The sequence below is a fragment of the Pieris brassicae genome, chromosome Z (genome assembly GCF_905147105.1).
Source record: "Pieris brassicae chromosome Z, ilPieBrab1.1, whole genome shotgun sequence".
Lineage (NCBI taxonomy): Eukaryota > Metazoa > Arthropoda > Insecta > Lepidoptera > Pieridae > Pieris > Pieris brassicae.
In genome coordinates, this window is record NC_059680.1 from 9,838,244 (window position 1) to 9,982,422 (window position 144,179).

General features: G+C 34.3%; 3 protein-coding genes across 8 annotated transcripts; 1 reads left to right on the forward strand and 2 right to left on the reverse strand.

Moving 5' to 3' along the window:
- Positions 1 to 13,404: 13,404 nt before the first annotated feature.
- Positions 13,405 to 33,050, reverse strand: LOC123718703 (DENN domain-containing protein 1A-like). 4 transcript variants are annotated; one of them, XM_045675430.1, is made up of 15 exons: positions 32,756 to 33,050; positions 31,981 to 32,127; positions 31,751 to 31,888; positions 30,245 to 30,428; positions 29,636 to 29,893; positions 28,671 to 28,772; positions 28,386 to 28,498; positions 23,893 to 23,998; positions 21,484 to 21,672; positions 21,356 to 21,388; positions 18,588 to 18,694; positions 17,831 to 18,017; positions 16,556 to 16,897; positions 14,883 to 14,969; positions 14,630 to 14,713 (listed from the first exon to the last, which is right to left on the reverse strand). In XM_045675430.1, the coding sequence occupies exons 1-14, from the start codon at positions 32,770 to 32,772 to the stop codon at positions 14,916 to 14,918; spliced, it is 1,977 nt and encodes a 658-aa protein (XP_045531386.1). In that variant the 5' UTR covers positions 32,773 to 33,050; the 3' UTR covers positions 14,630 to 14,713; positions 14,883 to 14,915. The 4 variants fall into 4 exon arrangements, with proteins under 4 accessions (XP_045531384.1, XP_045531385.1, XP_045531387.1 ...); XM_045675428.1 differs by lacking the exon at positions 14,883 to 14,969 and having other exon boundaries at positions 13,405 to 14,713; XM_045675429.1 differs by lacking the exons at positions 14,883 to 14,969; positions 21,356 to 21,388 and having other exon boundaries at positions 13,405 to 14,713.
- Positions 33,051 to 34,302: 1,252 nt separating this feature from the next.
- Positions 34,303 to 93,177, forward strand: LOC123718406. Of its 3 annotated transcripts, XM_045674838.1 has the most exons (23): positions 34,303 to 34,441; positions 34,628 to 34,727; positions 35,127 to 35,265; positions 36,100 to 36,319; positions 36,555 to 36,729; positions 36,907 to 37,115; positions 38,374 to 38,587; positions 40,017 to 40,114; positions 41,008 to 41,164; positions 41,863 to 42,047; positions 42,858 to 43,113; positions 43,194 to 43,405; positions 43,751 to 43,934; positions 54,170 to 54,339; positions 66,890 to 66,998; positions 77,693 to 77,801; positions 78,215 to 78,528; positions 78,726 to 78,936; positions 82,878 to 82,998; positions 87,477 to 87,546; positions 88,702 to 88,806; positions 89,337 to 89,453; positions 90,318 to 93,177. In XM_045674838.1, the coding sequence occupies exons 2-23, from the start codon at positions 34,655 to 34,657 to the stop codon at positions 90,359 to 90,361; spliced, it is 3,492 nt and encodes a 1,163-aa protein (XP_045530794.1). In that variant the 5' UTR covers positions 34,303 to 34,441; positions 34,628 to 34,654; the 3' UTR covers positions 90,362 to 93,177. The 3 variants fall into 3 exon arrangements, with proteins under 3 accessions (XP_045530794.1, XP_045530796.1, XP_045530795.1); XM_045674839.1 differs by lacking the exons at positions 34,303 to 34,441; positions 35,127 to 35,265; XM_045674840.1 differs by lacking the exons at positions 82,878 to 82,998; positions 87,477 to 87,546; positions 88,702 to 88,806; positions 89,337 to 89,453; positions 90,318 to 93,177 and having other exon boundaries at positions 78,715 to 78,797.
- Positions 93,178 to 108,275: 15,098 nt separating this feature from the next.
- LOC123718666 (cyclic nucleotide-gated cation channel subunit A-like) lies at positions 108,276 to 121,483 on the reverse strand. The gene is made up of 8 exons (XM_045675361.1): positions 121,323 to 121,483; positions 114,711 to 114,947; positions 111,815 to 111,974; positions 110,403 to 110,548; positions 110,096 to 110,218; positions 109,099 to 110,004; positions 108,719 to 108,900; positions 108,276 to 108,538 (listed from the first exon to the last, which is right to left on the reverse strand). Exons 1-8 carry the CDS (start codon positions 121,371 to 121,373, stop codon positions 108,289 to 108,291), a joined length of 2,055 nt encoding a protein of 684 aa, XP_045531317.1. The 5' UTR covers positions 121,374 to 121,483; the 3' UTR covers positions 108,276 to 108,288.
- Between the last annotated feature and the right edge of the window lie 22,696 nt (positions 121,484 to 144,179).

Sequence of the window (144,179 nt, forward strand, 5' to 3'; positions counted from 1 at the left end):
TATATACGTAGCTCATTCAGGGGCGACTGATCCTGCTCCTCTTCTCTCAGTTGTATAAGATATTTCTTGTTGAATATTAATTGATTAGTGATTCTGTCACATGGCGCAGCTATAAGAGGTTGGTACTCTATTGCCCTGTTGAGAATCACTGTGTGTGAGCTGTAGTGGTTTTTTCCCCATAGGTCCAATACCATAAGCCTGATGGCCGCTAGTGCTGCCTCCTGCTGTATGTGTAGGTCCAGAGGTAAGATTTGCAGGGCTATCTCCATTGCTGCGGTCGGAGTTGTTCTCATACAACCGCTAGCAGCGGACAAGGCAAGCCTTTGGAAGCGTCCCAGTTTCGTGATCGCCGTTTGAAGTTCAGATCTTGGCCACCAAACCAGGGCTCCATAGGTCAGCATTGGCCTGATTATGGCAGTGTTATTTTAGGCGATAAGCCCCATTTCACGCCTAGCATCTTTTTGCATTGATAGAAGGCGATCGTTGCTTTGCTCAGTTTGTGTTCTAGGTGTTTGTTCCAGAGCAGTTTACTGTCCAGAATCACACCCAAGTACTTTATTTCATTTTTGAGTTTGAGTTGTGTGTTGAAGAGTTTTGGAATCCTGTGTGATCCCAGAACCCTCCGGTTTGTAAAGAGTATTAACTCTGTTTTTGATGGGTTGACAGATAGCTCGTGCTTGTTGCACCATCTCTCAATTACTCGCATAGGGTACTTTCAAAGCTCCCCGATATCAAGATAGCTATGTTGTCCGCATAACCCACTGTGTAGAGGTTGCCAGCGTTGAGTTCTGTGATGAGCTCGTTAACTACGAGGTTCCACAGTAGCGGCGATAGGACACTACCTTGTGGACAGCCTCTGCTGACAATGCCCCGTGTTGTGGAATTAACAGTGAACTGTATAGCTCGTTGTTTTAGCATGTTGTTTATCCACCCTATCAGGGTTGATGATACTCCACATGTAACGAGTGCTCTGGTTATGCTCGTGAAGTTTGTTTTGTCAAAAGCGCCTTCGATGTCAATAAATGCACCAAGGGTTGACTGTTTTAACTTCAGGGAGTCGCCAATGCGAGACACAAAGTTGTGGAGTGATGAATCTGTTGATTTGGGTGCAGGAATTTGGAACCTGGCTACGTATTTCCAGATCTCCAAGCCTCTCCATTGTTTTTAACAGGAAAGATGTGAGGCTTATGGGTCTGAAGGATTTCGCCTGGGTATAGTCCTCTCTGCCTGGTTTTGGGATGAATATTATTTTCACTTCCCTCCATTTCAAAGGTATGTAGCGGTGGGCTATACATGCTCGGAAGATTGAGACAAGATAGTCCACCAAAAGGTTTCCACTCCATCTTAGTAGGCCTGGGAAGATGCCATCCAGGCCAGCCGCTTTGAATGGTAGGAAGGAGTTGATTGCCCATGTTAATTTTTCATTTGTGATTATTTTGTGAGCTACATTCCAGTCTGAGTCGGTGGTGGCTCTTTCTGAGTAGGGTTGCCATGCCTGGTCGTTGGCAATTATGCAGCCTGGAAAGTGTGTTTCCATCAGTAGTTCACATGTTTCTGCATCGGTTTTTGTAAATGATTTATCAGGTTTTTTAAGACAACCGATTGAGTGATAAGGCTCACTAGAGAGGTATGATTTCACTCTGGTTGCCTGGTTGTTGCTTTCAATGCGGTGCAGAAGTGTCTCCAGCCCTCTTGCTTCCTAGAACGTAAAAGTTTTTTGAATCGTCTTCTCGCGATTGTGTACTTGTCCCAGTCGGCAGGTAAACGGGTATTTCCTGCTCTATTGAACAGCTTCCTGACCTTCTTTCGGTGTCTCTCCAGTTCGGGGCACCACCAGTTATGTCTACTCCCCCACCTAGGCATGGTAAGGGGACACGACCGTTCAAAGCTGGTCAGGAGTTATTAACGTTAGGTTATTTACATGTTTGTCTATGTCTTGTACATCAATGGTGGTTGGTATTGTTAGTTTGCTTACCTCTGAGCCGATTATACTGTAAAATTTTACTGAATCAGTTCTCCGAGGTATGCGTCGTGGTTGTGGTTTAGGTAGCTCCCCTTTGATTGCAAAGCGGATCCACCTGTGATCTGAGCATGATAGCTCTCTGGAGACATGCCAGTCCTGTATGTGATCTGACAGACCAGAGGTCACCATTGTTAGATCGATTATGGTTTGCGAGCGTGCGTTGATAAAGGTTAGTTCAGAGCCGCTGTTTGCTAAGATAAGATTATTGCTAAGAATGAAGTTAAGCATATTCTCACCTCGAGCGTTGGTATTTGCATTACCCCATAGCGTGTGGTGCGCGTTGGAGTCTGCTGCGATTATAAGCTCCAGTTTCTCCCTCTCACAGTAGTCAGCCAGAAGGCCGAGTTCTGGAGTGGGCACGTCCTCGTCACACGGTAAGTAGGCGGACGCCAGGGCGATGTCTGGATGTGCGTCCCTAGGTAACCTAATGGTTGTAAGGTCCCTTGAACACAGTTCGTTAATTAGGTATGCTGGTACATGTTTAGGTATGATAATGCAGGTTCTTGGGTTACTTACGGAGGTATCCAGCAAAAGTTTACCACCGGTGTTACCCAGGCCGCATATCTTGCCATTCCTGATCCACGGCTCCTGGATCGCGGCAATGGTCTTCGGGTTGGTCTCCAGCAGTCTGCGTAGTGAAGCCGACGGTCTGGATAAGGTCAGTCCGGTTAGGGGGAGGAGCGCAAACAGCTGTCGCTGAATTCACTCCCCCCTGTCTCCTGAAAGAACTCGTCATCCGAGGTTAGTTGCACCGGTGAGGGTGGTTGTTGAACTGTCTCCATGGGGACGTTTGCCTCGGCGACCGCGGCTACCTCCGTCGTTGACGAGGGTTCATCCTTTTCCAGAATTCGGATATAGATGTTCCCCATCAGATAGTAGATGCGGCGTTCGTGTGCTTTGATCTTTGAGATCTTATACTCCGGAACACGAAGGAACAGAGATACGCCTGTCGGGTCCTGTGTTCTACGTTCGTGAGTCAGGGTCCAAGATCTGATGTTTAGGTGGCGGTTTTGCCTGGTGATCAATTTCCGTAAAGTTTCCGTGCTACCAGTGAACTCTGGAACATGCAGTAAGCACGGCACCTTCTTCGGAATGTCTGACTGAGCCCGACCCACCAGTTTGGTGTCCGGTATCGGATTGTTGATGACATCGCATGCTCCGGTAAGCCACCCCAGTGTGTAGGTATCCTCGCACCAAGTTTTTGAGGACACCATCTGAGAAGTGGGCTCTACCCCGGAATCTGATGTCGTTGGGTTCAGTTGCTAGGGTAGCTTCAAGATCCGCCATGAGCTCATCTTGGATTTTACCCTCGATTTGTAGGCGGATGTTATCTGCCTGTTCTTGTGTCATGTCTATAAAGGGCTCAGTCATCACGGCAACACAAAGCTCGTTGGCTTTATAGGATGCTGCCGCTTCCGCGTAACTGGCCGAGGTCCCTGACTCCAGCTGGAGTTTGTTGGGTTTAACCCTTTTACTCTCCCCAGTCGGTGTCACGGTTTCCTCCGGCCGATCGCGTTTCTGGCCCTTTGTTTGTTGTTTGGTTGATTTTGGGTTTTTGGTTTGCTAACCCCCTCTAGGTTCCTTACCGCACTTAGAGCCAATAGGCTAGAGCGCGGCAGAGGACCTAGTCGGCTTCGGTGCCCTTTTCCCGCCTCCTGCAGTTGTGGTGACCGCGGGGGCAGTTCCAGGATTCTCAGGTAGCCTCTGAGAGCCGGTAATCAGCTGTTGCTGTTCCGTCGCTCTTTTGGCCTTCCTGAGCCGTCGCCTTTTTGAGGAGCTTAGGACCATTCTGGGAGTCGATTCCTGAATCGCTGATTTCAGGGCCGACATGTCCATGGTCGAGGTTTGTGCACTGGACGTGCTCACCGTCGCAGCCTCGGTCTTCCGCATCGATCTTGCTTCGGATGCCCCCCTATGGACGCAGACATTGCTGTATCATCCTTCGGAGTTGCTATCTTCTGCTCGACCGACGCAGTCAGCCTGGCCGCAACAGTGGACGCATCCTTGTGCGGTGGTGTATGAGATACCAATGGAGTGGGCACGGTTAAGGGTGCATCTCGGTTTGGCGCTTCCTCAGTCGCTACCCTCTCCTTTGGTGCCTCGGACGCTGCCCTATTGGGTGCATCCGTTTGCGAGATAGGGGCATCAGAGTATCGTGTCACTGGTGACTTGCACCTCGACACGTCCTACGACGCAACCCTGTTTATGTTAGTTTTAGGCGCATCCGTGGATGCAGCCTTTTGTTGGTTTGTGTGTTTTGCCTCTTTATCCATGAGGTGGTATAAAATAGATTCACCGTCGGATCTCTTTACCCGCCACGGAGCCCTCAAGTCGGGGACGTCCCTTGCTCAGCAAGCGACGTCAGAGCTACTCCTTCGGTATAGAGCCAGCGTAGAGGGGCAGGCGCGTCCGCACGCCGCAAGAGAGTACGGAGCTGTTCGCATCCCGAGACGATGACGCAAACTCACCCCGAGTCCCGTGCCACGCCGACGCCCCCCCCCCCCACACCCCGACTCTCGCTTGGTAGCCCTCTTACGGGATACCACAGCCGGTTGACCGTGGTCAGCTAATCCACGGCCTCCCGTGTGAGGGGAAATCCAGACCAAAGAGGTGTGTTGTGTGCAGCGCACAACTGTACCGGCGCACTACTCCACTCAACCTCCAGGACTCCTTCATCCCCCCGTACGGGTCCCCGCGCACAGCACAAACACGCGGGAGGTCATTTACTGTCCTTTTATTTTGGATGATGACATGAGCTCTACATCCCTGCAAAAGTTCGCTTGGTGGTTTTAGTTACGTCTAATACATAGGGTATTAGATTAAATCAGGGTTGGCAACCTCGGGAAGGTTAGTCCACCAAACTTGCCTTGGGGATCACAGCGACCTGCGCTACCCCCAAGACCACGCCTCCCTACCCATCAGAAGGATGTGGTAGGGTGGGTTTGCACCTATGCTACCATGCTAATGCAAGCATGTCGTGCTGGGAACCGTAGAAGCATAGATCCAAACCTAACCCCTTGCAATAATATATTAAGAAATAATAAATATACTAAAAAGTAAATATTGTATATCGATGGTAATTGTTCGCCTAAATTTTTTTTCCTCTGACTGAGAGATACTTAATGATAAGTTGTGCCACTGTCTTATGATGAATATCAAACACTTAATACTTAAATAAATTAAGCCAATATTGTTAATATTATATAGTTTGTAAACATAATATTAAATAATCGTTTGTATTATACAAAAGTCGATCAAAATTCAATACATACCTGAAGCTGATATTTCTGAAAGTTGCTTCTGTTGTAATGGTTGCCGTAACCACACCCTTTTTGGGAACTGGACTCCACGCTTTGTAAACCCATTCCAGCAAGAGCTAAGTTCGATGGCCGTTATTTGAGAGATGTTCAAATGTATGTAAAAGGAAACTCTTTGTTTGAAGTTGGATGTCAACTGGCTTAACTTGTTTAAAATATGAGCTTATAACTTATATAAAATTAGGGGTGGCGTTGCGGGGTAGCCACGCAAAAACTAACTTGGCTTATCTAAGGGTTCACAAATCTAAGTGACACACAAATGTATTCTACCTTTTTAGACATTATCAGCAACGAGAATGTTGTATAACAATTTAGGAGTGTGGGTAACACTAAAGGGCTCATTTTGGCTTCAAGTTAACTGTTAACATTTTGCTTACGCTTCTAATTACTTACTAAAATAATAATGTAACTTAACTAACGTTAGTATATTCTCATGGCTTACGACAGAAGTAAAACAGTTGATTCTTGAATCATCAGGCCTCAGATATAAGTTAATTATACCAAATGGAGTTGGTAGAAAAACCCTTCGAACGTCCAAGTTGGGAATGCCATTTTTTTAAATTCTATTTAGTGCACACTCATATTCTAGTTATAGAATGAGATTTTATTGTTTGTTAAAATGGAAATAAATTAATATTAAAATTATCATACCGTTTAATTGTACGTTTTGCCTCGTTTACTGTTATTCATCCAATATAACGCAACCATAAATAATATGTTTTTCTATTGAATATTTTTAATGACGGCGCGTGAAAGTTTTAATTTGCATCCTATTCACTACACATCAAAGCGGTGGACCAACATGAATGAACTAAATTATTATTCTTCTTCGTGCTTCCAATGTATAATTAAGTTAGTATGATATGACTGCTTAATTTCTGTTCGTTTGCTAGGTTTCTCAACAACAACAAAAAATGTGTGCGTGTACTACACACGTAAGAAGTGAAACTTCTTTATGACCTTATTATTCGAAAAATGATCTAATATATGCAACTTTACAAAAATTGGGTAAACAAACAGCTTGGGTTAACAAAAGGCTTTTATTATCATAGACATGAATAAAAATAATACAATTATTCAATTTTACCTTATTACTACTAAGATTATAACATAATTTCATTAATTGTAATATAATTATTACTATCCAATGATAGTCAGTAGATTATCATAGCTTCGAATCCACCGGGGCAGGGACAACAAAAAGATGGCGCGTAACCGAAAAATGTGTCTGTAATTTTTTTTCCAACGCCGATACAGAATTTTTACTTCAAAAAAAGCCAATTGGGACATGTGTGGAAAGTTTTGTATATAATCAGTGAGGCGTGAGGTAGACACGTTTTTCTATTAGACTTATAAATACGGCATTAGGACTATCATAACTGCGGGATCGATTCCAGCTCTCTTATTCTGTAAAATTCAAATGGCGTTGTTCTTTCAATATCCTTAGCGTTAGTGTGGATAACTTCAAATTATGTAGTATGGACTTTATATCGAAATAGAGTAACCGTTGGAAGTTACGTCTCCATCTATATTAGGGTTAAACTTGAACCAATAAGAATGTTCGATTTAAGATTAAATATTGAATAATTTCTCATTACAATGCTTGCAATTACGCGTTGATTTAAACCTTCTACAGCCTAATAACTCAACGTTATCGTAGTTATATTTCAAGAACAATAACGTTCTTATAACTATTAAACAAAGCGTTGTTTGTCAAATATAACTGTTTGGTAAGGCTTCGATAAGGCTAACTGCCCTAAACTTCCCACTCATTCCCTTGTAATTCGTCTAACAACATGGTGTACCGTCGACTGATAAGCCTCGGAGTTCTCTTATGTATTGCGAGTGTTGTAAGTACAAGATACATTACTTCATATTAAATCTGAATTATAGAATGATGGTTGAGACCATTATTAAATGTAGGCTTGTTTCTTCCACTTCGAAATACGTGGTATATATATACCACGTACCCATACCATATCTAATACTTATATATATATTAGAGTAGTAAGTAAGTATTAAGTATTAGAGAAATTTTAATAGATTAGTGGAACTGCCACTCCTATCCGCGTATCAGCCTTAAATGAAAATTCATTGTGATATCGTTATTATTAAATATAATTCAGTCTAATTAACCACTTTCAACTAATGTACTTATTCATTTCTCGCTTCCTCTAAAATTAATTGTCGTGGTGAATCTACCCTATAGTTTTGAGATAATCTCACGACCTTGAAACTTTTATCCTTCACTTAGGGCTCCGACTGTTACCTTAGGTCTCTTGGGGCAGACATTCCAGACTTATTTATACATTCACTATTTATGTGTTAGGGTAAGTCTGCATGGCTTAGGGATGCGTAGGGTTGTTAGGTTCTTGCATCTCACTCTCTCATTTAGTTATCTAATGCAGCTTGCTCATACATACATTACATATACTATACAGATACTCTTGACATTCAATACATATAGGCAAATTTAAACACATAGTTCACAGTCCACTGGCTGTTCAGTACACTTACGTGTTTTTGTAAAATATTTACGCTCTGCTGAAAAGGAAGAAGTACTTTTATTAGAGATAAAACTACAATACTATGAATTAGAGGGTATCTTCTTCTATTATGTTAAACATTTTCAAGGCAAAGGTAATTAAGAATGCTATTACATTTGGAACACTCTACTTACTTTAAATAATTAGACCGATTGTGTTCGATTGAATTAACTGAAGTTATTCATTCCAATTTTTTTTTAAATCTATTACCAAAATTGTATTGGAGGTTAAGCATATACTTGCCTTTAAGCGAAGGGTTGAAAGCATCTTTGCATGTTCAAAGAATCTTTGGTTCACAATAAATTACGTATATTGAAATGAATTATATAATCACGCAGCATATTGTGCTTTGCAAGAGCAGTGTTGGCCTAGTGGCTTCAGCGTGCGACGCTCATCCCTGATGTTCGATCCCCGGCTGTGCACCAATGGATTTTCTTTCTGTGCGCATTTAACATTAGGTCGAACGGTGAAGGAAAACATTGTAACGAAACCGATTTGCCTAAGACCCAAAAAGTCGACGGCGTGCGTCAGGCACAGAAGGCTGATAACCTACTTGCCAGTTCGATTTAAAAAAAATGATCATGAAACAGATACAGAAATCTGAGGCCCAGACCTGAAAAGGTTGTAGCGCCATTGATTTATTTATTGTGCTTTGCGATATGCTTCATGTGGTTGGCGCATAGTTTAAAATATGTATCCAACGATGGCGCTTTATGCATGAGGGTAAAATTATAAGCGCTGATTCACCTGCTACAAGTAATAAGTACGAGATAATTTTAACTACTTTAATTAAGTTGAGGCAACTACCACAATTCTCTGTAATGTCTGCGCCAACTGTTAATCTTCCCATTAAGTTTCGCGGATCAAGACAGTTTTCTGACGAAACGACTCGCTTTATGAACATCTTAACAGCTTTATTTTGTGACGAATGTAGGTTAGTCACAATATTGACAACCCAATTTTTCTGTTCTAATTATAACTGTTTTGTAACATTTTAGGCTCAGTAGGACATGTTCAGGTGTGTTAACATAAATATTAAGAGACGGTTATTCTTGTAAAATAATAACACAAATAACTACCCTGAAAATATAATATAACATTACGAATATGCTTCATGAATAAGCATACAATGCCTTGGAATGCAGCAAAGTTAACAGTTATTACTCAAGTGCTCATACAAAGTCCGATAGTATTCACAAGGAATTCTACCACAGAGCAACAAGCATCAGGAAGCGCAATCTGAACTTCAATATTTTGCTCTGCACTTTTATCTCGACGACCAATTAATCGATCATTGGCAATTAAAGTCGCATTTCCGAATGCTTCCGATAGACATCAATTTCTATAAAAGTGAATAGCATAACTCGATTCGCCGGATTTTGTAGGAAAGTTTAAACAGCCAGATTTATTGTTTGGCTTGCATCGCGACAACCAATTTGTCCTTAGCATCGTTTTATATAATATTTGTTAATGTAATTAAAGTTTTAAATAAGGAAAAACGTTGGATTTATTATCTGAATCGAAAAGGGTTTAACGATTAAAATGACCTTCTGGGGTATAATTATACGCTACAAATCTTTGGGTCTAAGGCATCACCGTTTTCTCACGATATGCTCACACATTTCACGATGTGTGCACAGCTCGAATCTACGACCTCAGGGATGAAAGTCACACGTTGAAAACTCTAGGCCAACATTGCTAATTTCATTTATATATTTCATAGCATAATATAAATTCAAACTATAAAATTGCATCGAGACTTCTAGGTTATATTATATAGTTTGAAATCACGCACATTAAGACACCACAAAATTACACCTATACATTCCTTTTTAAATTAGCATTTAATTATTTTTACAGATTTCCAAAATAGTTCTGCCACATAAGCTACGGTATTTAGAGAACATGTTAAACGCGGAAGTAATTGCTAAAGCCGCAAAGATACGTCAGAGGATGGAAGCTAATCCGAACATACCAGACAGTGACAAAAGTTGGCCGATGTTACTTGCAAAATATCAGGAAGACGAGAAGAGAAACGCCCCCGTGTACTCTTACAACAGTCTGTATGGACGAAGAATGCCGAACTATTAGATTTTAAAAAGTAGCTATTACAACTTAAACTTAGTTATTAAAAATACCAACAAATTTCGCTTGTTTTGAGTTACTCTTGTGAAGTTTTGTCTGTCTGTGTTTCAGTCCGTCAGACACAGAATTCTCGTCCTACTCTTCTATAAAAAATAAAAATATCCAAAGGAACGGGCCAATCTGCGACCTAGACCTATAGGGAGCAGGTTTAACGACATTGGTTTATTACTATTCCTGGGATTGATTTCTCGGAAAGAAAACACATTTTAGATTATAAAGAGAGGGTTGATCAATTAAAAATTTTGCATCCTCTCCTCCGAAACAAGCAAAAACTAGTACTCATATTATGAACAAACTTTATTGCTGACAAAACATGATAATAATCTCGTTTAAAATTACCGTAACATCCTTGTGTATTATCTTTTCATTAAGGAGTAAGCCTTCTGAGCCTGGTCCAACGTTTATAAATATAGATTATTACTTATAATAACACAAATCTTAAAATGTTTAGATTTAGTTCGAAAAGTTTGATATAATGTTACAGCATGAAAGTTTGCATTGCCGAATCAGAATATATTGTTCATCGTAATATTCATTTATAGTTACAATTAGATCGGTTTATTATTTTAAACGTGTTCAATTTATTTTTTATCTTAGGATTACTTTATATCGAGAAAAGACTCTCAGTAAAGAGATTAAGTGAATCATAATATGATATTGATTTTTGTTATATTCTTACAATAATGGATTATCCACCCTAAGTAGATTTATGAATAATATTATTTAATGAAAGAGCCTCAGAAAAAACCTAGGTCATCACAATTGAATAAATATATGGGCAGTATAATGTTTCAAGTGCACTAGCTTTAGAATTAGTTAATTTTTTCATTTTAATTTTCTAGTAGAGAAAGGTCTGTGAAGAGTCTCTCTGACCTTAAGTCAAGAATAAATCCAATGTATATTCAAAACATCTCCGACTTTTCGAAAACAGCACATTGTCATCAAGCACTCTTTAATTACTGAAAGGATTTAAAGTCGAAATCGCTGATCGCTTGTTTGATATAACTACGCTTTAACTTGGGAGACCAGTGTAATTATACATTGATGTAGAGCTATTACTGACAAAACCATCCTATTCGAGCAATTGCTCGTTGAATTTCAGTGAGACCGTTTAAAGGATTTCAATAGTGATTTTGCGATTTAAATTAAACTCATATCGGCTTATGACTGACTCTTATCCCTGAGGTCGTAGGTTCGATTACCAGCTGTGCACCAATTGATTTTCTTTCTATGTGCGCATTTAACATTATCTTCGAGCTAATTTAGCACATTAGCGGTGAAGAAAAACATCGTGAGGAAACCGGCTTCGACCCAAAAAGTCGACGGCGTGCGTCAGACACAGAAGGCTTATCTAGGTGATATCTTGCCTATTCGATTAACAAATAATCAATAACAGATACAGAAATCTGAGGCCCAGACCGAAAAAAAATTTGTAGCGCCATTGACTTATTTTTTCATATCGGCTTATAAACCTGTGGAACGGTGAATTTGATAGACCAGTAAAACATTTTAAGTTACGGCTTAGGGGGATTAAATAGTGACCTTGGCCTCAAATTCTATATCTTTTTTCTACATTGGATAATACTGACGACGTTTTGGATCTTAAATATTCTGGTTTGTTCGCGTTGTTTCCCTGGACGGTAGGAGTAAGTATTTTTCGCAACCAGTATATGACCACAGTCCTAATAACCACCTAACTACGTAACATCGCTCGATAGCGGAACTCATGTAAGCAAGATAAGATTTTTCATGTTTGCGTTTTAGTTGCGGAATCAAACTAATAATAAAACTTTATGATAAATATTTTAGTTCCCTGTGCATCAGATTTTACAAAAAAGTTCAAGGCTAAGTTAATACTACTAAAATGTGTTCAATTTTTCATGTATTTTTAATTATTATGAAAATATTCAGTCAATAAAATAACCAAATCAAGTCAGTTTCTTCGGTGTCAATTTAATTTTTTCGTTAACTAGGCCACGGTTACCTCTTAAAATAATTCAATGCATAATTTCACCGTCAACCGTAATTTATTCCTCTTAAGCCTTTTGAAATTATTCTTATTCATAAACTAAATTAGTTTATTAATCTTTGATATTAATTTATTTTCCCGACGGAGAAACATTCAACGGCTATAATAGGCGAGTAAAGTACGATTTAAAAGAAGTAATACAAAGTATTTAGGAAATACAAGTCGTAATTCTTTTTAGGAATATTCCATACGACTTTTCAATAGATTCCCGAGAGAAATAGAAGCCTTTCAATACATTTAAATCATATGCAATATCTGCTTACAAAGGCTAAATTGTGATATAATGTCCCTGTCACTAACATTGTACTTTAACAATAGTAGTGTTTGTAAATGAGTTGCATCCATACCCTATTTACACAATGTATTAAGTAATCAAGATGGATAAAAATGTGGTGAAAATCTGTTGAACTGTATCTCAAATGTTATTCTCAGACCAAGGCGCAAACATGGGTGTGCCTGTAAACTTAAAGTTAACATATGACGCAGATTAACAGGCAAGTACTTCAGTGGAGTTGTACGTAAATTTTGAAATTTTACCTGTATATGAGTCATCGTTAGTCTAGCACCACCTGGTTATTCGACCACGAAATGTGAACACATTTCGCGGTATTTTTGACTAAGACTCTTCAAGAAACAGCGCATCACTCTAGAAACTACTTCCAGACAGGCGGAATCAATCACACGCAAGGTAAGATTTCGCAGTAGCAAACATGGAGACGTTATGATAGTGTCATCATGTTAAGCTTTCTCAGATAGTTCTTCAATTCACTTCAAAAAAAGTAAGACATGGTGTTTCTTTGATGTTAAAACTATCGATTCCATGGTAGATCTTATTGTTGATTATAAAAACGATCAATAAAATAGACGTAGTGAGGCAAACACTATCTTTTCCATATATAGGATTATAGAAAGTATTTTCGGGTATGATTCAGATACGAGACTTAGGGCTAAGGAACTCCCATATATGTAGTATGTATATATGTATGTAGATATACTGTTACGAAGACGTGTTGAATGAAATGATTCTCGATTTTATTACAACTCAAAGGGGTTTTTAGCATGCTGAAATGTCATTTATTATGTTTTTTTAAGCGGCTGTATCAAATATTAGAAATTCCAAAATGTCACATAGTTACCTTCCTTGTCAGGGAGCTGACCTTAGGAATTTTCAGAGCAAGGCTAGTAAGACTATATAAGAAAATACAATACAGCAGTAACCAGTTTACACATACTCATGAATTAAAAACATTTATTGGAGGTAATAGTATTTTAATTGTTTATTTTTTACTTCATTTATACATGTTATAAATAAAAATTATATAACTCAATTACATTGGTCTATATTCGATAAAACGTAATTATTGTACTTTTATTTTACAACGTTTATTTTATAAATTAGACATTTCACACAGATGCAAATGATATATTAACATTTTCAAATAAATCTAACAATCAAACAATAAATAAATTATATTTCATAAACAATAATAAAATTAAAAAAAACAGTAAGCTAGATGACGCACGGACGGTGAGTAAAATTTTGTCTAAATTCATTCTAAAATATAACAAAAGAAATCGATATAAGGGTAAGATTCAGAACTCGATGCGAACTACGATATGTATGTCGAAATTAAATACGTTTTTGTCATACGGTAGTCATAATTAGCTTTCACACAACACTTGGTCGATTGCGGCTTTTACATTATTGTATTCATAAACAAAACCCTTGCCCTTCGCTAAGTCTTCTATCGGTATGCTTTTAGAAAATGCTTATGCTTTAGTGTACCTAGACAAAAAAAAACATGAAAAAATAACTTAAAAGAAAATACTTGGAGTTAAGAAACAGTTATGAAGTATACAGGTCACGATTTTTGTTAATACGAAAGAGATACCTTAATAATCGACTCCAAATCTCACCCCATATATTTTTACTTTTGAAATATATGTATTTATCGGCTTTTAATGTATAATGTATATACTGGACGATATTAAGGAATGAATTTAAATTATTTCAACAAAATAATGGTTAGAAATAGAATCTTATATATATATGTAATAAATACTTCTTTTAAATAAGCTATATCAAACATCTTGACAAAAATAATCTGTAACGCATTCAATCTAACCGTACATTACGTGAACCACGGCATAACGATATTGATCACAATAATACAATATATACAAAAAAAATTACAATTACAAAACTTGATATGTAAAAAAATCTATACTAAGTGACATAAATAATTTCTTAAATAACCTACTTCTTAACTAAATTAAATATCATTATGAGTTTTCCAATTTATCTAATATTTACATTATAAAGTATAGAATCACAATGTAACAAATGAGTATGAATATCAAATAAATTCCATCTTATTATGCAGTCTATAATTTCAGCGTGAAATGTTTACCGCTAGTTAAATGTCGTCCAGCCTTTAGACACAGAACTAGACTGTTGGTCACTAGAGCTACTCGTAAAGTTCAAACTAAATTGGCTGAAATCTAAGCCGTACTCGTGTAGAAGCGCACTGTCAGTAGTGGAGTTAAGCTTTTCGATTTTGTCATTTTTATCCCGGTACCTGAGCGGATCAAAGTCTTCAAGAGCTGGCGATGAAACGTCCAGTTTAATAAGATCCACATCTGAGTCACATGACTGCAAAGAACACACAGTTATAACTAAGTAGAACAGGCAAACCTCTACACACCTTGCAACACTGACCGGGACCAACCAAACAGGACGAATTCGAAATTTGAAATAACGAGCACTGACAACGAAACACACCTATCAGTACAAATACAAAACTCATACAACAAGAACTTACCAAATAAATATAATAAAATTTTGATTGTTAATCTTAAATAATTTCGTTTTCAAACTTCCATACTACAAGGATAGTCGGTTTTTTAATCTGAAAAAGAATTATTAAAAAAATCTTTCGCCCTTTATTCAATTTTAAACTTTATATTAATAAAATTTGGCTGTTTGTAATACCTATTTAGCCTTAGCAAGGACTTTGAGAAAATTTTCATCAATGTGTCCGTAGACTTCAACTCGAAAATGAATTTAAAATAGATTAATTTACAAACAGAAATTTCTTTGCTATATAATTTTTTTATTAATAAGCATTATTTATTAGTTTACGATGCATTTAGCATTTCTTACTATACATACTAGATTTACATGTATGATAAAAAATCAAGCAAAATTGTGCGAAAACCGTGTATAAACCGTGGCAAGTTAACAAAAATGTCCCGCGGGAATAATACACCACATTCAGGTTGGTTTGATTTCCAGGTCAGAATTGCACTAAAAAGTACTATATGTTTTAATATATACACAAACCACGCATCAATGTAGCAAATATAAGAATCCAATTTTCCTAGATGCAAAGAGTCACACATAGTGCCGTGCACACATGCAGCAAGACCGGTGAGGATAGCAAAACATAGTATAGGTCTCTCGATTTATTATGTATGAAAAATTTGAAATAACTACTAAGCCAGCGTTCACGATTGCTATAAAATATTCAAACCGACGTTTTAAGTACATGCGAAAGGGCGAATCTTCAGAATCAATTAGTTTCAAAATCGTTAAATCTGACGGGGTGCCTTTCAATTTCATCCCTACCATTAAAGCTTAACCAGATTTAAGTCAAAAATATTGATTGCATTTTTTAAAATTCCTTTATATTTGAAGGTTAATAAAAATAAAACTTCTTCCATTGAATTATATATTTATTTTCAAATTAAACTTATTATTACATTGAGCACTGCATACATTTTTTTTATTTTTTTACATAAATGAGAAACTACATATAGCTTTTATACATTATTTCATTGTATTAGTCAACAAAGAACTTTAAAAAATGCTTTCTTCAATATATTTTGACTCAATAACAATAATTATTAATTCGTTTTTATATTTTTATAGTTTATAAAAATACGCCATCCTAATCATACAATCACAACTGACTTGGTCACAATGTTATCATTAATTACAGTTAGTATCACATTAAATCCCTAGATAACGAGAGTAATTTCATAACTACTTAGTTTTTATAAACTTAAGATACCAGTCAATCGTCAAAACACGATTTAGAAAAGTTTCAAAAAATATTTTGTTTGTATATTATAAATGTACGTGATGAGGCAGTATATATGTATAGTGGAGCATGAAAAACATGAGTATAAATGGTATTTCTACATAAAAAGCATGCATAACAAAATAAAGCATAACAAGCAAACTGGACTAGAATAGAAAACCACGACAAAATTCATTTTTAACTTTTAGAAACGTTTGAATTGTAAGAACCATTCACTGAAATTACATAATTTACATAGAAAGTTTTTTTTTCATTAATATATTCGAATCCCTGCGTTAGAAAATACATTCAGCGTATACATGGTAAGTGCGATATCCTTAGTTATATATGAAGTTAATGATTAATTCGCATGTTAGCGTAATTACGAAAACAACTACGCAATACAAAATTACCTCTACACGTCCCGTTCTCATTGCTTCCGGCCGCTTTTCTTGTACAGCACTGGTTTGTGCGTTCCCATTGCAATTTGGTCGTGTTTGCTTCACGGTTAATTGTAATTTGGGCTTATTAGTTCCTTCTGCGAAGCTGAACGTGCTCGTACGGAATTCCGCCTGTTTAGGCTCATTTCTTGTTATATTGCTTACGAAACACGCCTTAGGTGGCTGTATGGACCGCGGTGGAGGCATCGGGGCTTCAGAGAAATCTATTAATTTCTTGGTTGACACAATTGGATAACGGTGACGGGTTTGGGGACGTGCCGGTAAACGAGGTGGGATTTGTGGTAACATGGTTTTCTGCAAAACAAAAGTAAAGCACGAATCGTCCTATTAGAGAATAAGGCAACTAAACTTTATACGCATTTACCATTAAATGAGTAAATAAAACAGAGAGCCAAACATTATCGAATTTAGTAGAAACGGAAAAAATCATGGAGCCTATGCAATTTCTTTTTCTACTGTACACAAATCTATTTGTCTAACTTAAAAATTATTACGTATATATTCAATTATAATAGGAGGAATGACATAAATTCTTTGTCATCAAGTAGATATCAGTCTTTTAGTTACAAACTATTTACTACGTTGCGTTAATAGGCTTTCTGTTCAAGTGTAGTTGTCTTAATTCGAATTTGAACGACATGGTTAAGCATAACAATAACAGGTACATACAATGCAATTGTGGCACGTGCGTCCTACATGGATGTTTACGAATGATCTTTAAAAAAAAGGTTAATACTTTTGATATATGATTCAAACATCCCTGTGAATTTTGCCTCTAATCATGCCCATATAGCACATAGAAAGCTGAAGTTTTCGACTAATTCAAACATTCAATAACGCAAAACATTTCATAACTCTTGACACGTGACTTCAGGCTACATGAGAACCGCAATAATTGGATTCACTATTTACAGTACAATCAGAATTACGTATCAAAAGCTATAATAGAGTGAAATGAGAATATATGATGGAAAAAAAACAGCAAAGTTTACCGAAAATGTCCAACCAATCAGACATGTTGGAAAGCTTAAGTGACGAGTTAGAATACTAAAATTAGTACGCAAGTGCAACACGTCAACCAACATTAACAATTGACTTTCAGTTCATATATTACAATACCTCTTAACCACTCGCAATAAAGCTTTTATACTATGAGGGTATTTACAAAAAATAAGGTATATTAAACAATCAGACATTTTCGGGTGTAAAGTGCAAATGTTAACTCACAGATTTGTCGGGCAAGCTAATTTCGGGGCTGTGCACGGCGCTAGGGAAATTGTCGTTTCTATTAAGAAGGAACTCCATCTCGGTTAAGAGATCAAGGGATGCTGTGGACGGTGGTTCGTGGGAGCGTACATTCGTCGGGGAAGAGTCAGATGAAGTCGACACCGGCGTCACTGAGCCGCAAGAGAATCTGCAAAGGAATTTATAACATTCACGTAATGTAAAGGATTAAATCCTTTAAAAATCTCATATTCGTCTGATTTGGAGTCGTTCATAATAATTAGTTTTCATTTTATTCTCTCTGTTTTGGTAAGTTTTAATTTCTACACAATTCTATTTATATTTATGTTTTCTATCATTAGGTTAGCAGTAAGCCGCCCGTTTGTTTTGTTCCTACCTTGTATAAGGGGGAAAGATTAAGAACTATTTCTATTTTTATTTCGATATTTTAACACCAAAGGCTACTCACATTTCAAGATTTCACTTTTTTTTTGAGTAATTTTCTTTTAAATTATAGACAACGACCGCTGTCTTCTTGAATAAAAAATTCAAAATAAGTGGCGCTGGGTTAGTGAACGTGTTTGTACTTTATGGACTGGGCCTCAGATCTTAAAGTAATTTTATATTCTTAAAAAAAATATCTTTAAAAATATAGTTTTATACATAGATGATCAGCCTTCTGTGCGTGTAATTTCAATCTACTAAGAACATGCCTGGTATCACGATGTTTACCATATAGTTAATAATAATGACATATTACCTGCTATCGTCTGTTGTGGTCACGGAAGAAGGTCTAGACCGCGATTTAGGCATTTTAATCTTCAATCCCTTTACAGCCGACTTCACGTTTTTACCTCCTTGCCGAACCTATTGAGAAAATTATTTATTATAAAATATACAACCAAAATTACTATATAGAAAACATAATAATATTCATGCGAGCGTCATAAGATATTGAAGTTGTGAAGTAGCGAATACTATATAATAAGTAGGGAATTATATATATATAGATACATTATAGATATATATTTTTATGACACCAAAGCCGTTCTTATATGAATGGCCATTTGATTTGACCAATATAAACAAGATTGCTTCAATACATTGAATTCTCGTGATCTGTGATCTCCAGATTAATTTGTATTATTGATTACGAGTTCAAAAATTATGAAACAATTTTTCGTACATTTAGTATTTTATATTAAAGTACTTATAGTATTCGTTACACATCAGTAATATATAAATAATAAATAAATCTGCTATATAATCTGGAAGCACTCACCATGACTAACATTTATTTAATTTGATATGATAACATTGTTATATGTTTCTTCTAGATCGCTTTTAAAATCAAGTTGGTAACACGCAAATACATGTAATAATATACACTACTTTGTTAAATATACGATTATGGTCAATGACACAAGATCATTGAATCCAAATGAAAATAGCCATTCTATATAATAATATAGCGCAATGAAAGTTATATTATTTAATAAGACGACTTAGCCTAGCCTATAATTTACGGTTTATCACATCACAAAAAGCAGAACATCATAACATAAAAAATCAACAAACAACAATAACCTTTTAAGGTCTGGCCCTCAAATTTCTATTTGGTGATCCTTTGATTTTTCTAATAGGCAAGTGGGTGACCAGCCATCTGTTACTGAGACACGGTTACTTTTTTAGGTCTAAGGAATACCAGTTTCCGCGCGATGTCTTCCTTTATCGTACAAGGCAGTTTTTTTAATGTTTACAAATTAGGTGTTCCAAGTACTAAGTAACTACTGGTTTTAAGTAATATCCAAGAAGGTTGAAAAAGTTCATATACGAGGAATGTTCAATAAATAGTGATAAACGATATATTCGCCGTGGAAAAAAAGATCTTAGATATAATAATAATGAAAAAGCAATCAATTCTCTTTTGTTTTAAAATTCCTATTGTTCATTTGTTTGCGTTGTTTTGGAACGTGGATAAAATTGAAATTAGCACAATACAATTTCTCCGCTTGAAATTGTACTACGGAGCTGGTTTGTTTCTAATATAACAGGTGTGGAACGGGCAAGAGGTTCACCTGATGTTAAGTGACACCCCTGGATGGGGACGTGAGTGTCCATTCACATTGTCAGGAGGCTCACAAGTGCATTGTCGGCCTTTTAAGACATGGTACGCTCTTTTCTTCAAGGACCTTAAGTCGAATTATTTCAGAAATACTTCATTTTACAGCAAGTTCCACATAGTGATGGTGCGCGGCAATAATTGCTTTAAGAAACGCATCGTCGAGGTGATACGGATGGTATTTTGTATTCTGCCTTAGCGTCCAATGATGAAACTCAGCTGCAGGTATTAGTCCGAACAACTCCTCTGAACACTCTTTATGGTAAATGCAGTAGAAGATGCACATCACTAGGCAACGCCAAGGAATCAAGCCGCTCGGAAAGTGACTGGTCGTCGACGAATCGAATCGCTCTTCGTTGAATACGGTCAAGCGGAAGGAGCTGGTGCTGGAGAGCTCTCGCTCAGAGGTGAGAACAGTATTCCATGTAGGGCCGTATTTGCTGCGGTGGCACGGAGTGAAGTTCCGTCTCGCCTTGCTGAGCACACCAAGCTTCTTCAAGGCTAACTTAGCCTTGCCTTCCAAATGACCGCGAAACTCAACGTCAGTCGATATGACAACGCCAAGTGTATTGGAGTGTATTCGAAAAGAGGAGTCTTTTTGGGGTAAAATTGGACTTAGTTTAGTCTAGCCCAGTCCGAGACTCCACGTAGTAGAGTTTCGACTCCAGACACAAGTTAGTTCCGGTACTCATCGACAACTGTCCGAGAAATACCTGCCCGGCCAGTGTAAAGAGTATCCCCAGTGCTGTCATCCACATAGCAATGAATGTTGCTAAGTTGCAACATATCATTGATATGCAGAAGAAACATGGTCGGGGAGAGGACACAGCTTTGTGGGACGCCAGAATTCACAAGTTTAACTTCGAAACATGATCCGTCGGAGACGACCTTGATGCTCCGATCAGCTAGAAATCCAGTTGCATTATTTCTCGGGGAGCCCATAGGCTGGAAGCTTCGAGAATATTGCTCTGTGCCACACCCGGGCCACACATTTAAGGACTTGGCTATGTCCAAACATACTGCCAACACCTGCCCCTTGGACTCAATAGCCGCCCACCTATGTGTAAGGCATACATAAAGGTCACTAGTTGAGTCCAAAATTATTTACAAAGTCTATAAACCTGAAAGGTAGGAATAAAATAACCTTCGTCCATAAATTAATTGCGCCATACTCATTATCACTTTTTATTGAACGAAAAATATGATTAAAGTATAAATCTTTCAAAATGCCTTCTGATAGCCAATTTATTGATAAACAAAGCTGTTAATAATTGTTAAGCATCCTAGCGACTTAATATTTAAAATTTATTAGATTTTATAAAATATTTTTAAATTTTATCACGCACTACAGGAAGCACAAACCATAATATATATATAGATAACCACAAATACACAAATCAACTCACCGTCTTTACCGCCGATTGCATCGCGGGATTGGCCTGTAAATATTCACATTTTAAAGCAACAAAATCCCAAATACACCATGCATATACTATAACTGACATATATATGTTAATAGAACCGTAAATAATACCTTATCTTTAACAGTTTTGAAAAAGGCTCCACCTTCTTTCTTAACATTCTTAGCCCAGTCCTTGTATTGCTGTTTTAGCTTTTGACCGCTACTGGAGCTACTTTTGTCGTAATAGAAGTTGCATTCAATTTCGAATTCATCGTTAAATCCTTTTCCGGAGTTAATGAGGTCCAGCCTCTCTTCTATAAACTGAAGTTTAATAATATTGTATGAGATTACACACAAAATATTCATCAACATATTACTTGCCACGGGAAACAAAGTCGTAAAGCACTATTACGGAATTAATGAGGTCCAGCCTCTCCTCTATAAACTGAATTTCTATAATATTGTATGAGATTACACACAAAATATACATCTGCATATCTCTTGCCACGGGAAACCAAGTCGTAAAGCACTATTACGGAATTAATGAGGTCCAGCCTCTTTTATATAAACTGAAGTTTAATAATATTGTATGAGATTACACACAAAATATTCATCTACATATCTCTTGCCACGGGAAACAAAGTCGTAGAGCACTATTACGGAATTAATGAGGTCCAGCCTCTCCTCTATAAACTGAATTTCAATAATATTGTATGAGATTACACACAAAACATTCATCTACATATCTCATGCCACGGGAAACAAAGTCGTAAAGCATTATTACGGAATTAATGAGGTCCAGCCTCTCCTCTATAAACTGAATTTCAATAATATTGTATGAGATTACACACAAAACATTCATCTACATATCTCATGCCACGGGAAACAAAGTCGTAAAGCACTATTACGGAATTAATGAGGTCCAGCCTCTCCTCTATAAACTGAATTACAATAATATTGTATGAGATTACACACAAAATATTCATCTACATATCTCATGCCACGGGAAACAAAGTCGTATAGCATTATTACGGAATTAATGAGGTCCAGCCTCTCCTCTATAAACTGAATTTCAATAATATTGTATGAGATTACACACAAAACATTCATCTACATATCTCATGCCACGGGAAACAAAGTCGTAAAGCATTATTACGGAATTAATGAGGTCCAGCCTCTCCTCTATAAACTGAATTACAATAATATTGTATGAGATTACACACAAAATATTCATCTACATATCTCATGCCACGGGAAACAAAGTCGTAAAGCATTATTACGGAATTAATGAGGTCCAGCCTCTCCTCTATAAACTGAATTTCAATAATATTGTATGAGATTACACACAAAACATTCATCTACATATCTCATGCCACGGGAAACAAAGTCGTAAAGCACTATTACGGAATTAATGAGGTCCAGCCTCTCCTCTATAAACTGAATTACAATAATATTGTATGAGATTACACACAAAATATTCATCTACATATCTCATGCCACGGGAAACAAAGTCGTAAAGCATTATTACGGAATTAATGAGGTCCAGCCTCTCCTCTATAAACTGAATTTCAATAATATTGTATGAGATTACACACAAAACATTCATCTACATATCTCATGCCACGGGAAACAAAGTCGTAATGCATTATTACAGAATTAATGAGGTCCAGCCTCTCCTCTATAAACTGAATTTCAATAATATTGTATGAGATTACACACAAAACATTCATCTACATATTTCATGCCACGGGAAACAAAGTAGTAAAGCAAGTTGTATTACAACTGTTTTAATTTTTTCTCATTTCTGACTTCCTTGGGTGATTTACTATAAGTATTATTTTTTTTTCAAATTTTTTGGTTTACAGATTTATTATATTATAAAAAATAGGACGATGTCTTTATTCTACAAAAATTATGTGGTGCCATGTTAGTAATATTCGTTTAAGCAATTTTACTTTCCAGAAATAGATAATAATAATAAAAGTTAATGCGACAGTTTAAAAAACAAATAAAGAGTCTTAAGTTTGAAGACCCGCGAAAAGAGACAATACATTATGACGTTCTATTTAGTTAAAAGGCTCAATATATATATATATATATATCTGTAATGTACTTAGTATCTTAGTAATAATAGCATTACCTTGTTTTATTCTTTCAGAATAAAAAATATTTTGATTTTACGACCAAAAAATATTTTTCGTTTCCCGGGGCAAGCAAATACCGTTATTCGTTTCGTAACGTTTTCCTGGAGATACGCGGATATTCAAATATCAAAAACTACTGAACTGATTTTGATGAAACTCATGTTCCCTAAGTTGAAATAAAATTTTGATTTAAATCAAATTATCGCGATGACTTTCAATTCCAGATTTTTTTTTGGGAAAACATAGAAACACTTAAGCACTTTAAACAAACATGACATACATAGATAAAGTGATAGATTTTTTTAGATCCGATTATTTCATAATCGCGTAAATAAATAAACATAACGCAACATTAAGTTTATTAATGCGGATCAGATATAAAAAAACCAGTACTTACTTGCTGAAATATTTGGGACTCCAGCATTTTACTAAGAAATTGTTGCATATGTTTACGTGTCTTTATAAATGCTTCAGAACTGAATTCAAATTGTTCGTTCTCAATGCTGAAATTTAATTAAATATTTTTGTCATACTACGCTTTTAATAAATACATATTAAGAAATCCAACTAAATTTAGCGTAATTAACTATAGATAACTTCGTAACTTGTGCGACATAGAACAGATGTCCCTGACATTTGACTTGACTTTAACTCCACTAAAGGTTTATGGTCCCTTCAGGATATTTGTAAAAAACTGTGGTAACAATATCGCACCTTTATTTCAAAACCGTTACTAAACAATTTCTTTAGTAAATATCAATGCCATTTTGTTTAAATCGTCAAAATACAGAAGAAATTTGACATGTCTATTTAATTTCCGAGCAAGCAGTGTTGGCCTAGTGGCTTCAGCGTGCGACACTCATCCCTGAGGACGTAGGTTCAATCCCCGGCTGTGCAACAACGGCTTTTCTTTCTATGTGCGCATTCGTTTCATTTAACATTCGCTCGAACGGTGAAGGAAAACATCGTGAGGAAACCGGCTTGGCTTAGACCCAAAAAGTCGACGGTCTGTGCCAGGCACAGAAGGCTGATCAGCTACTTGTCTATTCAATTTACAGTTTTTTTTTTTTTTTTTTTTATAAAATAGGGGGCAAACGGGCAGGAGGCTCACCTGATGTTAAGTGATACCGTCGCCCATGGACACTCTCAATGCCAGAGGGCTCGCGAGTGCGTTGCCGGCCTTTTAAGAATTTGTACGCTCTTTTCTTGAAGGACCCTAAGTCGAATTGGTTCGGAAATACTTCAGTGGGCAGCTGGTTCCACATAGCGGTGGTGCGCGGCAAAAATTGCATTGAGAAACGCTCAGTCGTGGAACGTCGGACGTCGAGGTGATACGGGTGGAATTTTGTATTTTGCCTCGACGTCCGATGCTGAAACTCAGCTGCAGGTATTAATCCGAACAACTCCTCTGAACACTCTCCATGGTAAATGCGGTAGAAGATGCAGAGTGACCCCACATCTCTACGCAACGCCAAAGGATCGAGCCGCTCGGAGAGGGATTGGTCATCGACGATTCGAACCGCTCTTCGTTGGATACGGTCAAGTGGAAGGAGCTGGTACTGGGGAGCCCCCGCCCAGAGGTGAGAACAGTATTCCATGTGGGGCCGTATTTGCGCTTTATAGAGTTGCAAGCGGTGGCCCGGAGTGAAGTACCGTCTCGCCTTGCTGAGCACACCAAGCTTTTTGGAGGCTAATTTAGCCTTTCCCTCCAAATGACCGCGAAACAGAACGTCGGTCGATATGTCAACGCCAAGTATTCCGATGCTGGCTGTGGCTTGAAGAAGAGTGTTTTCGATAAGAGGAGTAGCGACAAAGGGTATGTTTTTCGCGGAAAACGCGCAAACTTGTGTCTTCTTGGGGTTAAATTGGACTAGGTTTAGTCTACCCCAGTCCGAGACTCCACGTAAAAGAGTTTCGACTTCAGACACAAGTTTGTTCCGGTACTCATCGACAACTGCCCGAAAATACCTGCCCGGCCAGTGTAAAGAGTATCCCCAGTGCTGTCGTCCGCATAGCAATGAATGTTGCTAAGTTGCAACATGTCATTGATATGCAGAAGAAACAGGGTCGGGGACAGAACACAGCCTTGTGGGACCCCAGCATTCACGGGTTTAAGGTCGGAACATGCTCCGTCGACGACGACCTTGATGCTCCGATCGGCTAGAAAGCTGGAGATCCAGTCGCATAATTTCTCAGGAAGCCCGTAGGCTGGAAGCTTCGAGAGCAGTGCTTTGTGCCACACCCGATCGAAGGCTTTCGCTATGTCCAAACTAACCGCTAGTGCCTCCCCCTTGGACTCAATTGCCTCTGCCCATCTATGAGTAAGGTATACTAGAAGGTCACCAGCCGAACGACCACGACGAAAGCCGTACTGATAATCGCTAATCAGCCCCTGGTGGCCCTCTAGATAACTCAAGAGCTGGTCATTAATAATGGATTCCATTATTTTGGAGAACAAGGAGGTTATTGCGATTGGGCGATAGTTGGATGGATCAGAGCGATCGCCTTTTTTAGGGATCGGATGTATCGAAGCGGTCTTCCAGCACTTCGGGACAGTGCCGAGCGAGTACAGGTACCGGAAAAGGCGCGTCAGGACCGGAGCCAACTCAGGAGCACATGTACGCAGCACAATTGGAGGGATACCATCCGGCCGACCTCTTGGGCTGTCTCTTCGCGTCCAACTCGACTTATGAATGTCCAAGGAAGATAGTGCTCTGCGAACAGCACGTTGCCGGAATGTGATTTCCGGCATTGAGTTATCACACCGCGAAATCGCCGGTGGTGATCTCCCCCGGTCATCCAAAGTCGAGTTGGACGCGAAGAGACAGCCCAAGAGGTCGGCCTTCTCCTTCGCAGTGTGGGCGAGCGAGTCATCCTCTCTGTGCAGCGGTGGTATCGATGGCTGACAAAAATTCCCTTGTACAGCTTTGGCGAGAGACCAGAAGGCTCGGGTCCCAGAAGGGAGTTGGCGATGTGCTCTGACTTTGCCTTAGCGATTTCCCGTTTGAAGGACCTGGAGGCTGAGTTATATGCTTTTTTATGTTCGCTGGTATTGGCATCACGAGATATCGCCGCTTCCGCCCATGCATTAAAGCATTCTCGCTTTCGACGCGATGCCGCCTTGCAAGAACGCTTAAACCAGGGCTGTGACTTGCCACCGATCGGCACCGCAGAGATTGGAATAAAAAGTTCCATGCCCTGCAGAACCACTTCGGCGACAAAGGCAGCAACGGAATCTGGAGCTTCCGACGAAAAGCACATAGGCCCCCAAGGGTAGGACGCAAAGAAAGACCGCATCCCATCCCAATCTGCTGACTGATAGTGCCAAATACGACGACAACCCGAAAAACGGGGCCGAGGAGGGCGCGTAGTAGGCACAGTACTCCGGACCACACAATGATCCGATGAACCCAATGGCGGGTCAACAGAGACTTGATAGATCTCCGGATGTGAGGTCAGCAGAAGGTCCAACAAAGAGGGTTTATGACCATTCACATCTGGTATTCGCGTAATCGCAGGGACCATTTGTGACAGGTCGTAAGCTAAAGCAAAGTCGTGAAAGGATCTTCCCGCGTGATCGGTGGTTTCCGAACCGAGCCAATCGGCATGGTGAGCGTTAAAATCGCCAAGTATCACGATTTCAGCGGTAGGAACCCCTTCGAGCAGGGAATCTGTAGCCATTTGGATGTGCTCAATGAGTCGCTCAGTTTCGGTATTTCCGCTATACAGGCATGCGTAGAATCGCGGATGGTCATCGCAGTCTACGCGCAGCCAGAGGCTAGATAGGTCCCTTCCTTCAAGCGACCCGAGGCGACGAGAACAGATATCCTCTCTGACGTACACGCAAACTCCCGCCCGCGGCACAAATGAATGTTCCAATTTGTACCCCGGGTAGGAGAGGTAGGAAGTATCAGCCGGGAAGGATATCTGAGTCTCAGTAAGGAAGAATAAGGCCGGCTTCGCAGTTTCGAGGTGAAAGTGAACCGCGTTAAGATTAGAGTTGAGCCCCCTAACATTGGTAAAGTCCACTGAGAGCGTGGAAGGGGATGCCTTCGGTAAATTCTTCCGTTTGCCCCGAGATCGAAACCTATAGTTTTTTGAGCAGTTTTTGCCCCCCCCAGAATACGAAGGGCAGCCTGTGCATCCACCACCGAATACTGATTGTTCCGATGATGGACGCTCAGAGGGGGATTCTCCACAGCGGAAACGTGTGGTACCCCCCTGGGGTAATCTCTGTTTAAACTGCGTCTTCATATTCTGGGGGGGGGGGGGGGGAATTGATGGGCTCCGGGAGTCTCACTCACCGCACGAAACGCGAGTACAATAAGATGAACCTATTGCATCACTTCACGCCGGTTTTCTGTGAGACAGTGGTACTGCCCCGGTCGTGCCTGCCCGATTGGCTGAAGCCCGAAAGCAACAGCATGGCACTCCCACTAGGATGATCATGAAACAGATACGGCAATCTGAGACCTAGACCTAAAATGGTTGTAGCTCCATTGTTTTGTATTTAATTTCCCAGTATTTTGGTAGACTTAATTTTTATTAAAATTAAAATAAATTTATTTTTTATTAAATTATATAACTACACACCCTAAAAAGAAGCCGACAATTTAACAAATAATTTTAAAAATATCTCTGATAAGTTACTTACTTTTTTATAAAGCGATAAATAATGATGCAAAAATCGTAAATTCTTTTTGCTGTAAAATTTTGTATTTTTCTTTAATAACGTTTTACGAAAACAAGGTGCGATATATGTTTACGTAGAACTAAAGACCTTATTTGTATAGGAAGCAGGAAAATACAATATTCAAATATATTTTTGATAGGAAACAAATATGAAATGTCAAACGAATCTGTAATAAAGAAATATGTAAATTTTATTACCAAATTGCGTCTCTGTATCCACCAATCAAACAAACTAACGCACGAAGAAATGCTCTTGATACAGCGTCACCTAATGCATTTTTATCGCCTAGAGATTTTTTTAAATTTACAACCTGAAAATAATTAAGCATTCAGAACATTATTAGTATACTCTGTATATTACACAAAAATTCAAATTAATCATTAATAAAAACTAACTTCAGTGTTTTGATTTGTTAATTTTTTTCAAGAATAATTTCTTATACAGACTGACACAAATTTGACAATTGATAATTTATTACTTACCAACATGTGCGGAAGACTTTCAGAGTCGTTAAATGGAGATCTTAATTCGTTTGTATCTATATCTATTATCACAATTTCACCGAGATCTGACATTCTCACAGTCTGTAATGTAAATATACAAGAAAATTTTTCAACAGCACTTGAAGGGCGAAGTGTAGCTAATACTTTTATTCATACATAACTTTTATTTAAAAAATATATTTCTCTATTGTCATTATTACACTACGGAAGCATGCTTATATGAGAAAAAATATTTTCATACAATTTTACAGGAGGAGCCTATTTTATAGAACAGTGTGCAGGAGGCCCGAGGCTCAAGTGATGTCAAGTGATACCTCATGAACACACACAATTCTAGAGGGCTCCCGAGCCGGCCTTACGGAGTATAGGCTATAATAATGAAGAACTCACAAGTTCTTTTCTTTAATAAAATACCAAAGGCTCTTTTATGTCTTCGTTTCTATAAATTTAAGAAATGTATTAAAGAAAAGCTGTGTAAAAAGTCTTACTATAAAGTTAACGATTATCTAGTTGATAAAAGGGCCTGGTACTAGTGCTAGACTGGCTACTTCTAATTAAATTACGGTATTTGTTTTAAAATAAGTGTTGTTTGCCATATACGTGTATATGATGATTTCTTATTTTAAAAGAGGACCGAGAATTTTTTAATTTTTTTCACGGCTTACACCCTCTGTCTTCTTTGCCAATAAGTAGGGATGTCTACCGATACAAATTTAATGACGTGGGATAAGTGATACCTGTATCTTATATTCCATAACACACTTTTTCTTTAACCCTTCTGTAATAGTTATTTTTATTTAAATGTCATAAACCACGGTCAAACAATAAATCAGTTGCTGTATTCATATTTAATTACTTCAAAAAGTAATGTAATATAAGAATAGTTCATCGGTTTAATGTTTGATAAACATAGCTTCAATCAATTAGGAACAGGAGTAACATACCTCAAAAACACTTCTAGGAACTCCGATAAGAAATGGCATTGGAGCTAGCAGGTAATCCACCAAAAATTTGGGTACTATTGGAATGTATATGTGTTGCCATGACATAGGAAATAACAGTGCATTAGCGGCTTGCACACATGCAGATAGACGGGATGGTTTCGAAGCAACCAATGCAATACGACGCTCATTTAATAATGCCGCCCATAAACCAATCATGCAATCTGCGTCTAAGGCGCTGAAGAATTCTGTGAGGTTACACTGTAAAAAAACAATGAAAATAGTTTCAAATATTTTTTTTTTATTTAAAAAGTATACCACTATGTTTTTAAATATTATGGCAATAGTTTTGACTTTCAGTTTCAAGTAAAGAAAACACTAGCTTTTAAATATTTGGTAGTTTAATAGTATGTGCTTAGCTACTTTTAGATTTTAAAATGACCTCATTTTTATAAATGTTTTGACTCTGTGCATGAGACCACATATTTTTTAAGTGTCCTATTGTAATACCATTGGGGTTTTTTATGTTGGTTAAAAGGTAGTACTAGTTGAGTTACAATACTTTGGTTACATTCTTCTTTAATGTATATTTGAAATAAATATTAAACTTACATTCTCTGGAATACTTGGTAATTTTTCATCTGGACACTGGCACGAGAACACACTGTGACTTGCATTATATGTCACTTTCAACGTGTCTCCTGGCATTGGTGGCCGAATTCTACATGCTTCCAAAAATGATTTCAATTCACCACGCTCAGGACTGTTTAGTAAATTTGCTATGCAGTTTAATAATCTGAAAATATATACAACATTTTGCAATTTTGTCTATGGATATGAACTTTAGAAACGCATTAATAACAAAAACAAATAATGTTTTGCACAAGATCACTTTAAAAATGTATAGGAAATAATAAATTGCCGTGGCAACGCTTAGCTCGCTATGTTATACAAATATAAAGCTGGATGGAAATTTCAGTTTGATGGCAGAGGAAACATAATTCTTTGGATTGAAACGAAGAAAAGACTCATCACATACTAACTTGATTAAACTACTCTTGGAGCACAATGAGTGATTATATAAAATATAAATATAATTAAAAAAATATTATAATTGTTAAACTGTTCACAAAAATATAATTAGATTGTGATATCTAAATAAATTATATTAATACAAAGTTATTTCTTCATAAATTGCATAGCATCATCAATATATATATTATATCAAGACATGCATTATATTAATTGTCTTATTAATTCATTTAAATTACTATATTAATTTCATAAGACAAATCCTAGTTTATAAAAAATTTGTGTAACTAGACACTAACAATATGATCAAATCTTGGGTAATAAGGATACCCTCAGTCATAGTATACTATTACAAACTCGCAAGCATTTGGATAGCCACAAAAGCATGTACAAAATAGTCATAGCAATTACAAAATACACTTTTAAGAATCTAAGAACAGAAAAGACAAATTGATATTTGTCTCTTCTTATCGTTCGATTAACGTTCGATCGTTATGATTAACTAAGTAATTTATAAATAAATAAATTAATAAAAACAAGAAACATTTCAAGCAGTTCCTTTGCAACGTTTAAAGCAAACTAAGCCTTATAAACTTGAAACAAGTACCTTTAACAAGTAAAAGTTCTTTAATCACCAAGTTGTGGTTATGATCATGTAAATATATTAACTAATATGTCGAAATGACTGTCAAAGTCAACAATCATTTATTCATATAGGTAACACAATGTACACTTATGAATGTCAATAAAAAAGGAAATATACATAAAATCCTTCTAATTTTACATGTACTGCCAGCCCTCAAATCAAGGGCGTATAACAAAAGAGAAGAACTGGCAATAAACTCTTTGCCACTCTTTTAAATCTCCAAGTTTTTTTTATTAAACATTTTTTTTTCCGTAAGGAGCTGCAACCATCACACCATGTTCCGCATGACATCAGCAGGAGGCATGGTGAAATAGGAGCATGCACTTACATTCTCGTGGGAACAACACGCAAATACATAGTCAAAAATAACTAACATCACCGCATACATGAATTCAAGTATGACCAGTTACCATATCTGAATTAACTTATATCATACTCACTTATAAAAAATATCATGCCATGGAATGTGTGATAACAAAAGCAGAGTTGTGTTAGCCTTCGGATCATACCGGCAGAATCCAAATGTGTACTTAGAATCTACTGAGGTCAGAACAAAAGAATAGTGTTGGACATAAGATCTGTAACAATATGTTTAAGATAAAAAATAATTATGGCATCTAAACACAGAAAATGTCAGTATCACAGTAAAAAAAAATAGCATATATCTTACTTATCGAGGGGGCAGGGGAAAGCAAATTTTGGGATGTGTTTCATGTTTTCTTCATTGTCATAAGATTCAGGATATTTTTGTATTATTGAAGGTTCCTTAACTGGTGACACTTCACAAAATAATTCGTAAAGATGGCGCACAGATCCTCTGAAATCAAAATTTACTGATTAGGATTGTTCTAAGTATTTACAATAACATAAAAAGGAAGGAAGGACAAAACTTGACAAAATTAATTCTTTAAGACATTTTGTAAGTTATTCTAACGCAGATTGACTACCAGACAACCACATTATATTATCTAATATCACATTTCAATACTAAAGTATAACACAATACCTTTTACATATATTATTTTACTCTATTACTCATAAAATAAGTTTATGTTTTGATGATTAATAATAATGCTATGGAAGACCTGGAAGAAATTGCCAAATGTGTTTGCTGTGTAGGAAATTATGCTACTATACAAATACTATATACTTTATATAATCATCATTAGTAAGGAATTCTATATTGAAGATCAGAAGTGTATCTATATCAGTCAGATCTGATCAGATCATCATTGAAAAACAACCATCTCTTATCTCTTTCTTTGTTTCTTCAATAAAAATATAGTTGCATATACATGAACCAACAAAAAAAATATGTTTAAGTATTATGTGGTATATTACAGTTATCATAAAGTACAGCAGCAGCAGGGCAAGAATATTAAAGATATTAGGAATGACCAGCAGACTTCTCGACGTCGCCTGTAACAGATTAAATTGGTGCTCACCTGATCCGTGTACCCATGCTGCTGGTGGAGATATTCTTCTAACGACTTCCTCAGCTGCACCCTCCTTCTGAGGCTACTGTTATTGTGACGGCATCGTTCCCAGTTGGAGATTGGTAGCTACGCTTTTTAAACGTAATTGTATCTTGTAATCGAATATTCAATGAATTTAGGCACGAAGGTAGGCGGTTCATAAGCGGAAATCAAAGAGCATATAATCACTTCGTGGTCGAAAACGGAAACTGGAAGAAGGCCATCAAAAGATCAAACTTCAACTCACTTCTAAAGCTCCTACAAAGTCAGATATGCAGACTGCGTTTTAGTACAATGTACATAGGTTTGGCTCAGTGTTCTGTGGAGTCTAACGGTAATACAGATTACACGAATCATGCTCTACACTAAAGAAGTATATATATATCACAAATGATTAACCAATATTTTTAAAAATAACAATATTATTCTTATTTAAAGCGTAACATTGAGAAACCCAATGCATAAAATACCAAGGGCTACTTACAATGTAATAAAATAAATTGATCGGCAGGCTAAATATAATAAATTACTTATCAAATTTTAGCGCTGGATGTTATGAGCATTTTAAATATAATAATTGAAACTATATTTTTTAAAGAAAGTTAAGACTTAAATCATACACAAAACTTTCTTATTGCACATCATAAATATTATTTTTTACGAAATTTACGCCAAAGCTTTAGAAAGTTAAATTAATCATTGATTCTTTTAACAATAATATATTCTTGCGTAAACTCTGGTACGATCTCTTTAATTCTCTGTAATTGGAAAGTAAGAAAACTACGATTAAGTCACTAATAAACTATTTACAATATATTTTTTTAATCTTGTCAAATGCTCCATTATTAAGAAATATTTATTATTAATTATTTATATTATTAGTATTATTTTTAGTAATAGTATCAACTTAGGCTTATGTTGTAGTAATAAAGTGTAATTAGTGTACAAAAAATTGTGTACAGTGGTCATATATTTTACAATATTAAAAGAAAAATAATATAAAACATTTGTTTTTATTTTACTATAGGTATGTATGTATGTACTATTTTCCTAATTTATTTGTTCGGCTAACCTACCTTATATCTATAATTTCACACCCCAAATGTTTGATTTCCGGAATAATTAATTCTTGTATTTAAAATTAATAATGACCACTTAGTATAATGTATTTTGAGAATGAAAAAGGATGATCTCCTAAAACAACACACTACTGCCAACTCCCGTAAATTAAAACACGGCCAACATAGTTTTATTATCTTTTACTTATTTGGATGGACAATATATCTTTTCTTTGTTATTTTAGTGTGGTGCCTATATTAGTTCTTGATCTAGCATACATAACATATATATTAATGTTATGGCAATAGTTTAACTTTATGCCAGTTTCAAGTAAAATACCTAATATATTACCTGAACTTAAGGAGGTTAATTATCATTGTCAATGTCAGATATTGATACAAGGTCTTTGACATTAACGTAATTTACCTAATTCTTATTCATAATGTCCGCCAATGGCTCATGGCTAATACTATGTACTATGATTGTTTATCAATGTTAAATAAATAATAAAGAACTTTAAATCTTGAACTATAAACTAGCTTTGTGTAATAACAATTTCTTAAGTAATTTTAGTTGATCCGTAACCCCGCTAATACGGTACTTATTGCTTTTTATTTATTTAATAAATTGAAATATGATACCATTTATTTTTCATTTTTTATAACTTACATTGTGTCTATAAGGAGGTTCTATTTTTTACTCAATAACTTCAACAAGTAAAGCAAAGTTGTCTTTGTAAACTTAGCTTTTTTTTAAATCCTCTAATCTTTTCTTCTGTTTCAGGGTCAGTGTTTAGCATCATTTGGACTCATGCTGCCAATAAACATGAAAATAGACAAGAAACTTTTGCCAATCAAGGGTCATTTTATACTTTATAATGCTGGTAAGTAAAAAGAGTACTTGTAAAAATTTTTTTTACGGTTTTCAATATTATAGAGTTATAAAAACTGACTAATCATTTATAAACCTCAGCAGAACCTAAGAAGTAACCTTGCCCTTACTTCTAGGGAACTTATTTTAAAATTATACTTTACAATTGAAAGGATCATTTCTTGTGTGTAGTTATTATAGAAAAGTTGCTATTCTTTTCTTGATATTTTAGTTTTTTTCTTAACAATTTTATTAGACCAAAATTATAAAGTTATTTTTAATGTACATTCTACACAACATTTTATCATGATTAACAGTTATCTCTGTCATATCAAATCATAATCAAATAGGTCAGTGGATATGAGGTTATGTTTTTTGTAGCAAAATAAGACTCCTAAAACTTTATTTTTAGGTACTGCTCCACTTATCCCCTATTTGTCTACATATGCAAGACAATTGGGATTTTCATCGACCACTGTTGGCCTAATCTACACAATACTACCAATTTTTAGTCTTTTAGCAACACCAATTTTTGGTTTCTTAGCAGATAGGTATGTTATCACTGATTATTTGGTACATAAAATTTTAACATTACAATTATTGCTATAATGCATTCAATTGTGGAGTAACAAAGATTTATTTTGGGAGTGATACCAAAGTAATTACTTGTTTTCTTTTTATTTATTTTATGTAATAGGAGGCAAACGGGCAGGAGGCTCACTTGAGACACTCACATTGCCAGAAGGCTCACATTTTTAAGAATTGGTATTTGTACCATAACAAACTAAAATTTGAATATGGTGGTAGAAAATACTATATATACAATCCTTTTGAAACATCAAAATACTACAATAACAACGCCCATCAAATACATAATTAGGGTTGACCTTAATTATTAATTTCATACAAGATACACTGATAAATGAAATAGGTATTTATAAAAAGATTTAATAATAAATTATTGAATTTTTTACATTGGAAATTATGGCATGTTAATATTATGTAGTATGTGACAGTGTTTTGTACATGTTACTAAAAAAATGTAACAGAAATTATACATACAATTTGATATGGCAGCAGATGGCATGTATTGTTGATTATCATATTATGTTCTTCATGCTTTTTATTGTTAAATGAAATAACTGATACAACAAGGCCATGCATTTAATATATAACTGCATACATACTTTTGATCAAATTGCCTTTGTAGATTAGTGGTTTATTTATTGATATACCTCAGTAGTTCTGGATTAACACTCAGAGAAATAAATATTGTATTAGCTTGAAAATCTTATAGGAAGGTTTTGTAATTCATGATAGACCAGCACTGTTATATAAGCTATCAGATTTTCCTTGTGTTTTATAAATGAGTTGTAACATTTCAGGTTTAGAATACAAAAATCCATATTCATATTCTTTCAAATAGTAATAATTGTAAGCTTCGCCAGTATATATTTTATACCTCAAACTGGTTTAAATCTTACGGTAGAGCTAGATTGTGGCGATGGTGCTACAGTACTCAAAAGTTGTTTTAAAAATGCTGGAGAGATTGACCAATGCAGGGTCATGTCATTGGGTAGTCAAAATTCTACTACACAATGCAAGGTATGTATTAAAATATAAAAGGTTTATGTAGGAACAAGTATATCTAACTCTACAATGATTCAAACAATAATTTAAACTATATATTTAAAATATGTTGACACATCTATCTAGTATTTCCATTTTTTTAATATCAGGCTAGTTTTTTAAAGACTAAACTTATACAAAGCTCATTATTATTACATTATAAAACAATAGAGTTAAAGATTTTAATTTAATTATTTTCTACATTTTATAGATGAGCTGTGATATGACGTCGCCAAAAATGTGGCAAACGGTGTGTGAGCATTGGCATATACCGAAATATTGTTACAGTCATACAAATAGTATAAATTATACATCTTTCATTAGTAATATTAGTGTGAACGAGGATAAGTGTGCTTACATTTCAACAGACAATGTGACGTTGGAAGGTAAGAAAATATCTGTACGAAGATATTCCTTTTGATAACATATTTAAATTAGGTTATTTTTGTTACAGATGATAGATTCAGAGATGAGTCCAATATATTTTTGACATAAGAGAATCATGCTCTGAAACTTACCCTCACTTATAAATATGGTTTTCAATTAAAACATTTTCTTTTCAGGGTACACTTTTAAACCGAGCTGTCGCATTGGCGGTGGATTCGTCGATGTCAACGAACCGTGTACCCTTGACTGTGTAAATAAGCAGCTGTCAAATATAATTGGGGAAAATAAGGCGAATATGACATGTTTAAATGACACATTAAATTATCGTTTTTGCAATAAAGATGTCGGGAATATGGTATTGGGAAGTCAATTGGATAAATGTCAGGTACGAATTGATTTTGACATTTATGGTTAAGTATGTCTAAGGGTAGGTAGTGACTTAACGAATGTCAAATCCAATAACAAACAAACATGGCATACGCGACCCTGAATCTAGCTGTAATAGCGTGGTGTTGCCTTCCCCGTTAATGAACTATCTTCTACCATTGTTTTTTAATGAAAATCAGAATATAAAGTTTAAATTTAAGCAAACAAATACTATATAATATAAGAATTAATATGCTATTACATAAATCTTGTTTTGAAGTAATTATTATATACATATTATTTATGAATGTCACATTTTATTTATTTAAATAAATAGCCATCGTATATATATTACAAATTTAATTTTATTTAAATTTTATCGACACGGGTACGCAACTACTACTGGTCTCGTGTAATTCGTGCTTGTGTGTGAGCGCGCGCTGATAACTTGCAAGCAGGGCTGCCAGATGTACGATTTGAATGGTACTCCTACGAGTTTCTGTATATAGCATTGTTACTATTAAACGATTGGTAGGCCAAGATCCTACAGAAAATTTATTTTACGATACCGGCAAGTATTATGTTCAGGGAATTCCCCAACAATCTAATGTATCTTTTACTTGAATGAAGACCCTTTTTTCATATTATTACTAATTTGAAGTATTGACCAGTAATAATTTTTATCTTGTAACCATCTGTCTTGGAATTCCTAAAAAACTCATATCGCTTAAGTAAGAATCGGCAGAAGGTGAGAAGAGGGTATCCCAAACAAGAAATTAGTCAAAAGAGGAGACCTTTCTACATCAGAGAGATTTATTTAAGGATCGGTTAGGGCCCGGTAAAAAACAATTTAAAGCCAGGTGTCAGGTGTGTGAAGTAGAAATGGTTTCAGAATATGGAGTTTTAATGTTACAGTAGCATCCCTAGTTGCAAGTAGGGCGGCTGTGCGCTTCGCGACTTATTATCGGGTACATCACGCAATTGCAATTAATTATTTTTATAAATGGTTGTTACTGCTTATACCCCATATAATGGTTTTTATTCACTTTACAACGATTGTCTTTAATGCTACCAAATCTTAAACATTAAATTAAAAGTATAACATTATACTTATACCTTTTCTTGTTGCCAATTTGTTGGTACAAATTGGATGCCTGCGTCTATTTTTAATTACATTTAAGTCAACATTTTCTCCTTTTAGTTAAGTATTGGGTGGTTTTTCCTACGTTGTATCGTTTAAAATCTTAGAAACCCTAATTAATATTAATATATTTCAGGCTAATTGTGAGCTTGATACCTCAGCACCGTGGAAATTAATGGAGATTTGTTTGGGCTGGGGAGCGGACATCACCGATGTGTGTAAACCAAAGACACCGGCGGGTGAGCATTTGCCCAAAACCCTCTCATTTACTGGCAACATTCGCTTGTCGTCAATTGTCACAGAACACAGCTGTGTCTTTGTAAGACTTACGGATATTGTAATGCCTGATGGTAAGTTTATTTATTTCATTTAACAATCATCTTAATATATAAAAGACTGGTTTGTATGAACACTTATAAGTCGAGAACGGCTGATTTTCATGATTTTATATTTGTTGTATTTACGGTATATATACATTGGTTATCAAACAGTTCTGCTTGCGTTCAGACGCTTTTTTTCTTTTTGTATTCATTTCTAGAACATAATAATGTATTAGTTAAAATCATAAGTTAATTTCAGGTAACACGATATTCATTAACTGTTAGGCGGTTCGAAGTGTCAGAATTATTAGTAAGTTTTAATCATTAAATATTCAAACAAGTTTATTATGCAGTCGAATAAAGTTATTTATCCGATCGGTTCAATCTCGGACCAAAGAAACGAAAAAAGGTTTCAGTTATTTGCATCATTAATTAACAAATGGGTTATTAAAATATGTAATCATTTAATTTCTATAATTACTTAATTACGATTATATAATTTATGTATGACTCTGTGGTGTGAATTATTTTACAGCGCCATCTATGAGGTTCAGTTATGCATAGATTAAGTTAAATGATAACATAACTATGAATTTAAACAATTTAATAAGTATTGGTGTTTTCTATGAAAAAATTCTGTAATCTTTATATAGTATTGCGTTTGTATTTGAGTAATTATGTAAAACGGCTGGACCAATTTTGTAAATTTTTGAATTTCAGTTGTTTCGAGACTGGTTTAGATTCACAATGAGCGGTTTTTTTTTGTATTTAAGATGTGTTATAATAGTAATGCGATATTTTAATTTAAAAAAAAAGTTCATTCAGAATAATTATTTTTTGTTGCCAGCAAAAAGTTGAGTTGAGTCCGAAAACAGACTGTGGTTTAAATAAATTTGGGATAACTTCAGTATGGTGAGCCTATTGTCATGTAAAGTGTGCATTGCTTCTGCTATGTTAGACATTAACGCTTGAAACCCACAGCGCAGTTTATTCGTTACTTGTGTAATATTAAAAAAAATATTATTGACTAGTGGTTGGTCGACATTGAGGGCGTGTTAGACTGCGTTAGTTATACTTCTATAAAAAAAATATTTGCATTAACATAGAAACTGCTTTACATGTTTGGAATTTGCATGTTATATTTGTTCAAAAACACAGTTAATTTCCGTTTCCAAACAATATTTCCTTTTAAACAATATTTTCGATTAATAGAACAGTGTAAGAAATCTCAACCTAAAACCTCTCGAACGTTCCATCGTGAGCAAACCGCTACTTAGGGTAAGATTCTTTGCAAGAATTGTGGCTCCTATATGTCAAAACGTTTTACAAGAGTTATCGCTAAGTCTCAACCCTTAGGCCGGTAGATTTACCACTTGGAAAGACAAGTGAACGTTTAATCAGACGCAGAATTTTTTATTTCCCGTGTGGTGAGGCATTAATAATAATGTATGTCTTACAGGAACAGTGCACTATCCGAATTGCATATCCAAGGCACAATATGAAATGGAGATGAATTTGTTCCATCCGCTGTGTGAGATTGATTGTGATCATGCGCAGGTATTTTATCACTTGAGTAGTATTTTTATAGTATATAGGAAGTATGTATTTTTATGCAACATACGTAGTACATTGTAAAATACGCATTAGGACATAGTGATAAAGATTATTACAATAAAAAGTATTTTTGTAGTTGATATACGATGCCTTCATGGAGAAAAATTTAATTTATTAAATGAATGGGAATAATATCGACTTAAGGCTGTATCATTGAACATCAGGTTGAACCTCCTGCCCGTTTGCTATGTGTTATAGAAACATACAAATTGTAAACAATTATAGTTAAAAGTTTTCTATGGTTAATTGGTTTATTGTTGAACTGATACATTAACATGCATTAATAAAGTCAATTAAGTGCGGCTATATGGTTTTGAACATAATATATTTTATCAGGATTCATGAAAAAATAAATCTTCTAATCTTTCTTTAAAAATATTTTTTAACTTTTTTAAAGAACTGTATAGTGTGATTAACTTTTTTTAAATTTCATGGGTGTAAATGGGGTGTATCGCTCAAAGGTGAGAGACATGGACACACACACACTTAAATTATCGTGATTCATGTACACTTTTTACTTTTCATGTATCCTTTTTTTAGTTTAAGTTTGTTTATTTTTTTTGTTCCTGTTTAGTTTTGTCTCAACAACTATGTGTAATATGTATTTTTGCACTTCTACCTACCTTATCTAATTTAATACATTTTTTTCTCTTCTCACTGTGGTTGCCAGGAAGAGATCGCTCGAAAGCGATAAGGCCTCCAGTTGCCCTCCATTTAATTTAATTATGTTCACTTTTAATATTATGTGCTACGAACTGTTAATCAATAAATAAAATAACTTTAAGGTAATTGGTTAAGTTAAGCAATACTAAAGTTATGTTCAATTAAATTAATAGGTTAACGAGCTTCTCCAATCGGCAAAAGATAGTACAAGCGAAGATACCTATCAGTATACGAAACAGTTTTGGTTGTTTTTTGTTTTCATGATTTTGAACTGGATTGCGGGTGGAGTAGTTGTTGCATTTGCTGATGCTATATGCTTCAATCTACTTGGTAAGTATGTATTATATAAATATGTTAATAATAATTATGTGCAACCCTACATCTCTGAGATTTTTTAAGATAGCCTCATTTCTTAAATCTCTTCACAGACATGTAGTCTTGTGTCTTGATTTTTCGATTTGACGTAAGTGTGACAAGCAGGACAATATGACAAGTGACAAGCAGGACACGCATGTCCATCTAAAATTCGTAAGGGACATTTTGAGGAATCCGCCATGACTCAAACCCAAAAATGATGACATGTGTCTGAAGGCTGATCATCTACTTGTCTATGAAATGAAGATCAGGGAAAAGGCTGAAATTTCTGGCCAAGACCCAATTTGGGATTGTAGCACTGCATAATTATTATTAATATTTCGAGAAATTCAGAGATCAGATTGAGTGACGTATTTTCAGTGAAAGAAAAGTTCGCGATAATAACGACTCCTACGTACCTAACTGACCTTATATGTTATAAATATAATATTAATATGAAGATCCGAACCAATTCGATTCGAAGGGTCCTTCAAGAAGCCGGCCTTTTAAGAATGGGCACGCTCTTCCCCATTCTTAAAAGGCCGGCAACGCAGTCGCGCGCCCTCTGGCATTGAGAGTGTCCATGGACGGCGGTATCACTTAACATATGGTGGACTAAAAAAATACTACTAAATTACTAACTTATTCATAATCCAATTTAAATATAATTTTAGGTAGTAAAAAAAGTTCGTATGGAAAGCAACGGTTATGGGGATCCGTTGGTTTCGGACTATTGTCGCTTATAAGTGGGAGTCTCATAGATTTATTCAGCGCTGGCGCATACAAAGACTACACTGTAGCCTTTGTTCTAATGTTCGTATTTATGTGCGGTGATGTTTTAGTAACGAGTTTTATGAAGGTAAGCGGTCCTATTTATTTAATTAAATTGTAATGTGTTACGACCTTGACAAGACCTTGATGAATATTAATTATTTGGGAGGGTATTTATTAGTGACTATACAACATATACATATTGTTATTATGAATTCTGTTATTGCCGATTTTTATAGGCATTTAATATTTATGATTTTAAAAACCCGCGAAAACCATTCGCAAGATGGCGTCGTATGTACAATGTATAACGCAAATACAAGTCAAGTTTTTTACATATAAATTTTTAAATAACTCAGTAAATAATAGGCTGTTGGAAAAGATTTCAAAAACCATTTCGGATTACTTACTAAGCCTATACAAATTGTTATTTAAATTCTGTTAAGTATCCCCAAAATTCTTCCTCTAGGCGTCTAATTATGCGTCGCACCAGTTCCTTGGTACCGTCATAGTAATAAGTGTATTTTTGTTACTAAATAAATACACATAAATTTTCGATCAAAAATAGTCTGACGATATTAAACTCCAAGACAGTATTGGAATTAGACATGTCATATAATTTACTGTCATGTTCGATTTGACATAGCGGCGGCCATTTTGTGTCACGTGAACGTATAAAACTCAGTTTTTATAATAATTTTGTATAGATTAATGATCATTTGAAAGTTCTCTTTACAATTTTTAAAGCATTTATGCTGATTACTATAGCACTTTATTTTTCAAATAGCCAATTATTTGGGACATTAGACGTACAGTGAACCAAAGTAAATCGAGTAATTTCGCGTTTGAATTTAGTTATAACATGGTTTAACTACAATCTTTATAACAATTGTTTTAGGTAGAATCTTTGGCATTATCTTTAAACATATTATCCGATGTTGGAACTTTATTCAAATCTGCTCACAACTGTGTCTTCATTTTATGGACAATATGTGTCGGGTTATGTACGGGCTTGCTCTGGCAATTTTTGTTCTGGCATATTGAGGATGTGGCCACATTGACCTGTGACGGGGCGGATTATGTGAAGACATTACAGGGGCTTGTTAGTGCCATACAGACATTTGGCGGCGAGATACCCTTCATGTTTCTATCTGGTAATTATTTGGAGACGGTTGAAGAGAAAATACTGTACCCACACTTTTTTAAATTCTGGTGCTAATTTGTCTATTTTCAGGTTATATTATAAAGAAAATTGGCCACGTGAACGTGATGAGTATTGTACTCATTGCTTTTGGCGTGCGTTTCGTACTGTACTCGTTCCTCACCAACGCTTGGTGGGTGTTGCCAATAGAATTATTCCAAGGTGTCACCTTCGGAATGTTCTATCCTACGATGACGTCGTACGCCAGTCTTGTATCACCACCGGGAACCGAAAATACCGTCCAAGTAAGTAATTATGCCATTTATAAATACTGTCAATAGGTTAATAGAGTCAGGGCTAGAGACATTTATTTAAAACCCATTATTAGCGCTAAACGAATTTGTACGGGAATGAATTGGCTCACGATTTGTCACGTGACCATTTTCCAAACCAAAGTGACCAAAAATGATACCAATTCCATAAGTGCTGGCTCGGTGAGCCCTCTGGGAGTGTGTTGCCAGGGTTACACACGGAGTTATTTTAGACCTATAGACTTTATAATTTCTTGCGATATTGGACTGATATTGATTACCATAAATGTGTTGTCGCGTAAAAATTTTAAAGAGGCACAATTTTTTGTTTAATTTCAGGGCTTAGTCGGAGCCATATTTGGAGGTGTTGGTACGTCACTTGGGAGTTTGATGGGGGGTTACTTGTACCAAACGTATAAGGGTTGGAACACATTCCGCTGGTTCGGATTTGGGGCGGTTAACATCGGTGTTCTTCACGTCATAGCCCAGTACTTACTTAAAGATAAACCGCATCTTGATCAAGGTAAAGAAACGCCTGAAGCGTAATTTAGAAGAATGCTTTGTAAAAAGCATTTATATTCGACGTTTATTATAAATATATGTTGATATAGAATTATAGATTATACGTTATATGCAAATTAACGTGAACTTAAATATAGATTCCTAATCAAATTCAAATTTTGAATATACATATAAGTGAGATTTATGTAATTACAATCTTACGTATGAATAAAAATAGTATAAAAATAATAAAATGGTAGAAAATGTGGCCAAAGCGAACGAAAAATCGAAAGCTTTCGCGGAAAAAAACACGATTTTTCAACAGTACAGTCAGTCAAACAGTCAAATGTCACGCTTTAGTACTAAACCAAGGGTACAATGCAATTCAACTAACACATTATAGTTTTTCTACTATTCTTACCGATATTGCCCTTAATACTTCAACAGTAATTGCTCACTGTCTGATCAACAGGGCTGAATACAAATTTGGCATAACGAAGCAGGCAAATGTCGAAATATGACTAAAAACTATTCTATGTTATATGTCACTGTACACCCTTGACAGCGAACTGGTACTAAATGTAAAGTTAGACTTGTTTTAACTTCTTTTGTGACGTTCATAAGTGTATGTTTTTTTAAATGAATAAAGTTATTTTGGGTTGGAGTTTATAATCTATCTCAAAACATATAATCTAAGAACTTCCAATAACAGAAACGCCGTGCCTTAAAAAAACTTTTTTTTTTGTATGAGGTGAAAATGCGTTTGCGCAGGCCCGCGCCAAGGATATCGAGCTTGACGCGGTGACTGTGGGGCTGGGGCTACACTCAAATCCCTCTGCTATTCAGAGGGGTATCGAGACCCGACCCACTAAAAACACCTCAGCCCTTCACACTGGGCCCTCGGGTTTCGCCAGGCATTCTACCCAAGGGACCCGGGCTTAAATCCGACACACAGAGGTCATTCAAAGCCTGCGATTCCGGGCCACTCGAGGTCGAGACCCCGCCTTAAAAAATCTAATCAACCCTTGTTAGTATTTTGTAACCTGTTGGAAATAGGTTAAATAGTTTGATTGCCGTAGAATTTTTTTTAATACAGCGCGGTGCGGTAAATTCCTAGTTAACTACTGCTTACATTTATATACCTAACTGACAAAAAAAAAATGTTTGAAAAATAATAAAACATTGTACTAAAAAAAAATATAAATATGCTCGCACGTAGATGTGCGTTCGAAAGTATTTGATTTATCTATAATCAAGTTCACGATAATTTAACTTATTGTTATTAAGAGACTAACCCTAACTATTTATCAGTCTCCTTGGACCATTTTAAAATACTCATTTATCTCTTATCATAGCGACTGTAAGGGACGAAAGAGTACTAAACAATTCAATTTTACTAACATTGTTTACATAAAGATATTCATATCGTTTAAACCAGAAAGTAAAACTAGTTAAGATTTTATTAGTAAGGGTTAGTCTATGCTTATATAGTATATGTACATAATTTGTGATATGTTTGTTAATTGTTCGCTTATTTAATGTTAATACATACAGTATTCACGGTCGGCTTATATTTATAATGCTTTTCTGAATTGATAAGAGGTATTATGGCTAAGAGGGGTAGGTTATATTATGTATGTCTATGTATATATAGGTGATGGATTTTGACATGGTGAATACATGATTACGAGCTACTCTAGCATGTGCAATCAATAGTTGACGTAAAAACAGAAAAAAACAATTTAAGATAGTAGAATTTTAAAAACACTGCGAGTGAAATCAGAGTTATAAGATTTTCTAATCTTATTCTTGTAGTGATCAAAAGTATGGAAAATGCTTTTGTATAGATACTTATTTATTTTGCATGGGTAATAAAATGTTAGTAAGCTGAAGGAATATTTCTTTGTTCGAGTTAGAGATTTTTCAATATTTTTTATCATATTGTCCCCGCAATATTTAGTCAAAAAATTGTTAGGACGTTAACCTGAGTCTATAGGTGGAGTCTTTAGTGTTAATATTAAACCCATTTAGGTAATATAGCTTAATTAAAATGATTCTAAAATACAAAACAAAGGGTGAAGAAAGTTTTGTTACCATAATCGTTAAGGACTGAGACGAATTTGGTGCATTGTAAAATACACTTTAGTGAAACGTAACAAAGACGCTATTACAGTTCTCGGGATTCGAAGTAATTAAAATTTTCCTAATAGTGGTCGTGTATGTTGATGTCAATATTGGGTCAGTAATAACGTTCCGTTGTTCAAACAAACTAAAATATATGAATAATTTTTAGACGTCACACTTCTGGATAACGGTTTGGCCGTTTTGATATATATTACGGTATTATCTGTCTTAAGCTTTATATTTGATTTAATTTAAATGTGAGTGGAGGAGTATATTTTTTTTGCTGGGTTTGGATTAATTGGTGAAATGTTTTAGATTTTAAGGTAAATTGGTTGTGATTTTATGTAAAATTTTGTAAATTGATAGTGTAGATATTGTTTGATTCTTAGCGGTTTTTTCAGGTTATTCGTCTGTGATTCACTATGGGCATATGAATGATGCAGTGAATATATTGGACGACGACCCTGATATTATGTAAACTCCAAAATTTATATTGAACCAAATTTATTGCGGATGGCGTCTTAGTTGTGTTTAATAAGTTTACAAAAATTTGGAAATTTACCAAGTAATTATGAAAAAAATATTTAGAAATTCTTGAATATCTTTTACTTTTGTTACAACAATACTGTAGACGGTATTTAATGAGCTTACTTACATTCTCGTATATGCCAAAATGTAAATAATAAATTATTTTACACTTTATTTAAAACCTTTTTGCAAAGATTATGGTCATTCAGTGGTCGAAGACTGTCAACTCTAGTTCCTATTTTCGCCATTTCACGATTTTCGATATTTTGGTGGCGCGGTCCAATTAATATTTTATCTCTGAAACACTAAAAACAAATGTTTTCTGTTTTTAAATCAAGTGGCCAGATGCTTGAATTTTTTTAACATTTGGCAGATGCCACTTTTTCTTACAAAATGATACTGGCCACGTGGTGGAAAATTTTCCCTATTTTACTACCATAACAAGGACATTTTTATCTGTGCATGTGAATAATACAAATGTTCAACATGTGAATTAGTGACCGAAAATAAGACTTGCCTTAAAGGTCTCGTTACCAGATTAATAAAAGGATTACAAATGTTCGAAGTTCGAACATTTCGAATGATCGGCTTTGTTTATTTAAATATATGACAATTGACGGCGCAAAATCTGACAATTGACATCGATAGTTTCAATAGTTATGTTATTATACTCTCCTAACAAGCATTTCTAATTGCTGCCAGATTTTTGTATACCAGGGTGATATTAGTAATAGGTCATAGAGCCAAGTTATCCCCGTTTTCTCAGTAACGTTATTTACGGCTTAGAAGGGATTTGGCATTATTTTTTATGTGTTCTTGCAGTACTTAATAGAAATATGATATATATATATATATCTATATATAAATATATTATTTTTATAAGTGGGGTATTGTTTGTTGTTTAAGATGATAAATTTTAACATGTGAAAAAATTATAAAGATTGAGATATATTGTGTTTTTTTTTATTATGAATACCTTTTTAGATAATTCACAACTTTTTATGTACTAGAATAGGCGCGGAGTTAATTATAAATATGTATTGTATCATTAATATAAAAAAACATCGCCCTGCAACGATGAATTCATACTAACAAGCTTTATAAAATCAAAATTAAGAAGTTTTAGATTCTCTTTAATTTTTATTATGACACACACAGCTTTGGTATTGGTAAGTCCAAGAAGTTGCGTTCATAAACAATTTGTTTGTAAAAAGCGCGCAGTCTTTGTCATGTTTCATTCAAAATAATCTGCCCGCATTTGCGCAGGCGCGGTGTTTTGGCGCCATTTATCGAAGACGTTTTGTTTTTGTCTTGCATGAAATAAGTGGTTGCGTAGAAATGAAAAGAAAATGCTTCTAGTACTGAATGATTGTGAAGCTTATCTTAATATAGGTTAGGTAAAATCTGATCAATCACATTGTGTTTTTACTATGGAGGTTATAAAATGGGTTTGTCTCGTCAATCAAAATTGTTTAAGACCAATGGTCTAGATTTACTTTTCTGATGACTGCTTTGAGAACATCAATTAAGACTCTGAGTGCTATTGTGTGAATAAGTAATACCTGTATCTTAAATTTCATAATACACATATTTTATGTTATTAAACTAAGCATTGTTTAGATTTAGTTTAGTCCAGCTATTTCACTACACTTGCAATTCATCGATGATGCGCTAAACACCTCTTACAGTAGGGACCAGCGTGAGAAGGGATTGCGACAGCGATATACAGACCTAGTATTGTAACGTAAGACCTTATTTTAAGTTCCTGCTTAAGTCAGTCGAGTTTTCCGAAAATTTCGATTGAATTGTTGCAAAGCAAAACAATTCTTAGAAGGCACAAAAAGCTAAGAAGTGAATAATAAATTAGTGATACAAGCTGTCGAATAGGGTTAGAATAATATACATACTACGTATGTATTAAATACATATCAAATATATACAATCCAAGGCCACAAACGGCTTGGTAATAAAGTTGGTGTCTTTGTCTTAGCCCAAGTTGGATTGGCGAAATCAGGTCAAGCAAATTGACCTTTAGATGTAACGTATTAAAGGTGACTTATACAACTGATTGAAATAACAGTTTACCGTTTATCTGACCTACATACAGTCAACGTTTCTTAAAGAACTTCATCAAAGTAGGTAACTCTATAGGCTGCTTGCAGGAGGTGCCTTTTCACCAAATTTCGTGGTTATTCCGAGTCGACTCCTCCTTTCGTCGCGATTGGCCTCACGCGGCCCAGCTCGACCAATAACGCCTCGGCCTTCCCCACTCGACGACAAATTACTAAGATTAGAAACTACTTGAAACACAAAAACCGAGTTAATAACCCTGATTATTAATTACCAAGAGTTTATAAAGTTTAACTTTTAATTTTGTAATAGTCGTATAAAGTTTTTCTAAACGCAGCTTTCGCCTACACGAGCATTGGTAACTTTAGTGTGATTTGACTGCGCTGCGCTTCAGTCGTTGTGTCGAACGAACTAACGCTTTACTCGGTTGGAACTCGAGGCATCCACACGTCCGCCCGCCCTATAGCTGAAGCATAAAGTTTTGCCGCGCTCATGTGAAAACTTATTAATTAGGAGATTATTTGGACTTATTTGTGCTATTATTGTGTTTTGTGACTTATTTAGACTTGATAGTGTAATTTAAAACTGTAATTTCTACATTTTCGTAGTGAATACGGATTTCGGCACAGTTGATAAGTAATTTTTCAAACTGGGTAAGATTTTTTAATATTATTCCAAGATTTAGAAATTATTTTTAACAATATTAATCAATTTCTAAAATATTTTAATCAAAACAATATACGTAAGTAAACTCTTAATATGATTATAGCGAATGTTATTTAGTTATTACTATAATAATGCAACGTTATAAATATAAAGGCTCTAAAAGGAAAAATACCCAATACAAAACTAAAAATAAAACTTTTATTTAGTAGATTTATATATCTAAAGTAGGCTGATGCGTAATTGTAATTGTAAAATTATACAAATTCTTGTGCAATATACCAGAAATAATTTCTTCTAATAATATAAACAACAATTAAAAGCCTATGATAAACAATGAGTTTAAAAATGTGCATGCCTTGAAGTTTTGACTGCCGGAATTGCAAACATAGCAAACGTGAATTGGAATTTTTAATAACTGTCGGCGATTAACTTGCGTTGGTAGTTTTTCAGGTTCAATATGACTGTATGATTTTGAAAAAGTTAGTCTCTTCAGTCTATCATCTGTATCTTTTATTCTGGTGTTCTGTTACTTATTGCTTTGCCCGAAAATTTGCCCGAAAAATTTAAAAGCTAACACGCTTTTATTTAAAGTACAAACATACAATATCTTACATTTTTCACCTTGATTAATTTCATAAATATATTATAATTTGTAAAAAAGAGTTCAGGATTTAATTAAAGTAGGCTTATCCTGTGACTCTTTCAGTTTGAATAAAAACTATATTTTACATATACCAAACCTTTTATTTACAAACAATAATTTATATTGCTAACTTGTAACTACTCAATCACGCTCGTTAATTAATTGGAGACTAGATATTTTTTCTTAGTTTTTTCCGTTCCTTTTTATATGCAAATCCAATTATTCTCAGTATCCGTAGGACGGATTTGTAGTACAAAAAGCTGTAAAACTCAACATTGAAGTCGAGATCGCAATCACTATCGCTATAGGGAGTTTCAGAGTACTTGGACGGTTCTGGACGCTATTGTGAGAAGGTCTATGACTGTCACATCGCACAGGCTAAATAAATAAATAAATATTTGTATGAAGAATTTACTATATATATGTCATATTGGACTTTAGTCAATTTCGGCTCAAGTTACAAGTTACCTTATTAAGCGCATGATGCACGCGTCACGTCTCGACCTTAATTGAAAACTACATGAACTAGAGATCTAATGCAATCTAATCAATGCAATATGCCGAAGAACCGTGAAACTTCGAGTCTAAGAGTAAGATTCGGAAACGTGATTTGGCGCCCGTACGTCGAAAGTGTATTAGAAAACTTACGGGAGTCTTAGTTCGTGCTCAGACACCCACCTTACGCCATACATTTGTATATATATTAGTTCGATACATGTACGTGCTTCCATTTAGTTCCAAATATGCCCACGCTGCGTTTCTAGAGAGAGAATATTTAGTTTAATTTTTATTACTTATTGAGCATGCGTAGATTAGTAAATGGAGACAAAACCTCGGTTTTCATATTATAGTTTTCTTCGACACACAAGGGATTGTCAAGTTAATGTCAATCGAAAGATGCCTATTAGGCCAGAGACAGCAACATTGTAGTTGAGGTCCGACTCTTAGGCACTAGGTTAACGCTAAAACAAACGAAAACTATTGATATATCAAGACTAAACTAATAAGAGTTCCAATATTTTTTTATAAGTAAAACTCTTAACAAGCATAGTTCATAAAAATACAATACATACATTTATTTTGATTGTTTCGTATTGACGTTGTATACCTGTTTTCTAATAATGGTTAAACGTGATGGTTCTAACTGCAGAAACAAACACCTTTGATTACAAGATTCATATTTCGATCTAAATTGTATTCGAGTGAAAATCTTTCACACGTGTCACGTCACTATTTGTATAGAAATTCAATTGGCTATAGTCACGCTGTAAAACATGGTTATCCACAAGCTCTTATGCAGCTTGACAGACTCGGATCTGTTACCTTAAAACATAGTAAATGTAGGTCACTGTTACGATGTTCGCAGTAATGTTATGGGTACCGAATGTAAATCCGAAACACATTCAATAATGTTTAATATTAATCTGCAATTATTTGTTTGGAATGTTTTTGTTATTTTAAATCAAATACGCTCTTGGCGTTTGACAGTAGATGATTATTAAATGATACGTGTATAAATAAAAGTAAGTTAGGGCGGATGCATAAAGTCTACGGCTTAATTTGCCAGTCAACTCAAGGTGTTTATTAATGTGACCTAAGCGTACGTAGCGGTCTTGTTGGTAAATGTAGAAGGGGTCTAGACCTCTTACAATACAGTTACAATTTCCTTCCTTACTTACCTAAAGAACAATCAGTAAATAATATAATTACTTAGGCTTAGATTTAAGAAAGACATTAAGCGCAAAGACTGGCTGACTTTTAAAAACGGTAGTCAGAAATTCCCATATAGCTGGCGAGTATTTAAGTATATGATTTGCTCGAACTTCTTATTGTAAAGAATTATAGTTCGGGTCGGTTTTTAAGTTTAACATTTGTAAAAAAAATCGATACTAAATCATTTGCCTCTGGAGTTAATGGTCAATGCCATTCGATGACAAAGAAAATCTATAAGGTAGACATCTGCTTTATCACAGGAGGTAGATGTAATAATATAAATAGCTCTACTAAATCTCGTAATTGGGTACATTCCATTTATTGGAACCCCCTGAAATATAAGGAAAATCCGATATTATGGCTAATTAATGCGATTATTCGTTGTATGACTACGTGTTTTTTTTGTTTTTTTTTTAATTTTTATTGACATGCGAACATAATATGAAATTCATATTCTCGATTGGAAAGTAAGTAAAAAAAAATACGATCTTAAAAAAAATCAAGAAAAAATTGAAATTGTCTGCATTCTGAGTATCAGTGGTTATATATGGTAGTAGTGTTTTTTAATAAGCAATATAAACAACAGTCAAAGAAGAGCAAGCAATATAAACAAAAGAGCAAATGATATAGCACACTTTTTTTTATCGACACTTTTGAAACGCTCTTAGAAAACGCAGCGCTAAGATGGTATGGAATCCTATTTTTCTGCGGTCGTTTGCCTGAAGGTCTCTAACTCTTTAAAAAATTTAAATTCATAACTAGAAAAATCAGAGTCCTAGATGATTTTTTCATATCTCTATAAGGTTTCTAAACATCAGCCTTAAGGCAGACAGGAGCAAATCACAATACCAGTTTTTTTACATTTTTACAGAAGTAGTCCTCAATATTATTATGGTATTATTATCGCTTTTAAAAAAGTCTGCCACATAAATCATATAGATATTTTGCACATCAGCTAGGTAGCTATTAGACCATGACCTAATAGTTTCGTTCGTATCCAGAGTTACGATATTTTTTCGTGTTTAGTATTTTAAGTATAATTTTATTTTAAGGCCTGCAAAGGCCTTGGAGAAGAATGATAAAGGACACTTTAGTACTCTTCCTAGAATTTTCAACGAATTATTTTTAGCCACATAAAGTAAGATTAATTACTTTTAATTAACTATACCTTCTTTCTTTTTAATTCTGTCTTACTTATCATATAATATTTAACATTAATATTGCACATATTTAAATGCTAGGTGTATTTTGGCCTTTCTTATAAGGCCATTATTTTGAAATATTAAATAAAATTTATTTAAAAAAGTTTGGGTCGAGAATGTTTTTTATTAACAACAAATATTTTAAAGGTCGTTTTAAAACTTATGTATTTGTTTTAGTTCTCTAAACATGCTACATAAACATTATTTATAAGTACAATTGTATTTTAAAAGTCAGGTCATCCCGTACACGTTGTCATACAAATTGCCAAACTGTCGAAGAAGAATCATAAAAACATTGGCAAAGAAATTTGAGCTGGCCCTTACTTAGGGGCTATTAAAATAGTTTACTATCTATCCACTATATAAAAAATACCACACAAATCGGTCATCCGTTTAGGAGTTTGGTTACAAACACTTCAATAACCTCACACGTATGACATAAATTGGCCTCATAATAAAGTGGCCACACGATGGTATATCATGAAATGATACGACACGGTCAACGATTTCATAAAATGATATATTCCACGAAACGGCTACGACATATCAATCAAAAACTACCCTGGGTAAATAATCCTGCTTATTCCTGACATTCCAATAATGATGATTGACTAATTTTCAAAGTATCAATTGTTTTGGACTTCCATTGCTATTTGAAATAATTATTGTGTAATTAAAATATGCTTTGTGTACGTTATTAGGCGAACGGGATTATGAACGTATGTTGATATACATATTACGTATTTTGCTCTGTAATTAACCGGAAACCTTGTATAATTAATACCCAAATTTTCAACATTAACTATTGTTTAAGAACAAATCAACAGTCCCAATCACATTATATGATATCATCGATTATATAACTATTATGTGAGGGAAAGAAAACAATTTTTTTACCGGATTAAAGCTATTTGTATTATCGATACCAACTCCGGGGAAATAAATACAGATAACACAACTTTCTCTACAGCTGTGATACTTTTGACATTCAACACCTTTTGTCTTCAGTCACCGTAACCACGCACGCTGTAAAGCACGCGAAATGTCGGAAAAATTTAAATTTAAAATTATGTGAATAATTATAAGTTTATAATAATACAAATTTAATCCGGCTTTAATCCGGTTAAAAAAATGTTTTCTTACAATGTGTAAAAGCTATGTTAACCAAAGACAATACTATGTGAGAGAAATTGTTTTATCGTACAATTTCTTTCAGTGTCCATTATGTCTCTTTGAATAATTCTGAATGATCACTGTATATTTCACTCAATTAAAACTCATTAAATGTGCTAAAAAATGTTCTGTTTTCAGTGAGCCAAGGAACAGATGGCGCGCGCATTCAATACGCCGACGTATGTGCGCTGACGGCCGCGGGCTTTCACGTTGCTTCCGAAGCTATGATGAACGATATTTCAGCCAGCTCCTACGCCGCCGAGGCACGCAGAATGCAACTATATACACACCCACATGTCAGTCATAGAGTAAGTATATTTCCATCTCTTAATATATAGTATTATTATTTTCGTACTATAATTAGTTTGGGCGATTATTTTTACCCGTCAAATAAAGACTCATACTCATTTTACTTGCAAAAAAATTGCGACGAAAATATTATTTAATAAACGTTCTAAAGTCGATTTCTGTCTATACTAGTGTAAATGAATTCTCTTTAAAACTAACTTATATACCGGCAAACAAGTGATTGGTAATAAAGACAAGAAGCTTATTTTAGTTAATTAAAGTCTCCCACTCTTCTGCAATGACACTTTTTGGCTCCGTGTTGTTTTGAGGAGCAGGTTGCTCTCAACTCCCTTTACAATGAGCATGTCTAGGATAGACATACTCAATTGAGGTCAGGACTTCGAGATGGCCAATCTAAACGACGGATTCTAATTTCTTGCATGTACTTTCTCATGTCGTGGATACGGTGCATTCCATTTTTATGAACGATAATGTTCGCCTTCAGAGTAAAAGCTTACCGTTCCGTATGTAGCATACCGTATAAACTTTTAAAAGAGGCTGAAGCTAAATATATCCATTAATCTCCAATAAATAAGCGACTGTAATTATAATTATTCTAATTAACAATAATAGTTATTATTCCCTTTTTAGATATAACTTTTATAGACATTTTTAATACCTATGTAATATTTTATGTTACACATGACTACCGAAAAACATTTTTATTGAATTCTAAGTATCTGTAAGCCGACGGTAACAGGCATGTTTCAGAACTCTGCGATAAGACACCTTAGTGCTTTTGTACATATTTCAATGGAACTATTAACAATCGAGTGATATTTACTTCATGTTACATTTACCGTTGTCGACGGACAATTTTGTTTCTAAAGTCTAAAGGATTTTTTTAAATATTTGTGGAAATTTTAAATTGACCGAGCGAACTTCGTACCGCCTAACAGACAATGAATGTCGTGTTAAGGATTAACTGAATGTTTAAGTGGCTTGATATATTTTCCTCAGTTATTACAAAATTAATTTATGAACGCACGCACAAATATTTGTCAACCAATAAAGTCTGTCAATCCTTTGTTATTTATGACATTACTCTACATTGTGAATATATCTTGTCGTTTCGAAACCTATATTTAAATACCTTTTTTAAAAAGGGGACAGTTTACCGTATCGACGGAATTAACGGAATGAAGCCTCTGTGCCTGGGCGATGTTAAGACCCGTAAGGGTCTATACTTGATCAATCCAGCGGGTAGGGGATCGACCTTGAGGTCTGGTACCGGTCACATTTTACTAGACTTCCTGGATGGCCTGTTAAGTGTCCAAAAAACTCAGGATGCGTTGGTAACAAAATGTCGAAATATTTTTTTTGTCGTCTTACCATGGACTCATTGATGAAGGGAATCCTTAGTATCCGTCTTCAGCACCATTTTTTGTGCTCGATACATCCTGCTGCCAGTGCTTGATATCTGGGCTTATTTATTTCGTCTGCCCAGGCCCCCGTCTGCTTGACGTATCTCCCATCTGCTTGACTCACTGCTGTTGCAGATATCACAGGTGTTACCGACGTGTAGGTGGAAGAGGAATTGGTGAGGATAGGAATACCTGTCATTTAATATCTCCATCTATTGATATTTATTTATCTATCTCGATCTATTGTATTTTTCTTCACTCAACCGTAAGCCCCAATGCTTTTTAGACTATCAAACCTTGAGATTTGATAGTCAAGAAAAGTCATTCCAGGCAAGCATGGAAGAGACATATTTCGATAGCATAAATGATAATTGATTTATATACAAATATATTTGTATATAAATATTGACTATAAAAAACAGTTTATTATTCAAGCCTATGTTTCGTAAAAAGGTATAAAACTCGCGTAACCGTATGGAAGCTATAGTGCTGTATGTTATTGAATTTTGGGATTAGTTCACAATTATGTCGCCTCCAAGTTCATCAATTCATCAATTCTTGTCCGTACAAATATTTCACATCTATAAATTGAAGTTACTGCGTCAACTAACTGAATAAAATCCCACTTATAACTTCAATCACTAATTGCTTATAAGAATAAAAAATTTTTAAGAGGAATTACTCAACGAAAAAATATTTCAATTTCGTATACATGGGGTCAAGGGGATTAAGTTCGCAGTTAAAACTCCAACATTTGAGAAAACAATTTAAATTAACGATGTTCTAGACGAGTTCAATTTGTATGAATTAAAGGTGTTATTTGACATCGTATCACAGTTTCAAACAACAATGGCCATGTTACAAAATGTACAAGTGTACAAATTTACCCCTTAGTACCGTTTTTATAAATCAGATTAACACAATACAAAGTTATTTAGATTATTTTCATACACATTTATAAAGTTGAGTATGTTAAAAAGAATTCTATGAAATAGAATAATTTTGTTGATATACCCGTCACCACGAATACATATTGTATTTAAATTTGATGGTATGTCAACCAATAGGTGAAAGCTGAGTTCGGCTCAGTTTTTATTTATTTTAACAGTCCTAATTCAATGTTTGTTACAATTTCTATAACTATCTATATCTAACGATGCGACTTTAAACACCAAATGAAATTTGTTAGAAACGCACGTTTTGCACCAACAAAAACTGGCATTGACTAAACTGAAATATGTGATTGTATTTGAGACTAGTCATGCCAACAAATCATAACAAATACTGATACAATTCCTTGTCTTCTTAAGTAGAAGTTATTACTTTCTTATAAATAAGCTAGTTCAACTAAAAGTTGACGCCAGCCAAGTATTTTCTACAACAGTTCATAGGAGAACTCAATCCCTCAGCGCAGAGATGCGTCGATTACGCGTTTTTAGCTAATCGCTGGGTGTAGAGGGTTCACAAACCTCATTGACAATTACAGGTAAGGAATTTTCGACGTCGTATATGTACTTTACCATAGATACAAGTGCGTATAAAATGAATTGTTTATCACCAGTGACTTTCCGAATAGCATTGGATTTGTAATAATAATATGTGACGTTTTCTTATTATGAAGTTATCAATATGAACTCTTGTTATCTCCTCTTCGTCACTGATAGTTACATCACCGACCTTGTTTGTTTGACTTTTCTTGCAAAATATCGTCGAAACTTGTTTATCGTGTTTTTTAATTAATGTATTAAAACAAATGAATGCAAAAACACAATAATATGTTTGTTAAATATTAAATATAATTATAAAAGCCATACAAAGTTTTAGCCAGAAATAGTTATTAATGAAAAACTATTTGTTTGCTACATTCTTCGTAATATGATTTGATTTTGTATTTTGCTACTATCGCATTTTTGTTTACTAAACATTCAATTGGGCATACATTTGTATGTTTCATTTATAATAAGCTTAATTAATATAAACATTATACGGTACTAAAAGTGGCATCATAGAGCGAACTATGACTCCTGTATGTAACAATAATGTGTAACTTAAATAATTAACAATACACAACATTTCTTAACAAAGTCTTATTACTTCTTAAAGTGTAAATAAGACTTTGTTAAGAAATGTTGTGTATTGTTAATTATTAAAGTTACACATTATTGTTTAAAGATTTTAAGTTCGAAAAATCCTGAAATATTATAAAATCAAGTCTCACGGCTCGATCGAGGTTGGCTTCCGTGTTCCTAGTATTATACTAAATGAGTAATGTTTTAAAATTATTTTTTCTAAAAAAAATATAAGCGCTTTAATGTAATCTCATCGGAAAAAAGCCATCTTCACCTGTATTAAGCTGATTAGAATTGACACTGAGATTTTTCGGAACGGTAATAAATTCCTTAATTGTTTTAATATTTACCTTTTTCTCCCGCTAAGCAATTTCTGAATCAGAAACATAAAAATGACTAAATGACATTTAAATTATTTACATGAATTGTCTTAATTATTTGATAATTTAATTACAATTCCATTGTCCAAATATGATTAAATACAGTGGGATATTGGATTATTGCTCATACAAGATAAGTAGTTACTTACCAAACCGAATTCCATTCAGTTTGAAAATTTACCAAATTTTACAACACAAATAATAATGAATGTAAATTTAAATTTTTGTTTGTATCGTCATAAATATACTGTATTCATTGTTTTTAGTTTCTTTAAAATAGGAATTATAAAACATGTATCGCTTTATGCAATGTTCTCTTGGTATATGCGGTAATTGTCAGAGTACAAAACTGTGTCTAAGTTGAAGCGAGCAAGCGTTGGAGTTGAGTCAGATATAAATTACTGGTAAAAAATTAGTCGTAAAAATAATATGAGTATATTATCAAGCGACCATGACATAAGTTCAGATTATAACTAACTAGATAGAGTCAATAACAAATCACATGTGATAAAAAATTATGATGAAATAAGCCTAAACTTTTGTCTACACATTTGTACCGAAGGTAAAAACGGGAATGACAGAATACAAAAGATGAAACTTGAAATTGTAAATCGTAACTATACATGATTTGATAGTTGAACGTTTGTAATATTTTATTCTTCGGATCGTATTAACAAATATGTTTCTTTATTAAGTATCAAACGAATTATATAAATTTTAAAGTTTATTCCTATACAATTTGGTAATGATATTTAATATAATCAAAACAGTATAACTATAACGTCATATTAGATTCCTATATGTTTCGTGATTATTTATTTTTCTTAAGAGGTGACGATCTCAGTACCCGACGGGCCGTCGATTTTTGGGTCTAACTCATGCCGGTTTCCTCATGTTTTTCCTACTCCACACGAGCAACTAATAAATGCGCACATGCTAAAAATCATCAATTTATCAAACATCAGACTTGGAAGCATAACGATAATTATCTGTATTCATAAGGGTGCTGCAATCGAGTTGCAGCGAAGTTTACACGCCTGTTAGCATCCCATATAGATGAACTATCGAAGTATAATTGTGCGAAAGTGAACTGATATTAAGAGGATATCAAAGCTTTTATATAAAACTTCGATACAATTGCAAGGCTCTTTTAATATTTATTATATTTGTATCGGCATGTATATGCGTTTAGGAAGTTTTGTTATGACTTTGTGTGAGACTTTGTCACATAAACTACATGTGTGTTAGCACTTCAAGCGCTTAATAGTACGAACACTGAAAGTTACCAAGTGTTAATGAGACTGGATATGAAAACAAAAAGTAAATCGTAGTCGCTAAAGTGGGTTGAAAGAATTCTTTGTTTTACCAAAGTGTCGATTTGATGGATTATCAATAAATTTGGTGCAGGCCATACTTTAAAAGTCGGAGAAATAAAAAGTACGGAACATTTTATTGAGAAATATGTAGGGTCATGAAAACGTTATCTCAAGTAATTAATTTTTCGTTTTTGATTTGAACAAACATTTGTTGTACACATATAACGCGAAAGTGCTTAATGCTAAACTAAAAAATTCTAATTGTCTATGATATTTGATAGGTTTCTTGTTACCTGTAACGTAATACACTTAATATTATATTTATGCAATATTAATATTTATATGAAAAATGCAATCGTGTAAAAATACCTTTCTGTTATGTTAGCAAAATAAATTACGCTCTTATTCGCAAATTTATAAAATTTTTAATAAAATATTTTTTCCAAGAATATCTTTATTGCACATTGCCTCCGTGGATGTAGTTTTTTAGCTGCTTTCTTTACTTAAAGATATTTAACATTAATTAACACCGAGTATTGTGTTTAATTTGCGAATCATGGAAACACGCGTTTTAGGGTTATTCTTAATACAATGCACTTTGCATTACGTGCCGAGACACACGTTTAAAATAAAGTTCACTTGTCAACCAAAAAGTAATTAGACACACTGAAACACTGGACAGTTTCATTAACGTTAAATTTATAAAACAAATGCGCTGAAATCTAGTGAAACTGTATGGTTTAATGAGTCAGCCCTAGTACAGTCCTTCGGCGTTCACGACTCAAATGGCCTCTTGTAATTCGAGCCGTCCGCCTGTGACAAATGCGAAAAGCATTGCATTTTTAGTATGCCTTGCCCGGTTCTCTTATTGCACAATTGTACACCATATAATTTCACTTCAATTTGTAATCTATACCATTTTATTGAGGTCACTTATGGTTAAGACCTTGAATTTTGAATGCGGAATAAAATGTTACCTACGCTGAAGGTATATCATATCCAATGTTTTTGACATACGGAATATACTGCTGCATATAAACTTAACCCTACTCGAACTTAGTCTATATAACAAAAAAGTTACTAAGGACTTCGTACAAGTAGAAAATTAATACGAAAGAAAATCAAAGATTTTATATTATCTGCACAAAGTTTGATTAATGTATCAAAGTTTTATATATATTGAGATATATTGTTTAGACGTACACAGTGCTATATTAAATTACCTAATGATAGAATAATGAGATAACAATTTTAATGAATTTTTATCTCTTGTAAGTGACAGTTAAAACAAAATAAACAACTTTGCGTGTTTACAAATTTCAAATATTTTTTTTTTCAATTCAATCATTATTTCTAATACAATGTTGATTTATGTGTACAAATTCCGTATAAGACATTTAACTAAGTATCGATATTGCTCGATTATGAACCCGAATAATAATGTGGATTTATTATCAGGAAAATGAATATTTCAAAAATGAATGTGAAGTTGAGAATCAAATTGAGTTTGGACTACTCGTAAACAAATTCAAAACAAAAGCAATGATTATCGACAGATTCAAACGCACTGGTAAGTGAAAGATCTAGAAATAGTAGGCGAGTTTATATACCTCGGTTCCCTGATAAGCAGTCAAGGAGGAAGTGTAAATGGAAACCTAAGAAGAGCAGAAGACCGGGAACGTTTACTTAAAAACAAAGATGATATTGGTTGAGACTGATTTTCCTTTATGTTGCTGAATTCTGTACAATATCACTATCTGAAAGGAGCGACATAAATACTCTGGAAACAACCGTGACCGTACTAAGACGGAAAAAAATCGACTCTTTGTTACGGATGCTGATATTTTTTGGACATGGAACACCACTGCGCGTTTTTCCAGAAAATTGAGAAATTTTTATCGTGACTGGCAGGGTGCAGGGCACGAGACCCCGATCCCTTACTCGCTGGACCGATCAAATGAAGGTCCTTACAGGTCTTACCATCGCCCTGGCCCAGAGGCTCGCTGGATACAGGGCCCTCCCCTCTGATAAGCAGTCAAGGAGGAAGTGTAAATGGAAACCTAAGAAGAGCAGAAGACCGGGAACGTTTACTTAAAAACAAAGATGATATTGGTTGAGACTGATTTTCCTTTATGTTGCTGAATTCTGTACAATATCACTATCTGAAAGGAGCGACATAAATACTCTGGAAACAACCGTGACCGTACTAAGACGGAAAAAAATCGACTCTTTGTTACGGATGCTGATATTTTTTGGACATGGAACACCACTGCGCGTTTTTCCAGAAAATTGAGAAATTTTTATCGTGACTGGCAGGGTGCAGGGCACGAGACCCCGATCCCTTACTCGCTGGACCGATCAAATGAAGGTCCTTACAGGTCTTACCATCGCCCTGGCCCAGAGGCTCGCTGGATACAGGGCCCTCCCCTCTCTATGAAGGAAGTTGTACGGTTGAACAACACGACCTTCAGAAGTGAAGAGCGGAACTGAAGAACAAAATTTTTTTTCGTAAATAGGTAAATTATTAATGTATTTGAAAGCAAATCTTTGAAGGTATGAGACGCACCTGTGGTATTAAAAAAATAACTGTAACCTTATCATTGATTAGAACAAATCATTATATTTAAATGCCAACTTTGCGACAATAGAGGGATATAAGACATTTTAACAAGCTTTAACTTGGCCTTAATGTCGTGTCGTGAATTACAGTTTTTATACGATTATTAGCACTTGAAACGACAAAATGCGAATAATATAATAAATTTCGTTAGAATTGTTCAAAAATTATGTTATTATAATGTTGAATGCATTTTAATTATATGTAAAATAATGTAGGATATTTTACAGAATTTGTGAATTCGCAGAATAATTTCTGATGAAATCGAACAGCATAAATGACGGGACGTAATTAAAATTTGGGCTACCGTGAGTGTTACGTGTAATGAGAGCATAAAGTAAAAGAAATAGCTCATATTTGATTAATTTTTAAAGCCCAATTCATCCGAGTGTATTCGAAAACAAACGTAATGATAGAGACGTAACCAAGTATAGTAATACAGTTCTGAATATATTCATATTCAGAACATGATTAATTACGCTGTATTAGAAAAGTGTGAAAAATTAAAAAAAAAACTTGAGTGAAACAACATTATTTTATATTTTTGTCGTAAAATGCACCTTAAGTCAAATGAATAAATACGGCGAAGTTATTGTTGCTACATCGAAGTCCAAAACGTCCCGTTCAGTCTTCTCTTGATATCTGAATAATAGGGTAACAACTCAAGTGAAACCTAGTTTTATCTTGGTTCTATCTATAATCTATATCTAAACTACGAATGGTGTTGGCTTAAGTGGCTTCAGCGTGCGACTGTCATTCCTGAGGTCGTAGGTTCAATCCCCGGCTGGGTACCAATGGACTTTCTAAGTGCGCATTTAACATTAGCTTGAACGGTGAAGGAAAATATCGTGAGGAAACCGGCTTGCCTTAGACCCAAAAAGTCCACGGCGTAGTCAGGCACAGAAGGCTGATCTCCTACTTGCCTATTAGATTAACAAATGGTCATGAAACAGATACAGAAATCTGAGGCCCAGACCTAAAAAGGTTGGAGCGCCATTGATTTTTTTATTTATTTTAAACTACGAATGGTATATTTTCTACTGAGACGATGGCTATCTTTCGAAGAACGAGTTTGTGCTTGTGAGGCTTATTACCACACAAGACGGTTCCTTGTAAATTAAGCAATTATTGATGTAAGAGCGAACAGGTGTCTCTGCTGAAATTCTTTCTATAAACAATTAGTACTTAATTTTACATATCAATAAATGTAAACAATATTAAATTTGGGATTTGGTTGCATACATGTTGTCTTTATAAACTAAGACTTAAAAATCGCCTTACTCTTTGAATGTTCATAAGATGAACTATGCAAGTTTCGTAAACGTTTTATTACCGTAATGCGACATTTGAATATTTTTTAAAATTGTATCAATAATAATCCGGCGACATTACCTTTATCTGTTTTTATTAATCTATATGAGATCATCTCATAAAGAAATATTCTTTACACTTTTCTTTAAACGTCGTCTGTTTCATCTAATTACTTAACTATAAACAGTACCTGGTATTTACTGAGCGAACAAATTTGTATCAATAAATAGGTATTTTCCTTTAGTCTTTCAAAATATGCATGCAAAAGCGCTGAATTGCAACTATTGATGTAGTGTTCATAAGAAAAGCGTTGCTTGTTCGTGGGTGGCCGACATTTTTAAATACGTGCAAGTCTGCAAGTTTTATTCTAACATTTCATTGGAAACTCGATCCTATAAGGTGGCAAAATGTGCTCTGACTTCTTTTGCTACCTCTCCTATTTGGTTCGTTTCACTTACACAATGGGCTTGTTTCATGAGAGGGTTAACTTTGTTGCATATCACTATTTTGTAACAATAGATTTGATTGATACAGAAATTGGAATGTATTACGTTAGTTATATTTTATATGAACAGCAAATTCGGAAGAGGTTTTAGATAATACTATTTTTTTTTCATTTCATAAGCGTTATATTATTTGTGGACTACTCATAGAGTAGTATAACTAAGTATGTAAGAAAGACGAACTGCTTGAAGACTTCATTTGGGAGCGTGGACTGTCCCATTAATTACATTTCTATTTTCGTTAAATCCTACCCCGAGATCTTCTCAGAGCGAATATTTTTCATACACTCTAAATATAATTGAGCAAATATTTATTAAAGGTTGTCGTTTTTCAAGATTTAGAGATCTAACTAAATCTCATTTGAATGAAAAATATAATAGACATTGAAACTTTTTTTACAATACGTTTAAATGATTACCAACAAGTTGTCGTTGTCAATGTAAAGCATTACACAGACGTTTAATATTGGGTCGTAAATAAGTGACATTAGCATTATATGATTAGAGTTGAAACTCGGCACTAAAATAATTAGTAAATCCTTTGTAGGATTACGTGAAAATGAAAATCATTTTTGGCATTTATCGCTCTGACTAATTAACGGCCGTTAATTAAGAATCATTACGGCAATAAAATTCGGTAAAAGACATCTAACACGATTGTATGCGTTCCAACGACTTTTTAATTGAGTGTTTACTATTAAAAATAATTCGAAGAGTGTATTTTGTTTTACCGATGAACGCAAATGAACTAACTTAATGTCCTACTTTTCTCTCGGCCTACATCCTCTGTATTCTTTGCCGATGAGTAGAGATGTCTACTGATTAAAATTTAATAATGGAATAAGTGATACCTGTATCTTATTTTCCATAATAAATACGTTTTATTTTATTTATAAAGCTCCGTAGCCATTCAGTTTTACTTAATATATGATTTTGTTACCCCTTATAAATGGTAGTCCCATAAATTGGTCATGATGGTTTGCTTATAATTATAGCATTCTATTGATTCATTGTTATATACATTGGCTAAGATTACAGTGAGACGGAGATGCCATAGCTTTTTTAGTTATTTATTGGTATATTTTGCTAAAGTTTTGAAAATCTACAAGCTTCTAATACTGTTTATAGCCATACCAAACGCATGGTCATCATTATAGTTAGTGTAAGAATGAAGCTAATATGTAAGATTTTATTAGTATAAAAATAATTCTCATCCGTAACGGCATGCCGAGAACGTGCCATCTAAATCTGATCTGTAAAGATTATATAAATCAGTATACAGTTTAAAAATACACACTCTGAAAGTGTAATCTTCATATAAAATGTCTGTCAATCAACATTAATTCTTTGTCAAAAAATGTGTGAAAATGTATTCTTAGCCACTTTATAAATCATTTGACATCTGTAATTATTCCGATTTGTTTATAAACCATCCAATATTTGTTTATAAACTTTCGTGAAGAAAAGTGAATATTAAAAATTTCGACGACTTTTCCTTGTATATTGTAAATTATTTGTGTCTAGATTTTTGAATACACATAACATTTATATGATTTTCGTGAAAATATAATTTATTTAAATATATATATACATATAACTTTATGTTATGTAAACACTTCTATCATAATTAGTAAATAATTTGCAGAAAAGTGGTCATCGACAGCCTCCCTCAATCCTTTCCATTTATACTTTTTTCGCCAAAGAATTTCCACAGAGCTCTCCTTCTTTTTCCTATTTTGCAGCATTCACTGTCAAACATTTTTCCCATCTATCGCTATCCCACTAGCGAAGCTTAGTTCATATTTTGTATAACATTTGTAAAATATTGACTTGACGGTTTGAAACAACTTGGAGCTTTGAATTTCTCAAATTAACGTTCTTGACCAATATTTTCTTTATATAGAAACGAGAGAAATGACCTGCCACATGCCACGTTAATACGCTGATTCAAAAATTTTCAAGACGGGAATTTTTCGAGTGTCACGATGCAACATATAAATTGGTCTTGAATCGAAGAAGTGTATCGATCCCGCTCATCTTGGTGGTATACAGATTTTCTCTCTTTCTCCCTAATAGCCGGCTGACAAACATGTATCAGCGGTTAATAGGTGCGTTCATGCAGCTGTTGCGAACAAATCAGATCGGATATAAATGCCACTGTCAAAAAGCGAACGCAACGGCGTAATCTACGCGTTGGAGCGTGTAAAACAATGTTTTAATTTCGGCAAATTAATAATGTGTACTGTCATTGTTATTTTGTGTCTAATAAATTGCTTTGCTAAAAGTTACATATACATTTATAGCATATATTGGTCGAGTATAAAAAAGTGAAAAACTTTATCTTTTGTTAAATTGCATCACTAAAAAAATCTGTATGAAAACGAAATTTCTATATTAGAATATCCATAATCCTATCCTTACCTCCGTTAATTAAAACACAGTCCTTTGTTATACGTTTTTGTTGTAAATCTCGTGTTCTATTCGCTACCGCTTATACCGTTAGATGGAACAGTACTCGGGGAGGGTAGACGTTCATTCAAGATTGGAGAAAGTGTCTCAAGTATTTAAAAATAGATATTGTTGAGTATTTATTACAAATCTTTTTAGATTCGATTTAATATTAACGAAGGAAAAATATCGTGGCCACGTGTTTATTTGATTGCCGCTAATTTCTTTAGTTGGGTCTTAGTGATAATGACACAAGGTTTTGAGCAAAGACTTGTTAATACTCGTGAGTATAAATAGTATAAATCAATCAAACGTTATATATAATTAGAATAAGGATGATATTCGCAGTTTTAGTGATTGTTTAGTACTTAAAAAATTGTTATATTAAAATTATTTAATAGAAGATGTAATAACAATAATATTTGTTTGAAAGCATATATTTTTAATTAAACATCCATTTTTATATAAGTAATATTAATGGTGGTGTACTTACTTCCAACAGGAGCTGTCGATCCACGCTGTTCCTACCCATGACCTGTTGAAGCCCAAAGAGGAACCTCCATACAGTCTGGCCTCGCCTGAGCATTGCACTGTTAACCTGTCACATACAAGTACGTAATTTTATATTATTAAAATGACTCTATTACGAAGCCACGAACAAAATCGAAGGTCTTTCAGTTATGTAGACACCTCGTTATAAGCCACTCGGGCCCCCAACAACAAACGTCCGTATGCGCAAGGTTCCATTACAGTAGCTAACAACACATTAAAAGCCACCCAAAGTTACATTAGATTAAGGTAAAAACCGGGGAAGGCGGCGACGGCCTCAGGACAGAGCTGGCCAAAACATTACGAGCTTAGCTGTCAACGCACTTAACTTAGCTAAAGCTAAAAGATCCCTTAATAAAGCTACTGGGGACATAGAGGCAGCCCCTGAGGCTGGTCTTTACGTTGTACGCAAAATTGAATTGGAAATGTCTATTCAATTCTTCAAAAATATTTTGTTTTTGCTTCAGTTAAAATTATTTTAGTAGCCGCGTCAGAATTAAAGTTTTAAAAACCTTGTTATGTTAGTGAGCAGTTTTTCTAATGTCCAAGTTTTACCTTCTCAACTGAAAGCTTCGGCCTTCTAACAACACGATTGTGTCTAAGTTTTTGAATTTGTTACATTTATTGTTGTATTATAATCTTATAACAATGTTCTATGGACTATGCGTATGTCCTAGGCATAGGTGAATTCTCTGTATACCAGGCACAATAATAGATGTCCTTTTTGAATTCCTATAAAAAAATAGTATCAAAGGCGGAAGACAACTTTACTCACTCACTACCTCGTGACATAACTATAGACGATTAAGTCAGTTAATATTTTTTTTATAAACGTAATTAATAAATATGATACGTGTCTGTAATACGTGGATCGATAACTCAAAACCAAACAGACCGATTTTATCGACCGTTGAATTTGTGGAAAAGTTATTGGTTACTATATTCGAATATTGCAACTTAGATCCTTCTTTTTAAAGCCAAAAATAATTGTACTCATCGTAATATTAAAAATAATGATGTTTTTCACGTAAATGTGCTTTTTAGCTGAATTACGAGGTATTATTTCTGTATCGCTTATAGCCCTGAAGATGTAATCCGTATGATGGTATTATGTTACAATTAGGGTGGTTAATTGATTCTAATAAGGCGACTGGTAATGTTGCCATTTAAAATCACTGTTATTATGATTTCTCTGTTTAATTATACATAAGAGTGTGAAGCGAGAATTTACTAAAATAGCGCATATTTAGTGAACAGTTTCTGGTATAAGCGGTAGTGTTATGTTACTTGTATAGTAGGTACTGCTTGTAATAATTGTTGTCCATGTTTTATTATAAAACTCGTTGTAATAATTACGACATTAGTGGCGCGACAAATTTTTAGGTTGGGGCTCAGAGGTCTGTTTCACGATTATTTGCTTTTTTTCTAATGGGCATGTCATCAGCCTTGTGCCTGATACACGCCGTCGACTTTTTGCGTCTAAGGCGAACACGGCTAGTTTTTGTACATTAATCATAGATAATTTTGAGCAATCTCGACATAGTTACACCAAGCTATTAGACTTCCGAAATCTACATGGCCCTCCAAAAAGCAGTTATATTAAACACAGCACGAAAATTACAAATTCCTACAAGAAATAAAAATGAAAGCTTAGTTACGCAAGCAGTGTACCACGACCCGAACCTGTGGTAATCTAAAGAAAAGTCAAAAACGCATCCACTAAAGTGGGTGTCCAAGGCTGTCCCGTAGACTTGTTCCCCCTCCTATCTCGACTTAGGTTCGTGAGCAGTGCACCGAGCGCTGAGCCTGGGACAACAAAAGAAAAGCCCACTTACTAAAATAAGCTTATAGAGAAAGCTCATAATATTAACAGCGTGTTATTCGGATAAATATTTACACATACATCGGTAGTCTATCAAGAACAAGCAAACATACAAATATGTTTTCGTATTTTAAAACAATGCCTTTGCGTATTAATAGGAGCAGGGTTGCCACAAGCCACGAATCTCACTCGTATAGCATATTGGTTCGGATATTTTGGTTTTAAAATTGAACTTCAGATTTGTGTTAAATCAAAACTCGGTCATTCGACTACACTTTGTTTAAATATTGATTTTAATCTGGTAAAGCTGCCCGCGATTTTGCTTTATCATGCATTTTTGGCAGCCCTACCTCGTAACATAGGGCGCATTTAGTTTATGACCTAACCCCCATTGTTCGTTGAACGGTTTCGATTCAGTTCGAAATTAAGTGTCAAGCTGCCGGAAACTCATTGATAGATTTAATCGCCCTGGAAATAATTTTGATTCGAGCACTGAATTACGAAGTTAATGCCGTCCGGTCTTATGCACTAAAAACTATTCTGAGCCCATAAGTTCGTACGTCATACGTTTGTTGTTTCGTAGGTCCTAAATTCTTAAAAGATTATTAGGAATATTAAACATTTGTACATAACTCCTAACACTAGATTTTTTCCTTTAGACAACGGGATATATTGTTAACTTGATGTAAAAATTCAAAACAGTATCAGTAATCAAATATAAATATGTAAAGTTAAATTTCCTGCTTGAAGTTTAACAATCGTTACCGTACAGCATTAGACTTCGATCTTAAACTTTTTACAAATAAAATTTTAAATAATTTATGTACAATGAATAAAATGTAACCTGAACATTCCACACATTGTTAATATACTATTGAGTGAACTTTCTTCGGGTTGTTTTATAAATCAGCAATTCAATCATGTTGTTTATCATATTTCAAGTAATCGCTACCCCACACATCGCTACGTATAATTTCGTATTTGCAGAAGTCGAAACTTTGCAGTGCACATAAAAAAAATATTCAATAGACATTTTCCTAGAGGCAAGACACCGTTTGGTTGACAATGTTTAGATTTATTGTTACTTTACTTTTGTATTACTATAATATTTATTTTTTCAAAAATGCTTACGGATATTTAGAGTGATTATAGTTGAATTATATCTATAGATTGTACAAAAACATAATCGTGTTTTCATTAAAATGAATAAACCTTGACTTAACTAATTTTGTCCAAAATTTTAAATAATTTTCGCTGTATATTTTATCTTTCCTTAAACAAATCACTAACCGTCGACGAAAACACGCGGTGTTTTGCCCTGCTCTTATCTGAGGTTGTTTTCTTAATATAATTCCTTCAATTATCTCTAGAATTTCCAATAAAAGTATTATCATGTAATTATTTTAATGGACTTGGTTCGGGCTGATACACCTATCACTAAAACTTCGCCGTGATTCGTGGTAAAGTTGGAGTTTGCTGAAGATTAGTCCCGCAAATGTGAAGTACCATCAACCATGTCTGCTAATGGCTCGGTAGTGATGATATCTTTCTAAGAAAACTGAGTAATTTCACGAATATATTCCATTTGCGAAATAAATGGCGATTGTTTACATTTAACACGCCTTATAAAGCAATCTCTATCAGCAGTCTGTTACATGGTATGTTTTATGATTTTGTATTAGAAAAGTCACACTAATATTCTTCTTAGTGGTTAAACACATTTACAATTACCTTACAAATATAGTATTAATTGAGACATATAACGCAACGTCAAAATAGATTGACAGGTCTACATGTGCTGTTGATTTGCGATCCCATTATGACTGAATTGGTTTGTACACTGAAAGTGCTTCAAAAAATTTCCGGATTTATCAGGACTCAAATGTAGAGATGTAGTTTATGTATTAAATATGGTTTTATCAGGGTAATTAAAAAGAGTGAACGTTTTTATCCCCGCATCGAATCGAATACAAATAGGAAAGTGTTTATCGATGTAGAGCGCTTACAGCTTAATCAATTAGACATCGTGAGGAATTTACGCGACTTTGCATTTATCGCGTAATGTTTTACGGTAATATGCGGAAAAATGTTGTATTGCTTTATGTTCGACTCGCTTCAAATTTGTTTACGTGTATTTGACATTGTTTATAAGTATATAATTTGTATGGTTCGAATTGAAAATAATGTTTTGATGTTTAGTGAATAAATGTTTTTGACACAATCATTGTTTGCATCTAAAAATTACACTGTGCATTTCACGGAGGTATTGCATTATTTTAATAGTGGCAGGTTAAGCGTGTGTTTTGCTACCTTGTATATTCGAACCCAAGCTGTGCCAGGAACGCTTCGATCGTACCATGAAGGATACAATTGGAAAACCGGCATGCTAAGATTCGAGGTCTAACTTAGCTAAGTATGCCTTCCGTATGTCAATAACGTACCTTTTTTATTTAATTACACTTCTAGATTCTATAATTGCATTTCTTGTATGCCTATCTCGTAGTTCAACCTTTGCAGTATATGTGTGAGTACAAATATATTTTAATAATAAAAAATATTAAAATATATAAACGGTATTAAAAACAATATATGCAGTAATTCTATTGGCTGCTCGTAGTAAAGGTTCCGCCTATTCTACCCTTTTCTTAGCCGGTTAGGTAATCGTCTGTCACGCGTTTGGCTTGAGAAAAACGTTATTCTAAGCAAATATGTACGTAAGTGCGCACGCAATTGAGTTCATTTTACCTTATACGGATTACAATGTATTATCTAACAGCCTACTTATGCGTGTTAAAGTTATGCGTTGAAAAGAACAATTACCTTTTGTATTAGTGTCGTATCGAGACTATCGGTATCAAATTCTGAAAGTTAAGTAGTGATTATTTAATAACTCTTTGTTTTCACTTGATATTTGAAACTTTGATTTTGAAGAAATTTTTCCTATACATATAGGATGATTTAATATAATTAATAATTTCTCGAGTATACAACCGACGTTATAAACGTGATTGGCGACGTTATCGTTTACAAGCGATTTGTCCTATCATTATTTATAATTGTTATTAAATAATAATAACGCTTATAAAATGATTATATACGTTTCATCTTAGCGTATATTATTATACACAGAAGCCACAGTACAGTATTTTTTGGGCACGGCCTTGCCCGTTTTTATCGAGACCGTCCTAGATGCAAAATTGTCTATGAATATCATAGATAATTTTTATGTTGTATATTTTCAAATGTCTTGGCAAAATTAAAGAATTCTTCAGAAAGTTTATATATTTCTATAAATTAATAATAAGTTAGTAGAGTGTTACAACATAAAAAACGTTAAATAAATTCTCATTTGAAAGCCTGCTTATTGACCTACGCAGATTGATGTCCCATCATCAAGCAACTTGTTGTTTTGTTGGAATGGTGTTATGTTAACCAGGTGCCTCAAATGTTGTTCACGGCAATGTTGGAAAAATCTATTAAGAAGTCTGTTTACGGATTAAAACATATTGATAACCATATAATACCACACAAGGCCTCAAATCGGCCCTTTTTCTTGATTATGTTCTTTTATGGCCAAATTTAGACATAGAACTTCTTCTTTCTTCGTCTTAAGTCACGCTCTTTATATTTAATGCAATTGTTAGTGGTGTCGTACTTCCTCCACTGTCTTCGACAAGACACAGTACACATACATTTTTGGGTATCAATACGATTTTATACACACAGCGATACGTTTCGTCGGTATGAATGAGCAATTCTTATTTGCGCATGTACCTATTGGTGCACAGTAGGTACGTTTAAACAGGCCATAAATACTGTTACATAAAAACTTTTCTTTTTTTAACTTTTTAATTATTTTGAATTTGGAACACGTGTATTGTATTCTTTCGATTTTGCGCCGTTTCACATATTATTTCGTGTTTATTATCAATATGGAACGAAGTGTTTAAAATAGGATTGCAGTGATCGCCTTTCAAGAAGTGGTTATAGACCGTCGGTCATATTCCTGACACTTCAAAGCTTGGTATCAGCCATATGTTCGTATAACGTAGTATCAACAGATGCAACAACACTTCGTCTGTCGAAGACCAGTAAATATGGCCGCGAGCTGTTAGAACTGCAAAGGCTGTTAATGCTATTAAAGCCAGAATTCGTCGAAACCCCATTAGGTAGCAAAAAATCTTATTGCGAGAAAGGAAGATTCCCGCAAGCACTCTGTCGCGTATTGTATACAAGACCTGAAATTCAGAACTTATCCTCTTTACCGATGAAAAAATTGTCACTATTAAAGAATACTGTAATAAGCAATAAGTGTTGCATACACAGTTTAGTAAAACTACGTTTTTTGTGAAAAAGTAGTGAAAGCCTCAGCCAAAGTGTATAGCCAGCCAAGGTACAGTCTTGGATCGTGTTGGGAAATCTTTCAGCAATACATTTTTTTATAATATACCTTAAGACTTCAAAATATGGTCAGTTTAAGAGGACATGGCGTGCTCTAAATGACAAGGCGAGATTGAGTCTCTTAAAACATCTTTGTATTAAGCAGTGGCGAAATTTCTTTCGGAAACAGTGGGTAAATTCATATTAATATTATAATTCAAATTCATATTATTCAGATTAAAGGCCGTATAAAAGTCAAAGCTGGCTAATTCGAATAGAATATTTTTTTTATTTTTGTGGAGACTTTAATAAATATGAAGGTATACATTTTAATAATATTACATTACTTCATAAAAAAATGCATTTTCATTTGTCACAGCACTTATAGCTGGACTAGGTATATTAATTATGTCGCATTTTTACTATCTGAAGCCTCGGGGACGCCATTCGCAATGTTTACTTGCAATTATTCATTATTTACGTAAATTAACACAATTATACTTATTTTCAATAGTGCAACATTTTTAGAGTGTTGACTAAATGAATTAGATTTAATAAAATATGTTTCACTAAACATATGTTTATGTTAAACTAAAAGTAATATGTATATTCCAAAGGTGGAATAGTGTTACGGATGTTATAATTTTATTGTCATTAAAGTTAAAGCCAACTAACTATGAGCCCATTATGTATTTTAATTATTTATTTAACAGAAGTATTTTGAATTTTTATTATACATACTATGAGTTGGCCTAGTGGCTTTATCGTGTGAGTCTTATGTCATAGGTGGTAGTTTCGATTCCCGGGTGCAATGGTTATCTCTGTTCGCAATTAGCATTCGCTCAAATGGTGACGGAAAATATCGTGGGGAAACCGGCTGGCCTTAGACTCACAAAGTCGACGGCGTATGTCAGGAACAGGAGGCCGATCATCTACTTGCCTATTTGTTTGAAAAATGATCGTCAAACAAATATTGTAGCGTCACTGAATTATTCTATTTTATTATTCATAGGGTTAGTTGTAATGAACATGCATTTGTTATAGAATTTATAGACGATACAATTTGTTTGAAAAGTTGATGTTCGAGCTGTCAAAAACATGATCAACACGAGTGTTAAGGCCTTCCTGTACTGTTAAAAATCATACCGGTCGTTTCATAATAGCTGTAGGTAATATTAAATTAATGGGTATATTGTAAGTTAATTGAACGGAAAGATTGTATTACTCTGCTCAAGGCTAGATCTTGCCCCTTTTCGTTATCAATACACGAAATAAAAGATTTAATTATCGTAACATTAAACTTTGACTGTACTTAACTGTAATTAATAGAAAAGGGGTCGTATTAGCCTACGGCATGATGTAATGTTGCGTTAAATTCGATGATTTTTCGTTTTACACAGAATAATTAATAAAGGCATTTTAACACAAGTGTGACTTATTTCAGCTGAGAATTTTTAATTGATTGAGGTGAGTGGCTTCAGCGTGCGACTTTCAATCCTGAGGTCGTAGGTTCGATCCCTGTGCACCAATGGACTTTCTTTCTATGTCAGCTTTTAACGGTGAAGGAAAACATCGTGAGGCTAAATTACCTACTTGCCGATTAGATTGTTAAACGATCATGATACAGATACAGAAATCTGCGGCCCAGACCCAATTGGGGTTGAAGAGCCACTATTTATTTTTATATTGAATGGATGACATCCTCGAAATTCTTTTTAGAAGCATAAGGCTGTCTCTTAGTGGGGAGAGAAGCGCTTAAAGCACATACATTAAAGTAACATTATATCAGTCGTGCCACGTAGTTGCGATTATTTATTTTAATTTGCAAAGGCATAATCTGTTGTATATCTGAAATAAATATTATAATTTTTGCAAAATGAACTTTTAAAAGAAAAACATTATAAGTTTATAAAACAAGTGTATTTTTTGTGAGTATCGTATTTCGAATTAACGGAACTTATTTCAGCAATTTCAGGAGAACTTTATCCGTTTTATGTGTATAGTGAAGTGAGACGGTACTTCTTAGGAATCCCGATGAAAAGTCTAAAATTATCACGTTTAATTTGTATATTACAACGATAATTTTATATCCATCAGTCTAATTACACTCTCTAGTATAGTCTCTAATATAGATCAGACCAGTTTGGTGAATGAAAATCATATAATGATTTCATTGCACAACGAGATTCGATAAAACTCAAAATTACTTCAATGTTATCAGCGTACGTAAGAACAATCGCGTAATCGGAAAAAAAAATCTACGTTACTCAACGACTCGGGCAATTCGCACCGCGCTACCTAACGCTTCACAATTGTTATTTGTTATTAATTTCACGAACGATACGGTCTTAAATGTTTTATAAATACGATGCATTGTTCTATATGCGACACAATGCACAGTGCTGTTCGCAGCTTCGAACACGATACCGACTTGTCGACTGACGCATTCCAACACTTAGCACGCGTGATACGCAAAATCTTGTCAATTACCAATGAAGCTGAAAAAAAGTTTTGTACGCGAATGATTCGATTTAAATTAATAAATTGATAAATAGAATACCTTCATGACGAAATACCTTTGGGCATGAGCATTTATTTGATGCCAGTGCAGCTATATCGCCTTGTATTGGGTACACAAAAAATAAATTTCGCCGATATATGTTAGCTGCTAAACATAGATGGCGCATCAGTACTTTTTGATGTCTGTCATGTCTCATGGCATGTCTTCTAACATGCCAATGTTGTACTTCAGATTTCGGGACTTCGACTTTGTACATACTAAGCACAATTGCGTATATAGATAACCAATAAACATAAACAGATATATAAGCAATGTTAAATAGTGTAATACATAAATCATTGCGAATAGGAATCTTAACGATCGATAAAGAAATGTTTTCTCTAGAATTATTGACTTTTTCTTTTTACGTAAGTCTAGTTGTGTTATTAAAACTAGGAGATTACTGGAAATCAAAGAAGTAACTTAAATATAGTATTCCAGATTACGTTACATTTATATGTTAAACTTGTTATAGTATTTTACATATTTATTAAAATATAAAGTTGTATAATGTAGCGCTTGTAGCTAAACGAATATATCGCTCGTCGCAACCAAAGTCAAACCCTGGAACCAAAACCTGAAATAATTCCGGCAACATTTGTTAATGCATGCATAACACATACAAAATAATTGTTTTGCAACGGATCTAACAAGGACAATAACATTGTATATAAATAAATTCAGTGTGAAATTGATATAATTTTAAATATTTTAGTGAGCACGAGCGAAATTGTTTTCATTATTCAAATATAACGAAACAAATGATTCTAAGAAAACCGTATCGGGAGGCACGTTCGATACCGCACGCCTTCCAAACAACCTATATTGTATTGCTTGCTGCTAAAATTAATCAGCCTTTCATTTTAATTCAGTTTTGTTGGCCTACTGGCTACGCGTCATTAGAACCAATGCATAATTAAGAAAGGAAATAGGGTATATAATCAAAACAGATACCGACATCTATGTATAAGAATCATGTGTTATGTAACAATCGAATGTTATTTATACCACTACAACGATATATATATATATATATATATATATATATATATATATATATATATATATATCTATATATATATATATATATATATATATATATATATACACATAAATATGTATGTTGCCATAATTAGGAAATCGGTTAACTTTTTAAAGCAAGAGATGTGTAGTAGACACTGAATTTGAAACAATTTTTATTATTATTTAATATAAAAATAAATAAGGGCTTTTTATCTAAAATATGAGGCGTTTAAGTTAAGTCGATCGATCGAGATTTTTGTATAGAAACCGCATTTGGTAGCCGTTCTTTTGTGTAGAAAAACAAAATGAGTCGTAGGCAGCAAAGTCATTGAAACCACACGTAGACCGGGTGTGATTGGTGACTAAGACTTATGCTGTGATATATACCAAACCCCTGTTTAAGTGTATTTAAAAATTATGAAAGAGGGTTTTCTTTCTTCTTTGCGTCATGTATATATTATGATTGTATTGTTTTATGAATGAAACTTTAATGTTTCGCTGAAATATGTATTTAAAGAAACAGCATTTAAAGTTTGCTATTTTTTATTTATTTGACTTGAAAACAATCGCTTTTATTATATTTCTTTTATAATTCAAAATGTTCTGATAACCAAAACACTTCTAATTAAAATTTAAATGACAAGTCAAAACTATCGGATTTTCCACAGCCAAAAAAACAAATTAAATGAATCATCAGTTTAGTCATAATAGATGGTTAATAATCTAAAGAAACTAATCTAATAAATATAATTATTTCTTTACATATATATATATATATACTTAACTGACTTTTGCCTAGTTATATACCAAACATAAAAAAGTTTAATTGTAAAAAATAAAGAAAGAAGATTTTCTGTCTTCTTTGCTTTCATATAGAAAGATGGTACTAAGAGGACTATAGCAATGAATTCAGTGAAATATTATTGCTTTATTGTTTAAACATATGCTGATTCTGTATTACTATATTATAGATAAAAGGCTAGAGAGGGCCTGCAATCACTATGAAAGAGGGAACTCTCCGCTCATCTCTAGAATGAAGTCCATACCAGCCGTGTCTACCACATTGTCCGAAGCTATAAGGTAATAGTTCGTTTCATTAATATGGTTTCGATTTTATTTCTATATAAAAAGAATTGTAAAAATAGTAACTTATTCTGTATACACCTTATATAATGTTTTATAAGGCGAAATAAGGTTTTTAACGAGAGAGAAGTTTACTCCTAGTTTTTTAAGGGTCTTTCACTTTAATCTCCTTGTACAGTTTACATTAACCTATTTTCGAGTACTTCCAAGAATAGCTATTATTTTGCTCCTTAGCACTACCTCGGTGCCGCGAGGCCAAGATTGCAGGTGGGCGAAATGAATGGAACGTTGAATATGCTGAACGTTCAGATAAAATAAAATCTTTTATTTTTATCTCCTCCCTTAATTAAGCTAATTGCAATTCCACGAATATTTTTCTAAAGATAAATTGAACTTTTACGAATTTATAGTAACTCCGAACCGAAAGTAGACGCAACATCAAGCTCCAGTTCGGGAAATTCAGAAAAATCCACCACAAATTCAGAAGCAACGAAGCCGCCCTATTCCTACGTAGCCCTCATAACAATGGCTATACAAAATAGCGAAACGAAAAAAGCGACTCTCAGTGAAATCTACGCATATATTACAAAGGAATTTCCATACTTTCAAAAGAACAAAAAAGGCTGGCAGAATTCCATTCGACACAATTTGAGTCTTAACGAATGTTTCGTCAAAGTACCACGGGAAGGCGGTGGCGAACGAAAAGGCAACTACTGGACTCTTGGTAAGAAAGCTTCAAATTTAACTAAAACATTGGTAGTTTTTGACCATATTTCATAACAGGGGTAAAGAATTACCATTGTTTCCCTCGGAAGTACTTCCCATAGATAAGAAATGCGGTATTGCGAAATGCTGATGCGACTGGCTTGCGTTTTTGAGGTATCAAAATTATTCTATGTTGTGATTGAAGCATTGTTTTAGATCCACAATGCGGTGATATGTTTGAAAATGGAAATTTCCGACGGCGCCGCCGGATGAAGAGACCTTTCCGTGGAACTCCTTATGGCAAGGGACTGTATGGAGAAACTTACCACACGGGCCCAATGGGCCAACCGCACGTGCAGTCCCTTTCCATTTCCGCAAATTACTTCGGTCCTGGCACCTACTCACCTTCATATCCACCATTTGATCCGTAAGTAGTTCTTTTATCTAATATTAAACAAATGCGACTTAAATTTTATTTGACGACCACATTTTATGAGTACATAAACACAATAGAAGAACTTTAAGTTTCTAAGGGTAACGAACTTTAACTTTGATTTTTCTTAAGGATGCGAAATCAATAGTGCTTATTTATAAACAGCGTGATGGATGTTTGATTATTAGTTATCAGATTTAATAGTGTTTGCCCGTAAATAATACTTTATGTTCTGCCCAACATCACTTACGTCTTTTGCAAATAATTGTAAAATTTTCAAAATAAGAAACGGTAACCTTTCGTGAAAACAATATTAAATTATATTGTGCAATATATACAGTAGGTATTATGTGTTCGTTGACATTTTATGTAGAATTTCTTTCTACTTAAATCTTGTTATCAATAGGATTCGACATCTGACCTCTAAAGAGTTATCACTTTACCACTAGGTCAAGGAGCAGCTACTGGGTAATGTTCTGACAGCGTTATTCGAGATTTTCCCGTTTTTACAAATAAATCACGTCGCTCGTTCAATAAGGATATCAGTAAATAATGTTTTTCCCGAGTTCGTACCTAGATCTCATTTGTATATTATTTAAAAATGTACATTAAAATAAATACATTTCAACTTATTATTATTTACACTTCTAAGTATCGTAATAATTGTTACAAGAAAGTAATGACGTTTAATAAACAATAACTAACCTTTGTTAACATAACCTTACGTAACAACGACCCATAAATGTAATAGTAAGCCGCCTGTGACAAATAATAAAACAAATTAATTAATTATAATAAATATTTACGTTTCGAATTAACAAGTTTACAAAACAAACGCTACAATAATGTAGAATTTTATGAACTATTGTTATTTATTTTAAGAGTTTAAGAGAAGTTTTCAGCTTACAAATTTTTTTAAAGGCAATGTTTTTGGAGTTATAAATTTTAACTTATATTTTCTATTATAATAAAATAATAAATAGCTTCGGGCTTAAACCTTTTATTAATATTTTTAATATAAACATTTGTTTCTAAATATATTTTTTTAACATTTAATATCGGAATAATTATAATATTTATACTATAAGCAGTTACAGCACATAAGTTACAGCTTATAGGCAGATGTTAATTGTGATTGCAATGACAGCCGAAAGTATTTAATAAGACAGTATGCAAATCCGTACCATCCACGTTCCGAGAGAGGATATTAATTGCATCTCGGATTTTGAAACAATGCCTAGATGTGATAGATGGCAATGTTGGCCTTGTGGCTTGAGCGTGCAACTCTCATGCCTAAGGTCGTAGGTTCGATCCCGCCTGCATCAATGGACACTCCAATGCGCATTTAACACTCGCTCGTACATTGAACATTTTCGGAAGGAAACCGGCATTCCTTACACTCATAAAGTCGACGGGGTGTGTACACAGGCACAGAAGGCTGATCACCTACTTGCCTAGTAGAAGAAAAACAAATGATCACGAAACAGATCCAGAAATCTGAGGCCTAAATGTTTGAGATCTATATAACTATGAAAATTAATATAAAAAATTTGGAAAAATTCTGTTCACAGAGTAATATAAATTTCTAGTAAAGTTGTAGTTGTAGTATGATTTAAGATGTGACGTTCTAAATCAGCAATACTAAGCCTGAAAGTCAATTCTCAATTACAAATACGTAATAAATATTCTCGGTGTTATAACATTAATTTTAAATATATTATAAGTAGCAAACATTGGAAGTCGATTCGTTTTTTTTCGATTTTTTTACACGGTCGAACATACTTAGAAATAAATTGTTGGAGAGAAATTGTAGTGTCTTTGCACAGTTAAAATACCAATACCAATTCTTCATTGTTGACGTGGACCACGGAGTTTTAAGTGAATCCCTGTTCTTTAATCAAAACTCTGCGTTTATTGGCAAAGTATAGTATTTACTAAGGATAGCAAATATGCAGTCAAAAAGCCGCAATCAATAATTTGAAGTAGGATTATGTCAACATTTCATTACGGAGAGCATGGTTTCTCAGGATACCAAATGAGCTTTAATACTTTTTTGTTGGGCTTTTGAATTTCGAATTTAATTTGAATTATGAACATTGTCTATTAATTATATTGACACGTGTCGTATCTACGAGTATCTTCGCCCGCCATTGTGTTTTTCTTATTTTTGTAGTGATAAATAATGTCAAGAGGTGGCCCGGTAACCGATTATAAATTATGATTGCAAAATGACAATTTTATAGCATGTTATATTAAGTGGTATATTATACAAGGTGTTATTCAAATAAATTTCACTTTATCGATATTTTGGAGATATATTTTATCCTTTCGCTATATGAACTATTTTCCTACTGGAACATTTGTATTAATTTTATTATAAAATATTGTATCATTTCCAACTATAGTTCGAACTCTTGTGTACCAATTACTGTTGTTCCCATGTATTCCAATAATATCACTTATGCAGGAACGTATTATATGAGACCTGCATAATAAAACAAAAAATCTTCGAATTCCGTTATTCTAAGTCGCATTTATCAATTTTTGCATTCCATATCACAATGCGATAGTCATTTATTCTGATCGTGATGATCATGTAAAAAATTATTTACTTATTTATTAACACTTCGTTACACTACAGAAAATAAAAAATTGAACATAATTAAATCAAAAGTAGGGCAACTGGCGGCCTTATCGCTTTCGAGTGATCTCTTCCAGGCAACCACTGTGAGTAAAGAAAAAAATAAATAAAAATGTATTAAAAAGAAGGTCCGATCTTAAACAATTCATTTTACAGTGAATATAAAGTATTAACACAATTGCATATGCGACACGGGAAGATGCATTAAACGACGTGTTTTAAAATTAAACGGATTAATAATACAATTAATCCACAAAGTATTGATTGGATTTTCTAACAATCCTTCTCGTATCGTAACCAATAATATGCTATCTCACCTTATTTATAAGAATTATATCAATATAGTTGTAATCGTCTTAAAATGCGTACTTGTTGGTCTCAGTATTATGTAAACACAAAGCGTACGAGTACTTTAGTTAAAAGAAAGCAATTGATCGGATAATTAAGGGTAGACATCTGTGTTTGATCGATATTGGTTATTATGTTTAACATCTTTATGGGTTGAAGAGAGTTCTAAATTAAATAAACAATAAAATATAAGGACATTTAAGAGAAAAGTAGTACATACATACATGCCGACCAAACTATTCATAATATACATTTTGGTTCAGCATTTCAGGTGGTAAACACAGCGCACGATTTAGTTTTGAACAGATGCAATTTGGCCTGTCCCGTGCTCCATTAGGGGGTTGGACTTCAAATAATAAAAAATTTCTTAATTAGGTGTAACCGTTGTTAATCCAATGCATGAATATTTTCTTACAATTTACATTCGAAAACACTTCCTGTTCCAATTCTAAACAATAGAAAAAGAAAGATTGTTGCAATAAATGTAGTTTTTTCACCTTGATATCAGCACATAGCGTGTCATTTTGCGTACGTTTGAGCTATGTAATTAATACCATTCTCGTAATTTTCCGCGATATTTGCTTATCTGTGATCTTTCATGAACCACAAAAACGTCATATGAGATGTACTTTCTTAGACTACGCCTATTTATGAAGGATAAAAAACCTTTTTCCATAGAAAATATGTATCGTATTAAAGTTTATGAAATTTTGAACACGTATGCACAATTTTTCAATGCGTTAATTGAAAAATTGGTTATAAATAATAATACAATACCATTTCAAATTAAAAAAAGAACCATATAAACTATCATTTAATAATTTTATCGAAAGCACTGTTATATATCCACGTTTCAAGGCGACATAAAGTTGTATCGTGTATATATTATTCATCATTATTATATATCAAAAAACGATTACTACCCAACAGTAAATGTTTATTTCAGGAGTTGGCTCAGTCAACCGACATCTAGCTTGGGTTATGGAAGTGCTTGCTCGCCACACTCCAACATCCAACACCAGGCGTCGCCGTTCGGATCCTATATCAGTCAGCAATTACAAGAACAGGTAAAATTTTATTTTAGTACAAGTAAATTACAACTTTAGCATAAAAAACATATGAGGGAGACAGAGATCTTTAAAGGGTCAGTTTATGTTGAGCCACTGTAGCTTTGACTTCATTTTAGCATATTTGTAATACAGCATTCCTCCTTAAATGGATTAATAAACACAGAAGCAAATATGAATTGAATTGATTCTGAATAAATTTTTCAGGAATTATGATTTTGTTGGAACATTGATCTATGAATTATGATTAATACTCTGAGTAACCTTGCATCTATGCGTTGTTTCTGATATTGTTACTTTCTTGTTAGCCAGTTTTTATATTTAATTTAATACTGTCGCTTCATTCAACACATTACTTCCCTTTAAGATTTGAATCTTAAAATTAAAAAAGCGGTACTTTTCAAATAACAACAGTGAAAAAGAAGCAATAATTCGCGACACACTCGCGAGCCTTCTGCCATTGTAAGTGTCCATTCGCAGCATTATCACAAGTGAGCCTCATGTACGTTTGTTGAAAATCACTGACGGTTCTGATGAAAACCCAGTTTAACTTAAGAAACTAGATTAGCAAATACATCTCCATCTCTGAACTGTTTGTTTTATCCGCAACCAATGAATATACATTTTTTGTATTATGAAATAATTTATTCTATAACGTGTAAGGCGTATGGGTTTCGATTATTGTTGAAATAACGATGATTGCTTGAAAAGTATAGAAGCTCTCATCACACCATAAATGAGTAACGAACTGTTTATTGCCAGTTCTTTGTGCTACGTGATTTGGGAAGTGGTAGTAAATGTTAACTTAGGACTATAATTTAAAATAAATGTACGTTAATAAATGATATTTTGCTATGATTTGTATGGAAATGTATAAGACCTAGTGGTATCCCCATTACCACATTATACCTATAGTTAAATTTTAAATCAATACTTAAATATTTCGAATGAACATTCCATTGTGTTCTTATAGACGCTAACATTTACAGTAACGTCATTGGCCTGATTACAAGAATCGTATTACACTTTTCGATGAGTTATATTACAATAAGAATATGATACAAAAGCAAAAGTAGGTACGTTACGCGTTTCGGAAAATATATATTTAGTTTTATTACACGTTCTAATTACTGTCAAAGAATCATAAATACTTTAGCGTGTGCGCCGTAGCCGGCGGCGCCTCTAACATCTCTGTGATTCTAAATTTCATATCTGAAGACTGCTTGAAATTATTATTATTATTAGATTTTTATGTAAGACATTCCAAGGATGCGTTTGGCGAACTGAACCCGTCACAACCAACACACAAGCCAACGCACCTTACACCGTGAACCTTCCGAACTACTCATATCTCCTCCTTTTTGATAATCGATTTTTTTTGATGAAAGAATTTGTCCACCGTTAAATTTGACTTAACTCCAAGTTAAATTCGAGGCGATTCACCCACCTGTTAAGTTGATAAGGTTGATAATCCAGTAGTGCTACAACCTATATTGCGTCCGTACGTGATCAGCCTTTGTGATTTGAGACAAGTCGATTGCCTCACGATGTTTTCCTTCATAGTACGAGCGAGTATTAAATACGCACATAGACTGACAGTCCATTGGTGCATAGCCGAGGATCAAATTTACGACCTCAGGGATAGGAGTCGCACGCATAAGCTACTAGGCTTACACTCCTGCTTTTTATAAACACTCTAATGTATATGAAGCGATACTTTGTTACTCCACAAATCTTAAACTCTTGAGACATAACGGTCACGATTTTATGAGTTACATTATCACAATCAGCAAATATAGGGTGTAAATATTAAGTTATGCTCTAAAGAAGTTTAATAGCGTGCTAGAACTGTTTCATTACAGATTAAAATTTTACAACCGTTGCAATAACCAATAAAACTCCTTACTTGCAAATTGATGTGGTACTATGGTGGTCCTAGCTGGCTCAGAGTTTCTAGAACCACCTACGTGTAATTTAATCTTGTTTGTGTATTATCAATGGGAGGTTTTTAATGATAAAATAGAAACTACATTGCCTTACAAAAGAAAACAAACATATTTTCTTGACGGTTAACACAATATAAATAAAAAAAATAGTATATTTTATTCGACACGTGCATGAACTTAAGCTAGTATTGTTCTACATACAGAATACGCAATCGGCAGTAAACAGATTTATTATAAAATGACTATTAAAAAGTCTCAGTCTAAATAGGTGTCTAGATGAGTATAGACTCATTTTTCTGTAATTGATGCCTTTGCATTTATACGCAATGGCGTAGGTCATTCATTAATTATTGCCAAAATTCCACGTATAAGTATCGAAACATTTGGTAAGTGGTCAGTAACACATTATAATGAGTAATAATAATTATAAATTGATATTTTCTCTATTTCAATTAATGACTGACTGAACTAAGGATTCATAATTTTCAGACATGAAAAATCGGAATGCAACAGACTGTGGGCGATCTGTTTTTCTCTAACACTCTAAACAGTTTTTTTTTGTTATTAGGCAATACATCCTAAGGTGTGTTTTAATGATTTAATAACGTTTTTTTTTTAACATTAACTGAATTAATATTTATATATTATATGATAATTCAACTACAACCCATTAATAGATCTTGGTCTTGAATTTCATTCGTGTCTTTCATTATTTATATTTTTATAGACAAGTAGATTTTTTTAAATTATTGGATGTCCTCACGATGGTTGCCTTAGGAACAAGTGTTATTTTCTCACATAGAAAGAAAAGTCCATATACTACTTTAAATGAATGACCTCAATGTTGAGACTTTCGTTCGTCTATGTCTCTTGTATAGTGGTTTTATTTTTTTAATGTTAGTCATTTATTATCATAGATAAATAATAGATAATGTTATCTAATAACAGAACAGTGTAACAGAACTTATGGCTGGAGTAAGTATGTACCTCCTCCTGTCCAGCCATAAATGAAAATGCATTTTTTTAATGAAGCAATGTAATATTATTAAAATTTATACCTACATATCTATTAAAGTCCCAGCAAAATATAAAATATTATATTCGAAATGGCCACCTTTGAGGCCGTTAATCTGTTTGGCCAGGAATCTATGGCTTTACGCACTGTTCCCAAGGGAAGTTTCGCCACCGCTTGCTCCAAAGATTTTTAAGAGACTCAATGTCGCCGTGTCTTTTATAGCAGGCTATTTCCTCTAAAACTGACCATAATTTGTAATCTTGGCTAAATGAGGGCCTTTCTTCAGCTCTTGTGTAGTTCATGTCTTGTGACCAGGTGCAGAACCCTGCTGGAAAGTCCACGTTATATTTAAAAAGTGTATTGCTAAGAGGAAATCTCTCAACAACAACATGATCCAAACCTGTATCTTGATACACTTTGGCTGAAATGTTCACGGCTTTTTCACAAAAATGTAGTTTGGGAATCCTTGATAAGACACGCCCCACCAAACCATCACTGACGCAGGACAATGCCCACGTTGTACAGTTCCGAACACTTGAGCAGCTTCTTTAGAACTGTGCACGTACACGTTTTGAGGAATTCTGGCTTTGAAAGCATTAACAGCCTTTGCAGTTCTAACATCACGCGGGCGGCCAGAACTTTTCTATTCTTCGACAGATGAAGTGTTGTTGAATCTGTTGATTGTACGATATACGAACATACGGCTAATACTAAGCTTTGAAGTGTCCGGAATATGACGGCTCCATACCCACTTTGTGCAAGGCGATCACTGCAATCCTATTTTCTTTAACACCCCATTCCATATTGTAATTTGATACACAAAAAATATGTGAAATGACGCAAAATCGGAAGAAGTTTTTAAATTTATATACGTGATTCAAATTCAAAGTAATTAAAAAGTTTTTATGTAACAGTATTTATGGCCAGACTAGTAACATAGATCATAGATAGCAATGATCATAGATACATTGATTGATTAATTAAATACATTTATAATATTAAAAAAAATCTTGCTTTAGTTCCCCCATACCAAACGCCAATTTCGTATGTAGGACCTAATATTAAATAATATTAATAATACTCTGATCAAACAGTTAAAATTTATGTGAAATACAACAAACAAAAAGCTTAATAGTTTTGCAAATAGCGTATAGAGACGCTGATATTATTTTTTATAATCAAAAATATATAAAAAAAAAAAAAATAGAGAGATAACAATTCTTTTTAAATTGTGTAATGCGTGTGTGCTGTGGTTGTAATTGGCCCTGGCTCAGCATTATGCTGTATTACCACAGTTGTTCCACAGCGCTAGTCATTCTGCCAGAGACCACAGCAGCTAGTTTGCGCCTCAGTCGCAAAAAAACAAATAAGAATTTAATACTCGGTAGAAACAAATAATAATAATAGTAAAAGGTAGCAGCGTAAGCAATGAAGAAAAAAAATCTAAGAATGTAAATAAAATAAAATTAAAACATTTAAAATAAGAATAATTACTAAACATACTATTTATATTCCAGTTGCAGAGTCCGCTACAACCCATTCCAATTTCTATGAATACACCGTATTCAATGAGTTTTCCGAGTTTTGGTAAGTTTTTTAAATCGTATTTTTTATCTATCCTATTCGTAAACAATGCATTCGTTAAGTGGTCGTTAAATCTTACAATGTTTACTTTCATTTATACTAAATTATAATCGTGATGTTTTGTCTTCCGCGGGTTACGCGTATAGAAAAACAAGTCCACCGGTGAAGTATTGTGATCTGGACGCAGTTTTCGTAGTAGAACGGTCTGGTCACTAGGCTCATCACTGCTCTACTTTATATATAATGAAATATTTGATTAAAAAAGTACTTAGTAAGAGAAATTAAAACATACGTTCAAAAAAGTTACGAAGAAAACATTATTTTAATTTTCAATACAATCATTAATTTATCAAATATTCGAAAATTATACAACGATTTTTATACTTCATTCACTTGACACAAAATGTTCACAGATTAATCGAATGATGACGTATCATCACTCTAGATAAAATGTCTTCGTCTGTCTATTCCATACATTGTCTTGTACTATTAATACAATGTCTTAAGATACCTAGCAATCAGAACCGTTCGATTATTAAAACTTTGCACATTGTTATAAATAATCCGAGGAATAAAAATAAATACATTTTAGTTGGATTTGTATTAGATGTTGTGAATTATCCATTCTACGCACGAAAATGGCGACGGTAGTACCAATTTCAACCGCCGGCCAATAAAAGTGCGGAACTGTACTTTATTTCTTCGGAGGCTTTTTTGATCGTAAATTTATGTAATCAATAATAAGTATTGGCTTTACAACCCGCCGAAACGCTTATTTAGGCAAGGTAGCGAAACACATTAATTTACATAGGTCTTGGTTAACATAGCTTTTACACATTGAAAGCAAAAAAAAATTAACCGGATTAAAGCTATTTGTATTATTATAAACTTATAATTATTTTAGTGTAGTGTATAATAATACAAATAGCTTTAATCCGGTTAAAAATCCGGTTTAAAAGCTATGTTAACCAAAGACAATACGCGTAGATAAGCGTTTCGGCGGGTTGTATAGCCAATATTTAACAGTACTAGCTCTATAATTATATATATGTATAGTAACAATTTGTATATATTCTATAGTCACTTATAAATAAACTGAAATGGTTTTCAAAATCTTTCCAAACAACCCATTAGTGTATTTTAAATTACCATTTTCAGATTCATCGCCAAATTCCGCACCATCATATACGACGGGTGACAATCACCCAATATCTCATCATGACGTAAGCGGCGGTGATGGGCCTGCTCATTACTGGGTGACAGGTAAAAAAAATTAATAAACTCACTAAAAAAACGCCAATGTAACGTAAATAATCGTAGTTTTGATCGTGAACAGTTTTTAGTAGATCTTATAATTTATATTTTGTTTGCAACTATAATAATTGTTCATTATCATGTTATTAGACCATCGAAGTGTTACCATGCATGGACTATCACCTTTATTATTTAAAAAACTTAATATTTACTCAACCCTTTCAAATGATTCTTTCCTAAGTTTCTGTCTAATTGTTGGTAAACTGTTATGCTCTTCATCATGGTAATACTGTGATGGGGAGTACTTTAGTTAAAAGGGTGCAATTAGTTTTTATCAATAAGGAGGAAAATGTTATATTTTTTGTTTTTATTTTATAATCTTACAGTCACTATAACGGAAGATGCCTATATCGCCAAAACAGAAGCTAAATTACATTACAATTACAGAAGCTAATTTTCATAATTCATAACAAACAGTGCAAATTTATTTTCCGATCATAACTAAAAAATGTATTTTTATTGTAATTGATATATTACAGATTCCAACGCCAGTCATCCCAGAACTTACGAGCACCCAAGCACCGTGCGTCCTGCCTCTCATGATGAAGGCATTGACATGGCCGAATCAGCTGCCAGATATCTGCTATGGTCTGATGGTACTTAATTTTTTATATGTTGTTTGTTGCGATTAAGAATACCTTTATATGACTTTCAAAATATATTTATTGTTATGGAATTTACTGCAATTTACCCCCCCCCCCCGCTTGTCAGCAAAAGTAAGCCAAACTCTCAAAAATAATAGTCCATAAACGTATTAATTTTTTGAAGGAATTCCCGAAAATGCATTTCGTTTTCAAGCATAGACATTGTGTAAAAAAGTAAATAATAACTGTTGACGTAATCATCAAATAAGAACCTCAATCCCCCTATGGTACAATGAATACTTACACACACCTATACGTAAGTGTTCAGGTTACTGGATATTGATCCACCCATTATAGTAGTGGCCGTTGAGTAAAGAAACAGTTCTTATAATCTGGTTTTTTGACGAAACTAGTTTATCGTGAAATGTTTAATTAGTTTTTTCTTAAACGACATTTTGCATTGGTCTCTCAACGTCGTGCATTGCGTGAACTTACTCACTATATAACATCTACAAAGCGAGGTAAGAGTGGAACTAGTAGGAAAAAATTTACCGCTTTATAATTATGAAATGATTTACTTATATGTATAATGATGAAATATTAGATAATATGAGATGATGATGATCTCGACCAGTCGAACCCTGAACTGGTCTTATCCAGTGACTGTTTATTTTTATGGAATGTCACTGTTGGCCTGAAGGCCTGAACTATTTCGATAGCTCGATTTAGGACGTTGTCATTAATGTCGCTATAATTAAATTGGTACAGAAAGAAGCCTTAGATTCCAAAACGAGACAGCGCGAACTGTTTGACGGACAGGAGACATACTTAGCTCGTTTCTAAACCTTAGTAAATTATACTAAATTTCTTTTTCAGTGGGAAAGGATGATTCTTTAACGTTCCCTTCTGGTGAGACCTAAGTTAAAGGACAGAGAGAATTAAAGCGATTTATTAAAGGCCCACCGTGAACAGGATATAATAATATTTCATAGATGTCAATCTCGAATAAAAATTCTATAGAATTTTTTCCGCCAATACGTTTTCTATGTATTATCAGATCATGGGGCATGCTTAATATAAATAGCTAATTTCCAAATGATTAATGTAGTTTATGTGTTCTAAAAACTGCTTTATCGATGTATGTAAAAAAACATTTATTTTAACAACTTCCCTTAATAACTAAGTCTAAATAATACATTTCTACTAATGAGCTCATTCTATAATTGTGATTAGTACTAAGAGACTAAAAGTGTATAAAACTCGTAAAAAGTGAGTATTATTTATAAATATTAGATGTCAGTACTTTTAACTAAAGTAAACTGTCATGAGGAGACATAGAGTACTTTTGTTAAAAAGTACAATTGTATCGGTGTTTCAAAAATTACCATGTAGCACTTAAAATGCAAATGTATATGCTTAATTGATATTACCCGACTTCAATTTAAACTTTTTCATATAACATACTATTCTCATACATTAAGACTTGAATTCTTGATGATTTAATAGGACTTTAATAAAAATAATAATTTATATAATAATTATACATTTTTACTACTATTACTATTCGATAAACCTACTTTCACCTATAGGCGACCACTGTTACCAAATCGACTAAATTAAGATCAAGACGAGTTAAATAAAATCAAATTAGTAATTAATTGCGAGCTTTTTGATGTGATGTGTATCGGTAAGGGACAATTTTTAAATGCATTTATTGACTAAACAAATTATTAAACATTTTTATTCTTCTAAGAGCATTAATTTGGGCTACTCACTCTAAATATATCTTTCTCTAGACTTTACCGAGTATTGTAGGAATTAGATTTTTTAACTAACGATTTTTATCGTTGAAGAGGTTACTCTTCTGTAAAAATTAAACTAATTGCACAATTTTAACTAAAGTAACGTTTTGTCTCTTTTAAATTATTGTGCCAAAAAGAGATAGACAGTTCTTTAGTTTAAATTCTTTTAAATATTTTTTTATGAATAAGGGGTTTATCTGTGACTCGTTGTACATAATTTTACGTTTTTATAAGGCATTGCGATAAGTGATTTAACAGCGCCATCTTTTATCTTTACTGTGCTTTTGTATAAACTATTTATAATTTATATTCGATCTATTAATAAATGTGTTAAAATATTTTAAAACTACTAATGTTAAGAAGCTCTAAGACCATTTTTCACGAAAATACATAGCTGGATGCATCAACCAGCATTTACGGCTAGGCTATGCAATACTCGGCAATATTTTTTAGTATGGCCGGGAAATATTACCAAATATTTTTTGTATGTCCGATGAATGTTTATTGTCACAGCCGGTATGGCCGAAACGATCGCTTTGCAATCGGAAATACTTCAATATTTATATTAGTCATATTATTGCTGTCTCGCTTTAAGGCATAATTGCGTCCCTTTTTCAGGCTACATGGAGTTTTCGACGACAGTTTTTTTGTGACATTTGTATAAAGTCTTGAAATAATTGTACATCGTGTCTTATTTCTAGACTTAAATAATCCAAAATTTTTAATTTTTGTTTTTACTTTGCTTACCATATAAGCTGCTGCAACGCATATGCGTTTTTTCGGCATAGCAGCCATATGTACTATTGGCTTGTATGTAGACCGTGTAAAGACAAAATAATGAGTTATATACTATTGCACAAATATTGCCAAGATATACATTTTCCAGCCATGTATGCAGCACATATATAGCAATATGTTTTTTGTATTTTCGGGATATAGTCGGCAATGATGTAGCCACATATTTATTTAAAAGTGTAGCCTATGAGGCCTGTACGCTATGCTATGGCATATATAATCTTCAATTATTTGATAATTCTACTATTGTACCTAATTTATGAAGATAACTGATAGATAAATGATTTTTTTATCTACATAAAAATCCGTCTATCGCCAACTAAAAAAATAGAAAGTATTTTTGGAAATTTTCGGGATCGTTCAGGGTATACAATAAATAGTAAAATTAGAACTATTATATACTATCAAAATTTGTTAAACTATCTATTCATTTAATACAAATCAACGTAGGCCAGGAAGTCGTTAATTATTTGTTAAAATAATTTAATACTTAAAAGCATATATTTAATGTTTTTAATTACGTGTTTGCCCGTTTGATGGCGCCAGATTCGCCTTTGAAATAGCGATAGTGCAAGTCTTTATTCTGATTCTTACTCTGGGGTATATATCTCAAGCAAATATCAACTATACTGGTAATGTTTGCTAGTACATATTTCTAGCATTATGGTAATAAACTTCAACGTATACGTGGCTGTGGCGCCATCTCCCTCGAATAGTTAAATGTTGTGTCAAACGTGTGTAAAGCGTCTGTCGTGTCGTAAAACTAGAAGAAATTGTGTACTATTATTAAGCATTGATCTTCAATATAATTTTACTTAAGAATACTAAACTAGAATATCGCGGCATTTTTAAAAGTCGTCTTGCGTGATACTTTGAAATCACGATAGACTATTAGGCAAAAAACATATCTATTGACATTATTATTTATTTAGATGCCTTTAGCGTTAAGTTCATTGGGTGTTTACCAGTGTTTCTAGACTTCTAAGTTAGGTGTTGTGGAAGTAAATTACGAATAGTTCGATGTTCTTATTGCAGATTTTATGAACCATAGATATAAGTGTATGTTGAATATGCTAAACTTGTGGAACTGTTTTATCAATAGCATTTATGTTAATTTGTTTTTATCTATAGATATTTTATTGTTAATCTGTTGAACAGATTAAAATATTCAAATAAATAATAATAAAAGTATTTGTTTTTTATTTTGTTATACAGTGTGTTGAAATATGCCATTCGTTCACCCTTAGTTTTTTTTATAGGGCAGGAGGCAAAAGGGCTGGAGAATCAGGGAATGATGTTAAGTGATGCTGCCCATGGACACCTACACTGACAGAAGGCTCGAAAGCTCTATGTGCGTCACCGGCCTTTTAACAATTTATACCCTCTTCTAGAAGGACCTAAAAATATTTTATTTATTTTGAAAGTCATGTGATGGAGCAATCTTTCAGTAATTATTTTACCATTATCAGTCACCTGTCGTTGAAGAGCTTCATCGTTTATTTGGAGACTCATAATTTATATTTGGATTAATTTGGAGTGAGACAAACAAAATTCTCGGAGTATGATTTTAATAGTGGACTCATTCAATAAATAATATTTAATTGCTGGTGCTGACTCCTTAATCTATTGAAAGCTAAATGGATAAGGACGACCGGGGCAGTACCACTGTCTTCCAGAAAACCGGCGTGAAGTGGTAATAGGTTCATCTTATTCTAATCACGTTTCGTGTAGTGAGTAAGACTCCTGGATCCCAACAGATTCCCTGCTCGAAAAGGTCCCGTCCGTCGTAATCGTAATACTTCGTGAATTTAAGGTCGACGACGCCAACTGGCTCTGGAACCACCTATAGTAAGCTAAGCCCCCAATTACGCGAATTCGAGATATGGATAGTCACAAATATTCTTTGTAGGATCTTCTGCCGACCTCACATCCGTCACTTCCTATTCTCCGTCGACCTAGCTTTGGGTTCGTCGGAGCATTGCCTGGTTCGGAGTGAAAAACCCGCTGAAAATCGACGCAAGACAAGACGTGCTCGAGGCGTGATAATTTATTTATTTCAAAAGTCACACTAACGAAACACATACAAACACTTACAGAGAACACACGACACACAAAAACAGAATACATGCATGTGCATCAATGACAAGTGCACAACATTTCGAGGAAAACATTAAAATGATAAAGAGAAAATAACTTATCATTAAAACTAAAAGACAAACCAGAAACTAAGATATACAAATGTGCAATTTAAAAATTGAATATATTTCTACTTTGCATTTGTGACTATTGGTGATGGATCAACAGTGGCTACAGCATCTTACGCCTGAAGGCATGGGGACTGTCATTAAATGCATCTGCTTTAACACTGCTGTACACAGAGCGTCGATTAATGCAGATGCATTACAACCGACGTTAGCCCTCACTATCCAAACGTAAAACACAATAAATATACACACACTTGCTCTTTACCTGTCCAGTGAAGTATCGCTGAGGTTGATATCTTCAGCCGCCGTTTGATTGTAAATAATGACAGAACTCCGTAGAGCGTTACCTTGCGAGCGCCGTCTGTAGCTCGCCATATTGTGTCCTCAAACATTACAATGATTAACTATAAATATACAAAACAAAATATAGCAATAAGATGCAAAGACACCCCACATCTCTACGCAACGCCAATGGATGAAGCCACACGGTAACTGACTGGTCGTTGACGATATGAATCGCTCTTCGTTGAATACGGTCAAGCGGAAAGACCTGGTACTGTGGACCTCCCGCCCAGAGTTGAGAACAGTTCTCAACGAACGAGTGAATTCAACGAACGAACGAAATTTGCGTTTTATTCGATATGTCAACGTCCAATGTTCTGATGCTAGCTGAGGCTTTAAGTAGATTGTCTTCATAGAGTGGAGTAGCGATAAAGGGTGTTTTTTTTATCGGAAAACGCACAGTCTTAAATAAAATTGGGGTGAAATTGGCCTAGATTTAGTCTAGCCCAGTCCGAGACTCCACATAGCAGAGTTTCGACTTCATCATTGCAGAAGAAACAGGGTCCGGGACAGAACAGAGCCTTGTGGGACCCCCAACGGGTTTAAAGTCGGACCATGCTTCGCCAATGACGACCTTGATTTGATGAAAATTGGATAATCTTTTACAGGAAATACTTGGCATAAGTGATTTAAGACGGTATGGAAATGGGACTTTAACATCTGGTGATGCTACAATACAATCTGGAAGCAGCGACATACAACATCATGCATACGGAGTAGCCGTGCTTATTACGAAAAACATATAAACCATTACTAAGAACTTTTTACCTTTTTTAGACCAAATGGATTATCAATAAAATCTTAAAATTAATGTAAAAAAGACGTGGAAACAAAAGCAAAGGACATACATTTAGGAGATAGATAGGAAGTGTGACAGCTTTGGTATGTATAAGAAGATAAAAGAACTCATACCACCTAAACATGAAGGACGCAGCGAAATAACACTTTTTAAATTCGATGTAACAAATATACAATGTGCCCTGATGACATGCCTAACACTTGGAAAGACTACATTGGTGAACTTTTCTGTGACTCACGATCAGACAATATTTATCTCAAGTGTAGTGTCAATGTTCATATATTACAAAGCTTGAAATCTACTATACCATAACCAAAGTAGAAACTCGGAAAGATGTCGGAGCTGATAATATACCAATAGAGATAATAAAGACAATTGAGACCGATTTCATCACTATCCCCAAACGGATCCATGCCAGACAAGGCCAAACAAGCATTCACTTATGAGCCATGTTTTGAAACTTTCTGAAAGTGCAGCATAATAGGATATACTCAAAATGTGAATCGACACTATTCCTCAACCAATTTGGCTTTCGAAGCGGCTTAGGATCAAGAGGCGCTCTGCTATAAAGTTGATACAGAGATGCTTGAACATGAACAGGATCTATTCGTCTATTTTGTCGATTTTGAGAAGGCCTGGGATAATGTACGACATGGTAAATGAATGAAAATACCCCAGAGTTTATAAGTATTTGAAGAGTTAACAGTAAAATTTCATCATATATCGTGATTCAGAGAGGTTGCGTCAAGATTCCTAACCATTGTTATCACAGTGGCTATTTAACTTATTATTTTAAGATGCCCTAGTCCACGTGGCATAGCAATTAATGGCAAACTGCTAATTAACTTAAGATACGCTGATGACCCGATCTTATCGCAGGTCTTCAACAATTAGTCAATTCAGTTGCCGCCGTGACTGAATTTGGTATAAGTACCAAGGCCATAAAGTCAAAATATATGACAATAAGCCAAACACCGGACCTTATCACGCAACTTTTACAACTCAATAATCAGGCCTTGGAACGTGTCTCAAAAATATGATGTCTAGGCTTACTGATTGATGAAAAGGGTGATCATAGCATCAAAATCCGCAATAGAATTGAAAAAGCGTGGAAGCCTAAATTTACAGCTTAGAACGCGCAATCCGCGAAGTTACGTCTTCTCTGTGCTGCCTAACGTCGTAGATTCTTGAACGCTGACAGACACTATGTCCAAATAACTGGAAGCATTCAAGATCTGGGTTTATCGACGTATGCTTAAAATATCTTGGACAGACAGCATAGGACCCACAACCGTGCGGGACTTCTGTCCATGCATTCTTGCAGAAGAACAAAAAAGTACTTATAAAGAAAAGGAAACTTAAGTATTTCGGAACAATAAAAATACAAAACAAAATATAGCTTGGTTCAATCGCATGTCTTAGACTAAAAACCCGAAGCCAAGTACTAGCGAGGCAAGACAGGACAGGTTTAGCCGAAAATATAAACACACTCGCGCTAGACCTGTCTAGTGATGTCTCGCTAAGTTGATAATTTCAGTCGCCGTTAGATTGCAGATAATGACTGAACTCTGTATTGCGTTACCTTACTAGCACCGTCCTCAACTCGCCATGTTCTCAAAGATTAAAATAACACGCAACATCATACCTCGCTGAGTAGATTTGTACAGTCGCCGTTCAATTACAATAACCCAAGTCTTTATTGCGTAGCCTTGCGTGCCCTGTCGTTAACTTACCGTATTATGTTACCATATAATATAGTAATTAAAGATTACACTACAAAATAAGAAAAAGCTCGATGACACGGCATATTTTTGACACACAGCTTGATGCCGAGGACTAGCGAGGAAAGACAGGACGTGACGAGGCGAAATTATGAACACATCCGCCTCGACACGAAACGTCACACCTCGCTGAGTAGATTTGTACAGCCACCGTTAAATAACAAACAAAGACCCGAATCTTCATTGCGTAGCCTTGCGTGCCCCGTGCCCTGTCTGAAGATTACCGTATTTTGTCACCAAATATTACAATAATTAACAAATGATTTACAAAATTAGAAATTTCTCCATGAAACCGCATGTTTTTTCTACACAACTTGACGCCGACAACTAGCGAGGCAAGACAGGGCGTGTCAAGGCGAAAATATGAATACATCCGCTCTACACATGTAACGTCCTGCCTCGCTAAGTAGATTTGTACAGCCGCCGTTAAATTACAAACAATGACCCAAGTCTACGCTGCATATCCTTAAATGCGCCTTCTGTAGCTCACCGTATTTTGTCACCGAATATTATAATAAATAACATTGAAATTACTAAATAAGAAAAAGGTCTATGAAACCGCATGTTTTTGACACACAACTTGATGCCGAGGACTAGCGAGGCAAGACAGTACGTGACGAGGCGAAATTATGAACACATTCGCCTGGGCACGTGACATCATACCTCGCTGAGTAGATTTGTACAGTCGACGTATAATTACAAACAAAGACCCGAATCTTCATAGCGTAGCCTTGCGTGCCCCGTGCCCTGTCTGAAGCTTGCCGTATTTTGTCACCAAATATTACAATAATTAACAAATGATTTACAAAATTAGAAATTTCTCCATGAAACCGCATGTTTTTTCTACACAACTCGACGCCGACAACTAGCGAGGCAAGGCTGGACATGTCAAGGCGAAAATATGAATACATCCGCTCTAAACATGTAACGTCCTGCCTCGCTAAGTAGATTTGTACAGCCGCCGTTAAATTACAAACAATGACCCAAGTCTACACTGCATATCCTTGCATACGCCGTCTGTAGCTCGCCGTATTTTGTAACAATTAAATTACAAAATAAGAAAAAGCTCGATGATACCGCAAGTTTTTGACACACAGCTTGATGCCGAGGACTAGCGAGGTAAGACAGTACGTGACGAGGCGAAATTATGAACACATCTGCCTCAACACGAAACGTCATACCTCGCTGAGTAGATTTGTACAGCCACCGTTAAATTACAAACAAATACCCGTATCTTCATGGCGTAGCCTTGCGTGCCCCGTGCCCTGTCTGAAGCTTGCCGTATTTTGTCACCAAATATTACAATAATTATGAATTTATTTACAAAATTAGAAAAAGGTCTATGAAACTGCATGTTTTTGACACACAGTTTGATGCCGAGGACTAGCGAGGCAAGACAGTACGTGACGAGGCGAAATTATGAACACATTCGCCTGGGCACGTGACATCATACCTCGCTGAGTAGATTTGTACAGTCGACGTTTAATTACAAACAAAGACCCGAATCTTCATTGCGTAGCCTTGCGTGCCCCATGCCCTGTCTGAAGCTTGCCGTATTTTGTCACCAAATATTACAATAATTATGAATTTATTTACAAAATTAGAAAAAGGTCTATGAAACCGCATGTTTTTGCCACACAACTTGATGCCGAGGACTAGCGAGGTAAGACAGTACGTGACGAGGCGAAATTATGAACACATTCGCCTGGGCACGTAACATCTTACCTCGCTGAGTAGATTTGTACAGCCGCCGTTCAATTACAATAACCCAAGTCTTCATTGCGTATCCTTGCGTGCCCTGTCGGTAACTTACCGTATTATGTTACCATATAATATACTGATTAAAGATTACACTACAAAATAAGAAACAACTCGATGAAACCGCATGTTTTTGACACACAGCTTGATGCCGATGACCAGCGAGGTAAGACAATACGTGACGAGGCGAAATTATGAACACATCCGCCCGAGCACGTGTCATCATACCTCGCTGAGTAGATTTGTATAGTCGCCGTTCAATTACAAACAAAGACCCGAAACTTCATTGCGTAGCCTTGCGTGCCCCGTGCCCTATCTGAAGATTGCCGTATTTTGTCACCAAATATTACAATAAATAACAATTGATTTTCAAAATTAAAAATTTCTCCAAGATACCGCATGTTTTTGATACACAACTTGACGCCGACAACTAGCGAGGCAAGACAGGGCGTGTCAAGGCGAAAATATGAATACATCCGCTCTACACCTGTAACGTCCTGCCTCGCTAAGTAGATTTGTACAGCCGCCGTTAAATTACAAACAAATACCCGAATCTTCATTGCGTAGCCTTGCGTGCCCCGTGCCCTGTCTGAAGCTTGCCGTATTTTGTCACCAAATATTACAATAATTATGAATTTATTTACAAAATTAGAAAAAGGTCTATGAAACTGCATGTTTTTGACACACAGCTTGATGCCGAGGACTAGCGAGGCAAGACAGTACGTGACGAGGCGAAATTATGAACACATTCGCCTGGGCACGTGACATCATACCTCGCTGAGTAGATTTGTACAGTCGACGTTTAATTACAAACAAAGACCCGAATCTTCATTGCGTAGCCTTGCGTGCCCCATGCCCTGTCTGAAGCTTGCCGTATTTTGTCACCAAATATTACAATAATTATGAATTTATTTACAAAATTAGAAAAAGGTCTATGAAACCGCATGTTTTTGCCACACAACTTGATGCCGAGGACTAGCGAGGTAAGACAGTACGTGACGAGGCGAAATTATGAACACATTCGCCTGGGCACGTAACATCTTACCTCGCTGAGTAGATTTGTACAGCCGCCGTTCAATTACAATAACCCAAGTCTTCATTGCGTATCCTTGCGTGCCCTGTCGGTAACTTACCGTATTATGTTACCATATAATATAGTGATTAAAGATTACACTACAAAATAAGAAACAACTCGATGAAACCGCATGTTTTTGACACACAGCTTGATGCCGATGACCAGCGAGGTAAGACAATACGTGACGAGGCGAAATTATGAACACATCCGCCCGAGCACGTGTCATCATACCTCGCTGAGTAGATTTGTATAGTCGCCGTTCAATTACAAACAAAGACCCGAAACTTCATTGCGTAGCCTTGCGTGCCCCGTGCCCTATCTGAAGATTGCCGTATTTTGTCACAAAATATTACAATAAATAACAATAGATTTCCAAAATTAAAAATTTCTCCAAGATACCGCATGTTTTTGATACACAACTTGACGCCGACAACTAGCGAGGCAAGACAGGGCGTGTCAAGGCGAAAATATGAATACATCCGCTCTACACCTGTAACGTCCTGCCTCGCTAAGTAGATTTGTACAGCCGCCGTTAAATTACAAACAAAGACCCGAATCTTCATTGCGTAGCCTTGCGTGCCCCGTGCCCTGTCTGAAGATTGCCGTATTTTGTCACCAAATATTACAATAATTAACAAATGATTTACAAAATCAGAAATTTCTCCATTAAACCGCATGTTTTTTCTACACAACTTGACGCCGACAACTAGCGAGGCAAGACAGGGCGTGTCAAGGCGAAAATATGAATACATCCGCTCTACACATGTAACGTCCTGCCTCGCTAAGTAGATTTGTACAGCCACCGTTAAATAACAAACAAAGACCCGAATCTTCATTGCGTAGCATTGCGTGCCCCGTGCCCTGTCTGAAGATTACCGTATTTTGTCACCAAATATTACAATAATTAACAAATGATTTACAAAATTAGAAATTTCTCCATGAAACCGCATGTTTTTTCTACACAACTTGACGCCGACAACTAGCGAGGCAAGACAGGGCGTGTCAAGGCGAAAATATGAATACATCCGCTCTACACATGTAACGTCCTGCCTCGCTAAGTAGATTTGTACAGCCGCCGTTAAATTACAAACAATGACCCAAGTCTACGCTGCATATCCTTAAATGCGCCTTCTGTAGCTCACCGTATTTTGTCACCGAATATTATAATAAATAACATTGAAATTACTAAATAAGAAAAAGGTCTATGAAACCGCATGTTTTTGACATACAACTTGATGCCGAGGACTAGCGAGGTAAGACAATACGTGACGAGGCGAAATTATGAACACATCCGCCCGGGCACGTGTCATCATACCTCGCTGAGTAGATTTGTATAGTCGCCGTTCAATTACAAACAAAGACCCGAATCTTCATTGCGTAGCCTTGCGTGCCCCGTGCCCTATCTGAAGATTGCCGTATTTTGTCACCAAATATTACAATAAATAACAATTGATTTCCAAAATTAAAAATTTCTCCAAGAAACCGCATGTTTTTGATACACAACTTGACGCCGACAACTAGCGAGGCAAGACAGGGCGTGTCAAGGCGAAAATATGAATACATCCGCTCTACACATGTAACTTCCTGCCTCGCTAAGTAGATTTGTACAGCCGCCGTTAAATTACAAACAAAGACCCGAATCTTCATTGCGTAGCCTTGCGTGCCCCGTGCCCTGTCTGAAGATTGCCGTATTTTGTCACCAAATATTACAATAATTAACAAATGATTTACAAAATCAGAAATTTCTCCATTAAACCGCATGTTTTTTCTACACAACTTGACGCCGACAACTAGCGAGGCAAGACAGGGCGTGTCAAGGCGAAAATATGAATACATCCGCTCTACACATGTAACGTCCTGCCTCGCTAAGTAGATTTGTACAGCCACCGTTAAATAACAAACAAAGACCCGAATCTTCATTGCGTAGCATTGCGTGCCCCGTGCCCTGTCTGAAGATTACCGTATTTTGTCACCAAATATTACAATAATTAACAAATGATTTACAAAATTAGAAATTTCTCCATGAAACCGCATGTTTTTTCTACACAACTTGACGCCGACAACTAGCGAGGCAAGACAGGGCGTGTCAAGGCGAAAATATGAATACATCCGCTCTACACATGTAACGTCCTGCCTCGCTAAGTAGATTTGTACAGCCGCCGTTAAATTACAAACAATGACCCAAGTCTACGCTGCATATCCTTAAATGCGCCTTCTGTAGCTCACCGTATTTTGTCACCGAATATTATAATAAATAACATTGAAATTACTAAATAAGAAAAAGGTCTATGAAACCGCATGTTTTTGACATACAACTTGATGCCGAGGACTAGCGAGGTAAGACAATACGTGACGAGGCGAAATTATGAACACATCCGCCCGGGCACGTGTCATCATACCTCGCTGAGTAGATTTGTATAGTCGCCGTTCAATTACAAACAAAGACCCGAATCTTCATTGCGTAGCCTTGCGTGCCCCGTGCCCTATCTGAAGATTGCCGTATTTTGTCACCAAATATTACAATAAATAACAATTGATTTCCAAAATTAAAAATTTCTCCAAGAAACCGCATGTTTTTGATACACAACTTGACGCCGACAACTAGCGAGGCAAGACAGGGCGTGTCAAGGCGAAAATATGAATACATCCGCTCTACACATGTAACTTCCTGCCTCGCTAAGTAGATTTGTACAGCCGCCGTTAAATTACAAACAAAGACCCGAATCTTCATTGCGTAGCCTTGCGTGCCCCGTGCCCTGTCTGAAGATTGCCGTATTTTGTCACCAAATATTACAATAATTGACAATTGATTTACAAAATTAGAAATTTCTCCATGAAACTGCATATTTTTTCTACACAACTTGTCGCCGACAACTAGCAAGGCAAGACAGGACGTGTCGAGTCGAAAATATGAATACATCCGCTCTAAACATGTAACGTCCTGCCTCGCTAAGTAGATTTGTACAGCCGCCGTTAAATTACAAACAAAGACCCGAATCTTCATTGCGTAGCCTTGCGTGCCCCGTGCCCTATCTGAAGATTGCCGTATTTTGTCACCAAATATTACAATAAATAACAATTGATTTCCAAAATTAAAAATTTCTCCAAGAAACCGCATGTTTTTGACACACAACTTGATGCCGAGGACTAGCGAGGTAAGACAGTACGTGACGAGGCGAAATTATGAACACATTCGCCTGGGCACGTAACATCTTACCTCGCTGAGTAGATTTGTACAGCTGCCGTTCAATTACAATAACCCAAGTCTTCATTGCATATCCTTGCGTGCCCTGTCGGTAACTTACCGTATTATTTTACCATATAATATAGTGATTAAAGATTACACTACAAAATAAGAAACAACTCGATGAAACCGCATCTTTTTGACACACAGCTTGATGCCGATGACTAGCGAGGTAAGACAATACGTGACGAGGCGAAATTATGAACACATCCGCCCGAGCACGTGTCATCATACCTCGCTGAGTAGATTTGTATAGTCGCCGTTCAATTACAAACAAAGACCCGAATCTTCATTGCGTAGCCTTGCGTGCCCCGTGCCCTATCGGAAGATTGCCGTATTTTGTCACCAAATATTACAATAATTGACAATTGATTTACAAAATTAGAAATTTCTCCATGAAACTGCATATTTTTTCTACACAACTTGTCACCGACAACTAGCAAGGCAAGACAGGACGTGTCGAGTCGAAAATATGAATACATCCGCTCTAAACATGTAACGTCCTGCCTCGCTGAGTAGATTTGTATAGTCGCCGTTCAATTACAAACAAAGACCCGAATCTTCATTGCGTAGCCTTGCGTGCCCCGTGCCCTATCTGAAGATTGCCATATTTTGTCACCAAATATTACAATAATTGACAATTGATTTACAAAATTAGAAATTTCTCCATGAAACCGCATGTTTTTTCTACACAACTCGACGCCGACAACTAGCGAGGCAAGGCTGGACATGTCAAGGCGAAAATATGAATACATCCGCTCTAAACATGTAACGTCCTGCCTCGCTAAGTAGATTTGAACAGCCGCCGTTAAATTACAAACAATGACCCAAGTCTACGCTGCATATCCTTGCATGCGCCGTCTGTAGCTCACCGTATTTTGTCATCGAATATTATAATAAATAACAATTAAACTACAAAATAAGAAAAAGGTCTATGAAACCGCATGTTTTTGACACACAACTTGATGCCGAGGACTAGCGAGGCAAGACATTACGTGACGAGGCGAAATTATGAACACATCCACCTCGATACGTGACACCATACCTCGCTGAGTAGATTTGTACAGTCGCCGTTATAATACAATATTTATAGACAATGATCTATGTTTATACTACGTATACGTACACTTTTAAGTGTTTAACAATAAAAATATAACACAAAATATAGCTTGATAAAATTGCTGGTCTTTAACTCAATCCGCAGCTGAGAACTAGCGAGGTAAGACTAGACAGGTCTAGCCGAAAATATTAACACACTCGCGCTAGACCTGTCCAATCATGTCTTGCTGAGTTGATATGTTAAGCCGCCGTTAGATTGCAAATAATGACTGAACTCTGTAGAGCGTTACCTTTCGACCGCCACCTGTAGTTTGCCGTATTGTGTCCTCAAACATTATAATGATTAATAATTACAATAAAAAATAAGTAATAACTCGATTAAACAGTATGTCTTACACACAAATCACAAAGCAGCGAGGCAGCACAAGACGGTTCAAGGTGAAAATATACAGACACTTGCTCTTTACCTGTTCAATGATGTTTCGTTAAGTTGATAAATTCAGCCTCCGTTAGATTGTAGATAATGACTGAACTCCGTAGAGCGTTACCTTGCGAACACCATCCATAGCTCGGAATATTGTGTTGCTAAATCTTATAATAATTAACAATTACAATACAAAATAAGAAATAACTCGATTAAACCATGTGGTTCATCAAATCAAGCAAAGCAAGCAAATCAAAAACATCTTGATGCCGAGAACTAGCGAGGCAGACAAGACGCGTCGAGGTGAAAATGTTGTTAATATTGTTAACTCGCTCTAAGCCTGCTCTGCTATGCTTCACTGAGTAGATTTGTACAGCCGCTGTTAAAAAACAAGACAAACTCAAATCTTGCGCGTGCTGTCTGTAGCTTGCAGTACGGTCTCGCCAAACAATTTTTCTAAGAAATGCACTATAATAAAGACAACTTAATAATAAAGTTGACAACTGGCTTTATTGGTTTCGAGCAATCACTTTCAGGCAACCACTGTAAGGGAAAAAATGTAATAAATTAATATCTTCGCTTCTTTTGCAAATTTATATAAAAATTTTAACAAATTAGACATAGAGAATGCAACAAAACAGATTAATGAAAACATATATTGATTGCATAGCTTTTAATTGCTGAAATGAAAAGATCAATGGAAACAAAAACACATGAGTCACGATAATTTCAGTTAGTCTGAAAGCTAGACTAGACTACACTACGATGTGGACAGGTAATGCATGTACAGTAGACACTGAAATGAAGATAAAAGGAGCTAACCTGGTAGGGAAGTGACTTCCATCAGCAGAAGGATTCTTCCATCAAGGATGAGTTATGATATGGAATTTCATTATAGTTTTCGGAAGAGCGCAGGTCATTTTTATGAGATCCCATGTCTATAAAATCGTTCTTGAGGTAAAGAGTTTTATTATCGAAGAGGATGGAACATCCATGGAGGATGGATCCAAGTCGCTTCCGAAACGCAGAGATGTTCTCGTACTTTCTCAGATTGCATTTACATTTGATACAGAAATTTAGAAGACACTCCAGTTTATAATGGCCAGTAGTATTTATTAGAGCCAGTAATTGCAGGAGAATTTGTGCAAGTGGAAAGTATATTACTAATACGTTGAGGGCTACTAGAAGCACTAAACTTACATAATCTGTTGATCCCGGGATAAATTTTTATCAATTAAGTTTTTCAAGAGTACTTTCAAAATCTGTGAAATAGTCGACTGAAGAAGAAGTACAACATTCCAAGGAGAATTAACTTTTAGTGAGAAACACCTCGATCAGAAGATGGTCGCATGCAATTTTTTTTCAAAGGCATTATAGTTGAAAAAAATATGATACGTCGTTGCATTTTTAAATTTAGACAGATAATTTTTGTTTTAATATTGGTAAATTGTTTTTATAAAACAATAATAAATTTAACGAATGCTTTTTTTAAACACACATCCCGCTTGCTATGTCTCAGTAGATTAGTTCATTCAGTCATAGTTAGATTGCAAACTATGACTGAAGTGAGGACTTCGCGGGCCGTCTATAGTTGTCAAGTGCCTTCACTTTCACCTAAAGGGTATAAATATGCACAATAATTACTTCACCCTGTCTTTTTACTATATCTTTTCTCAATTATTCTTCCTAGTGTGTATTGAATTTAACTGTGTAAATAACTTTGATTTACGATCAAGTATTTTATAAAAAAAAATATTATTTTGGCAAATCGGATATATATTTGATTAAAAGTAATAAAAAATTAAAAAATTGTATTTATTTGTTTATTTCGACATCAAAACATTTATAGAATTGTCTACATGTAATTTTTAAAATATGGAGTAACATTAACACACATAGTGACAACTTACGTCGTGATAGTAAGCTAATTATTAGCAAAGCAATAGACCTATATATATATTTCTTGAATATATTACTAAAACAGTAGGTGTACAATTGTCTAAAGAACTTTTCTTTCATAGCTTGAAAAGTTGATATTCTATACGTTCATGCCATCTTGGAGAAATCCATAATAAATTGTTGAAACTAACTTTTTACACCCATATCCTTCTCGATAAATACATTATAATCTTACATAAGAACGCTTCAATTGGTTGATTTCATTTAATACATACGTATATATTTTACTAAAATCATAATTTATTAAATGTATGTAAATGTGTCGAGATTTTAGCGACACATAGGCGTGATTAACTAACTTGTCTAGTTAAACACTTATTGATAAAGAACATAAAATGGCTTAGTTTGTGTGTGCTTGCATTATATAAAATTATCTATATATTAATTTGTACCGTTTGTATATTTTTCAAAATATTATGTCTCGATGATCCTTTTGACTGTTTATAAAAAATATGTCTACACTTTATAATTTTTTTCTTAACATTCGTTATTGTTTCTTTCCAAAGGTATAAAACTATTTTTGTTATTATTTTTTGTTTTAGTTAAATATTATAAAACCCTTTTGCTATATTCTCTGTTATAAAACTATTGAAGGTTTCCTTTTCACTCTAATATACAAAATGCAACATTCAAAATATTTATATAACTATTAAAATTGTTTTCTACTTTATTAAATTACATAATATAATGCATAAAATACATAATAATTGATTGTTCCAAAATCCAATCGCTAAAAAAACTAAAAATGTGTTTTTAATCTGGAAATATACGTATAATTTACTATTTATTATACTTTAACAAAACACCGAGTTTAAAATTTTATCAAAGTTTATAAAGATATAATTTCGCAGGTGATTAAAATGTATAATTTTAATATAAAATAGATTAAACATTCTTATAAATAAATTTTATGTAATGTATGTATGTGTTTATTTATAAATTATAGCATATTATATGGTAAATATAAATAAGTGGTTTAGATGATTATTTAGACGATTAATGTTTAGTGTTCTATACCATCAAATATTCTATTTCTTAGAGAATATCGAATACTTCATAAGTTTTATAAACTCCAAACTCTATTAATACCAAGATTAAAGATTTTATCGATACAATAATATAAGGTATTGACATACATACCCTTTAAAGACACACTTTAATCACTGTTAATAGATCCTTGATCTACAATTACGGTAACAGCATAATATATATTCTTATAAAATATATTATGTCCAACCATAACATCACAAATTTAAACCTTGTATCATTGCACTCGTACTCCATACTATAGCGGGCAATATTCCTGATTCAATTATGTAATGGCAAAGCAAATAAATATTTTGCCAATGAAACTTTAATTGAATTAGGAAACTCTCCCGCTGTACATATAAAACTACTACTTGACACAGAGAATATTTTACTACATTTGATTATATGCGTTATTACGCTTTTAATATATTAAAAAGGATTTTGATATATATTTCCTTAAACATTCATTAAAACAGTTGGCCTGCATTGATTATTATCGAATGAATACTACTTTATCAATACTTGAATAAAGATATTACATATATTTTAAAACCCAACAATAATGTCGAAATATTTTCAATTTGGAATTTCCTTTCGTTTTAATCTCAATGATTTACTTCGTGGCTCTGGTGTAATTTCTAGAAGGTCTGGTGACCTGTCCACACAGAGCGAATATCCTCTTTCTCGGACCGGATGACTGGCGTCAATTGTTGATCCATACTGTGTTGAACAGGACGGCGATTCCATAGAGCTGGTAGCTTTCCTTTCATTATGTAACAACTCGGGTGATGTATCGTCCGAATCGAATTCTTCATCCGAATCGAATCTGAAATGATATATACGCCCTTAAAAGATTTTGACGTAAAAATATTTGCTTATATGTATTTGACACAACGTTTACTCAATTATATGTGTACATTTGCTTATGGTTATACACAATTAGCAAAAACATTCGCTAGGCAACAACTTGCATGCTTAGTTAATTGTAAATATTTCCCATAAATACCTGCACTCTATTTTGCTTATTCGTTGTTTCAGCTTAGCTTGTTCTTGTCCTACATCCGCTAATAGTCCTTGTAAGCGATTGTGTAAAAGATCAACAGTTGATTCCAATTTACGCACATTTTCTTCTAAGCTGAGCTGAGTTGTTTTTGCACTTTCAAACACAGTTTCATCTAACAAGCCATCCTATAATTAATAGCATCAGTATTAAGCATAATTGCATTAAACATGAGTGCGTTATGTTGGCTTATACTGTATATCATTTAGAGATTAATAGCGATAGATAAATAGCGTGTCGTAATCGTGACGCAGTGCCAGATTTAGGTGTCGTAAATATTTGCATCTTGTGAGTCTACAGAAACGTCTATGAAAAGGAATACCAACCTTTCGTAATAACTGACAACCTCGCTTAGTCAAAGTTGCTCTGGCTTCTGGATAATCTGCCAGAGCTTCCCATAAATCGCGTTTAGCAAGACAAAATAGATCGGAGTATCCAAGAGCACGCACGTTTGCTGTTCGCCTATTCCCAGTGCGATTTCCAGCTATATCCAGAACACTAACTTCTCCAAATACAGATCCCGCACCTAGAGTTGCCAGCACTGTGGTTCCATCATCTGCTACTACTTGCAATCGCCCACGCTTTACGATATACATTTCTTTACCCACGTCACCCTTCCTGCAGATGTAATCACCTGGACTAAACACTTGAAGCTTCAGTTTTAGTACAAGTGCCTCCAATAATCCCGGTTCGCAATCTTTGAAAATCTCAACTTCCCGTAATGTATCTAGATGTACGCGAATCGCAATTTCGGCCTTCAGTTTATCGGGCAAGGACGCTAAAACGTGCTCCTCGTCCAATGCTCCACTTTCGGCCCATGTGTAAGCAAACCATCGGATCACTCTCGCCTCTAATTCACCACTGACCTTTCTAAATGCCATATATTGTTTTACTCCATCCATTTTGTTTTGAAATTCAACTCTAGCAACGTTCATATTTGAAATCATCGATCCAATATTACCAACGATTGTTGCGAAAATTAACACTCCCGCCAAAAAGTCCAAAACGACAAAAATGTATTCGACATCAATTTCGGGTTGGGGTGTTTCACCGATAGTGGTGAGGGTCAAAGTTGACCAATAGAAACTATAAATATATTGGTGAGCCAAAGTTTCATTGCGCGAGCCCGTTATATTGTATACCCAATTATCTGTTCCGAACCCAATCATATAACTGATAGCAAAAAAAAGACATGCATTCCAATGAATAAGTACTAATATAGCCATGACGACCTGTAAATAAAAAAGGTTACATTCAACATTTGTTATATCCATAGACGGTATAATATTATTAGTTTTGTATATAATGAATAAAAAAACAAACCTTGCAAATTCTGAAGGCATTCGGAAAGCTTGTAGCGGTCTCAGTACGATCGAACCACTCCCACATGCGGGGCAGTCGAAACAAACGATTGAGTCGGACAATAACAGGGCACGGCAAACGGTCCTGAAACCAATATTGACTTAGTAATAACTAAGGTGAAGAATGTATTTGGTTGGAATGATACTCTACGTGATATGTTGGACATATTTTGTGGTGTATTGTAAAAAAAATGCCTAAGATAAAATTATAAGAACTTAAAATTATCGTCATTAAAGTTTTAAAAAAAATTGAAAAAAAAAATACTAACAAAGTCACATTTTCCCGGCGGCCACCAATAATAAGCGATGTCAGTTGGAATTAAAGAAATGAAATCATATGGCCACCAATCAGACTTCATATAATTCTGCCGTAGCATCCTGGCGTCCTTTACCATAATCCCTTGTTCCAAATAGCCTGAAATTAGTAAAATGTTTTATAAATACTTTAACAAAATTCAAATTATGTAATACATCGCCTGCAAAATTGATCTAAAATAAGACACGCAAGCAAAAAAGCAATTTACACAATATCATCCACAAATGAAATAAATTGCCATCGAACTACGTATAACATATGAATCAACGTTAAAAATATGAAATAAATAAGTCACATAAATAGCAAGTTACTCTCAAATCGCCTTCAACCTCTCGGTCATCATAGCATCGCCAAGCGGTAAAGCTAAGTCATGCTTGTGAAAAATAACTTCCCTAATAATTTGTTCCAAGCTCCAGCAATGTTTACCCTCTTCACGGCTCCGTGTACTCTTGTGCGATAAGTGCAATATTTACACAGAAAAGCAGTCTAGGTAAAATGTTTGCCTACACGTTAGCTAAATTTGATGACGCAAGGCGCGCCCAGCGACGCGACGCGTGTAGGTGCCAAATTGTTGATTTGTGATACACTGAGGCATAGTAGGGGAAAATGTGGAAAGCGGAACAGCAGTGGGAATCTCGAAAGGTGACTGTCGAAAAAATATTCAACATGTCGTCGGAAAAAAGTACAAGTGAGAGTGCTTTTTAGTTAATCATCCTGTGTTGGGTGTTCTTTGAAATGCACTAAAAATTTCTAAAATCTATAAGTTTAAGCAAGAAAAAATACTCCAGCAGATCCTTTCTTAAGGTTCAATTTAAAATGTTGTGTTATTAAAAATATAAAAGCACAGAATCTTGAATTCCATTCTTGCCGAATACACAAAAACTATTCACTCTGATTTATAATCCGTATAAAAGTTATTACAAATTATTTGTGTAAAATACTTTTCAAATACTCGATGCAACTGGAATTACACCCACGCGCTTTATAGCAACAGGCGAATAACATTCTTTCATTATTAAATAATATATAAATATGAATAAGCTTGCGTGGATAGCAATCAGGATTTCATTACATTTCGGCATATTTTATACATGTCGCAAAGTATACAAACACATATGTTAAAATGTTTCATGATAATTTTCCTTATTTTATATTAATTCGCATATTTGCCTCGTGCCGAGTGCATTGCTTATCTTCTTAGTTACACGTCCCTCGAGGTTCAACGCCAGCTTTATTAGGATTAAAAATGTCAAACGCAAGCTCAACAACTTAGTTTTACGTCACTATGGTAAGACGTAATGTAACAATAAAACGTAAACTAAGATTTGTTGTTTTTATATTAAAATGATAAAAACAATTACTCACCTTCGTGCATGTGAATAGCGGTGTCAATCAAATAAATAGCGTCACAGAGGTAGTCAAGCGCGAACCAGGAAGTAGAAGCCTTATCAAGCTCCCAGAACACGGCTCGGCCAATCACGAAAACCATATTATAGAGAACGGCAAGGGACACCACAGCAAGCCACTGTATGAAAAACGTAGAATAAAATAATTTGTCCTTATATTTATCGATCTCTCAGTTTTTGTTATACCTTTACAGTATCATTTTACATGACATAAAAACAAATCAGTCGTAAAAAAAATTGATAGAGAAAGTGACATGAAAACTTTAGTTGTCGTGTTTTTATTTATTTGTAAAGTGAACTAAAGTAGAAAATTAAAATATGTTTTAGTTGGATTTGTCTTCAATTGGTTCCTTTCCTAATTCTCATCCAATCTTTTCATTGTATGTTTATTTTTGGAATTTCTTATTTAAAAGGATCTTAGACAACAATGGTTTTGTGGTAAAATTAAGCTAGTTAGTTTCACCCTGTGAATTCTAATTAATAAGGTAACAGTATTTTAATACCTAATTGAGTGAGTACACATGTGATTTTTATAAAACTTTTTTTTTGTTTATTTTTTCATTCGTAGACGTTATTATTACAGATAAGGCATTAGTTTTAATAAATTATATTTGTTTAGTTTTTCTCGTCGATTTCCTTAGATTGGATTTACAGTAGGTATGTGTGGTTCTTCAAACTGCACCAATTACCAATGCATGCTATCTTGTTTCATACGCCGCATGTGTACTTCATTATACTTTAACATTGTTGTATTAGTAACTAATAATTTCCTTCACCGGTTTATTTTTTGATAGCAGTCTTCACATGGCCGGTATATACTTATATTAACTGTAAAAATCAACGTTCACCAAACTTTAAAGCAGCATGATTCGTATACTAAATGTGAATTAAAGTAAAAGTAGTACACGTAGGAGAAACAGATATTTAACAACCACAAATGGACATACTAACTAATGAGTTACAAATAAGACGACACATCAATAGTAACGATGAACAATTTTATATTAACACCCAGTTTAATCATGCAATAACATGATAACAATTTAAAAGAAAATTTACTAAACGAAAATGATGATTATACGAGGTATACGAAAGGATATCTAATAGTAATAAAGTAATTCAAATAATTGATGACAACTGTGACGATGTGATGTCAAACACAGATTTTATACATAAACCAGTATTAATTGGAACTGCAACCCTATTATCGCCCAAGAGATGGCTAGGTACGTACCTATGTATACGGTACGGGCTGCCTTTGTTGTTTGTTCTAGTATTTTAAAGAAACTTTTGAGAAATATTTCAGAGTGAATACCGCGACGTGTTAGTCACGTTAAGGTGCAGGCATGCCAATAGTGTCCCTATTCAAATGAATTAGGGCTGTTATCAAACTATTAACGTTTATAATCTGTATTTATTTTAATACAAAGATACACAAATGTAAAATTAAGATACTTTTTATGAACGCTAAGTGAGGGGTATGGTAACCACTTAATTTACGTAAGTAAATATTTTATCAAGTACAAAAATAACCTAATTTCAAGTGAAGTATATTAATTTTTACAGAGAATTTACAGTATTTGTTTAACATTAAATTTCATTGATGTTTACCTCTATTACCTTATCTTGGTAGATTTATTGTTAGATGTTCCGCTGCAGGTTGAATTGAAAAAAATCATAACCGTGGTGGCTCGTGGTTATCATCTGTTCTGTCTAATCAGTTTAGATTGGACAACCACGTTAAAATATTTTCATACAGAAATGCCTCTAATTTGCGACGCTGTCTGAAGTCAATCTTATCGGAATTTATGAATTTCATCTTGGACTTAAATCTTTTCACGCTTACTAATATACAAAGACTGCCCGTATAATGTTCCCCTATGTGATTTTATACATCAGGCGATAATTTGGCCGCACCAGTATACGTACCTACAGTACAATTATGGAGGAGCTGCGCCTTAATTTCCACCAAGGACGCTCAGGCTCTTCGTTATTCTTCTGCATAGAAAAAATGTCGCTTGCTAAATACTTATAGGGGTTCGCTTACCATGCTATTTAATTCTAACATACGTTTATGTTAGAATCAAAAACCCTTAAGTAAGTAGTCATTGATGCAACGCACAATATATACATGTTGTACTTAAGTTAGTGTAAAAGTAGTACCAAATAACGTAAGTAGCGAGTCCCTAGAGACATTAAACTGATTTCTCAGCAGCTTAAGTGTATCAAACTACAGTAAATAACTAAAACGAAAAGAAGTAAAATGTTTAGGCTGGCTGGATTTTTCTCTGCTTATACACAGAGAAAAATCCTGGGTACACAGGGAATTGCAATTAGCATTTATAATCGAAGGAACAATTTCTTTATATAGCTGCTAAATCATTAAAATATACATTTCTTTTAAAGCACCAAATTTACGTAAAAATCCAGAATATATCAAGTGAAAAGCCTAGACTATATACACTATTCACTTTGTTTGGTAATATTAATTTAGTATTGCTATTTCAATAATAATAATAATAAATTTAACCCTCCATGAAAATAATCGTATTAGTACATAAGTGAGCAATTATCACTCGAAGATCTTTCGACGTCATAGCGTCATACATCCCACAAACAATTAAAAATGTCTTGGACAAAAACTAATTAAGGATTGGTATAAACTAGCTAGCAAATAGAAGGTTATCAAAACATTGATGATCTATTCACATGAAAGCTAATTTATAAGGCGTTTGCTTGCTAAATGCACTGTACAAATAAAGTTTTTCTGTAGTTGAATTAATTACAAATTTTGAAAGTGCAATATAAAGCAGGCGATTTGCGATTAGCAGATATATAATTGAAGCAATACTTACATGATAGTGGACTGAATGAGTAGGATCCACGGATCTCTTGCAGCAGCACAGCCAGCTAGGGCCGCATTGCTCCTCCGGCTCGTCATTATCATAAAACTCCTCAACGGCAAATTTATCCAAAAACCAATCAGTGGGCTTAGTTGGCCCACGCTTGATTGGCAGGCCAAGAGCCCCGCATACTCTGTTACGGAATCGACGCCAGCGACTAGTTCCAGGTTCCAACTTCCTTCGCACTTGCTGGAATTTGTATAAGGTTTAAATAAAATTCTTACAATTATTAGTAATAAATGAAGACCATTAAAATAAGAATGTCGCCAGTCCTATAAATATACAAAAAGTAGCGAAAAAAAGTCTAGGTTTGTGAGCCGTACAGCTGATCGATCGCCAATGAAGTGCGCTCAAAAATGTGATCATTCTTCGTTAGGGCACTGAAATATTTCATCACTCGTAGGACAATAGGCAAACTCCTGGCATAGTTAGAAAATAAAAAGATACGAGGTTAGAAAAACAATATAGGTTGTATTGTGTTAGCATGACCGACATAAACTCGAGCGGTCAAGCCGTTTGTCGACGTTTACGACTACTATTACGCTGCTATTTAATCATCCAGCAATGAAAATATCATCTACCATATGAGTCCATGTTTCTTTCGATCATAATATCTTCGGCTATTCGGTTAGTATAATTTGATCTTATTCTTTTTTAAATTATATGTGATGTGGATAAAATTGATTATAACTGATTATAACATGGAGAATATTTACTATAATAATGCGACACATAAGCGAAATGGAAAATTCATTGTTAGTATTACAGAACTCTTTAAAACAAACAAAGCGAATGACGACGTATAATATCAGACAACATCAGGTAAAAAGATTCAAATTCAAGGCTTCAAAATAAAAAAAAACCTTTGTCAGAATTAAAACTAGAGCTTAGCCTTCTTTATAACTCTGTATAAAATAATATAAAAAGGGAATATGAGACACATTGATTACAGACTCAGGAAGATCAAATAGAAAAAAGTATGTAGGTAGAGTAAAAGTAAATAGAATTGAGAGTCCTTAAAACTAGGATACCAAGCCTGAAAGCAACTATAGCAACTAAACTAAAGTATATATGTTGTGGATCAAATCATTAATCATAAAACACATCCGATTTCATCTCACAGTATGTGAAACACTCTTCACGAATGCAGGGTACCACCTGTAATATTTAAACTAGTTAAAGATATACACTGTAAAATTGTAAGCCGAGTCAAATTAGAAAAACTTAATTGGACACACAAAGGCATCAGGGAGCTCAGCAGTGCGCCCGCCAAGTCAAGCAAAAAAGCGGTAAGGTCGTAACATTCATTTCTCGAAGCAGTTCTCCTGAACTGTTCAATCCCTGTCAATGTCTAAAATGTCATTTTCTCCCTTCCCTCCTCTTCCCTATGTTGGCATAGGGGGAGAAAATGCTTGCAATGCTTGCTGCTTGGGCAGGGATTGAGATGAGTATTTTATTAATTAAATTAACTTTTTATGTGGCAGTGAGTGCCGTACTTTAACTTAAGATTTATGTAATGCAAATCATTTGTTATTAATATATAGATTGACTTGGCAATCGCACTGAACAATCTTATTAATATAACTGAGATATGTGTTTCCATGTGATGGCCATGTCAATGTATCACTTAAAGAAGCTGGTGGACAAGATTGTCAGAATTGGCTTAAGATAGACAGAGATGGAGCCGGTTGAAGAAGGCCCTTTACTCGTTAAGAAATCCTTGAAAAAAAACTAACTTTCTATTAAACTAGGTATGTGTACCGTTTTGTATAGTATAATATTTTTTAATGAATAAAGGAGGCTTAATTGTTATTATACATATAAATTCTATCTTATTGATTAGGCTTTGTAGAAATTCTTATTCGTATAATATCATATAGTAATTTTTGTTTAAGAGGAAACAGGCGTGTATCATCCATACAAAGCTGAACCCCTATATAAGAAAACATATTTTTAAACTTCACAATGTGTCCAATGATGAAATTGCCATACTGCAAGTAGACGTACACTTCTGTTGTTGAGTTATTCAAGTCAGAATGTATACAACATTTTATAATATTAAATAAAATCATACATTTCATTGTATAGACATGTTACTTTCATGTTGGAATCCTATTTCGTGATTTGCATTTGCATAACGATGTATGTAACTAGCGAGAAAAATTGTAACAGGAAGAAATATAATATACTATTATTACGATAATTCAAGCAGTTTCTACGATATTAAACAAATTCTTAGATTTCCTTGAATAGACTTGTTGCATTCATGTTGGGAGACAATTTCGTGATTTGCATTTGCATAACGATGTAACTAACGAGAGAATTGTAACAGGAATAAATATAATATAATATTGTATTCATATAATATCAAACGCATTTCATTTCAGTGAAGTTTATTTATATGCAAACATTATACAACACAGTCTATAATAACTATATGAGATCTAATAGACTTTAAAAATTGGCGCTACAAAAATTTTATTGAATTATATTTTTAGTTTACAATACTACTAAAACTAATTGAGAGAACTTTGAATTAAAGGAAATCTATTAGAATAGTAGACTAAAGAACTATTAAGCTAAAAAAACATTATGATTAGTTATTTGATTCTTTAGGAAATCGAAAATATTTCAAATGTTAAGGAAATTCATAAACTTATTTAATAAAATTCAAAGCTCAAACCATTAAAATTCAGCCCGCGTTAACATTTAAAAATAGTACCTTGCTATATTATTTTCCTTGATATTTCGAAAGAGTTTTCCATTGTTATCGAATAGCATTGGAGTGTATACAGCGTGTATGTCGGCCATATTACGTGGTTATGAGCTATGAATAACAATAAGATTGACGATGAAATTAAGAAGACAAGGTCGAATCACCTTATCCTAGGCAAGGTTTAGTACCGTTACCGTACAATTAATTTCAATAAATAATAGTATCTTTGTAAAGATTATACGATGCAAGAAATACAGTAGTACTAGCAAAGGAAAATTGATATGTTTCTTAAATATTATTTTTAACTATTTTTTCTTACAATAAAGTTAACAAAAGAGAGTGTTTACATTAATTACAATATGAGTAATATTATGTTGACTTAACTTTCTACAATGAATAGCTTCAACCAAGGTAATGTTCATTAACAGCCTTAGTGTTCTATAATTTTCTGTCACCGGGTTCGTGTGTCAGAGATACCGCATTTGCACTTATGTCCACTACAATAGGTTTATTAACTCAAAATGTAAATTTTTCTTTGTTTAAAGTTTTCTTAAGGCGTTTTATTCCTCCTTGATACAACAAGAAGTTGGATTGTCTCAGCATTCACATGGCTAAGTAGTCTGTTTAAAGGAACTAAGGCATACCATTTCGCCGAATTTTGAACGGTATCCACACTTAAGTTGATCTTAACCTATCACTACTTTATTTATCTCGTTATTATCTACAATACATGCAGAAACAATAGCCTAAACGTGTAAGGGGACGGTGGCGTCTGGTGTTCTAATCCCGGTCTGAGCGCAGAAACAATTATTTTATCTTCTCTCTGAACATTGCGAATACAGACTTTATACAGAGCCGGTAACTCCAATGTGGGACATAAGTTTTGTATCTGTTTCACTGATTAAATTAGCCATCCGATATTATTCATCGTAAAACGAGCTTGATACGCTTACTTTAATCTATAAAATCAGGCATATGACTTTTAAAGGTATTGATAATAATTATACCTAATTATTTATTTATAATTGAATTATTTAAAAGGGTAATTTGAGAAGTTAATTTAAATAAACAACTAGATTAATGGAGTATCTTGCGTGTTCATCTCGCCGTGTTTACGCTCTTGATTTAAGAACTGATGATAAACGTAAATTTCTTAGATTTTTTATTGAAGTTCATGATTGTACATTACCTATATGAATTTTGATTTGTTTTTAAACGTTAAATTCAATCACGTGTGTAGCCTTGTTGCTTAGAGTTTCATGCTGTAACTCTTGTTGTGAACTGTTTCTTCAAGGAATCGCTTATGTTTCTATTCTTTGTACGAGTATTTACTTTATAGATAATATATGATCATCAAATGTCTCCTTTTTAATGTTTTATTAGTAAAAATTAAATAATAACGTTAACGTTACTAATTTGGTCCTGGGTAAGGTTATATACGAAACAATAGCGATTATTTAATGATCAGATATACAAACGTGTTCGTATAATTTGGAAGTACCATCACTCACCAATTTCTAAATACAATTGATTTTTTGTTTCAGATTTGACAGACAAAGGTACTGGACTATCTTATCAAGACGTATGCGGTGGATTCACAGACTATCAATGGGCTCCAATGCGATTTCGAAATCAGCTTTGATAATTTTTTGTACTATTTAAAACAATCCAAAAGGTGAATATTCTTTCCTTTTTACAAATGTTCCATATTTTTCTCCGAGTTTCCGATTTTTATTTTCATATTTTTGTTCAATCAAAGGTTCTTCTTTGTCGTTATTTTGCTGGAATATGTTGTTTATTTGCATTTCCATTTCTGCTTTCATTTCATCGAAAAATATTGCTGATTGTACCCCCATATTGGTTTTGGAATTCGGAGTCTTTATAAAACTGAACACTACCTGTCGTATGGTAGGATGACACTTGACCTGCCTCGCCTCACGGAACCTGCTGCTTCTGCAAATCTGTGCACCAATGGACTTTCTGTGTACGTGCGCTTTTAACGCTAGCTCGCGTAAGGATAACAGTGAGGAGTTACTCCCAAAATGTCGACGGCATTGCAGGTTAAGATCTACTTGCCTATTACAACCTATTACAAAAAATCTGAGGTCCATATTAAAAGTCTGTAGCGCCACTGGTTTCTTTTCACTGTGTCAATAAACAAGTAATAAAAATTCAAACACACACTCTAATATCATCAGAAGCACGAGCATCGACATTTTTATTAGTTATGACAATGTATTTAACGACAAAAGTACGTTTTATGTTTAGAAATGCCTCATTAACGGAACGAACCATTCCTTGTTGTTAATTAGTATACCGTACGTTTGGATTCGTTTGGATTGAGTTAGTCCTATGAGCGGTCTTATTAAACCTCTACCACAGTTTCATTAGTGGTTCGAAAGATTTTGAGATAGCGGTGCTCGATACGATGAATAAAAGAGCGTAAAACGCAAAGGCAATTATTTATTAATAAAGAGACTTTAGGCTCTCTAATTATTTATTGTTAGACACTTTCTATTTCAAATATTATGCTTTATAGGCAAGTCAGTTTTTGGGTCTATAACATGTCAATATCCTCATAATTGTTTCACCATAAAAAGCTCTACAAAACTAATCGGTAGATGGACGGCGTTCTAAAACGGTTGAATTTTCCACTTCATAGGACGCAAGACGTTCATACGAAGTCTTATCACAATAGATTTTTGAAAATAAATAAAATACGGGTTTATATGATGTACGTTGTTGTGAGGGACAATGGTAGGAACGGGGTTGAACACGGATAATATTGTTAAGTGCTAAGTGAATACTCCGTTTAGTCAATATACCGTGTTACCGATTTAATTCGATAGAATCTAGGAATTTTGTGTTGGAAACATTAAATTGTAAAATACATATATAGATAAGACTAGTTCTTAGTGTGGTGCCTCGCATTTTACCCGTGAATTTGATCATAGTGTGATGTTATAAAGCATTCCTCGATAAATGGTCTAACACAAAAAAATTATTCAACGGGAACTATTCGTTTGTGACATTAGCCAACTCAACGCTCGACAGTTTCATAACATTAGTATAAATTATATAATTTAATCAGACATCACTCGTTAATAATTTAAAGATACACAGATCTTGTCGACTCACTTTAAATGCAGTCCAATGAATGCCTGGCACGAACTAGTCATTTGTTAAGCCATTAAATGGTACAATAATTAACTTCTCGCGAGGGTTGTAGCCCCGAGGAAACTTGGGATATTGATTGTACGAAGACTACGCGCCATTCTGATTATGATTAATTACATGAGGTCAGCCAAGTATGTTCTGTTTTATAATTGTGACGCTTCTAAAAAATATAATATACTAAATATAGGCGAGGGAAGTTTATTATAAGCAGACCTTTATTATAAGAGACGTTTTGTGGACCCTAATCGGATTATGGTGTTGCCGCAAACCGAATCTAACGCAGCATACTTTCTAAGTATCGTTATAAAATGCTCAATATTTAACTGAGATATTTTTATCGAAGAATATGTTTAAAAATATATAAAATTTACTAGCAAACCCGGCACAATGTGATTGAATATTCAAAGATTTCTTATTTCAATTGAAGTTCAGGTTGTAAAAGATTGTAAGGAAAGATATATCAGGCTATACGTACTTAGATTAATAGTTGTTTTCTTATCTTTAATTTGATTAAATTGTACCTGTAGCATGAATCTACGAAACGATTTGTAGATGCTTAGTTTGAAAGCAACAAGTTCACTCTACTACAGCGCTACGAATACGTATTTTCTAGATTTGCTACGAATTATTTCCGTAAAGGAAAAATTCATAGCATTTTTTATTAAACTCACCGCATCTGTGTTGTTACCCATAATTTGATGAATAGTTACAACAGGACTCATTATCACAAACAAAACAACACTGTTCTTCTATTAACCATCCTTATGTTCACATACGAGCACTCAAAAGAAATGTAAACTTGTCGCAAAACGATAGTGATCTAATTGTGAGATGGCACGATACCACGAACTTCAATTAAAGAAATTTAGTTAACGTGTTTAATTAACTGAGGGGTCGGCGACGTTGAAGGAGCATCTCCTTCGACAGTCAAAGAGTGAATGCCGAAATTGTAAGGTGCGCGTTCAAGGCATTGAATGAAACAATAGGCAATGATCGCTTCCCCATGTCACGTAATGCCCGTTCTGCCTTCCGTTGTAAACGCGAATTGGACGAACACTGGCGGGCAATATGGCTAATTGCCCCTTAAACCACTATTGATCAACATCCTATAACTTATGATACGTTTCAGCTGATTAATTTTTTACAACTTTTTGTGAAAACCAACTCAACTATAGTCTCTTAATGACCTAAAAGTAGTAGTTTATTACAAAGTATTGTTTTCCAATTTGAAACTACTTTTCGTCCAAATATTTTAATAACGGCTAAAGTTGGAATACGGAATGTTAGCCGTTTAATTTTTCACCGATTCCGTGTGTGATTTTCCATCTAGAATAGTTGTTATCCGAATAACTCTGATAAATTCGATATTTCTTTATTTAAGTGGGAGCTAAACTGATTTATGCTTAAAAACTAAATAAGGTAATGTTTCAAATACAGTTCTCATTTGTCTCTTTTAATAAACGTAATAATCAATTACAGTGTTAAACCCACTACCTTAGGGTTCTAATTAGAACAATTCACCACCAAGCAGCCATGTGTACAAATTTTTAATATATGTTAGTATTCATTTAGTTTTCTGTGAAAAAAAATATAATTGTACTATTTTAAAGCACTCCAGCTCGATCACGACGATTATCTTTGATAATTTTCTTCATGATTCTGTTTTCTACTGCACTTGACTAGTTTTCTTCAAACAAGAAGTCGTTCTATTCTTTTTATAGTGCTGAATGATAGAATTGACTCTACAGTAGGTCTACACCTAGGAAGTATCAAGTCTTTAGATATTTGGTAACTTAATTTGCCAACATCGACCCCAGAAACTATTCGCTTTCGAAGCTCTTCTCATACGGGTTTTCCACGTTATTGTTATTTGAAAACTAATGAAAAAGCTGAAATTTTCTGAATTTATACTGTCTCACTTGACAAATGACACAGAGTATTGTCTTTCGTTAACATAGCTTTTACACATTGAAAGAAATCAATTTTTCAAATGGATTAAAGCTATTTGAATTATTACAAACTTATAATTATTTACATAATTTAATAGAGGACACCGTGAGTAATTTCTGCAAAAACCCGTCATCTTTTAGTCGATACCAACCCCGGGGAAATAAATACAGATAACACAACTTTCTCTACAGCTGTGATACTTTTGACATTCAACACCTTTTGTCTTCAGTCACCGTGACCACGCACACTGTAAAGCACGCGAAACATCGGAAAATTATAAATATAAAATTTAAAATTATGTAAATAATTATAAGTTTATAATAATACAAATAGATTTAATCCGTTTAAAAAATTGTTTTCTTTCAAATGACACAAAATTACTTTTACAAATTCAAATTATGCAACATAATTTTACAAACGAGGAACAATCTTATTTAACTCACCGATATACGAACTCTTTTGCATCGATTAACAATTAGACGAACTATTTTGCTTATAACTTCTTTGAATTTAAAACAGGATATGTAAAAATTTAAAAATCTGAAATAGTTTATTGGTTCATAATTAAAAAATGGCATAAGTAACGTGGCGATATGATAGTAGAATAGCTCATTATTTTATATAGATATACAAAAGTAATGAAGTTAGAAAAAATCTCACAGAAAATATGTAATAAACACACTAGACGAACTATTTTGCATCGGGGCTCTAAATTGAAATAAAATCACGAAGTAAAAAATGCAAATAGAATTAACAACAAGAGCTAGTATTACAGAGAAGCCCTTTGAATATTTCAAAGGAAATATAAATTTATTTTATAAGCTTTTCTATTTATAAAAAAATAAAGTTTTGTAAGGACGGCTAAAGCGCTTCAGGGCATATAGCATTCCTGTGTCTCTCATTGCTTCCGTAAGTGGATAAAATCGTTTTTAACGTCGCTACAGTGAACGAAGTCCCACTAAGGCTGAACTTTATTACAATGCTGGCCGTTAATTACAATTTCGATCTAAATTTAAGTATCCTTTGATTATTTGCTTCTAGTTTACGTTACAGAAAAGTACGATCTGTGTATGTAGTCCTCTCAATATCCGTAGCTCTAATGTGGCAACCTTGCGAAAGCGGAACAAAATCATTTATTATTATGATTGGGATTGCTGTCAGTATCAAGTAACGTAAGGGCTTTGATAACAAATATAGAATGTACCATTATAAAATCGTAATTTTTTTCAAATTAAAATATTTATTTAAAATGTCTAAAAAAGGTTTAACATGTACTTTATATTAAGCGAGATTAAACAATCAAATGTATTCTGTATCCCATAAAAGATAACGCGGACACAAGAGAAAACTATATCACTTATACATATATATGCATTGTCATATAATATTTGTGAGCCACTATTTTTAAAAGAAAAATAATAATAATAGCCTTTAATTCTAAATTAAATTATTAAATTACATTTAAACACGTTTCTATTTCAATATTCTATTATGTAACTGTGTGACCTGTGGCAAAGTCCAATTCCAACTATTCTTGTCGTTTTTTAAATACAAGTATTGATGAGCTTTATTTTAATTACCATGCTCGTTTTCTTACTTTTCATGGCTTCTTTAAGCGCCTTCTTGTGTCGATTTATGTTATTTTTGTATTCTATGAACGATATTATCGAGGTACCAGTATTCAGCTACGTATTCTGTAATATTGTTATTTAATAATATTATAAATAATATCATAACTTTAGATTTCTCTGCATTAATTCTACGACCGGCAATCCTGCATTCCGAGTCAAGGTCTGTGGCCATCATCTGCTTTTCATCGCGTGTTGAGGTAAATAAAATCCAATCGTCTACAAACCTTAAGTGGTTTAATCATTCGCCGTTTATTATTAGTTCGCATTTATCCCAACTTTCCTTTCTCAATATTTCATGCAGAACAGCCGAAAACAGTTTCGGTGACAGAGACTCTCTCTGCCTCACGTCCAAGATCTATAATCCCTCCCAATTTATCCATTTTCATATATATTTCTTTTTATTTTTATACATTTATTGTTACTCCCTTGAATTTGCAAGGCTTGCCATATATTTCATGTTTCAGATAGTCAAATGCGTTAAAATAATCAACAAAGCATAAGTAGATGCTTTTTCCTTTTTTCTAAAAAGATATGGTCTATTGTCGAATATCCGCTCCGGAAAAACGTGTGCCCTATAGGTGGATATTCAGCTCGGATTTTACTAAGTGTATGTAGAATTATTTTAGCTAATACTTTGTATATATTTGTTATAGAGTAGGGGTAGGTAGGTATCCTAGGGCATGTAAATGTTGTATGTCACTCTTATCTCCTTTTTTTGTATGAGTATGTTTGTCCATTATTTCGGTATTGATTCCGTCCTATCACATTAAAAACAACGGTGATGGTAGGTACCAATATTTCCTTTGGACTTATCAAAAGCTCATTTGTGACCTTATCTTTGCTAACCAGACGCTTTGTCTTTCTTAGAGTCCCGATAGCCCTTTCTACCCACTTCGACAATATATCAGGTATGTCATCTTCTTTTTCTAGTGTCGTTTCTGTACGACTTTTATTTGGCGGAGTAAAGTTGTTTATAGAAGTCTGTCGCCGTCGAGAAAATGTGTTCATTTTATATCCTCAATTGTTTTTTTTATGTTTGGGATCCAGTTAATATTAGTTTTCAGTTCTTTGATAGCTTTCTTGATGCCACCCGTTTTTGTACCGTTCGAGTATGGCTAATTACAGCTTTTATCTGTCGTTTCTAAATGATAATTTAATATATTTACTAAGCCTCGATATTTTTTCTAAGATCGATTTCGTTTTATTCTCCAATTTAATTAATTTCTATCTTTGGTTAAGGAGCCAAAAGTCCCGTCTGATATCGAATTAAATTTATTTCTATTCAGAGGCGTTCCTTTTGAACTGTAAGTTATGGCTTCTAAAATCCTACTGTACTTTCTGCTGCTCTGTACTAATAATTCTTCTAAGTTCAGTTGGATTAAATGTTCTTTTATTTTGCTGTTATTAGAGTATCTTGTCTTAGCGTTAAAAGATCTTATTTTATCCAATTTTACCTTTAGCTTAGCTCTGATTGAAATTTAGCAGTAACATAATAGTTGTACAGTCATTGAACATGATAGCACTATTTGTATATCTAAAATAGATTTCATTTTTGTAGAGTCCATTTTTAAAACAATAACTTAGTATAAAAATATAAAGAATGTTATTTTCAGTTTCTCTTCCGACATTATATCTCTATATATATAAAACTCTCGATTCACAATGTTTGTTCCCGTACTCCTCCGAAACGGCTCGAACACCATGAAATTTTTAATGCATATTCAGTAAGTTTGGCAATAGGGTGAGTAGTGTGCCCTAAGTGATAAGGTGTGTTCACCCCAAATTTTATTTTTTAGATAATTTTTTTTGTTATTATTGTTTTATTGTACAACATACAAAAATACATACAATCCTTATTCGACCCCTCTACGATTAACCTCTATTTTTTATTATATTACATAGTTTTTTATTGAAATAAAAATATGTTTTCTATAAATAATACACATGGCATAACGACGTTTGCCGGGTCAGCTAGTATACGTATATCTACTATAAGCTCAAATTGATGGAAGTAAGCTGCGTATAATTAGTTAACAGCGAACCCACTCATTGTTTTAAAAAATGCTTCGAATAGGCTCGAGGCGAGAAGATAGTTACGATGTACCAGTTTATATTTTGTTGAAAATATCGAGCAATTTTATGCCGCATTAACATATATTTAGTTAAAAAGTAATAATATTTTATGTCTTTATAGTTGGTATATTTTATATCTAATTATCATTTCTTATTTCGTATATCCTAACAAGGTCTTGACAATACGTGTTACGGGTTCTGCTTAGTAACTGAACTTTTAGTGGCTAAGTATTTTGACCTATATGAAAGATGTAATATATTAAAGGAAATGGTTCTTGTAGTACTTGCAAAGCAATAAAAATGCATCGGTTGGATTTAATAACAATAATATATATTTGATATTTATGAAAATTATTTTATGATAATCAGCTGCATTCTGCATTCTGTACCTGACAGATGTCTAAGGCGTGCCGGTTACTCCAAGCTGTTTTCACCGTTCAAGCGAGTGTTAATTACGCACATCGAATGACCATTGTTGCACCGACATGATTCAAATGCACGATCTTAAGGTTGGGAGCGGTAATCGGACAAGTCTCCGCTGTTACTGTGCCCGCCCACGGCTATTTGGGGCGCCGAGGGGTTTTAGTTGTTACGATGAATGCGATGCATTTCCCCGGGTCGAAAACTACGTTCGCAGGCGTACACAACCCACCAGACAAAGAAAGCTCGTAGTTATATAGTCACTTTGTTTAAACTTAGATTTTACATGAACTAAGGCTTAGTCGACTACAATTATATAATGCTGTCCAAAATCAGAATCATACAAGCACTAGTTGAGTGTTTTATACACTTCAAATGATATAAAAACTTAATAATGTTGAAGTGAATTCATTAATTTTTCACATGATATATCATTTATTGCCATATTATTAATATCTTTGGACATTTAACGTTCTCACCAAAAAACGCGTATTTATAAAATTATTTCTTAGAATACACATTACTTCATTGTGTCCAGCAAGGTGCCACAGAATTTGACAGATAACTATTTGATATTATGATTGGAGTGAATTGAAATATTGTATTAACGGAATTCAATAACAATTTGTATTTTCACGTAATTGCTGGAATTTCCAATATTGAATACGCAATTTTAGCCCCTTGTTTTTCAACCTGTGACTGAAAAAGGAGAGTCGCCCAAAGTGTGTTTTACCACAAGCATCACGACGCGGAAGTCAGTATATCCAACTCACGATGGTTGTTATAAATAGATAAGTTCATATTTAATACATAATAAATATTAAAAGTGTAATAAGTTGTGTTAAATATACAAAATATTTGCTTTAAATTGAATTGAATTATATTGAATTTTTGACACGATACATGAACAACAAAGTGTTTGAAAACAAAATACATATAGGAATAATATAATTTGCACATCATTACCGTTCGTTTTCCGATCATGCATGTTGTCGCAATTGTTTACGTTATACAGGCTAAATTAATTCATATTTCTATTATACAAATAAAACCGATGGTGGAGGTAAATGCAGATTTTGTAAAACGCAATTTATGTCCATTAATATTGACTTTGTGTTGTGTCAAAGCTTCAAAGTGCACATTCAACATTTAATTTATCACATCGAATGGCACTAGTGTTTATATTTTCGAGACAGGTAACGTATTTCGAAATATTTCTGCATAATTGTTTTTGAATAAACATTACAACAGTATCCGTGTTGACACGCCTTTGTGTACACAAATGTCAATATGTCCAAAGTGGATTGTAAAATCACAAAAATTTGGCTAAAAATTTCATGCCGCGTACCACTGGACCAACCATTTCCAATACAGTTCGTTTTGCGGTTAGGATCTTTCTCCAAGAAAAGAGCCTTCTTAAAAAGCTGTCAACAATTCGCGAGTCTTTTGTATGAGTGTTAATAATTAATAAACATCAGATAAGGTAAGATAAGGTTTAACGATATAGCTTTCTGAATGAAACGACAAATATGACTAATAATTAGATTATACACCTCTAAAGATAATCTAGTGTTGTTTTGGTGACGCACATCATGGCGGTCCAAATTCTAATATGTTGTCAACATGGAAGGTTTAGACTAAGTATTCGCATATTTATATAAACTTCACTGAACCCAATCAGTCAACGGAAAATATTGGTCGTTGGAATGGAAATTCGGGTAACAAAATGACAAATGACATATAACTCCGATCATGTCATATTAAGCAATGAAGGCAGTAAGTGGTAAATTCCAAGTCTAGACTTAATGCTAAGTATGACTCCTGCTTGTCAAACTCCTGTCTCAGCGCGAAGTTTACTCTTAAACTCAGTCAAATAATTTGGTTGCCTTTGAGCACCTTGATCCCTTAACATGGTACGATTTCAATGTATTCACATAATAATGCAATTTGTTTTAGTAAGGGCGAAATAATTATAATACTAACATTTCTTCGCAATCTTCATTACTGAAGGTCGAGCTTGATTTGAAAAGCCCTAAGCGATACATCGACTTACTGCCTCCACACCACTCTATCTTTAGCTTATCTCAGTGCATTAGGGACATTGACCCATATTGGCTTTACCTGGTCAGACCAAAGGGTAGGCGATCGACTCCGACTTCTCCTGCCATCACTTCTTCCTAGCGACTTCGACTATCTTATTCTCTCCAGGCAATATTGCCAAAGTAGCTAAGCATCCGTTGGTAAATAATAGTCGACAGTCTTGTGGATTTTTAGTTGGTTGAGAATGGACTTATTGTTAATTAACATCTAATAAAATAGTAAATAATATTTTTACTAATAACGTGCAAAATCACCACTATGCTTAAGATTAATTTACATAATTTACAAAGTCATATACAGTTGAGATATTCATAATAATAATTTATTAATTATTCAGACCAGATATAATCCGGAGAATGGTGTTAGTATAAAATTAATAGCAATTTTCATTAAAATTTACGTTATGAACACAATCATTGTTTTAAAATAAATCTATAGCTAGATCGAACCAGTGTTTCGGTAGAGGAGCATACGGAATCAACAACTTTACATTTAACATTAATTTAATAATTTTATTTAAGCTAGTTTTTAAATTTTCAAGTTCAGATTTTCTCTATTCTATTTATATATGTTGCAACGTCTATTTTTAAAGAGCGTTAATATTATTTTTTGTGAGCATTAATCATAGACAGCCAAATTAATATTAGGCAAAAATGTGCAAAGCCTTTTTACCTAATATTAATCATTAAAAAAAGGACACAAAGCCAAGGCGACGACCGTATATAGCCCCGAAAGCTTTCAGCGCATTAAACTGATATTATTGTTTTTATGAATATGTGTTACTGTTTAATAACGTCATTTTTTATATTATTTAATTCGAAAGTGTAAACGCGATTATGAACGATTAAGTACGATTTTGTTACAAGTTCAATTCATACTAATTCAAGTGTAAAAGTTATAAATATCCGTTTTGCTTTGCATTACACAAGGACACATTTCGCAAGTTCAAGTTCAACTTCTTCGTAGACTAAAATGTATCTAATAAGAAGTCCCTAAACGACATATTTTCTTTGTCAGTTTATCTACTCTTCAACCTTAAAGTTGTGGTAATCAGTTTAAAGGAGCTTAAGCTTAATGGTTTCACTATTTAATTTCATTGTTGAAATATCCCATTCTTCATATGGTGGTCACAGGAATGTACCAACCAGTGACCTGTGATATTGTAACTGAAATTATATATTGAAAATGTAATGTTACCTCTAGAGTTGGATAAAGACCAGTCACCTTTCGTATATCGATAGGTGGCCTGGTCAGGCGGGCTTGGATGCATGGCAAGCTGTGAGATCTTCGCGTTTCAGAATTGTGGTTCTCCTGGCGGGACCTCAGGCCGTGTCTCAATGTCCTGGGGTAAGGTCCGTTGTATCTGTTTGAAAAGTCCATATCAACCCTAATTCTGTATATTAGCTAGGCACAACGGTGGCACAGTACGGTCGTACTGTATATAGCTGTAGTATGTAATGTTATATAGCCTGGAGCCTAGCGTTTTCGAAAAAAAGGTTACCAAACAACAATAGAATTTCTCAATTCAAACGATAGTTTGAACGTGCTAATTAAATTAAGGAACTTCTAGGTTTTCCACATTAATAAAAGTTAAATATCTAAATAAGATCCAGACATTTTTATATGCAAATACGATGGAGTAATATACATACATACATACAGCCTATATATATAGATGTAGCCACTACAGAGACAGGTACAAAACTCTACATATAAATTATAATCTGACACAAACAAACTGTTTCTTAATTCGTACTAAGATTTTCAGAGATTAACACGTTAAAACACACTATCACTTTATTGACTATATTATTCATAAATCAATTTGCCGGGTTGGACATTCAATTGTTAGCCTTCTACCTCGGGCTTAAATTAGCGTAAATTAATGCGATAATTTCGGTAAATTTGGATCTAATCTAAATAAATATCTACCCTCAAGGTACCTGAATACTGGTTGACTTCTTGGCATTGGTGAGTCTTGACGCGGACGAACCGATCTGACGGTCGGACGAGAAATTCTGACGACTGGACGAGACGATCTGGCAGTCGGACGAGACGATTCGCCGTGCGGACGAGATGGTTCGCCGAGCGAGCGAGACGATTCGCCGTGCGGACGAGATGGTTCGCCGAGCGAGCGAGACGATTCGCCGTGTGGACGAGATGGTTCGCCGAGCGGGCGAGACGATTCGCCGGATGGACGAGATGATTCACCGAGGTGACGAGACGGTTCGCCGGCCCGACGAGACGGTTCACCGGGCGGACGAGACGGTTCGCCAAGCGGACGTGGCCTTGCGGCCGGCTGACGAAACAATACAGCAGGTGGACGAGACGGTCCGCGAAACGGATGAGGCAATGCACCGAACACACGAGACGACCCGACCGGCGGGTCGCCTTGTGATGCGGCTACTATGTAGCTCCACATCGCTGAAACAATACATTATTCTCATTATATTTCGACTATAATTAATTAAATGCGTATAGCGCTATAAATTCGCTAGAAAATCTGAATTAAATAATAAAAAATTCTAATCCAGTGTCGATACGATCGTTTATGAGTTGTGGCCTCAGACCGAACTCTTTTTTTTACCTTACTTATTTCATAGACAAGTGGTGATAAGCCGCAAATAAACATAGTAAACATTTTTAATTACTATAAATTAAGATAAGAAACATTTGAGTTTACTAATTTAAAAAAACCAGAGCAATTGGTTGCCTAAATGTCTGATCGTGCCTGCGAGTGTATTCAAATCCTGTCTTATATAAAACTCAACATTCGACATAGGCTAAACCTAGGCCAAAATCAATGAACGGTACGGTTGTACGGTACTGGATTATTAATTATTACTAATCAGCAGAATGATAAGATAGAAATATTATGTCAACTACAATATTAGAAACCGAACTCAATAGTTTATGTGCTATCGATATCTAGTTTATAAATAGATAACATTTTTGTTGTTTTGATTATTTTGCCTCGCGATCACATTAAGTACTTGTAATTTAAAAAAATATTCAAGTCAGTCAGTAATTTATTTCATTCCTATTAACTTAAGTTTATTCCTTATCGTGTTTTGTGAGAATAAGATTCTAAAATGAACATTTTTAAAGCATTTGAGTGAACTCGAGAGATTACATAAAAGATTAAAGTGGCATCGACTTTGCTCCAGTAGCATCTCGAAAGTTGTCATCAACGGAACCAGGCTAGCGCACTTTAAGATGTTCTCATTGGAGAATCGAAGAAAATTAATTGATGTATCGATTGCATTTTTAGTTTATTAATGTCACAAGTTGGTCATTGTTACATAGTTGGTCTTCTCACACTTTAAAATCGATTTTTGTTTATTTTTTGTAATTTTAATTGTTTTGTTTAATATTTCTGTCATCTCTTCGTGAATGTTATGTTTGAATATACGAAAGTTCTTGTGACCTTAATAATTGTATAATGAGTTCTTTTACCAATGTATCAGTGCTCCGGGCTTTGGCAAGCTTTTATCAATTAAAAAAATAGAGGCAATGCTTTTACTAATAACTACCCTGAAACAAGTAATTGATGGATGCATACGAAATGTAATTATATTTTCCATTTGAAAATCTACAGAGATGGCGCTCGATTTATCACTTTGTTCATTGAGTCATTTTTACGGCAGTGAAAAATGAAATTTCAATGTTGCAATACTGGTTTATCAGCCCGGTTTAATTTCAGACCCGAAGAGCCTTAATACGCGTCATACTTGTTCGTTATTTGTCGCGTATATATGTATATATATAATGTGCATAATTATGATAATCTTGCAACAAATCTTTTTAGCATAAACGTTATAATGAGATGTTGACTATTTTTTTAATTTTAAACTATTCCGTCACACATGCTTTTGCATACATTAATCTATTTACTTTGCACACACGACGGAACTTTATTAATACACATCTACTATTAATAAAAAAAAATTGCTTGTTTGTGGTACAAGAATATCAGAACTTGTGTCCTCAGCAGATGAATTAGCGACTACACTGATAAGATTATAGTAGGGTTTTCAACTATGTAAATTTTACAAGCTGGATGATACAACTGTATTTCTTGGAATCACCAAAAGTATCCACAAACATCGACAAAAAAATTTGAAAGTGTTCCAAGTTCAAAATTGACAACATCTTATTTGTTGTATTTACTTTTGAATAAATGAAGTGTATAAACTCACTTGAGGCAGTTTGTGTGATTCCATTTAAAAAGAATTGACTTTGAAAGTGGAAAAACAGTTTGCGAGAAACATCTTCGTTCGTATGGCTTGAAAATTCAATTAAGAAGCAAAGATGTTACTTTTTACTATAACATTTCGATGAAATATTAGTTATTTGGTGGAAGTTAAAAGGAAATAAGAAGAGGTTGTGAGTATGGAGTTTTTAAAAGCAAATGTCAGAAAATGTATGTAATATGTATTCAAAGTAACTGTACTAAATCTCTAAATGAAATGTTTTGTGAAACTCAGCTACAGTTCATGTTTAAAATCTAAGAAAATAAAAATTAAGTACCGCAATGTATACGAGCGTTAAAAACGGATAAATAATACGAATATAAGTTTGTTTGGATGGTCATATAAGATATAAAGTAAGATCTGATATAGTTCTGATTTTGCGACGATTTAAACCACTTTTAATTAATGCTTTTACACGAATGTAAAATTAATTTATGAAATTATTAGCGAGTATGAAAATTGTTTTTTCAAAACATATTGAATTTCCCAGTGTAATTATAAATAGTGGTGGAAGGGAGGAGGATTGTCACTAAGAATGAAACTCTGCGTTCCTTCTGGCGGTTTTTGCCGCGCATCACCACTATGTGGAACCATCTACCCACTGAAGTATTTCCGCACCAAGTCGACAAGAAAGTCCTTCAAGATAAGAGCGTACCATTTCTTAAAAGGCCGGCAACGCACTTGCGAGCCTTCTGGCGATGTGAGTGTCCATGGGCGGCCCGTTTGCCTCATATTATGTATCTGATTATTGTATTGTGTGGGTACCCCCACATCTACCGATTATTATATTTTTCATTTTAGTTAAATTGTTATCATCCTAAGTTATATTTTGATGTAAGTCAACGGTGGACATACGGTGTAACTATGACGTGCCCAAAGATTTTTTGTACATAGAAGGAAAATATGATTTATAAATTCGGGATCAAATTTTCAAAGTAACGAAACTTTGATGTACTCGACATTTTTTTTTAAACCAATATCGATATGTTGTAATTCTCTATTTTCACATTTTGATTGGACCAACCGCATTTTACGTATTTATTTGATGTTCGATCTACATGTTGGTTCTGCAAAGGATTTTTTTACTATTCTATACTCTAGACCAAACCTGCTCCAAACGTATGCGATATTGTATTAAATGAGTAAAAACAACTTGACTATAGTTGAAAAAACATTCACCTTTATTATTACGAGTTTCAATTATAAATGAAATTTTGGTGTATCAATATTTCCGATAATAGTATGACTCTGATATGGATTAATTAAATATCGAATTGAACGATACAAAGTGAACGAATGACGCTCGTAAATGAGTGAACTGATTTTAATTTTGTGAGTAATGTACTAAGCTTGAGTAATAACACAAAAATGCCCTCCGGGTAGAGTTGGCTGCAGTAATTTATTTTATTGACATTGGCTATTGCGTACACACACTATTCCATAACTGTATTCGATGTGATGTCTGTAATGAAAAACCTCTCTACCATAAATAAATTGCTTTAATGAAATCGAATTGCGTATTTGAACTGATGCACTTATTAGTTTTATCTGGAACCCTGATTTACAGTCTGTCAACATTATATAATATTGAGTTTTAAGCCAACATTTCCCCTAATAGGTAATACATATTGCTATAGTCGCTGCATGTGGAAAGACGAACAATAATATGGAATGTAGATAGTATTTCAAGGATCCTTGAAGGATCCTTAGTACTATTATAGAGCGCAGTTGCCCCCCCCCCCACGACAGCGACATTAGCGCTCCGGACACGAGAGATTTCTTACGAATATTCGTATTCCAATTTACAAAACTATCTAAACTTTTGTATTCAGGTATTTTGTTACTTGAAACAGTTCCCAAATCATAACATTATAATTGATGTTTAATCAATAAACACATCCTTTTTTATCTTGTTTTATTGAAAGTGAAAGTGTACAGGCGCAGATTACGCTGCAAGACTCCCGGCACAGCTTACTTTTAGATGGAGCGCAGGTTGGCATTAGCCGATGTAAAACGCGTGGCCCAAAATAAAACATGACAGGAAACAATTGTGGAAATAGATTATATTATTATAGATTCTTCACGTATATACATTAAAATGAAACATGTCTAAACCAAAAGACACGAAACAGTGAAAACAAATGACAATCTCTAATCATGAACAAATTGGATCAACAGAAGTCGAATATGTGATACCAATTACTATTCCCATCGCGTCGACTTGAATTGTGAGGGCTATATAAATGACTATTGATTATCGCGTAAAACACCAGTTTAGTGAGCTGCATTTTATGGGTGTGTCACTCTATAGGCTGTTTACAGCATGTACGAATAACACGTACAAGTTTTTAACGTGAAGCGAAAACTACAGGCGAAATTTACCTTGTGGCGCTATAAGTAGCCGATATGTTAGTGCCTGACACATGTTTTGACATACACATATTTAAGACATTAAACCCCTAAAAGGGGTTGCTTTTGACAACCTTCAATTCCTTATTTGAATGTGTTTTTTGCTCTTAAAAATCAGTCATGATATAATATGCGCGCGCACTCTAATCAAAGTAATTTAATTTTAAGGTAAAATCCAGACTGCAATGAAAAAAATATTTGTTGTAACTGCGAAGTTATAGCAACCGGAGTTGGAAAACCGGTAATTCTTTATCCGCACCTAAGTTGGATAACCCATAATAAATTTTTATTTCAGAGATATTTTTCTTAAGTACTATTCAAATGGATCGATATAATAAATAATGTATTACTTATCAATTAAGAGCTACTGAAATCATTCCTTATTGCAATTTTTTTTAAAATAAATACTGATTAGTAGTTTTTTAGAGATATTCATTGCGTCACCATTAACATAAGAATGTAATAGCCTCGGTAAGTCACTTAGTTTGGTTTCACGAGCATTTTTGTGAAACAATATTGAGTAAGGATATTCAAGGACAGCAGGCCCGACTCCTGTCTGATATAAGTTCCTGTAATGTTTGATATACAAAGCCTTTCTTCAAATATTACAATAGTGTATATTAGTACTTAGTACTTATTAAAGGGATTGACAGCTCTCGAATACTTATTTTCTATTATCATTTTACAATTTGGGTCAAAGCTTCCTACTCTATAGCAGGATATTTGTTGATTAGACATACATGAAGTCATGAAATTCAATAAAAACATCTACAAATATTAGGTCCTTACATATGAAATTGGCGTTTTGTATGGGAGGAACAAAAAGTCGAATATTTTTAAATATAATATATTTAATTAATCAAAGTATGAACCATTGTTTTCTATGCACTTTTGCCATCTCATAGGTAGTTCATTGATCCCTTTACTAAAAAAAACCAGTCGGACGGGAATCAATAAAATCTGTGAAGGCGATTTGGACTGTCCCATCAGAGTTAAATTTTTTCCCTTGCAAGAAGTTGTCCAAATTTCGAAAAAAATGGTAATCTGTTGGAGCAAGGTCCGGGGAGTACGGAGGATATCTTAGACATTCCAATTGAAGCTCTTCTAATTTGGTAGCCGTCTGTTGTGCAGTGTGTGGTCTAGCGTTGTCGTGAAATAGCAGTGGCGTGAAGCGATTGACCAGCCTAGGTTGTTTAGCCGCTAGCTTTTCCATCAAGGTTTGCAATTGCTGACAATAGACATCAGCCGTAATAGTCTGGCCAGATTTGAGAAAACTGCAATGCACGATACCGGCACTAGTCCACCAAACGCTTACAAATAACTTTTTGGGGTTCTTTTTCGCTTGGGGCAGGATTTGGCTGGCTAGCCAGGATCCAACCATTGCGCTGAGCGCTTCCGATTATCGTAAAGAATCCATTTTTCATCACAGGTAATGATTCGGTTTAAAATACCTTCATTATTGTGCCGGTTCAGTAATGTAACGCAGCAGTCGACGCGCGTTTGCCGGTTTGCTTCAGTCAATTCGTGAGGTACCCACCTTTCAAGCTTTTAAATCTTCCCAATTTGCTTCAAGTGAATTAAAACAGTTTTATCACTAACACCGCAGCCTGCAGCTAACTCGGACGTAGTTTGCGATGGATGCGCTTCCACAATAGCCTTCAATACTTCATTATCAACTTGGGTCTCAGGCCGTCCATGGGGCTTGTTCTGCAGGTCGAAATTTCCAGAACGAAAACGTTGAGACCAAAACGAACTGTATTTTCTTTTGCAATATGACCGCCATACACATCATTCACCCTTCGAGTCGTTTCCGCAGCACTAGTGCCACGGCGGAACTCGTACTCGTAAATAATGCGATACTTTAAGTTTTCCATTTTGTAAAATGAGTGACGCAAACAGAAAAAAACAGAAGAAAAAAAAACAAATGAATGACGGTCATCGAAGTACAAATACATGAGTAAATAGCTGTATAAATTTGAATTTGAAATTCCTAACCAAAGAGGAGGTATTTGAGGTCAAAGTGGCCAGCAGGACAAAACGCCAATTTCATATGTAAGGACCTAATATTAAGTGTTAACTTTTATGATATAACGTAAACTTTTTTGACGCCTGTTGGTCATCATATGTTTTCCTTTACCGTACTAGTAAATGATGCGGTCAAGCGCACTTAAGCTAAAAGCTATATTCAGTGACAGAAAATATATTGAGTCCGGATCATACAAATGAACCAAGTTGATTATTACAGCTACGAGGGCGGTTGCAAGAGACAATTCTATTAAAATGCACGCGAACAGAATCCTATTATTCTATGAACTGTGTATGGTCCAAAATAATACGTGTGGGCAGCGTAGGTGGTTCACGTTCATCTACCATAATTTTCTATTGAAATTTTAATCAGAGCTTCTTTTGTCTGTAAATAGCTACCTCTGAATATATCTAATATTGGTTTCAAAACCATTTCAAATGCGCGTAACAACAAAAACAAATATTCTGTATACTAAGTAAATATATAAAATAACTATCGGGCCAATACAATAATCTCAGGTTTCAGAGCCACGCCGCTTGAATACTGAAGGAAGATCATTTTATATAGTATCCACTAACAAGCTATTTTGCAATCAATAAACAACTCGTACAGCAAGACGCAGTCCAGACTTCACATCCATCCTTGGATCCAAAGATTCTAAAGACTAGGTTGGCATTGAATTTTCTAAATTCACTAGAATTATCCTAAACTGTTTAACGCAAATTAGAGGACTGGATAGTGAAAATTCAAAATGTATTTGCGATATGTAGACGAAAAGAATTGTTTTTATCGCCAGGATCTTTCTGAATAATAAAGACCTCTTAAGAGGTAGTTAGATCGATCAGAATTTCAATGTGAAACCGATTTTATTATTCCACGTTTCATCAATTATACAATTGGATATTTTAAGACTGAATCAGAAAAAAATAAAAAGGGTTCCATACGAAATTTGGAAATCACTGTACATAAACACGTAAATCATTTATTTAGCATGAACTTTTTTTTGTTAACTTTTTTGTATTCAATAAAGGTTTGGGGTTATAGTAAAAGTTAGTGACACCCTTTGTTCCTGAATATGCCATTGAAAAACACGCAAAACTCTGCTTTGAAGTTATAAAGGTTGTATATCATTGACCCAAACGGCACAAAACAAAATAAAAAAGTATTATGCGAACCTGTAAAATAATATCATGTGATATTCCTTATTATTTATCATGTTTAATGTAATAGCAATGAACATCACAGTTCACAGTGTTATTTATTAATCACTAATGTGTTACAAATTTATTTAAACCAATTATCGGCTTAGTTGCGCCATATATTATCTACTATTAGATAATTCAATAGATTAATTAAACACTTTTCTTTTTAACATTATAAATAGTACTTTACTGACTGTAAATAATAATGATTTATTCAGTTAATAGAACATTAAACGTTAAACAAAGCTTTCGCGGCATACTAAATTGTTCTCAATGCTTTTGGAGATCCACTTTGAGCTTAGAGAAAATAGAGTAAATTTTAGATTTCTTGTTGACTTGACATTAACAGGAAATTGACACAAAATACAGGAAATTGACTTAGACACATTAGGTTGTAGTTTAGTGGGCAAGGCTTCCACTTATATGCTATTCTATATTATTGTTTTGTATACAAATATAAGTAAAAGTATTTTTTTTGCAATCGCAGCCATAATACAACAACGAAGGAGGATAAAAACAGACTCCCCGTCACTCTATTAATCGCAAGCTTATGTTTTTTCAAGATGCCTGTACCGAGTTGCTAATATTATAATTATACTAGTTAAAAAATCAATTAGGTTCCGCCATAAGGTAAGGTATGGAGGGGCACGCACTTACATCATAGTGTGACACGCAATCACAGTTTAAATTAATAATTTCATCGTATAGGCAAATTCAAGTTCGCCGCGTCCCCCGCCCACCCCAAAATGCACCCGTTTACCACGTATAGGTGGGTGGCTGCCTCCTCATATTGTGGGAGGACCACCCGAAACCATAGTTCGGTTCAAAAAATTTGTCAAAATATCACCTATCCAATCAATTAAAATATCCTTTGATGTTAAATGTCATTCCGTATCAGTGGTCAAAGGTAACATTTGGATACATAAAGCACAATTTCAATCCTTTGTATTATTGTGAAAATGTCAATTAGTGGTTTTATTAACATTTTGTAGTTTGCTTTTTTTAATAGCAAAAGGCAGCTTGTTTTTATTTAAATTCGTTTCTCATTATTTTTCTATTCCAAATATCTATTTCTATCAAAAATCCAACGATAAAACTCCTTTAAAGCGTATGCAGAATGCGTTCGAGATTTTTCATTTTATTAACACGAAATAAAATCATATCGTATTTTTCATACGCAAATTGTTATCATGGCATACGATTTATTTTTTAATTTATTAATATCGTACCTAATAACTTAAAGTATATATAACAATAAATTATACTGAAAAGGTTAAAACAATGATTCAAAAATACAAATGGGTTCTTGAGAAAACGGACCTTGGGGTGTATGTCAGTTATCTATCTATATATTTACATAGTAACGGTACGATTTTTTATTTAATGTTTTATTTGTCTGCATCCCATTTGATGAAGGGTGGCGAACATAAGAGACAAATGGAAGAGTTGGTGGCCTTCATGCCGTCGGAAGTCGTGTAATAATATTAAATACTATAATAACTCAAACCTTATGTAATCCTTCTTATAGTACTCGAATAAAGGCTATTTTTATTGTTTATACTGGCTGAAGGGGTTAAACATCCGACTAATAAATGCCCACTTGATCTTATCTTGAAGATCGTCATGTATATGGGAAACACAGATAAAGGGCCGTTTTATTCCTTAGCGATATAGATAGGAAATGACAAACCGAAAAGCATTGTGTGAGACGCGGAGGATCAAAATATTTTCCATCGCGTACAAATAATTGCACACATAGAAAGGAAAATGATTGCACAACTAGGTTTCGATTACATGTTCAGATTGCACGTGGAGCACTGATCTCGATAAAATATAAAAGCGATGGAGCAGTAATCGAATCATTTCTAAAAAAAAAACACGATCATTCGTTTAATATTGTACCTCCATCGGTTAACACGTTTTTGCGTATAAAATCTAAGTCGATTATAGAGTAAATTTACATTTAACCTAGAAAAGATTTACGTACATGAAAAGTTGCAATGAATATAACGATTAAACTTCACGCAATCAAACGTATATAAAACTCTCTTAACTAAATAACACGTTGATGAGAAATAGTTGAGAGATATATTTGTTTTAAGGCACCCGTGGAACCGGAAAGGCTTTGAATTTCGTTACGGTGTCTTAAGACTTAATTTCGATCTTCAAGTTTTTATTTACACATGACGAGCGTAACTAAAGTGTCGGGAAATATAATTGTGCTGAACCTAATTAAAGATATTAAAAATAAAATTAAAACAAATTTTAAATAATCTGGTTTAAAAAGCATTCAATACCAAACCACGTCCCATCTTCCAAGGGATCAACGACATCCCGTACGGCCGCTTGCCATCGCAATACGGTCAGGGACCAAACTTTTTAATTTTGTTTTAATTTTTTATTATTTTTATTATTACTATATAGGTTAACAAAATTGTAAATACTGTATATTTGATTGTAATGTTTAGGTTTTATTTAAATAAATACTTTGTTGTCTCTTTCTGACAATTTGTGTTTACGCTGTGATGTGACAATTGCAGTTAAAACGCTGTGTGTAGATTAAAATTATTTAATAACAAAATCATGAAAACTATTCGTAGGATTTACGACTCGGATGTTACCACTTTCAAGCATCAAGTATTATTTTTCTAGACCATATTTTTTTTTCATATTGAGCACTGTGTCATTTCAAGATTATTGACATGAACCTGTTTTTTTTAATAGGAGGCGCCGACGGAAAATTATTTGTAAAGCAGCAAAGAACAAAAAAAACCTCTATACATAACTAACATATATTTTTTCTAGTCAAATCAAATTAATTAAATTTTTAATCATATAGGTAGGTATATATTCTTCAAATATTTAAATCTATTTGTAATTTTAATATAAGTTTGATTAAAAGTACGCACACACGCAACACATGACATGTATCACATCATCTAATAGGCCTCGCTAAATCCTTTAATTATGTAATTGGAGGCATACGAGCAGGAGGCTCACCTGATGGACACTGACATTGCCTGAAGACTCGCAAATAAGTTGCCGGTCATTTAAGAATTGGTACGCTCTTTTCTTTCTTTTGGTGGTGGATTTTTACAAAACATTCGGTTGTATTATGTAAAACAATTTGGTTGGTTTTGGCAAACAAACAACCAAATCAATGAGGATTCAGCGTTTAATGATGTTGGCCAAAGTCACGTCATTAATAGTGAGTCTGCGTGGAAAGACTGAACCGTGGGATTTGTGGTCGCAGCAATGTATTTTATTTTTGTTGTGTTAACAACACTGTTACGTCATTATAGTTTGACAATTGATACTTAATATGAATATTGATATACAGGATGGCCAATAAGTCGTGGATTAAACGCAACTAGGGGTTAGACGGCTTCATCATGCTATTTATTCTTGTTTGGTGGGTTGGTTTTTTTCAATAATAGAAAGTTGTATGAAAAAAATTTACTCAAATCAGAATTATTTACTTCGGACCCCACTGTGAAAAGTAACTCTACCGAAGAGTGACCCTATATTAAAAGTTTTGGCGCATTTACGGAATTCTGAAAAGGTGAAATAACTATTTTAATAAAACAAAACATTTTTCAATAAATGCTCAAATTCCTGCCTATGGATATATAATATGTAACGTCTTTTATTATTTCAATTTTTTGCAGATGATGACCCCATCTAAACCCTAGTTGCGTTTGAGCCACGACTTTTTGGCCATTCTGTATAAGAATATTATTTTTGTAAGTCAAATAATAATTATATCCCCCACGGCCACACAGTAAACACGGATGTTCTGTTTAAATAAATTAGGTTACAGTTCAAAGGTAGGCTTAGTGACAGGTAGGCTTCGGCGGAAGTGAAGAATGTTCGAGGTTTTCTATATCCTTTATTATTAACGTTTTATGATATACGCAGCGTTCGCAAAGTATTAAATGACATCCCACATTATCGATATCATTAAACATTGATTAAAAGAATACATATAAATTAGTTATTATAATTAATTTAGACACATTTTTATTCTGATAACTAAGAAGTCAAAACAAATTTAACTAACAAAAGCTTAAAGACCAAAAATAGTATATTGCTCTGAGTTGTATGATGTGTTAATATATGGTGTGTATATATATATAAAATTAAAGGGTTTTATTAACATTACCCTGAGAAATCCAATGATAATTGTACTATATTCCAAGAAAGAGTCTCTGTCTGGAGAAAGCGTTCTACAATTTCCACAATCCTATTACGTTTATATTATCAGCAGTTTGTTATCTAAATGCACATTTTCAGAAGCCCTAGATAATTGTCCACATGGTATAGCAATTAATGGCAAACTACTGAATAACTTAAGATACGCTGATGACAAGATCTTAATCGCAGTGAGACTTGATGATTCAGTTGCCACCGTGACTTCAAAAAGTCAGAATATATGACAATAAGCCGAATACTGGAGCTTTTCACGCAACTTATACACCTGAACAATCAGACCTTGGAACGTGTCTCGAAAACACGATTTCAACGGGCCCACAAACTTATCTGACCCGGTGACAGTGTCGCTATAAGTCGAAAGCAGTGTTGCCATCAATTGAAAGTTTGCGGTTTATAGGGTAAAATTCTATTCGATAAAAATATTCTGTGGTTTTAAAGGAAAATATGAAACCACAGATTAAATAAACTACCTCTAAGGAACGCTTTGCAGGAATCTTGTTTTTATAAATGAGACGTTAGACTTTAAGAATCAAGTATAAAATTAACATAATATTTTGGCAATTATAGTATATATATATATATGTATATATTATATATTATATTAAAATTGTGATACATTAAACAATTTATAAGCTTAAGTCCAGAAATTCCCGGCCCTAAACCATAATAACCACCAGTTTCATCATCAGCACAATAGTTGCTTGGTTCATCAAACGGTTCATCTAAATATCTATCTTTTTTAATATAATCGTTTTCATTTTTTTTTATACGAGCACAATATTTTTGCTATTCTTCTCCTGATAATGCGTTTAATCATTTTTTTTAAGTTTTTGTTGTTTATGTCATCATAATAATATCCACTTAATCTCCTATTCATATTGGATTTAAATGACAGTAAGGCATTAAGTACGAATGTTTCTCATGTAGCAGCAGCCTCCTTTCTGAAACGGGGTTCAAAACACGATCCATGTTTTCACTCTGTCATGTGCGTCCGTTTTTTTGAGGTATGTTGATCTCCAAGCATTTATGTCGTTTGAGTTTTCTTATAGCAAAAACAATTTTTTTCTTCGATTATCGGCTTCCTTTGAAGACAAATTCGTCAATTTCGATCTTCCCCTCAATCTTAGCTTGTTTTTCCGGAAGAAGAAATTTTCGTTCCGGTCACATCATCCCCTTCTTTTTCTTTAACTAACTAACACCAAAATAAACCATACTTTTTTTACTATAATAATAAAATATAAATCAAGGAAAT

What these genes read in the sequence shown, in the direction of transcription:
- LOC123718703 (XM_045675428.1), bottom strand. An exon ending in TTCCCCTGCCCCCTCGATAA is followed by an intron (nt 31,889 to 31,980) that starts GTAAGATATATG and finishes ATATTGTTACAG; the next exon opens with ATCTTATGTCCAACACTATT. An exon ending in AGTCCCAAATATTTCAGCAA is followed by an intron (nt 21,673 to 23,892) that starts GTAAGTACTGGT and finishes ATTAAACTTCAG; the next exon opens with TTTATAGAAGAGAGGCTGGA.
- LOC123718406 (XM_045674838.1), top strand. Translation starts at nt 34,655, where the DNA reads ATGCTGCCAATAAACATGAAAATAGACAAGAAACTTTTGCCAATCAAG. An exon ending in GGATATTGTAATGCCTGATG is followed by an intron (nt 38,588 to 40,016) that starts GTAAGTTTATTT and finishes TATGTCTTACAG; the next exon opens with GAACAGTGCACTATCCGAAT. An exon ending in GTCAGCAATTACAAGAACAG is followed by an intron (nt 82,999 to 87,476) that starts GTAAAATTTTAT and finishes TTTATATTCCAG; the next exon opens with TTGCAGAGTCCGCTACAACC.
- LOC123718666 (XM_045675361.1), bottom strand. Translation starts at nt 121,373, where the DNA reads ATGAGTCCTGTTGTAACTATTCATCAAATTATGGGTAACAACACAGAT. An exon ending in CGCTATTCACATGCACGAAG is followed by an intron (nt 110,549 to 111,814) that starts GTGAGTAATTGT and finishes TACTAATTTCAG; the next exon opens with GCTATTTGGAACAAGGGATT. An exon ending in GTTGTCAGTTATTACGAAAG is followed by an intron (nt 108,901 to 109,098) that starts GTTGGTATTCCT and finishes TATTAATTATAG; the next exon opens with GATGGCTTGTTAGATGAAAC.